The sequence below is a fragment of the Liolophura sinensis genome, chromosome 1 (genome assembly GCF_032854445.1).
Source record: "Liolophura sinensis isolate JHLJ2023 chromosome 1, CUHK_Ljap_v2, whole genome shotgun sequence".
Lineage (NCBI taxonomy): Eukaryota > Metazoa > Mollusca > Polyplacophora > Chitonida > Chitonidae > Liolophura > Liolophura sinensis.
In genome coordinates, this window is record NC_088295.1 from 3,674,000 (window position 1) to 3,792,229 (window position 118,230).

The following is a 118,230-nucleotide window of genomic DNA, read 5'->3' on the forward strand; positions in this document are numbered from 1 at the left end:
TAAGGTATATATGATGGGGACATTCTGTAACGGTAAGGCAAATATGATGGGGACATTCTGTCACGGTAAGACACATATGATGGGGACATTCTGCATCAGTAAGGCATATATGATGGGGACATTCTGTCACGGTAAGAGACATATGATGGGGACATTCTGTCACAGTAATGCACATATGATGGGGACATTCTGTCACGGTAAGACACATATGATGGGGACATTCTGTCCCGGTAAGACACATGTGATAGGGACATTCTGTCACGGTAAGACACATATGATGGGGACATTCTGTCACAGTAAGACACATGTGATCGGGACATTCTGTCACAGTAAGGCACATATGATAGGGACATTCTGTCACGGTAAGACACATATGATGGGGACATTCTGTCACAGTAAGGCACATATCATGGGGACTTCCTGTCATAGTGAGGCACATATCATGGGGACATTCTGCCACAGTAAGGCACACATGATGGGGACATTCTGCCACAGTAAGGCACATATGATGGGGGCATTCTGCATCAGTAAGGCACATATGATGGGGACATTCTGTCACAGTAAGGCACATATAATGGGGACAATCTGCCACAGTAAGGTATATATGATGGGGACACTCTGTAACGGTAAGGCACATGTGATGGAGACATTCTGCCACAGTAAGACACATATCATGGGGACATTCTGCCACAGTAAGGCACATATGATGGGGACATTCTGTCACAGTAAGGCACATATGATGGGGGCATTCTGCATCAGTAAGGCACATATGATGGAGACATTCTGCAACAGTAAGGCACATATGATGGGACATTCTGTCACAGTAAGACACATGTGATGGAGACATTGTGCCACAGTAAGACACATATGATGGGGACATTCTGTCACAGTAAGGCACACATGATGGGGACATTCTGTCACAGTAAGGCACACATGATGGGGACATTCTGTCACAGTAAGGCACACATGATGGGGACATTCTGTCACAGTAAGGCACATGTGATGGAGACATTCTGCCACAGTAAGACACATATCATGGGGACATTCTGCCACAGTAAGGCACATATGATGGGGGCATTCTGTCACAGTAAGGCACATATGATGGGGGCATTCTGCATCAGTAAGGCACATATGATGGAGACATTCTGCAACAGTAAGGTACATATGATGGGACATTCTATCACAGTAAGGCACATGTGATGGAGACATTGTGCCACAGTAAGACACATATGATGGGGACATTCTGTCACAGTAAGGCACACATGATGGGGACATTCTGTCACAGTAAGGCACATGTGATGGAGACATTGTGCCACAGTAAGACACATATGATGGGGACATTCTGTCACAGTAAGGCACATGTGATGGAGGCATTCTGCATCAGTAAGGCACGTTTGATGGGGACATTCTGCCACAGTAAGGCACATATGATGGGGACATTCTGTCACAGTAAGGCACACATGATGGGGACATTCTGCCAAAACAAAGCATATATAATGGGGACATTCTGCATCAGTAAGGCACGTTTGATGGGGACATTCTGCCACAGCAAGGCACATACGTGTATGATGGGGACATTCTGCCACAGCAAGGCACATATGATGGGGACATTCTGCATCAGTAAGGCACATATGATGGGAACATTCTGTCACAGTACGGCACACATGATGGGGACATTCTGCCACAGTAAGGCACACATGATGGGGACATTCTGCCACACTAAGGCACATATGATGGGGACATTCTGTCACAGTACGGCACATATGATGGGGGCATTCTGCATCAGTAAGGCACATATGATGGGGACATTCTGCCACAGCAAGGCACATATGATGGGGACATTCTGCCACTGTAAGGCACATATGATGGGGACATTCTGCAATAGTAAGGCACATACGATGGGGGCATTCTGCAATAGTAAGGCATATATGATGGGGGCATTCTGCATCAGTAAGGCACGTTTGATGGGGACATTCTGCCACAGCAAGGCACATACGTGTATGATGGGGACATTCTGCCACAGTAAGGCACACATGATGGGGACATTCTGCCACACTAAGGCACATATGATGGGGACATTCTGTCACAGTACGGCACATATGATGGGGGCATTCTGCATCAGTAAGGCACATATGATGGGGACATTCTGCCACAGCAAGGCACATATGATGGGGACATTCTGCCACAGTAAGGTATATATGATGGGGACATTCTGCAATAGTAAGGAACATATGATGGGGACATTCTGCAATAGTAAGGCACATATGATGGGGACATTCTGTCACAGTACGGCACATATGATGGGGGCATTCTGCATCAGTAAGGCACATATGATGGGGACATTCTGCCACAGTACGGCACATATGATGGGGACATTCTGCCACAGTAAGGCACATATGATGGGGACATTCTGCCACAGTACGGCACATATGATGGGGGCATTCTGCATCAGTAAGGCACATATGATGGGGACATTCTGCCACAATAAGGCACATATGATGGGGACATTCTGCCACACTAAGGCACATATGATGGGGACATTCTGCCACAGTAAGGCACATATCATGGGGACATTCTGTCACAGTACGGCACATATGATGGGGGCATTCTGCATCAGTAAGGCACATATGATGGGGACATTCTGCCACAGTAAGGCACATATGATGGGGACATTCTGCCACAGTAAGGCACATATGATGGGGACATTCTGCCACAGTAAGGCACATATGATGGGGACATTCTGCCACTGTAAGGCACATATGATGGGGACATTCTGCATCAGTAAGGCACATATGATGGGGGCATTCTGCAATAGTAAGGAACATATTATGGGGACATTTTGCAATAGTAAGGCACATATGATGGGGACATTCTGCCACAATAAGGCACATATGATGGGGACATTCTGCCACAGTAAGACACATGTGATGGGGACATTCTGTCACAGTAAGGCACATATGATGGGGGCATTCTGCATCAGTAAGGCACATATGATGGGGACATTCTGCAATAGTAAGGAACATATGATGGGGACATTTTGCAATAGTAAGGCACATATGATGGGGACATTCTGCCACAATAAGGCACATATCATGGGGACATTCTGCAATAGTAAGGAACATATGATGGGGACATTCTGCCACAGTAAGACACATGTGATGGGGACATGAAGATTTTTCATCATGCATGTTGTAAGGTGCTTAAGATGGGGACATTTTGTTGTAGTAAGGCTTCTGCTTCTAAGATCAGAAATTTTGTGAGATTAACATAAGGACATGTATAAGATGATAAAATTTTGTCAAAGTAAGGCACATTAACAACAGAGGATTCTGCCAAATGGGTGAGTTTAGCTATGTCACAATGACCATTTCAGCTTTCCACCTCCTAATCCATGAATCATTAGTGGGTGGGCTGAAATTCTCCCCCAGGCACAGACTAACACACACACACCCTGGGTCAGGTTGAAATGTCCTCCCCATTCAAGGGCTGTGGGAGAAGCTATGTGTGTGTAGGGGTATCAGTCACCAGCCCAATGCAGTTGGTCACATCCTTAGCCTTTGATAAATTAGCCACACTGAGAACATTTTCAGTATAGTGGGTAGAAAAGTCAAGCTTGTTACAGACACAGGACTCCTGGAGACAACGAAGCCTCTGTTTAGCAGCAGGTCTATAGGATGTGTTGTATGGCGAGCAAATATCCTTGGCAAAATCCTCTATTGTCAGCTGTAGCCATGGCATTTATACTAGAAGAAAACAGTATTTGATCTAAGCTGACTTGTCTCAGCAGGAAACACAAGAGGCGGGGTGAGTGGGGAGGGGCTGTGGGTCGGATTCGGGGTCCGCTACCTAGGAACACCAGCAGAAGGATGATCCCATCACCCTGCCTCAGTCTATCATACGCTCAATCACCTATAAACAAGGTTTTCTATGGCCACAGCGGGTTATCAGGACTTAACAACCATGCCCTATCTACACCAGTGTCTGGCTTATCCAGGTATACCACTGTGCTAAATATGTCATCAGCATTTCAACACCACATCTTTGCTTCTCTATGGAACTGCCATCAGGTGTCAATGATAGCTCCTTGGGAAGAATAGGGAGGTAAATATCTATTACAACTGTGATAGATAATCTCTTGCATTGTGAAATGAGTATCACACACACATACACACCTGCCGCCATGGGTTTTTCAAGTTTTCAAGACATCTTTATTTCTGTACCACATAATGTCATAGCGTCACTCAAACACACTAGACAGATTCAGACTTGTTTATGTTAAAGGAGAAGAAAACTTTTAAAAAATGACACTCTAGGCTGAAAAAAGCATATTTTTTTTTTCTATTTGGTGGTGCCTGCTGCATAATTTTGCGATTTTCCTCGCCATACACATAAAGCCTGAAAACGGCAAAGCTGGCATAAATCACTGAGTCCATCGCATCCTACATCTTTAACATCCTGTAATTTATGCTGGGCGTGTGTTGCCTCTCATCCAATGAAAGTCGTTAAAACTGCCAGGTTGTTCGTGTAAACTCGGAACCTACGCCCAACATTCTGATTTCCCGATCTTCAAGTGAAAACGAACTGTACGAAGAAGAAGAGATCTACTGGAAATGTATGATCTGCACTTAGGTGGTTTCTGACAGCAATTCCCCTCCTAACACAGAAGACTTCGGGACTAGTTCTTAGGCAAAATGGAGTCGCCCACAGTGGATTTTGGCGCTGACTTTATTTATAATTTATCAATTTGAAGTACATTTTAGAATTTTTTTATTGCATGCATCTGTGGGAAATGCATACTTCTTTCAATGGTATTTGTTTGATATTTGCATTTTCTTGTCATTCAACTAACAACTGTCCACCCACAGAATCACTGAGAGCTCACGTTCAGCTGACTGGCCTTTTCAGTTTAGGCCATAAATAGTATTAACATACATGTATAAGTATTGAAAGTGGTGGAGGCTGTTGCCATTTAGCTGATGATCTGCTATACAAGACAATCAATATGTTTACGCAGAGTGATAACAGGACAAGATAACGCCAAAATGAAAGTGTAAAAAGGTGGAGAAATCAAGAAATGAAAATAAATGTACCCTACAGAAACTCAGTCATCACCCACAGGTGCATCACAGAAGAAGTATGAAAAGACGAGCGTGAAGTATGGGACGGGGTTAGCACTGGCAGAGGCCAGAAGGAAGGGAAGCAGTGTAGGTCAGTTAACTATCATAACCCTTATTTACACAGGTGGCACAACAATGGTAGCTGCAGTGTCTGACTTCACGCCTGGAGGTTTATTTCTGACACATGCTCCTCTCGAAGGAATAACTTGTCCTGATAACTTTCTAAACCAAAGGAGTACATTGTATTGCGGTGACAAAATAGACAACATGTGTAGAAACGGGCGCACACCTGCTACTACTGTTGCTGGGTTTTTTCCCATGTTACCTGCGTCAGAGCTAAAAACAGCAAGACAATGTTTCAAAATGCAGTATTTTATATAGGACTCCTGGAGCTCCAGTTTGAAACTATGAGGATGGATAGAATTGCAGATTAGTAGCTTACAATCTCTATACAGGACACAGGAATGAACATGATGCAGCATGCACACACCTGACAAATGCTCTCACAGTAGTTTTTGCATAGCAATAAGTAAGGCCTAGGTTAGTTATTATCTCGTTCATCTCTCATGACCTAACTAGAAAAAAATGCTCTCATTGTAATAATTGTTAATAACTGTTAATAATTATTCGCATACCAAAAACCACGAGTAGATTCAAAGGAAAATGTATTTTAATTACTTTATTTGCTTTTTTTTATTTAATGCCATACTGAAGATTTTTTCACAAATACAGTGGCTGTCGGTTTTATAAATGTGTATTTCAAATGGTCAATTCTGAATTTTATCAACATTTATTAGCATTAGTTCCCCTCAACTTTGAGATGCAAGGGGGTCAAGGGAAATTACTTATTAATTTAATTCAATTAATTTATATTGGCTTAATATAATGCAAACTAACATGAAGATCATGAACAAGGCAAAACAAATCTGATTTCATAGGTTAAAATTAAGGTTGTGGGAAATCTAACAACCTGAAATTGTGATTGTGGCAATTCTAAGTTTCAGAACTGTACAATAATAAGAACTGAATCTGACACAAGCAATACAACATCCACGGACTTAAGACTTTCTTATATTCAGTGATTATCATACAATACAGAAATATGACTGACTTAGCCCTGGTTTAAACTGGAAGCAAGATATTTCCATATAAGCCCGGACATACATGTATACCAATTTGGAATCCCTGTGTAAAACTATTATATCATTTATATCGTGAGAATGTCGCTGAAGCTGGCCAATTTTCAATCCAATGCCATGGAAATCTAAGTTTTTATTAAATCTTTATCTTGAGTGCTGTAAGTGACTTCGTCAAGTGCATATGAAATCATTACCTTGAGTGCTGTGACATCTACAAGTGCACTGCCATATCGTTGAACTATAATGTTACAAACTTACATACCAAAAATGAAATCTTTACCTTGAGTGCTGTGACTTCTACAAGTGCATTACGATATCTTTGAACTATAATGTTACAAACCTACATACCAAAAATGAAATCATTATCTTGAGTGCTGTGACTTCTACAAGTGCATTGCGATATCGTTGAACAATACTGTTACAAACCCACATACCAAAAATGAAATCTTTACCTTGAGTGCTGTGACTTCTACAAGTGCATTGCGATATCGTTGAACAATACTGTTACAAACCTACATACCAAAAATGAAATCTTTACCTTGAGTGCTGTGACATCTACAAGTGCACTGCCATATCGTTGAACTATAATGTTACAAACCTACATACCAAAAATGAAATCTTTACCTTGTGTGCTGTGACTTCTACAAGTGCACTGCCATATCGTAAAACTACACTGTTACAACCTACATACCAAAAATGAAATCTCTACCTTGAGTCCTGTGACTTCTACAAGTGCACTGCCATATCGTTGAACTATAATGTTACAAACCTACATACCAAAAATGAAATCTTTACCTTGAGTGCTGTGACATCTACAAGTGCACTGCCATATCGTTGAACAATACTGTTACAAACCTACATACCAAAAATGAAATCTTTACCTTGAGTGCTGTGACTTCTACAAGTGCACTGCCACATCGTTGAACAATACTGTTACAAACCTACATACCAAAAATGAAATCTTTACCTTGAGTGCTGTGACATCTACAAGTGCACTGCCATATCGTTGAACTATAATGTTACAAACCTACATACCAAAAATGAAATCTTTACCTTGAGTGCTGTGACATCTACAAGTGCACTGCCACATCGTTGAACTATAATGTTACAAACCTACATACCAAAAATGAAATCATTATCTTGAGTGCTGTGACTTCTACAAGTGCACTGCCATATCAGTGAACTATAATGTTACAAACCTACATACCAAAAATGAAATCATTACCTTGAGTGCTGTGACTTCTACAAGTGCACTGCCATATCGTTAAACTACACTGTCACAAACCTACATACCAAAAATGAAATCATTATCTTGAGTGCTGTGACTTCTACAAGTGCACTGCCATATCGTTGAACTATAATGTTACAAACCTATATACCAAAATGAAATCTTTACCTTGAGTGCTGTGACTTCTACAAGTGCACTGCCATATCATTGAACAATACTGTTACAAACCTACATACAAAAAATGAAATCTTTACCTTGAGTGCTGTGACATCTACAAGTGCACTGCCATATCGTTGAACTATAATGTTACAAACCTACATACCAAAAATGAAATCATTTCCTTGAGTGCTGTGACTTCTACAAGTGCACTGCCATATCGTTGAACAATACTGTTACAAACCTACATACCAAAAATGAAATCATTACCTTGAGTGCTGTGACTTCTACAAGTGCACTGCCATATCGTTGAACTATGTTACAAACCTACATGCCAAAAATGAAATCTTTACCTTGAGTGCTGTGACTTCTACAAGTGCACTGCCATATCGTTGAACAATACTGTTACAAACCTACATACCAAAAATGAAATCTTTACCTTGAGTGCTGTGACATCTACAAGTGCACTGCCATATCGTTGAAATATAATGTTACAAACCTACATACCAAAAATGAAATCATTATCTTGAGTGCTGTGACTTCTACAAGTGCACTGCCATATCGTTGAACTATAATGTTACAAACCTACATACCAAAAATGAAATCATTACCTTGAGTGCTGTGACTTCTACAAGTGCACTGCGATATTGTTGAACTATAATGTTACAAACCTACATACCAAAAATGAAATCTTTACCTTGAGTGCTGTGACATCTACAAGTGCACTGCCATATCGTTGAACTATAATGCTACAAACCTACATACCAAAAATGAAATCATTACCTTGAGTGCGAAACTAGAGCAATTATTCTGACTGATACTGTGTTCTACACAATTTTATGGAGGTCCTACATGTAGTTACACTTAACAAACAGCCTTTTCGTTTTAGCTACACCATGCTACGAACCTACATGCTGGGATCATCATCTTTGGCAGTTTATTTTCTACACCTGAGACCAGTTATTTCCAGTAAGTCTTTATTTGACTGCTCCTTATTAAGCATCATGCTCAACAATTATGACAATGGTCAGTTTTAAAGGAAACTAGAATGTCTGGTGTAAACCACCAACACTTGGCACATTGCTGACAAACTTTTTCAAGTGGCACACAGATATGCACACATATTGGTGGAAGAGAAGTGGTCTTCAACAAACGTCAGATGGTGTACACAGCCACATTAGCATCACTGACTGTTTTTTGTCACCAAGGCTCCACAAGCGGTGATAACAAGGGAACCTACATATTCTCAGCCCAAGGGTGCCTTTAAAACTGCACCTAGTGTATCCTAGCAATTTAAGGGCAATCACCTCTAAGCACTAGACAACAGCCCACTCACCAATTCACCCAATGTGAATCAGCCGCCAAAAACTATTAGTTCGAAGCAGTTTGACATATATTAGGATCACATCCTTCAGATGGACAGACAGATATCATGAAGACTTATCCTTTCAGAATAGCATGTCAATGTGATAAAAAGGAGCCATGTCTTACAACCCATTCCCTTAACAAGCTGGTAGGATGGGGTTGAGGGGGGGGGGGGAGGGGGTGCGGGTGAATGCTTACATGTACATCAACATTTGGCTGTGTAGCCAGACCTAAGTTTTTAATGTTATGGCCAACATCAAAACAGATGCCCATATCATATCAATCTCACATTTGAACTGCACGGGTGCCCGAACAGTCAACTTTTCTGTCTCTCCTTTTCTTTCTCACAAAACCTCACCATACTTTGTTACAGCTGACACTAATGTGGCAGGAAAGGTAATCTCATTTGTCAAGAAGAGTTTTGTCCCCTGATCACTGATTTAATGACATTCCTGGCAACAAGCAAGCTATCACACTGCAATATCATGGCAGCTCTATGAAGCTCATGAGATAATCCAGACCAGTCTTAACTCCAGTCTTATTCTAATACAGAACAAAAGAACATTTAGGGGCCCTCGATGCTCAGGAGCCTATTACCAATGTCGGCCGCTGTGTGTTCAAGTCCAATTCATGCTGGTTTCCTCTCTTTGACAGGTCATACATGGGAAGCTTTGTCAGCAACCTGCACATAGTTGTGGGTTTCCCCAGGGCAGAGCCCAATATCCTCCTACTATAATGCTGGATGCTATCTTGTGAATAAAATATTCTTCAGTACAGTGTAAACATTAATTTTCTACATGACAATATGATGTAAAACTTTACGCAACAAGGAAATGTACATGTACCTGTACCAATATTGCACCTATCTGCTTTTGCATGCAGACTATTTACACTTACAGCTGCTGCAGCAGAGCACTTCTGGAAGCTCTCAATTTCTTTTGAACATCTTCCTGCAGCAAAATCCTTTTCCTTCCAGCATGCCATCATAACCGTCATTTCTTGTAGACATTCCACCCCTTCAAGAAAAAAAAAATCATATGATATAGTTCAAAGTGTTTTATGTCATAAAAACAAGTTTTTCTATGCCCTTCCCAGTCATAATACTGCATACTGAAGTTGTGCTAACAGGTTCGACAATGGAAACATATACAATAGTTTCCTAAAGGTTTTTCAATGCTAGAACTCATTTACATTTCAAAAACCATACGCGGCTCACATGACATTTCAAAAATGGCAAGAGCGAGCCACCTAGTACTGTCGAAGTTCTCGCAGTTGATGTGACCACAAGGCAGCGAGCTGATTAGTTTCGTTAGACATTTTCAGGGTCTAGCCAACTGCAACCACCATCTTAATCTGTTTGTCTTGGACACATGATCAATGCGGTCACTAAAAATGCCATTCAAGGTGCATAATCCCTGCACTCTGCAATAAATGTGCCTGCATTTATGCTGTAATAAGACTGTCCTCAAGGTCAGTCTTGTTAAAACAGCATGGTGGAGAATACCCAGAGGTTGCACTAACCTTAGATTTAGCACAATTTTGTTTGGTAAGAACATGCTTCATTTAAAAACCTGTGCAGCGACCTGTCCGGTCAAATATGTACAGGCTGGGAGTACAGCGGGCCTCTATGAGCACTACCAATGACCTCTTTGAGCACTACCAATGGCCTCTTTGAGCACTACCTATGAATCTTCCTCAAGTGGCTTTGAAAATAACTGATCACTGTGCTCGGGATGAATAAACTGACAAACAGGCAAGGAACATGTGGTAAGTTAAAAGCCAGACTTCCATTTTTTTAACTGCAGCACACTCTGACATTGATTTGGAGCCATCTATGGGTGGGAGGCTCTAACTGCTTTGGTACATGGTCAGAAAATTTGATCATTTTTCTGACTGCCATGACATCTGATGGCCATGGACCCTTTTGGCTTGGTGAATCTCAAAACTCAATCATAGAGACCAGATGTGTGTGAACAGAGGTATATGTTTCTTACTGTAAGTCTGATACATTTGGGGTTGTTTGCTCAAAATATGTGTTGCTGTTACTCCACTCTGCAACAGCGTCAGGTACCTGGCATATCTCTTGACTTAAAGCCGAGACAGCCAGAGCTAGATTCGAGCACACGACCAAATTGGTCAAGGGTCTCTTACAGCTGTGGCAGTCACAGCGATCCATATCACTGAACAATAAATGTATTAGGCTAAAGTCATTAGATGGCAGACATAAAACTTAAAACTTGCCTTTATTCCTTTCTTTTTTATTTGAAACTTTGTCAGCCAAAATGGGAGGTAAAAGAACTTTAAACGTCGGTTCAGGCTTGTAATTGGTGAACTTTTTCACTCGGCTGGCCGTGTACACTGGGGTCAGACGAGGCATGCTTTTTAACGCCGTTACAACTTTACAACAACAACGCCCAGAAAGTCGTCAAGATTTCCCTCGGCTTTCGAACCCTTTAGGTTGCTGCTTTCATTTCCCGACAATCACACAACAGCCATAGGACGTCAGTGTGATATTGTGACACACATGGTGCGGTAGAGAATGTGGACTTCGACAATCCACAACTTGATGTGCACAGAATTCCCCGCCGTCGTACGTGCAGACTATAATCCCATTAACTGTTGTCGTCGTATAGTATACCATGCCTCCAGAGTTATCGTTCTTGAAAGATAGGACACACAAGATGTTTGCCAGTGAACATTGACGCAGTATTATAAATACGTTATTTATTTGATTCTCGGTTAACACCATACTCAGTGTGTCACTTTCATACCATGTCGGTCAGTTACCCATTGACGGAAGCGGACCGACCTTTGGCAAGCTACTTACAAACTTTTCCACGTGTGTCATATACAGCCTACACTGCTGATCTTATAGGCCTACATGTGTGTAAGCATAGAAAAGTATTAAGAGATAAATGTGAGGTAACTGTGCATATAGTTACCACGCAACACGGGCCAGTTCATTATTGCGTGTATATAAATAAATGATGCAAGACTATAGCTTAGTTAAATGATTCTCTATTAAATTCTATGTACCACCAGTTACAAAAGGTGTGTTATATATAAGCCTTTCCATACGAGTGTCGTTACCAAAGACATTTCATTTCTTTGGCAGATGAAAGTATGGGAACATATATGAATCACAGGCCGAGCTTATACATGCATATGCCTACATAGCTGCGCTGGAAGCAGCATGCACTATGCTACATAAAATAAACTGCATTCATATATATACGCATCAGAAATATATGTCCCTTATTGTCGGCTTGTCACAGCTTCGCAGTAATGTGCCTCAACACTGGAGTTAGAGGTAGGGGCCTATGTTGTATCCAATCGTTGCTCGCTTCCATCTATAAGGTCGTGACCCATGAGAGACAAAGCAGCCAGCAGAGGGTCACAGTCATAATACTGCATATTCGGATCACTCGGGTAAATACCTGTTATTGTATTGGGATAAATAGTTTGATGAGCTGAACTGGAATTGTTGGAGTAAAACTCGTCAGTTTTTGGTGGATAGGTGCCCACGTCCGTCGTCAAAAGAGCATTGGAAAAAGCGAGCTTTCTTCTCTTTGACAAACTGAATATTTCGTTTTGTGAACTCTCTGTTGTACACCGTAAGGAGTCCCTTCTGTTCGGTGAAATGTCCACGCTGTAAGGAGAACCGCTCGTTCCGTCTTGTAGGCACTCCATGCTGGCTGGTACATGTGCATCCGTCATTCTCTCTGGTAAACTGTTCGCTTTGTCTGGTAAACTGCTCGTTCTGTCTGGTAAACTGCTCTTTCTGGCTGCTAAACAGTCCGCCAGAATGGGTGGGATGCGATCTTCTAATAGCTAATGATAGAAAAAACAAAGAACGATTCGTGATATTTTAATATCAATTAATTAACGGCTCATGCACTGCTGCAAACAATTTCAATACCGATTAAATTAATTAGCAAAACAGGACACATACTGCTAACAGTATAAAAGGTATAGCAATCTGATTAACACATTGATTGAATTTATCAAGATTTGGCGTTGTTGCATAAAAGTACAATCAACAGGAGAAACAAAAAACAAAAACAAAAAAATCCCAGAAACCAGAACATCCAACCAATCCCAATAATCGTTACCTCTACTTCTGTCCAGGAGACCAGACTGGATGGACTGAGGGACGGAGTATCTTCTTGCCCACTCAGACTAGAATCTGACACGCTAGCGGGGCTGTAACAGTCTGAGAGCGTCCCCCCATCAGTCAGTAGTGTGGTAAGGTGCTGTATGTACGAGATAGCGTTCGTCAGAATCTTCATCTTGGACGTCCTAACGTTTCTCCGCGGAATGAACGGAACCCGGTCTTTCAGGGATTCAAATGCCCCATTCAAATCATCAACACGCTTTCTCTCACGCCCGTTTCTCTTCTCGACGAATTCCGCTGATCTCTGAGAATGAGGCACGTGGCGTCGTTTTCTTTTCCGGACCGGTCGTGAGTTGACACAAGACGCAACATTTGCGGACCGACAGTCAGAATCGGATATTACAAACTCTCTCTTCCCGCCAAACTTAAGGTTTAGTTCAGACATTTTCATGTTCTTGTTCTGTAGGCAGATAGTTCGTGATTGTCCATCGTCAATATACCACTGCCCTTTATATATACGGTTAACAGTTCCCTTAACGATGGGAAAAATGACTTTGAAGACAATCGCTTAATACGGTGTGATATGATGGCGGGGTGCTTCCTTCAATTTAAGTCGTCTGACTGGGGTAATAGGGATTAACGCACCTTTGATAGCCGGTAAGGCTATGTACCAGCTCTAATCCTGGAGGCTCGGAGGTTTATCAACGGTGAATTCGACTCACGGATTATGAGTGTGGGAGAATTATCAGACGAATTCGAGTTCTCTGACGCAGGCTGAAGTTTGTATTTTAGTTTTATGTTTCTGTACACAGAGTTTTATACTTACAATTTAATTTAACATAATACCCACATGGTGTCACGCCATGGCTGTTCATTCTGTAAGAGTTACCTAGTCGGGAAGGTATTGTCAAATTAATGAGTTTTGCTCATGTATGTAAAGACATTTTTGAGCGTTATGATAAAATCTCTTGTAAGTCTCTGTGATCAATCCAAGTATCGCGTTGACATGACAAACTGTAAAGTTTACTTTATTTCAACATCTAAATGAGGCACATTGCATTATCCATTTTCCCATAAGCGTTCTTAATTACGACTTGACATACTTCAGAGTCTTGGTGTAATACATTGTCATGCTGAGATATACACGAGCTTTAGTTTGTCTCCAACACCTCCAGTATTGGATCAGTTGCACTCCCATGAAGCCCGCTTGCGGACGACCTTAGTCACACCATTCGTATATTGGATCATTTAGGCCTCTGTGGTGATCGCCTTTGTCGGAGTGAAGGAAGTGGCTATAGGCCTATCACACGTATCAAAATCACAACATCTCATCCTGATCTATTTCTGTTTGCCAACATGGTGAGTCAAGAATTGGGCGCAATCGAGATTAACGGGATTAAAAACTTCTTAATAGATTATAACCGGAGTTGGTGTTCGACAACATTTATAACGAAGGAGTTTTAAGCTCCACTATATTTCATATCTAATTTTTATTTAAAAATGTTATTTGTTATTTGCCTGTTTATTTGTTTGTTTGCCTGTTTGTTTGTTTTTTTATGTCATTCTCACGCTGTCTTTAATGTTTGTCCATAAACATGGCTGTCCACGAGACGTGGTTTATCCCAGTAGTGGATTCTTCCTGTTGCTACATTAAGTCATAACAAACATTATATGGCGAGTTTTGCTCCCACCATAATGCTGGCCGCAGTCGTTTAAGTGATCCTTGAGTACGGCTTAAAACACTAATGGAATAAATAAATCAATCAATCAATCAATCAATCAATCAATCAATCATTTATACTTTGACCTCAATGAAAATGAACACAGTAAATCACCTACGGAAGACAATCATTACGAAAATCACATTGGAATAAAATTGCCGATCGCCAGTCTAGTTATATCACGCAAACTCAGTTTATCTCAACCTTTTATGACAGCAAAGGCCTGTTTCTGTTTCTCATTTTACCATACGTAGCATGAGGAAACACTTTGATGAAACTGTTCGATTCCTGCATTCGAGACCGGTAGATCCAGGATCAATCCTTGATCGAGTCACACCTAAGACTTTAAAAGAAGAAGTTGTAACTTCCTCGCTTGGTGTTTAGCATGAAGGGGATAGTGCAACGACTGGTTGACCCGTATCAGTATAATGGCTCGGGCGGGGCGGCTTACTTGCCTTCGGTAATTCGTCTCAGTGAACAGCACTAGATAAAAGAGGGGTGGAAATCCGTCCTGCAACAAGGAGGCACATTACACGTGCATGCACCCTAATGATTCCTTCGTCGTCATATGACTGAAAAATTGTTGCGTACGACGTTAAACCCCAAGCACTCACTCACTCACTCGATTCCTGCAGAATCGTAATTTCAACTTCATTGTGCTGGGGTTCAAGGAAAGTTGGCTAACAGAATCAAATGAATCCCTGTATGAAATCCCCGGTTATACAATGTTCTCAGAGTCAGGTCAAAATAAGAAAGTAGGAGGTGTTGTCTTGTACGTTAGCAATATCGTTTCGTCGTGTATCTTACAACACGACCTGTGTGACAAAGCTTTGCGCGATGAATATGAATCACTGTTTTTAGAAATTAAATCTCAAGGTGATAGCTACATCGTGGGCATCGTATACAGGCCCCCAGCCCGTAATATAGGGATATTTAACGAGCGTCTTAGTTTAACGGTCAGCAACATTCCGCCTACCACAAAATGTGTTATAATGGGCGATTTTAATATCGATCTTTTTCACACTGATAAACATGTCGCCTCCAAGGAATTCTTGGAAACCATGACATGTAATTATTTTTCCCTCTAATAACTAAACCAACTAGAGTGACAAACAGCTCAGCAACCTTCATCAACAATATTTTCTTAAACTTTCTCGATTCTGACATCACTCCAGGTATCCTCTTGACTGATATCTCTGATCATTTACCTGTGTTCAATACTTTTAAACACCTATTTCTGCAAGACCGCCCTAGAGTTTTACCAACCGACCTAAATCACCTGCTCAGATATGTCAGTTCAAGGAAATGATTAAAAACCTTAACTGGGATGAAGTCATAACTAAAACAACCGTTACCGACGTTCTTGAAATTTTTGTAGAAATGTTTGAAAAAGTTTATGATGAAGTTTTCCCTGAGCGGACTGTCGCCGTTCCCTGTCAAAGAATACGCAAACCATGGATAACGCCATCTCTCCTGACGTCAATTAACGAAAAAAAAACCAAAAACAAAAAAACAAGCTGTACAGCGAGCAACTTAAATTTCCCGCCCCAAATTTACACTCGAAATAAATATAGGAAATACAGAAATAAACTGAATAGTATAATTATATTTTCTCGCAAAACATATTTCGAAAATATTGTACAGTGCAATAATGACATAATGGCCACTTGGAAAGTTTTCAATAAAATACTTGCCAGAAGTAAATCGCACTCGCTCCCAAAAACTTTTCCTATAAATAGTCATGATGTGTCTAACAAAGAAGATATAATCGACAGTTCCAATAATTATTTTTCTGCCATGGCATCTAAACTTGAATCCAAAATACTGCATGCTACTTGTGGCTATTCTCAATACCTTGGTCAGCCAATTTCAAATACGTTCCATTTCTTTCCGGTCTCACAAGCAACCATTTCTCCGACAATTGACTCCTTAAAATCGCCTGCATCTGGAACTGATGGTATCAATATGTCCGATCTCAGACTAGTTTCCGAGTATATTCCTACTCCGTTAGCTCACATCATTAACTTATCTTTCGAAAGTGGTTACGTCCCGTACTCATGAAAGATTGCTAAAATTACACCCATTCATAAGTCAGGAGAACCCAACCTACTCGAAAATTACCGACCCATATCTGTCCTCCCAGCCACAAGTAAAATATTTGAAAAAATTGCAGCAATCAATATCACAAATTATCTCGAAGAAAATAATGTCATATCGCCTAATCAATATGGTTTTCGAGCCCATTATTCCACCGTGCATGCAGCATGTTCTTTACACGATTTTCTTATATCTGCTAGAGAAAAGAACGAAACTAGCCTTGCTACTTTTTTAGACTTAGCATTTGATACCGTGGATCACAAGATACTCCTGACTAAACTTAAACATTACGGCTTTCACAAACCACTCCTATGGCTGTCAAGTTATTTAGCTGGCCGAACTCAGTGTGTCCTATATGAAGCCATAGCTTCCTCTTTTGCCCAAGTTGACTGTGAAGTCCCACAGGGAGCCATCCTATTTCGCCCATCTTATTTCTTTGCTCTATCAACGACATAACTAATGTCATCACTGTACTGACATATGTATTATTCGCCGACGACATCAGTGTGTATCTCATCCAGAAATATAAACGAAGCAGTCACTACCATGTCTGCTGAACTCGAAAAGATTCGTGTCTGGATGACTTCCCACACTGCAGGTTATCGTTAAACATTAACAAAACCAAATGTATGGTCATCGGACCAGTATCCTCTTCTCCTAAGGGTACATTCCTTTCTATGCAAGGGTCAGCTATAGAATATGTTTCCGAATTTAAATGTTTGAGTATAATGTTTAACAGCAAACTTTCCTGGACATCCCGTATCAGTTACATATGCAAAAAAAGTATCTCGCAACACTGGTATAATTAACTATTTAAACACTTTATAAACAAACCAACTCTATTGATGCTTTATAACTCCTTAATCTCCCCTTTTCTGAACTATGTTTGTGTTTTATTGGGTAACACTTATCCCTCTCTTCTCAGACCCTTGAGTCTGTTACAAAAACGCACAATGCTTTCAGTAACCCGATCTAATCGGCTTGAGTACACAGACCCTCTCACCAGATCTCTGAATATTTTACTGGTAAAATTCTCTATCCTTCAGTCTTCTTTATTAATCCCTCATAAATATATATATCACCCCTATAAAATACCCCTGAACTGCCGTTACATGTTTCGAAAACATTCAGATATATACAATTATCCATCCAGAACACAGTCTACTCAGTTTGAAATATCATCCCCCGGGAACGGAACAGGCTACCGATTTCTCCCAAATCTATTGACTCACTTTCTCTGTTTAAGTCCAAAATGCAAGATTACTTGATAAAAAAATTCTGACTTATTTTCAAACATATAAATGTCTCATAGTGATGCACCACATCATATCTTTTGGCATATAACACTGCTTTGTGTTTTTCTTAAATATGTAAAACGATTACTCTGTTATTACTTACTTATAATTCACCTACAACCAGCGCCATCTTACATACTTGTACTTCCTCGGGATAGATCAAGCCTTTTGTGACTTTATATCCGCCATGCTTTATTTTCTGTAAACATGTTTTCCAATTATACTTATGGTGAATAAATACAATACAATACAGAATAGGCTTTTCGACTCTTTGAAAAACAATGGAAATACCACTGAGAGTGAACAATGGGTAAATGCACGATCTATACTTTAATCATTGGTTATTCTGACTTGGTTTATATATCCACATTGGATATATTGTGGGTACTTTGAATTGGCCTTATTGGTTGGGATATATACCTTCTATTAACCTGGAGGATGAATGGAAAGATTTTATGGTAGACGTGCTGTTTAAGGAGTCACACACACGACTGACGAGAGTGCCATGCAAGAACAACGCCACCTCGTCTGGTGCTCGGCAAACATATTATTACACAATGCAAATGTATACAAATATCTAAATGGACAGGCAATATGGAAGTGAGAACTGGCTTTCTCGTAGCACCACAAATAATAGTTCTGGCAGCAGAGAGCTCTCATTCCACTGTTAAATTATTTTACCAGATTGGTTAGTGCAATATTTTCCATCGACTGGAGAAATTCTCACGGAATAAAACAACATGACTGTCGCTTGATCTTTTTTTGACTTGATTTGACTGTCGTCCTACGTTCTCCAACAGCCTGGGGTTTTCCTGATGTGGGCCTATATTAATAAACGACGCTGAAAGAACGTGGCGGTTGTTTGGTTCTGTACTGTCTAATTATACAATTCTTTTTCTGAAAAAAGGTGCATGGTGTAGGAGAAATAAAGCATGATACAACGTGCCCTTCCCAGTTCAGCTCCATATCTAAATTACGAGTTGTGTGACGTATGCCGATCATGGCTAATAACAGTGAACCTGATGAAGGAATCTAACATACTAATCTATTACTCAGAGACGTAGTATAATGCTGCTTATAACATTCGATTTAAACTACATGCAGATAAATAAAATGCCTTATTTATCTCCAATACAGTAGTTTAATCTAGATGTTTAAGTCCGAACAAGAATTAGCTGTGTAGATATACGACTAGGCGCGGGCCTGTGATGGTGGTGAAGCGATGTGGCCTCACAGGTCGGCAGATTAACGGCTTAACGGATTATTACACCTGCGCGTTTAAGTGACCGACGGACAGACCACTTTACATCTGCTTGGTTCTTTGGCCTCTGGGGGCCAGCCTCCCTGTGGTGCCGGTGCTTCGCTGAGCGGATGGGCCCGCGTGTGACTCTCACAAATCGAGACTTGCCTCTTAACCTCTTTCGCTTAATTAAAATTTATTTATTTATTTATATACTAACCTAATGTACTGGATAAAGATACACCAACGCCAGAACACAACTTGATACTGTAAGGTCATACACCTTACAGCAGTCATATAAGCTGCACAGAGTCATATAAGCTGCACAGATTCTTACACTCTAGAGTCAGTAAGTGAAAAGGTAACTTTATTGAACATCTTAGAAATAGAAAACAGTCTTGACGAACCACAATCATCTTCACATTTTATAGCACAATACTGCCACACCAACAAAGGTCATAGATCAGTGCAGCATTACACACTAATGACTCACTACCGCGTCTGAAACCAGCGTGAACGGTTTTACAAATAATTACCGCGCCTGAAACCAATGTGGCCAACTTTATAGACCCATACCGCGTCTCAAACCAGTGTCGCCAACTTTATAAACCAATACCGAAGCTGAAACCAATGCTTCCGACCTAACACATCATTGCCACGTCTGAAACCAGTGTCTCCGACCTAACATATCATTACCGCGCCCGAAACCAATGTCGCCATCTTCATAAACCAATACCGCGTCTGAAATCAATGTTTCCGACCAAACATATCATTGCCGCGTCTCAATCCAGTGTCACCGACCAAACATATCATTGATGCATCTGAAACCAATGTCGCCGACCTAACATATCATTGCCGCGTCTGAAACCAATGTCGCCGACCTCACATATATCATTGCCCTATCGGAAACCAATGCCACCGACCTAACATATCATTGCCGCGTCTGAAACCAATGTCGCCGACCTCACATATATCATTGCCCTATCGGAAACCAATGCCACCGACCAAACATATCATTGCCGCGTCTCAATCCAGTGTCGCCGACCAAACATATCATTGATGCATCTGAAACCAATGTCGCCGACCTAACATATCATTGCCGCGTCTGAAACCAATGTCGCCGACCTCACATATATCATTGCCCTATCGGAAACCAATGCCACCGACCTAACATATCATTGCCGCGTCTGAAACCCTTGTCGCCTACCTAGCATATATCATGGCCGCGTCTGAAACCAATGCCGCCTATCTAACATATCATTGTCGCGGCTGAAACCAATGTCGCCAACATCATATATATCATTACCCTTTCTGAAACCCTTGTCGCCTACCTAACTTATCATTGCCGCGTCTGAAACCAATGTCCCCGATCTAACATATATTATTGCCCTGTCTGAAACCAATGCCGCCGACCTAACATATCATTGTCGCGTCTGAAACCAATGCCGCCAACCTAACATGTCATTGCCGCGTCTGAAACCAGTATCTCCGACGTAACATATCATTGCCGCGCCTGAAACCAAAGCCGATTATTTAACACCCTTACCGAGTCTAAAACTAAGCTAAGTTTACGGACAACCGCAGCATTACAAGGTAATGCTACTCAATAGATCATCGCCGTATCCAAAATTTATGTTCCTTATATTTAAATATCATGTACCAAGAGACAATTATCGAATCAACAATACATCCCTGGGTTAGGCCAGGCATCATTTAACATTAAATCAGCAGCGTACTCAACCGCGACAGTAAAGTTTGCGTGTCATGTATTAAAGAGGTGAAAATGAAACCGAGAGAAACGGCAAGCTAGGCGAATTGTGTATATCTATCACAGTAACGAATATTCATCTCAATTGACTGAATAACTGCGCACAGGTTTACGTGAGTGATTAACGCTTTGATGGCTTACGCTCTCATATCCATACAGACATTTCCTGGCAGCATACATTAATAAAATTCAAATTAAACTGGAAATACGAAAAAACTGAAACCGATGTTGTCCATTGAGGGATCGGTTACGTTATCAGAAGAATACAGTCCGTATTTGACGAGACGCCAATATAGGATCAGAATTATCGATTAACAGAAGTGGTAAATTAATTGTCAGGGCAAATAAACAATGGCTTAAAACAGGGTTAGTCACGCTATTTGTTGCGTAGCTGATCGTAAAGGCTTGATTAAATCCTACGGGTTTTCCTCACACCTCTGCTTTCTCACGCATCAGCGAGTTACCGAGGATATAAATTACCCACACGTACACTACAACACATCTGCATTATGTAAACAATCTATACCTCCCAAGAGTCCCCACGCTGTTGTGTCAGAGGAAAGAAAATTTAATTAGTGACGTGGATAATTTGGCATGCGATTAAATTTTAATTAAACTCTAATCCAGACAGCTCAACCCTTGCCCAAACAGTAGACCAGAAGAGCGATTGCCGCCGTGTCGAGCGGTGGAGACAAGCGATTTTGCTCAGCTGTGGGGCAATGAAGCCCAACCCATTTCTCAAGTTGCTTACAATTTTTGTGGTTTTAAGTGACATTTTTCAAGTGAAAGGTAAGGAATGACACAATTTCAAAGTTTCACTTATTGAAGAAACAGTGTTTTTGGCGCTATATGACAACGGTATCAGTTTGAAAGTGTTTATATTTAACAACCAAAACGGAAGCAGATTTTATTGATTTAAAAGAATAACACTTTTTAAAATGAACTTAACACTTTGTTTTTACGTAAACTAACCAGTGCAGAAAGCTCTGTCAAATACTAAACTCAGTCACAAATCCCATTCCGCGTGACACTAATGTCATCACAAAATGTTTATTTAGTCAAGTATCGATCACAAATTCTGTTTTTACACAGTTTCAATAAAAAAGCTAGGTAAACAGAGAACTTCCGGAAAATTATCAAGCAAATATTGTGGGCGTATTTATTCATCAGTTGCAATCGCGCGACCTTATATGTAGATAACTACGTTTGTTTTCGAGTTTAGAATTTGAAATGAAAGTTATGCTTAGAATATCCACTGTGTTCTCTGTATCATTGGACACTACATGTTGACAGTTCCTGTCTTACACATGACCAGCTTTATTTACTGTTCATATAGTATTTTTTACATATTCATGTGGGAACTTGTGTTCTGTGTTGTTTTGGAAACAGGTTGTACGGTTATGGGCTTAGAACTCCCCTTTTAAATTGTAGGAGAGTGGTATAGGAACACATATCCGCAATCGCATACTGTATGAAAGCTATTGGTATTTACCGAGTGGACTTGTTAGAAAGCCCAAAAACCGAGCAATGTTTGTGACCAGATAATGTATATGGTAGCTTGGGACGTGAATGTACTTATGAGATCTGCCTACCTTTAGTGATTATCTTTAACAAGTATCCTTCCACTCGCGGTATTCCTAGGAGTGTCTAAGAGAGCCAGGGTAGTTGAGACACATGAGCAGTGCGACAGGCAGCAAGATTTTTTTTAAATTATCGGCTTATATTTCTTCTGACAAAGTCAACTTTGCAAGCACTATGAGTCACGGTGCATTTTCTTGCAGATGAAAAGCTCGCTTCTTAACACGTAAGTATAGTTTTGCATGCTCCCCTGGTCCTACAGTGGTGGACCCTGTAGTGTTCGTTCTGATGTTATCCTCAGTAAACAGTTTTACTCGTTCAAACAATCCGAAGTTTGTTGGATTATTCAACTCCCGGATGATATAAAACGACGAAACACTTCTTACTTAAAATTGACAGCCAATCCCGTATTCACACAGGCAAAGTGTTGCAAAAATAAAACATCGTCATATGTTTTTTCGCAGTCAAAGTTTTGTAAAGGTTCAAATGCTAATATAAGGCGGCATGGTGTCAAGTCATAGCTGACACGAGCGACAGGACAGGGAAATATAGGCTGTCAGTACGCCGGCGTTGAAATGTATATGTACATGTATGTATGATGATAACGTCACTGACGTTGACAAGCCACGCGCATGTACATGTATGTATGATGATAACGTCACTGACGTTGACAAGCCACGCGCATGTACAGGTAGGTATGATGATAAAGTCAACGACGTTGACAAGCCACGTGTATGTACAGGTAGGTATGATGATAACGTCAACGACGTTGACAAGCCACGCGCATGTACATGTAGGTATGATGATAACGTCAACGACGTTGACAAGCCACGCGCATGTACATGTAGGTATGGTGATAACGTCACTGACGTTGACAAGCCACGCGCATGTACATGTAGGTATGATGATAACGTCACTGACGTTGACAAGCCACGCGCATGTACAGGTAGGTAAGATGATAACGTCACTGACGTTGACAAGCCACGCGCATGTACATGTAGGTATGATGTTAACGCCACCGACGTCACCATATTATTCACTTGTAGCCATCATAACTGTTTCGTGTCACTTTCGCAGACTTCGCTGCTCACAGTTTGCAGTGTTTCAGACTCAGTGTTTTGTCAGAGGGGATATATGATCTAAGATGGACACATATCAATACGTTTCACGCTATATATGACAACGGTATAAATTTGAAGTGTGTATCTCTATTAAACCACAAAAACAGCAGCAGATTTCATGAATTTAGACGAACAACGCATTTAAAGATGAACTTAACACTTTGTTTTAGCGTAAACTAACCGGTTTAGAAAGCTGTTTCAAATACTATCCTCATTAACAAACTCCATGCCACGTTACACTAACGTGACTCACAAATTGTTTGTTTAGTCAAGCATCAATACATTCTAACATCGTTATCAAGCATGTGGTATGCCTGATAACGATGTTAGAATGTACATCGAAACGTCAGTAAAAATAAATCACAAGTTGTCATTCATAAAGAAACTTTGTGATTCTTATAGAAGATAAAGGACGTGAACCACAAATTGTCGCCTCACCAAAAGAACAAAGTAGCATTGTTCCTGACCACCACTATACTATTCTTATTAGAGAGTTAGTTAGGTTAGCCTTTGATTGGGCATTATTAAATTGGAACTTCACAAGTTTATGTCCATTTATGTCTATCCCAATCGTGTTGTTTCAGTTAAAAGCTGCGAGGTAGACTTTGAGTACATCCACAACGGCTCGGCCACCCGGGCTGAGGTGTGCCCGACAGCCGATGGAGTGGATTTCGGATCCTACAGATTCCAGTGCTTAGGTGATCTCAGCAGTTGTGTAAGCGGAATGACCATTAAGTTTTGGTTCAAGCCCTTTCCTACTCCGTTTGACGGTAATGAAATTCTCCTAATGTCCAATGGCGGCCATCTTGCCTACTCCGAAGGATTTTATGTCAGCCGGAAATGGAATGACCAGTACAGTGTGGGCGTGTGTAAAGCTGACCGCGCATGGAAAGTGGACTTCCGGCTGCTGTCGGAGGCCTGGGTGCACATGATGATTACGTGGGAGGAAGCACAGGGACTGACTGTATACATTGACGGCTTCCTCCAAGGGTCCGATCCCAGTGGTGGAAGCCGGTACTACACCGGGGCCTCTTACGACGTGAACAGCCATTTCGTGCTTGGTGGATGGACACCGGATGTGGATGCAAGCTACGGACTGACGTACGAAATCAACACAGTCACCATCACAAATACAGTACAAACAGAGTCAGATGTGCAAATTGAAATTGGTAAGTAATCGCTTATTATTTAAAGCCAAATAATATCGTAGGAAAGGATATTAAAAAAGTGAAATAATGCCGTAAAAAAGAAATTCTAAATGTGGACGTTTACAACGCCATAAGAAATGTGACTTCAAAATGTTTTATGAGTGTTGACCTAGTTACGTACACTGTACGGAAAAAATCTTACAAATATATAGCGGCATTTATACTGTGAAGGTTGAATACTATACATGTTTTTCGAGTGAGAAGTGGAGATGATAATCCACGAGACGCGAAGGAACTCGTGACGTTTCATCTTTAAATAAAAAATATTACAATAATATAATATTACAATAATATAATTGACGAATCTGTGAAGCATTTTCTTTTATCGTCTGTTTCATTTCAAGGCGAGGATGAGAAGTTGTACATAGGCTGTGAAGAAACAACGGTCATTGATGCGAGCAACAGTGTTACCCTGACTGAAGCCGCAACAGCCGTGAACCAGTGCAGAGTTCACTGTAAAGGGGGTGGCTTCAGTGTTGCCCGTCTTGACACCAGTCTACGGTGTAACTGTTCAGGTGTGTCTGCCAGGGAAACGGTCAATACACTCGTCGAATGTATAAGTCCAGGTCAGTCCAAGTTGTATTACGTCACGCATGTGACCAATGACGTCGACGTGAGTGTTGATGTGTCAGTGACGGGAACGACGGGCAACTCGGACATAAATGTCCTGGAATCTGTGCTCATTACGATAACCACACCGGCACCGGGCAGTGTAGATGACATCAGGGTGGACCTTGGCGACGGAACCATAGTGCAGGGTGTTCGGAGCGAGCTCTCTCATTGGTGGTCCTCAGAAGGTGCGTATGACGTCATTGTCACCGCGGTGTTCGGACAAGTGCAGAAGGTGGTTACGACGACGGTTCAAGTCACGCAGCTAGTTGAAACTGTCCCACCCGAGTTTGTCGCAGTGTTCGCTAGCCACGAAAACGAAACGCAGAAAGTGGCATTTGAAGTGCTGGTAATTGACAAGGAATCCACGAGCTGCCTTGTCAGTATTGGGGAGGGAGATGCCTTTCCACTCAGTTTTACCAAACACATTCAGCTAGAATTGCTAGAGCATACCTATTCCGATACCTACGGGAATTATGACGTAACGATGGATTGTAGCAACATAGCCGGTAGCAGGGAGTTTTCTACCCACGTGACCACCCAGACCTTCCAAATACAGTCAAGTCTTTTCAAACGCGGTGACAATCTGGTCCTTCCGGTCAGAGGAAATGGGGAGTTTTTGAACAGTCTTGTTGTCTCTATTAATAGTCAACCGGCCAGCTTTACCGCTCAGAATAACCAGATTAGCGTCGGACCAGAGAATTTTCCCGATCCCAAAGGTTATCATATAAGTATCTCCACGACCTTGGGTATTCCTCTTGCCATTCTGACCCTCGAGGTTCAGGCAATGTTATCTCAACCATCCATCACTACAGATGAGAAGAATGTATTGCCTGGCACAGTCCAGGACTTTGAGGTCCTTTTGCCGACCGGAGACCACTTTCATGCCTGTGTCAGCTTTGGCCCAAACGGTTTCAATTGTTGGTACTTCCCCAAATTGTCATCTGCCTTCCCTATCCATTTAAGTAGTACATATGCAAATACAGGTGTATACGTCAATACAGTGCAAACAGCAAATGGTGTAAGCTTTGAAATGGACAAAGTAAACTCCATTGTCGACGTGAGAATACAATCAATAAGGGTAAGTGCTAGTTCATCTCTTAACCTTGAAGATGGTATACACATAACTGTTACCTTAAACAAATACAAGGTACCACCAAAGTTTGTTAGATTTGATATTGACTATGGAGATGGGACTACTGAAACTATCGACTATATTAACCCGTATGAAGACAGTTTGGTTTTTAATCATAACCATAAGTACAGCACATGGGGACGCCTACAAAATTACTGTACGAGCTTCAAATGCCCATGGCTACGTATCAAGATACGATAAAGAAAACCATGGTGAATTCATAGCCTATTGTGAACTGTATTCGGACGATGAACGAGTTGCTGTGGGGAGTGACTTCACTGTTAAGTTTGTTGTTAAGAGAGGCACTGGCATCGACTACGTCGTTGATTTGGGAGACGGAACAGTTATAGAGTTCCCAGGAACTGTGTTCATACCGTCTAGCGCAGAAAACAGAACAATTTCCACAAGCTCGGGCAGTGATACGTTAGTTCCTGTTGTACCAGTATCAGAACTTGCTTCAACTGATACTGTGCGGTATCGAACCTCTGACGATAACACCAGGGTGGAGCTGCTAGGCGGAAACGACATCATTGTCCGGCATAGGTACGCCACTAAAGGGTATTACACGGTGAGAGCCAATGCTACAAACGCTTTCAACGGTTTCCAGGCCGTCTTGTGTCCACAGGTTGTTGTAAAACGCCCTTCCTTGGATTCTCCTCCAATATGTCAGCTTCCCGTTGTAAGTTTCCCCAGTATTACGATAAGCCCTATGCCTGTCATGCGATCCAAAGACGTGCTGATAGAGGTAGATCCAGGTTTAGATTGTCAGGTGAACATGTCTGCTACATTCAGCATGAAGGCGTTTAGATTTATCACACAAAGTGGCGTTACTGCACCGAGACAATATGATCGCATTTGCTATCTCCAGGAACCGACCAGCACCCTGGTTATTCCTGGCCTAACACTGCTGTATGGATTGTATAATATGTCCGTCACAGTTGCTCCGGAAGGACTAGATCTGGTATACTCCAGCGCCTCGTTCTTGTTGGAAGTCGTGAGAACCCCTCCTGTCTCCTCTTTGGGTATGCCATCAAAAATAGCCTACATCTCCGGGGATATCGTCTTGGATGTGTCCGGATTCCAAGGACCCCGATATCTCCCCAGAATATAACGTGTACAAGTATTTGAAGTTCAAACTGTTCTGCTGCTTGCTCGACCAACAAGACAACATAAGGAATAAAACTCAGGCAGACTTGGTGAGTGAATCCACGCTTATCAAAGAGGGGAAGATTTATGAAAACAGCTCAAGAAACGAAATAGCCTTATACGACAGCTGTGGCTGCTTCTCAGAGACAATAGATCCCATCTTCGGTCATTCTTCTGTCAGTTTTCCATCCAGTCAGTTCTCACCAAACTCTGTAGAATTTATTTTCAAACTGTTCGTCTGCAAATCCGATGTGTGCTCCAACACTGTCCAGGAGGTATACGTACGATCCAGCAACGACAGCATGGAATACGACAAGTTAGGTGATCTCCTGACCTCTGGGGATACCGATGGCGCTCTGCAGCTCATTGGACTTCTTAGCAGCGACCTCAACAGTCTAAACGTGAGATATTTACCCTTTCTTAATGCTATATTCTATTACTATAGAGAGTTTAAAGTTTACTTAATCAAATAATTCAACCGATTTCACATATTTTTTCTTTAACATTGTTATGTTTGACATTATCCTCTTTTTTTCTAGGGTGAAGTTGATGACAACGAGGCATTGGTGAAAGAAGCCACTGCGGTAAGCAAACATCTCTCAATAGTTTATTTGCGTACAAGTATTAACAAGTTTGGGACAACTGACAACAATCTGTAATATATTCTAACATTATTCTGTTGGAATTTTAATTAGGTTGGCATGGATTCATACACACAAGTGATCTCTTGTCAATTTTTTACCAGGATGAATTAGAGTAAAATAAACGTCTACGTCCACAGTCCTATTATTAATTGAATAACTTCCATAAAGGCTTCTTGCACAAGTTGAGGTAGAAGTTAGATATTTTGGGTGTAAGCCAACATATTGCTAGCGTACCCCGCCAAAAATTGCTGTACAAGATATCAGAAAGGTAGCTGTAACGAGTAAGGAAAGCATTTGATGTGAAATTTAGCGAACAACACACAGACAAACTATGCCCCTCCGTCAATATAAAACAAATATTAACAGAATAATCTTGCCCATATTCTTATGAGATTTTTATAACATTCTAAACAGAAACGAACATTTCTGATCACCGCCTTGTCAACTGTGTCGGCTAACCTGACAAACATTGATCAAGTTGAAAACACTGCCAACGCCTTGGAAAGTGTGACCAGGGCAAGGAGCCAGGTGACGCACAACAGCAGGGTAAGAGATATTTCAGTTTGCAACATCTGAGTCAAAACCTTATCATTCAGTCTAACTATATTTTGATCAACTCCAGACAGTAGGCCTGCAGTCTTCACGATTGCTTTGAAGTCAGAAAAATTAAATGTCTGCTGTTCACATCTTGGTATATATAGATGACACATTTCCAGCACAGATTAAAAGTGAAAGATCTCTGTGGCCTTCGTTTTGGGACTCGGAAGACTTACACGGGTTTAAGATTAAAGGTAACTTACAGATCACAAAATTATATGTTCAATAGAATTATATAGACGCACACATGCTGCTTTTATCTTTTGTTTCATTTGTTCTGGTTTTCGTATGCTCCTAAAATTTGTCTCTACAGTATAAAACACCATTTCCAATGAAATGCTGCCAATCAAAATATCTTAAAGCGGCATAAAATGTCATATAAAACTTTTCAGGTTTTTATTTTAACCAATAAAGATTAGTGAAACTTCATCTTGGCACATTTTCAACATAACGATAATACTGAGAGCCGGTAAATTCGATCTGACGTCACGATTACTCCCGCTTTTTAACGGTTTATGTATTTTCTGTGTTCATTTGAGAGAAGTTTGAATGCAAAACATGGTGGACATTGGTTTGACTTCTCTATTCGTAACGTTTCCTACGGCTGGGTTATATTAGAAAAGGGTTTGTCAGTAGAGTTTTTTTCAGTGATTTTCTTAGAACCGGATTTTTATGTGGATCCGGAGTAAGTTAAATGGGTTTAAAAGGCTATACCTATCTGAATCGTTGTAAAGGATCTCAAAATCATGTCCAGGTACCAAGTTAAATGTTTCACTTGCTCCTTGCAAACACTACGGCACAGCCTTGGCGGCTCAATCTGATTGCAACACGTTGGGTTGGACAAAAATTCTATGGTGGTAACCTCAATTCGCCACTAGCTTTTTTCAATTCAGACATTTTTTACCATTCTGCTTATGATTGGAATATTTTTAACGCGGCCTTGTCCCCCACTTTAGCGAGAGTAGAAGAAATATTCGATATGTTCAAATTAGAGGCATTCCTTTTGATTTTCAGAAATCTGCATCATCAACAATGAATAACGTAGCCAGAGCAGTTGGAGCGTCAGGAAAAAATCAAACTCTAGATAAAGTGTCTACGGTTGGTCAAGGTATAGAGCGTAATATTGTGTGTTCATTGCATCAGTAACTTAGTATTTAATATATACAATTGTATTACGATATCTTTGGATCCATATAGAACATTACTGGGCGATTTCTACAGCCGATAAACCTGTAGATAAGGGGAGTCCTCTGAAAAGATTTAACCCCATGCAGTCACATCAAATGAATCTAAACTTGATTTATTGATTTATTTATTTATTTATTTGATTGGTATTTTACGCTGTACTCAAGAATATTTCACTTATACGACGGCGGCCAGCATTATGGTGGGAGCAAACCGGGCAGAGCCCGGTGGAAACCCACGGACCATCCGCAGGTTGCTGGCAGGACCTTTCCACGTATCTAAACTTGAGAATACCACCAGTAATGTATTAATGTTCCCTGCTTGAAGGTATCCTGGGCTCACTCAGTAACCTTTTGCCGGATCATCAAGACGAGGATAAGTTTTCAGAACTGAAAAGACGACGGCGACGACGACGTAGCCTTGACGATCTGGGCCCGGACGCTACCGAGGAGGAGATCAAATGTGACATCATCCGTGACTTCATCGGTTACGACAACCCCGCGGGCTGTGACAAATCCTACATGGCCCTCCTTGACTACTTTTACCCGGACAATATGGACGCTTTCTTGGAGAGGCAGCCGGAGAATGACCCGGATGACATCCAAGACTTCGTCATTCCAGAACTGAGTGAAAAGAAGTCAGTTGAAGACAAAAAAAAACTAGACGCCGTAAGTCATCATCGATTTGCATGCTAATCTTTTCACGCGTTAAGTAAACCGTAGACATATTCTAGACAAAGCGAACTCGTACACTGTTTGCCCCACACTCCTTACAAGGCATGCACCACTCTCTTCGCTCGATTTACATCACTGCCAGCACTAGACAAGCTTGACTTTTGGGGCCTGAACGACACATTTAAGCTTGTTTACGCTTATCCTTACCACTGGTGTCCTCGCGCAGAACTATATAATCAGCATTCATCAATTAAATGGTTTCAGGTGTTGGTTAGAGTCATACTGTGCATACTTTAGGTAAAGGGAATGCGTGCGTATTGTGTAATTTTTGTTAGAAACAAAGGTCAGTGTTCGGAGACTTCCTTTGTATCCCATTTCTAAGCAACTGAATGTGTCCTTTAAGCATGTCTTTACCTTCTGCTGATTAGTTATTATTCATGCATTGCTGGAAAGATAAGGCCATGAGACTAAGTTTGAGACTAAGTTTGTAATTTACTTCGTTCAGGACCGCGAGGTGGCACATGCGGGAATGGCGGCCGTGGATAACGTGGCGAGCCTGTTCCTGGAGAAAATTGATGAGAACAGCACGGTGAGCCTGTCATCCAGCAAAATATGGGTGAATGTACAGAAAATCAAGGCCAATGGTACAGGTATATATATATCATGACATTGACAAAGAGCATCAGTGGTTTAAAACCTTTAAGGTGTTGACTAACCAACTTTTAATGAAGTTGGAATGTGAATACTTTGAAGAGTGTTAAAACATTAACACTTTACAAAAGTTGTAAGACATTTCTCATAAGCGCCGTCGCTCCTCCTGATGTTTACAGTGTTATATGTAAAACTTCAGTTTTTCAATGAGAAAACCAGCCCAGATATTAGACAAACATATCGATTTTAAGCCACGGCCAATCCAGTGATAGCGAGAGAATTCACGATGGATTCGCCTTATCTTGATATTCCACCATATAGTCCGCAAATGTACCATAAAAAGGGCATTGATTAATGCTTTTCTATAATACAATATATACTTTCAACTTTGAAAACATACAATGTTTTTTCGTAATTTCAGGTAACGACACGATTCAGTCTGGTTCCGGGGCCTATAACATACCGATGTCCGTCCTAGCTACTAATGCTGGCTCAAACGCCTCTGTTGGCACTAAGGTAAAGCATTCCGCTGTTCATGATGTCTGCTGGTGTTGACACAAACGACACTGTCGGCACCACGATCAGACATTCGATCTCCTGTCAGTCCTGCCTACGAATGGAGGCTTAAACGCCTCTGTCGGCACTAAGGTCAAGCGTTCCGATGTCCGTCCTAGATTCGAATGCTGCCTCAAACGCCACAGTCGGCACTAAGGTATATAAAGCAACCTGCTGTCCGTCTGTAAGTAATGCTGGCTATAAAGCCGGTGTCGGCACTAGGATAAAGGATTCCGATGTCCATTCTGGATACGAATGCTGACTCTTTAGGCGCTAAGGTCAGGCATTCCGCGGCCTTCCTGGCTACTAATGCTGGGTCAAACTGGCTCAACTTCGGTTCATGACGATGTATAAATGTAGCATTTGCTTCATGGTACTTTCCCAGGATCTGGATACTGCCTGGAGACCTATCTTACACAGTGAGCCAGTATGGGTCGGAGTAAGAAGCAGTAAATCACAGCACATACCCATAATTGTATACTTGTTTGTGTCGCTGTGAGTTCAAGTCCAGTACATGGGCAGGGCTTCCAGCAACCTGGGGATGGTCATGGGTTTCCCCCAGGCTCTGCCCGGCTTCCTCCCACCGCCGTCACATAAGTGAAATATTTTTGACTACGGCGTGAAACACCAATCAAATAAATAAATAAATACTTGCTTGTATTTGCAGATTGTGAACAGCGCTGTGAACCAGTTTACCTTCGGCAAGGGCGCTGGTGACATCACGGGCGGCGTGACGTCATTGACCTTGACAGATGAGACGGGCATGGACTTGGTGGTACGGGATACAGACGAGCCGTTCGAAATTTGGCTTCCAGGTAACAGTCTACTTAATACTCTTACTTTCCAGGACAGCTAGTTAAATACTTGCCTACACTGTAACAGCTTACTGAACACAAGTATTGCTCAAACATTCTAATTAAATTCTTATCTTACAAATATTGCTCACAGTGCCAGGGTTACGGTACTTTGGTATCTTATTATAATGGTTTAATATATACACTGAACTTCGAATAACATATTCGGGTACATGTAAGTACGAAATGAGTTCCGAAGGACGTCAATTCGTATGGTGAATGGAAATTAGAAAGAAATACATTTTAAGGTTAAAACTTGTTGATATTTTCCAGCGGATCCGAACTCGGTGGCCCAGCTGTCGTACCACACAATCACGCTCAGTCAGGAGGACTCAGACATTAATTATCATGCCGTGACTCTCCCGGCCAATCATACGTCACTGCACGTGGAGCTTAGAATCACAGACCCATTCGACCAGTATGACGTCTTCATCTCGTACATGGACTTCCCTAACGAAACACACCATGACTATTCTGATGTCATCCCGCGTGATGCTGTCAGCGTCATTTCCGGCCTGGTCAAACCTTGCCAAGATGAGGATCTCCTCCTTCATACAATTTATCCTCCGAGACACGTGACTAGATTAAATGGAACCTATCGTGTTGGCATTAGGCTGAAAGGTAGGCAACATGAGTCTATCAAATTCATAGAGAAAAATCTGTGTTACTTCTGCCAAAGGAAATAATGTTTTGCCAGTGTTTGTTTCTTTCCTTTCCCCGGGTTCTGCCCAATTTCCTACCACCTTAATGTTGGCCACCGTCGTGTTAGTGAAATATTCTTTACGGCGTGAAACATCAATCAAATAAATAAATAAATATTTGTCTGTCTGCGTGTCAATAAGTTACGGGAAAAGTTAGTTATTACAGAAACCGGATGAGGACATCTCACCCCGCAAATCGCGCTCGAATGGGTACAGTTTTCTTGCCGCGGGCTGCGACATGGGGGGACGAGGACTGTATCGCTCGCGTGCGATTTGCTCCGTTCTCGTACGCGAACGGTAACACCCTCGTTCCCTCGCGGCCCGCGGGCCGAGGACGGTAACATTCGCGCGCAATTGGCACCGTCCTCGTGCCGCGGGCCACCACCCGGCCAGATCTAGATTGGGGTGAAACTTTGTGCACAGATAGACCTTGGGCTGAGGTCATCACACTTGGGATGAGATCGAACGGGCATCTGCACCCAGATATTCACTAAATCCTTCTTTACTGCTGAAGAATTGACATAAATGCAGAGTGATGTCCCTTTGTCTACACTGATGGCGGGTGCTGGCCACAGACCCCCATTAGTTTTCCATAAGCGACGATGTTAACGTTCAGCGCTGTAACTCAGTCCCAAACATTCCGTGGCCAATAAGCTTTGGTGCATACCTGGCCCAGCCTGTAAGAAAGAAGCCATAAAAATCTTGATATAGGTTGACCGTCAAAATCCGGACCTTTCTATGCCGGCAGCTGAGAGGGTTGCCTAGCAACGCCAAGGGGACGTCACTCGCAGCCTCATCACCACCTGTCTCCTTGTGTCCTCTCGCCCAGAATTTCAAACTTTCATCAAGGACTTTACACCCTAAAATACACAGAATTACATCAGTCCCTACCGAAAAACGGAAGTTGCAATGGAGGTCTGTGTCCTGCTTGTGCATTTTACTGGTACGGGTGTTTGCTGTCTCGGAGCGCAATCTACATGGTCTGTTTCTTAGCTGTTTAACGTCATTCTCACGGATAATTCACTTATATTTATCTGCAATCATTTTTATAGATGGAGAAAACCGAAAGTACATGCCTCGAGTAACGGACATCCTTTGTTAAGTAAACTTAACAAATTTTCCTTAACAATGGACGCACAGACCATTTGTTAACGTTTCCGGAACTTAAACTATTAGCGGTTAAGATAGCAAATCATGCCATGAAGACAATGTTTTATTATACAGAGGCGAAGATTGAGGTGGGCACAGGTGAGACGAATCGTACTTATGGACTCCGTATATTCGTCAGCGGCTGTAGATTTTGGAATGAGAGCACAGAGGCGTGGGAAACCACTGGTTGTGAGGCAAGTAGTCTTACTATCGGAGGAGTAAAGGTGTTTGCAGTAAATAAGTTATGCTATTAGACAGCGCTATACTTTTGCATGTGACCAGTTTTAATTGCATTTACGATTTTGTTCTCTGTGAATAAATGCTAATAAGTGTTTCGGGGTTGGAACTTTCTATTACGCATGTTGGCTTTTCCCCGGGTTGGCGAGATAAACACGGATTTGGCGTGAAGGTTCTATAGAGATCAAACTATATGTATCTGATGCAGCCGTAATGAACAGTACATGTACTTTGCTCACCCAAATAACTTATTTGTCGGCTGTAGCTATATGTTTTCTCCTTGTATACTGTTTCTGTAGGTTGGTCAATGTACCAATTACAACGCAACCCAATGCTTGTGTAACCATCTGACGTCTTTTGGTGGAAACTTTGTCGTGCCTCCGAACACCATCGACTTCAACACTGTGTGGAGTAAATTCGCCAATCTTCACGAAAACGCGGCAGTGTTCGCCACAGTGATTAGTATCCTCATCCTCTACATCCTCCTGCTGATCTGGGCACGTTACATGGACAAGAAGGATGTCCAAAAGGTAACCAGACGAGCCATACACTTTTGTTGTCCTTTAGTAAGGTACCGCTATCGATTTAGAGAAATATGTAATGATAACGTATGTCTTTTAAAGGAGAAGAAAACTTAAATATCAAACAAATACCATTGAAAGGAGTATGCATTTTCTCGCAGGTGCATGCCATAAAAAAATTCTAATATGTACCTCAAGTTGATAAAGCATAAATAGTCAGCGCCAAAATCAGCTGTGGGTGACTCCATTTTGACTAAGACCTAGTCCTGAAGGCTTCTGTGTTAGGAGGAGATCTGCCGTCGGAAACCGCCGAAGTGCAGTTCGTACATTTCTTCTCTTCTTCCCAGAAGGTAGCGAACAGTACAGTTCGTTTTCCGCTTGACGATCGGGAAACCGGAATGTTGGATGTAGGTTCCGAGTTTACATGAACAAGCCGTCAGTTTTAGGCAACACACCCCTAGCATAAATTACAGGGTGTTAAAGATCGATGCTATGGACTCAGCGATTTATGCCAGCTTTGCCGTTTTCAGGCTTTAAGTGTATGGCGAGGAAAAATGGCAAAATTATGCAGCAGGCACCACCGGATAGCAAAAATGTGCTCTTTTCAGTCTATAGTGTCATAATTTTAAGATTTCTTCTCCTTTAATACAAACGGTACGGAATTAAATTGCTTTAGGTATGATACCATGAAATAATATGTGCGATTTTATAGGTCTATATACATATGGAGTTTTTTTAATGAAGAAACCTTACAAACTGGGTTGTGTTCGTCATCCCGAAAAGTCAGTGGTAAAACCCATTGTGGTACTAACCTTTCTTTGTGTGCCAGTGGGGGGCTATTCCCCTGGAGGACAACCTTCCCAGTGACACCTACCACTATCAGCTATCCGTATGCACGGGCATGAAGAAGGGGTCGGGGACGGATTCGCGGGTCAGCTTCATCCTCTCAGGGGACGACAATGACACCGGGGTCAGGTGTCTCTTTGACGGGAAGAGAAAGGTAACACTAGATGTAGATTACACCTCAAATAAAGTGTTATTCGCTAAGCTGGCCCGAAGAAGCCATGCAGTATCTGTGTACATGTCACCTTGCCCACACTGTAGCGTCACGGTTCACGCAAGATCAACGATGACGTAATTTCCGAAATAAATCCGACCGTTGACGGAACATATGCATAATATAGAGGGGTAATTAACAAGTATAAAAAATACTTCCAAATGAAATTTTTTAACAAAAATTCCGGGGCATAATTTTCTTCATTTGGCATAAAGACATAGTCTTTGTTTTAGAGTTCCTTTTCATGTATCCTTTAAAGTGATGTTCACTATGGTTAAACGATATCTGAAGGTAGTTTGTGAATTGCTTCCCCCAACAATGTCTATATAATAGTTGTTTAGAAACGGTTTCATGCAGATTAAAAGCCTTTTGTTTTGATCAGAGTAGAATTTACGCCTACTTTTAGCAAATCGAGAACACTAGAGTACACCACTCAAGGATAATTTAAGAAAGAAGCGAGTTTGTCAAGTAAAGTTTGTTATCTTGATACAGTCTAGTATGATGTGACGTCGCCCTTGATCGTCACGTGTAGTGACCACAGTGAAACACGTGTTGTGTGATGGCAGTTTGTTGGTTTTGTTCAAGCATCTTGGAAGGGGCACAATACTGAACTACGTACTGAGCGTGGAGTCGGGTCTAGGGCCGCTTACCTTCCTCCGTATCTGGCATGACAACTCCGGCAAAGGCAAGCAGAAAAGTTGGTACCTGAACCAACTGGAGGTGATCGATTTACAGACGGGAGAGAGGTATTTGTTCCTGTCATATGACAAATAGCGGATAGATGATCGATGTACTGGGAGAATTAAAATCAGTCATTGGTGAATAAGTCATTGATGTAGGCCTATCCATGAAGTATTCCTGAAATTTCTTTCACTGATATCCCCTGTTGTCCGTGAACAAGTCCTTCGAAACCCTTTTGCTCAAGTCGCCGCTATTTCCACTAATAGCATGTCTTTATATATCTGACCCTACCATTAATGTTTACGTATAGAATAGCATGTCTTTATGTATCTGAACGGACCTCCCATTAATGTTTACGTATAGGACTTGCAAGCTCAAATTCCTTGACAAAGAAACACCCAAAGAATTCAGATAAGTACTCAGACGGTACGAATGAACTGCGTTACAAGGGGCGCTTTTTTGAACCGTTTCTTGTTCGTGTTTAGGTTCTTCTTCCTATGTGACCGTTGGCTTGCTGTGGAAGAGGATGACGGCCAGGTAGAGAGGATCTTGCCCGTGGCCGGCATTAACGATCTGGTCGCATTCAAACACCTTTTCTCCTCTAACGTGCGTAAAAAGTTGTCTAACGAGCACCTTTGGTTCTCCGTCTTCTCCCGTCCCACGCGGAGTAAATTCACACGCTGTCAGAGGATATCCTGTTGCCTCTCCCTGCTCTTCCTGACGATGATCACTAACGCCATGTGGTTCAAGACAGAGGAGACAGCCGGCCCGGTCACAGCGCTGAAGATCGGCCCCTTCTCCTTCACCCTTCATCAGGTGTTCATCAGCTTCGCCTCCACCATGATTGTATTTCCGGTCAGCTTTCTCCTCATTACGATATTCCGAAAATCCAGGTCCAAGAAGAACACGGTAGTGCAGAAGAACCAGAGAACCTCCAAGAAATCACAGAAGTACCGCTGGAAAACTGTAAACAGTCCGCCAAACACATGGGGCGATGTGGAGAAGTCAAAAAAGGACAAGTTTAAAGAGAGCATGCGCAATATTATCAGTTTCCACAACCGTAGGTACGAGACAGAGGAAGTCGCTGCTGCCATAGAAGAAGAAGAGATGAAAAAGACCGGGCGCAAGAAGAAAAAGAAGCCCTTCACCTTACCCCACTGGTGCATTTTCATCGCATGGTTCTGTAAGTTAACTTTTATTTGTTGTATCAGCATAGACGCTACTTGCTGCTTGGAAATGTTCGTGTTGATCAGATGTATTGGACTGAATTCGTACCTTTGATCTATAGACAGGCCTGTGGGAGAAGATCTTGTCTACTATAGTTGTCATCGTGTTGAATTAGATCGCGACGTTGGTCATTTAAGAGTTGCAATCAAATGTCATCGTGTTCAATTAGATCGACACGTTGGGCATAAGAAGATTTGCAATCAAATGTCGTGTTGAATAAGATCGGCACGTTGGGCATATAAGAGTTGCAATCAAATGTCATCGTGTTGAATTAGATCGACACGTTGGGCATAAGAAGATTTGCAATCAAATGCCATCGTGTTGAATTAGATCGACACGTTGGGCATATAAGAGTTGCAATCAAATGTCATCGTGTTGAATTAGGTCGACACGTTGGGCATAAGAAGATTTGCAATCAAATGCCATCGTGTTGAATTAGATCGCCACGTTTGGCATATAAAGAGTTGCTATCAAAGCGCAACTACATGGGATACATTTTTTGATTATCGAAAACTTAAGCCTACTAGCAAGGTACGAGATTTGAATACTGATTTCATTCATTCGTCTAGAATAGTTCTTGCGTGGTTTGTGTTATACGTCGTTTAGGGAACTGGCCTCGAGATTGTTAAACCTTAACGCCCATATTGGTTGACGGTTGGAGTATGAATGTCTTTTTCGACACATAGATTCTATATTGTTTTATCTACTTATAGTGGTGTTTCTGAGCGTGACCACCTCAGCCTTCTTCACTATTCTGTACAGCATGGAATGGGGTGCAGACAAAGCCAATGACTGGCTCGTCACTTTCGTAATGTCGTTCTTCCAGTCTGTGGTCGTCGTCCAGCCCGTTAAGGTAAGGAAGCTGTCAATATATAAAGTAAGAATAAATCTCAGTTATCGAACTAGAGGAATACCTAACAACGGGATAATCCATGGAACAAGTGTTCGAAATCGCGAGTGTGAAATGGTCTTATGTTTTGTGTCAATAATTTGCCATTACACTTTTGAATATCAGGTGTTTCTCATGGTGGCGTTTGTTGCCTGTATTCTGAAAAAGCCGGAAATCAACGAGGAAGAAGGTCTAGAGGATGAAATCAACCCAGCACATGACGAGGAGGTGCTGGCAAAGACACCGGAGAACATCACAGGTAATTTGCTCATTCCCACCATCCATACACATAATGCTGGCAAGGAATTTATAGTGCCACAGGTAATATGGTCCTTCACACCTTTCATACACATGGTGCTGGCTAATACACTGGGGAGCATCACAGGTAATATGGTCGACACCCATACTGCAGGACAGGAGATCAGAGAATGCCACAGGTAAAATGGTCGTTTACCTTTTTGTTCGCACCTGGCTACCCCCTTCCCTTGGCGACGCCCCATTTTCATTCACATACTCCAATTGAATACTGCTAGAGGACTAGGGAGGTCACAAGGGAGAGTCGGTCACTAGGGTGGGCGGTATTATGTGATGGCGACCGTCTGTCCGTTTGTCCCGTCCGCCAGTCAGTCAGTAGCATAATGTCCGTGTGCAGATTTAATTTTTGAAAAATTCATAGATACGGGTGTGAAGATGTGTTCATTTTCGCGTAATGTCACCTACATGTACTGTACAAACAAAGTATGACTTCAACTCTACTTGCTTTGTATATGCTGTTTTAATATTTGGTTGGTTCTCATATGTGTGGTTACCATGCCAACCTGATATAAAAAGGTATAACTGTGTTCGGGCTATAGCTATATCTATTGATTATGGAGTTTATTTTTTTTGTGACTGTATGACGCTACTCACATTTGTTCACTTCCGTGGATTGTAGATTTCTTTATATCCGCTGTATGAATAGGTATGACTTCCTGTCTGGACTAAAACTGCAATTGTTTTGTATATATATGCATGGATTGACCCAATATTGATTTTTGGTGGATTAAGCAGGTCACGACGGGTCATGTCACAGATTTGTTCATTTCCGCAGTTCCGACGCTAACAAGAGGGCCACCCCCGCACTTCCGGCACCTCACAGTAGGAGCAGAACTATAGTTCACAAGCATGTACAGTTGAAGAACAATTCATTCCAAACTCATCGTTTTCCGTATTGTTTTAAGTTTACCATTTAATACATGATTTTCCCCACCAAATACGATGAAGCATGTTCCTCGTGGTTGTGAGTTCATTAACATTCTGCTGTTATTGTTCTATACGTTTCACCTCAACTCAACACGTATGTCTACTCTCGGCGCCTTGGCAGCAATAAGCGGTCAGTGGAACTCGTACGGTCGTCTTTGAAGTTGCTTTACCTGAAGTTCTTTGTAGTTGTCTTGCCTTCTGCAAATATGGCATTCACATTGAGTCTATGACTGATATGTGTACAAAGCTCATCAGTACCTGGTTTTCTGTTCTTCGCCGACCAGCAATCATGCTTCAGAGGAAAATGGCGGCGCAGGAACTTCAGCCACCGGACTTCCAAGCCCTGGAGGCGGCACGAGAACTGAGATTGAAGGAGATGAAGATGGAGGTAATCATCAAAGAGATCATCATCTACGCCTTCTTCGTGCTCGTCCTCTTCTTCATCTCGTACCAGACCCGTGACAGCCAGTCCTACATGTACGCCTCACATCTGCAGAACACCTTCCTCACCTCCAGCAATGGCATGGCCTTTGACAAGGTACCTGTTCTCTTCTGGTATTTCCAATGTGTTTGTGGCGTTATGTAAGGTTTACCTGGAAACCGTCTGAATCTAAAACACTGAATCTGACAAACCTGCAAACTTTGTCAATTGACTTGTAAGCATATTTGTTATACTCTTAATCTCAGAAAGAACTAAGCCGGTATAGATGTTGACTAAAGTCGTCATCATATCACTGTTCAGTCGTGGTATCAGCCGATCTCCTACGAAGTGATGGGACAGTGGAACGAAGCGAAGACGGTACGAAATAATGACATGAATGAATGCTTGGAGTCTGTCGTCGTACTTAACAATTATGCGGTCATATGACGACGAGGAGACATAAGGTGTGTGTACATATACTGTGTCTTCTTGTGGCAGAGCGAGTCCATGCCTTCAAAATGCTGCCACCACTGAAGTATCATGCCGAGACACAAGACATAAAACATCACATTATATTGACACCGGACAACCCAGTCCTGCTTCCTTGCTCTAAACCCTCAGTGCTGAGCGCCAACAAGCACAGGTGTATTGCAGATCAGTTGTTATTTCAGAATTGAAATATCAAGTGTACGTACCTTACATCCACGAGTCTTACAGATACAACGATTCATTTAATATTGGAATACCAAGTGTTGGAAAAGATGGCATAATTGACAATAAAAGATTTCAAGTGTACTTTATATAGCCCTACACCTGTAATTCAATATTGACGTATCAAGGGGTCATTATATAATTCAGCACTGACGTATCAATTGTACGCTATATAGGCCTACGCGTAGCTGTTATCCAGCACTGACGTATCAGTTGTAAGGTATATAGGCCTGCACGTAGCTGTTATTCAGCACTACGTATCGAGTGCACGTTATATATGCCTGTACGTAGCTGTTATTCAGCCCTGATGTATCAATTGTACGCTATATAGGCCTGCACGTAGCTGTTATTTAGCACTGACGTATCAAAGTGTACGCGATATAGGCCTGTAGGTAGCTGTTATTCAGCACTGACGTATCGACTGTACGCTATACAGACATATACGTCGCTGTTATTTAGCACTGACGTATCAACTGTACACTATATATGCCTGCGCGTAGCTGTTATTCAGCACTGACTTATCAATTGTACGCTATATAGGCCTGCACGTAACTGTTATTCAGCACTGACGTATCAATTGTACGCTATATAGGCCTGAACATAGCTGTTATTCAGCACTGACGTATCAATTGTACGTTATATAGGCCTGCACATAGCTGTTATTCAGCACTGGCGTATCAAATGTACGCTATATATGCGTGCACGTGGCTGTTATTCCGCACTGGCGTATCAATGGTACGCTATATAAGCCTGCACGTATCTGCTATTTAGCACTGACGTATCAAAGTGTACGCTATATAGGCCTGTACGTAGGTGTTGTTCAGCACTGACGTATTTATTGTACGCTATATAGGCCTGCACTTGGCTGTTATTCAGCACTGATGTATCAATTGTACGTTCTAAAGGCCTACACGTAGCTGTTATTCAGCACTGCGGTATCAATTGTAGGCTGTATAGGCCTGTACCTAGCTGTTATTCAGCACTGCGGTATCAATTGTACGCTATATAGGCCTGCACGTAGCTGTTATTTAGCACTGACGTATCAAAGTGTACGCGATATAGGCCTGTAGGTAGCTGTTATTCAGCACTGACGTATCGACTGTACGCTATACAGACATATACGTCGCTGTTATTTAGCACTGACGTATCAATTGTACGCTATATAGGCCTGTACGTAGCTGTTATTCAGCACTGCGGTATCAATTGTACGCTATATAGGCCTGCAGGTAGCTGTTATTCAACAATGACGTATCAAAAGTACGCTATAAAGGCCTACACGTAGCTGTTATTCAGCACTGCGGTATCAATTGTAGGCTGTATAGGCCTGTAGGTAGCTATTATTAAGCACTGACGTATAAATTGTACGCTATATATGCCTGTGTACGTTATATAGGTAGCTGTTATTCAACAATGACGTATCAATTGTAAGCTATATAGGCCTGCACATAGCTGTTATTTAGCACTGGCGTATCAAAGTGTACGCTATATATGCCTGCACGTGGCTGTTATTTAGCACTGACGTATGAGTTGTACGCTACATAGGCCTGCATATAGCTGTTATTCAACACGGACGTATCAATAGGCCTGCGCGTAGCTGTTATTCAGCATTGACGTATCAATTTTACGCTATATAGGTCTGTACGTAGTTGTTATTCAGCACTGCGGTATCAATTGTACGCTATATAGGCCTGCACGTAGCTGTTGTTCAGCATTGATGTTAATGTCAATTGTACGCTATATAGGACTACACAGAGCTGCTATTCAGCAATGAGGTATCAAGTGTACGTTATATAGGTCTACATCTGCAATTCAGCATTGACATATTAAGCGTGAGTTATCTAGGCCTACACCCTACACCTGTAATTTAGCATTGACATATTAAGTGTAGGTAATGTAGGTCTACACCTGTATTTTGGCATTGACGTATCAAGTCTTCGATATATACATTTGTGTTACAGATTTCCACACCGGCAGAATATTGGGTGTGGGTGGAGACAGTTATGCTGCCCCAGCTGTACGCCCAGGAATGGCTGAACGGGACTACGCTCAAATGGTGGGACAAGCGCTGTATCAGCGATCTGGAATCCCGCAGAGTGGGTATTGGTAGGCTGCGTCAACTGCGCATCAAGAACGGTAAGATATAACATGCCCTGCGAAATTGGAATCAGCGCACATTATATCCCGAAAGCCCTGTTTTGAGCCTTACCTCGCAGTGATTAGTTTAATGTGTCAAACTGCCAAGTCTTAACTAATCTTTATTATGATTCTCTACGTGTTTAGGAGTGTATGTATACGAACAGCCGTAAAACGACAATAAGGAATAAGGCTCGTTCATAAAGAATGTAATGAAAAAGCCTAACCTGGTAATGACCCAGGAGCCTCTCACCAATCCGGTCGCTGTGAGTTCAAGTCCAGCTCATGCTGGCTTCCTCTCCGGCTGTACGTGGGAAGGTCTTGCAGCAACCAGCGGATGGTCGTGGGTTTCCATCGGGCTCTGCCCAGTTTCCACCCACCATAATGCTGGCCGCCGTCGTATAAGTGACATATTCTTTCATACGGCGTAAAACAACAATCAAATAAATAAATAAATAAATAATCTTACTGATTCTTATTGAGGGGAAATCGGGAAGAGCCCCGGGGAAACCCACGGCCATCCGCATGATGCTGGAAGACCGTCCCACGTACGAATTTATTAAAGAAATCAACGATGCGCTTTTCTTAACACTTAAAATCATGCTGACAGCCTGTTTCATCAATTAACCGCTGTATGTAGGCCTGTACCCAGTCAATAAAACGTGAGCTAATCAGTAATCCAACCGTTTTCAGATTCATGTGACGTAGCACAGGCCATGGGCCCTCTGTTCAGTCAATGCCGTAGTGGCTACGACTGGACTGGAGACGACACAAAGACGTATCTTCCCAGGTGGCAGAAAATTCCGGAAGACAACGATACAGAAGTTAGGAGTACCATGAAGAAAACGCCATGGGATTACCAAAACTCCTTTGAGCTGAAGAACGCGCCGTACTATGGAACCATAGCGGCCTACAAAGGCGGTGGCTACGTGGCAAACTTCGCCAGAACGAAGTCACGGACGGTGGACACGATACAAGAGCTGAAGACGGAGTCCTGGCTCGATGTTGGGAGCAGGGCAGTCTTTCTAGAGTTCACCCTCTACAACCCTAACGTTAACCTCTTCTCCTCCGTCATCATGTTGACAGAGTTCATGGAGACAGGTAGTGCCAGCAAGAAAATAGAGATCAAGGTACCGCTATACTTTATTTTCATCCACTGACATTTTGTATGACGCCTGTTGTTCTGAAAACTGCAAAACCTGACCTCAGTTTTAAGTATATATATAGATGTATATTTAGGTTTTAACGTCGCACAAAATTTTCAGTCATATGACGACCTTGAGTCACGAGATATGTGTGTAACATGTAGGTGGTGTCTTCTTGTGGCAGGGCCTGTCCATAGCGCCAAAGCGATGACGCCACCTAAGTATCATGCCGAAGAGACCAGACATTATACCCCCACCCAGTCACATTATACTGACACAGGGCCAACCAGCCGTTTTTTCGTGTGCCAAGCGAGGGTGTAACAAGTTTTAAAGTCTTTGGTATGAGCCGATCCGGGTTTGATACCGGATTTCCCGACTTCGCGGCGGATGCTCGAAGCATTGGGCCACCAAAGCGGTCAAGTTTCAAGTAACCAGAAATGTACCTTTCTATTTTGGAACTGACCATGTTCTTTTATTTTCAAAGGTATTTCGGTTGTTTAATTATGTTGGGGCTTTTGGAACTGTCGTCCTACTGTTCGAGGTTATCTACGCCTGCTTCACGCTCTACTTCCTAATCCACGCCGTGAAGAAGCTAAAGAAGGAGAAGCTGAAGTACTTCAAATGTTTCTGGAACAAGCTGGAGTTTGTCCTGTTGGCTTTCAGTGTGGCCTGCATTGTGATGTATGCCTTCAAACACGTCCTAACTTCCCTGGCTATAGATGAACTCCACGAGGCGGGCTCAAGTGAGACATATCTTCATACTCATCAAAATATCACTATTGTTCTATGGCATATCTAATACTTGTAGCTTCGGTTAGTTAGTTACATGTTCAATGCATTGATTTTAAAGTTTCACAAGTGAGAAAATGTTTTTGACAATTTTGTTAGTACTTGAGGAGAATTCTTTGACGACCAGCCTCGCTGTTGTAAACTGGCAAAGATTCACTGCCACAAGGGTAACATTCCTAGAGGCTTCAACAATATCGCCTTAAATTGTGGTTTCTCTCAACTGTTCAATTTGTTAAACTAAAATACTTTTGTTTTTCAGATGACTTTGTGAATTTCCAGTCGCTGGCATTGTACGACGAGTTGTTCGGCTACATGGTAGGCTGCGTCGTATTTGTGGCCACAGTGCAGTTCCTCAAGATGCTTCAGTTCAACCGGCGGATGAACATGCTGGGGGACACCATCCGGATTGCCACCAAGGATCTGAAGAATTTCAGCGTCATGTTCTTGATCTACTTCTTGGCCTTCTGTCAGTTGGCTTACCTCCTGTTTGGCAGTACCATGGCTACCTACGACAACTTTGTCACATCAGTCGAATCCATGTTTGCTTTCTGTCTCGGCTCTTTTGATTTCGAGGCTATGCAAGCCTCTCAAAGAATTTTGGGTCCCATTTTCTTCTTTGTCTTTGTTGGCATCGTTTACATCGGCCTGATGAGTATATTCGTGACCATCATATACGATTCGTTCGCCAGCGTCAAAGCGGACGTCACTCTGCAGACCAACGAGCATGAAATTGTGGACTTCATGTGGAAACGTCTGAAGGGTCTGATAAAGGGATAGCCCCAACCATCTGTTCACTGTGATGACGATTGTACATGAGACGTGCGATGACATGATGACACTACGCATCAAGTCTGTAGGGCTGATGACATGATGACACTATCCATCAAGTCTGCAGGGCTGATGACATGATGACACTATGCATCAAGTCTGCACGGCTGATGACATGATGACACTATGCATCAAGTCTGCACGGCTGAGGACAGATTTGAGTCACCATGATGGACTCGTGCTGACAGAAGGACGCCAAGCATAGTCTCACCATATAATCCAGCTACTACCATATTGTGTCTTATCTATAAATACTGTCTAACAACTCACATATTTGTTTCGACAGCAGTTATGTATGGCGAGTTGAACGTGGCTCTTGGTCTTTGTTGAAGTCAAATGGAGCCAATAACGTCAACAGCATGTGGACAAGACCTGGCAAATTGAAGTCAGATGAAGCCATACGTAGGCTCACGTAATATCTAGCTCCAAGTTATCTTTACAGCATGTACATAAGGATCACAGTTTTGGTTCGAAATTTAGTCACATTCGCACATTGAGAACAAACTAGAAGGGCAGTTTCCAGTTCAAATGCCCGATTATATATTGTTAAATAATGAGACATTTCTGATATTTAAGTTATATTCATGACCTTTGACATCACATCTGATTCTCCTAGTGTGCGAGGGAACTACAGACAATAGTTGAAATGAGTTACAAGAAATATGGTACTTCGTCCATGTATAACTGTAAAATTATAACCCTATACATACCAATATATGGTGTGAACAATAGACAACACAGCGTAGGGTCGGGTTACATTACGTGGGAAATGCTCAACACTGGCTTAACACAGGCTATCGCATCTTTAAATTCCAAATCAAAATTTGTTTGAACAAAAAAGTGATAAACTGAAACAGGTTACACTATCTTAATCGCTAGCTTCACTTAGTGATAGTTACATACTATGACACGAATAACACGGTGCACTATACAAGACGCGCTATCCATATGTGATGGTAACATGTCACCATGTATCACAAAGTATAGGCTGTCGACGTACAAAGGTAAATGATATACAAACCATAACTAATTGTAAATTAGCCAAAGGCTGTCGAACCAAACGGAATGTTGTTGGCCTCTAATATGAAGAGCATCATCGATAAATGATCTTGTAACGGTTAACAGTTCGACATTTATATACATGTATTATATAGGTTTAATTCCTACACAGAAGTGACTTTTGTTAATTGTTAGCGGTGGGTACACCTACCACACTGCGACTGTTTCTGGGTACGAAAACTCACTCTGGTTGAATAAATCAAGCACTATTGCATGCCCCAGATTTGACTCCTGTCTGTTAATCTACTACACTCAAAATGACTTCTTCTCCAAAGTCTTAACATAAGTTTCTACCTTCTCCCTCAAAAGTACCTCACAAGTACCTATGTGATCATGCCATTTGACCTCACTTTCAGTGCTTTTATTTTGTTACATCAAAAAGTGTTCACTGTCTCTCTTTGTATCAATCAGTTTTAATTTCGTACTTTCTTGGTTCTTTGGTGGCACTTGTTGTTTTCAGAATTGGCCTTGCGATTATTGACCTGGAACGTCTATTTTGGTTGAGACTGGTCAACGAATACCTGTTTTGAAGCCTACGTACATTACGATGATGACTGATGTCAACACTTACATATTGATAGGATCCGAAAACACTGGATACGATGCCCCATTCAGTCACAATACACTGAACACCGGGAGGATGCAGTAGCAATGGAAGTTTAGTAGATAAAGACGTTTGTCTTTCAGTCGGTATGCCCCACTCAGTCACAATACACTGAACACCTGGAGAATGCAGTAGCAATGGAAGTTCAGTAGATAAAGACATTTGTCTTTCAGCCGGTATGCCCAATTCAGTCACAATACACTGAACACCGGGAGGATGCAGTAGCAATGGAAGTTTAGTAGATAAAGACGTTTGTCTTTCAGTCGGTATGCCCCACTCAGTCACAATACACTGAACACCGGAAGGATGCAGTAGCAATGGAAGTTTAGTAGATAAAGACGTTTGTCTTTCAGTCGGTATGCCCCACTTAGTCACAATACACTGAACACCGGGAGGGTGCAGTAGCAATGGAAGTTTAGTAGATAAAGACGTTTGTCTTTCAGTCGGTAGGACTCACGAGCCGCGGGTTCATGGCCGACTGGTGAATTGGTAGATTCCCCTGCTTTCACGGTTGTGAGCCACTGGTGGTAAGAGACGCTCGAAAGGCCGTTTGCGCAGGTCTAACTTTTGCTAAAGAATATGACGAATGAGAATGCGCCGTAAATGTTTTTCTGCGACATATGGGCAAGTTCGTCAGTAACTTGCCTAAGGTTTACGTCGCGGAGTCTACAGTTTCCTCCATTTATAAGCAAGACAGACAAGGTACAAGCAAAAAATTCCTGACTATGGCTTTAAACAAATAATACGTAAATAAATGCAGTAATATTCGACATTGTAAGCTCATTCTGGAACTGGTTTGACCAAGACTACGGGACAAAATATGCACTCCAATTGCACTGTAGTTTTTGCGTGAAAAACGGGGTCGAAACAGCCGTGGGGTGAGAGTTTATATGGCCCGATATCACACCGCATGTAGGTTAAAATTTTAAATTAAATTCGAATTTATTTACGTTACTAGCGTTGAATTTTTAATTAAATGAAATAGGTCAATTTTATTAATGTATGGAGGAGATAAATGGAGCACTGGAGTAATGCATCGCCCTATACGCCGGAAACCTGACAAATCTTGTCCATGTGACCGGGAGATTATCAGCACTGAATTAGACCTGAATTCAACCATGATTTTTTCTGCCCAATAGCAATCAAGACAGTGAATGACGAATGCTATCGAATGAATGAATGAATGATTGGGGTTTAATGTCATACTTCAGGGGCGTAGCGTGGATCTTCATTAGGGGGGTGCGGATTTTACAAGAGCGGAACTACTATCACAGTCTTTTAGGCTAGGGTCCAGGGGCCGCCTAGGCCCCGGAAGCTCCGGGATATTAGATTGCCGGAGAGAGAATCTGAGTGATTTCGAAGTGTTTCGAACGCAGATTTGGCCAATGTGTACACATTCATTTTCACATTAAAAAAAAACAACAAACAAAAACAACTCAAGTTCAGCTTAGGTGGGGTTGAAAACAGGCTGTCCCTGAATATATAGTATTTACTGTCATGGGTTCCGGAGTTACAAACAGGACAAGTAAAACTGCGGCATCTGTCTTGTCCACCAGACGGAAATGGTTACTGCTACCTGCGCGGTACGATTCAAGAGTGAGTGAGTGGGTGCTTGGGGTTTAAAGTCGTACTCAACAATTTTTCAGTCATATGACGACGAAGGAATCCTTTATGCTGAACGCCAAGCGAGGAGGTTACAACTTCCTCTTTTAAGGTCCTAGGTGTGACTCGACCCAGGAATGATCCTGGATCTACCACTCCCGAAGAGCGATTCAGGAGAGGTAATTGTGTAAAACACGCCGTCTTCCACCGGGAACAATATGGAATGGTTCACATAACAGGTCTAAATAGGTCTATATAGTATTTAGTAAATTGATACGAAACTGAAATATTGGTCTATATAGGCTACAGCACATATTTGTGGATTGAATGTTAATATTAATATTAAATATACTAATATTAAAATATGAAATATTTTTTTTCGTCGACTTGAGCAAAACATTTTTTCATCGCGTTACATTATAATGACACCGAGCCAACCAGTCCTGTTTCCTCGCTCTAACCTCTCAGTGCTGAACGCCAAGCGAGCAAAGTACCATTTTTAAAGTTTTGATCCAGGTTTGATTCCAGGTCTCCCGACTTCGAGGCAGACACTCGCTAACCATTACGCCACTGCAGTGGTCAAACGCTATGGAAGATTGGTAGTGAACATATTACTGCTAAAGAATAAAGAACAATGGGTAGATTTGACAATTTGATGCTTCATAACATTTTTCAGCGAACAATGTCAAAACTGTTTGAATCGAGCTCTCGGTGTTTCGGCTGTGGTTTACTCCGGTTTCCTCCACCCAAAAACCAGACATGTTCATGAAAAGAATTCTTGAGCACTACGCTGAGCTACACAAATGACTCAGTTCCAGTACATGGACACCAGAAAAGACACCGCATCCAGACACAGTATACTTACACCACATAGGACATCCAACCAGTTCCAGTTCACTGAAACCTGAGTGGACACCCCACCCAGACACAGCATATGGAAACCACAGAAGACACTTCATCCAGACACAGTATATTGACACCACATAGGACATCCAACCAGTTCCAGTTCACTGAAACCTGAGTGAACACCCCACCCAGACACAGCATATGGAAACCATAGAAGACACTCCATCCAGAAACAGTATATTGACACCACATAGGACATCCAACCAGTTCCAGTTCACTGAAACCTGAGTGGACACCCCACCCAGACACAGCATATGGAAACCACAGAAGACACTCCATCCAGACACAGTATACTTACACCACATAGGACATCCAACCAGTTCCAGTTCACTGAAACCTGAGTGGACACCCCACCCAGACACAGCATATGGAAACCACAGAAGACACTCCATCCAGACACAGTATACTTACACCACATAGGACATCCAACCAGTTCCAGTTCACTGAAACCTGAGTGGACACCCCACCCAGACACAGCATATGGAAACCACAGAAGACACTTCATCCAGACACAGTATATTGACACCACATAGGACATCCAACCAGTTCCAGTTCACTGAAACCTGAGTGAACACCCCACCCAGACACAGCATATGGAAACCATAGAAGACACTCCATCCAGACACAGTATATTGACACCACATAGGACATCCAACCAGTTCCAGTTCACTGAAACCTGAGTGAACACCCCACCCAGACACAGCATATGGAAACCATAGAAGACACTCCATCCAGACACAGTATATTGACACCACATAGGACATCCAACCAGTTCCAGTTCACTGAAACCTGAGTGGACACCCCACCCAGACACAGCACATGGAAACCACAGAAGACACTCCATCCAGACACAGTATACTTACACCACATAGGACATCCAACCAGTTCCAGTTCACTGAAACCTGAGTGGACACCCCACCCAGACACAGCATATGGAAACCACAGAAGACACTCCATCCAGACACAGTATACTTACACCACATAGGACATCCAACCAGTTCCAGTTCACTGAAACCTGAGTGAACACCCCACCCAGACACAGCATATGGAAACCACAGAAGACACTCCATCCAGACACAGTATATTGACACCAAACACTCCATCCAGAAACAGTAGGCCTATACAGACACCAGACAGGAAACTCAGCCCAGACACAACGTTCTGACCACCAGATATAACACTCCGTCCAGACATGACAGTAGACACCCCACCCAGTCAGAGTTCACAGACACCAGACATGATATCCCACCCAGTTGCAGAAAACTGACTACTCCTTGCATTTCTCTTCAAATGTTTAGGATGAAGCAAAGGCAAAAATAATATTTCTCAAATGTTTGGTATGACAAGGTATCACTATGGTTTGTCTGTCATTCTGGTTAGACTGCTATAGCGGTTTTAGAAAATACTTCAATTATTACTGAAATCATTCACAAATAGGTCAATGAAGTATCGCATCTTATTACCACGAAATAAGAAATATTCACTGAGTTCCGCCGAAAAAGCACAATGGAAGGGAGACAACTTTTATTGTGCGCCAGTTCTGATAGCACCTCTTGCACCACAGCAGGTAAACGTGTGGTGATAGTGACTCACAATACAGGCTTCATTATATTTAATTTCAGACCTAACCCTGATCCTATTACCTGACCTATGATATCATCGCCTTAGACATTTCCTGAGAAAATCAAGTCTGTTCCTACGAACCTAGACGTTATTGTACTTCAGTCTGATGCTAGTTTCTGCACATTTTGCAGCTGGGCCTTGAGCTCATCCATTCGAAATCCAATGGTTTTCAGGACATTTTGTTTTTGATCATCTGTCACATTCGCTAACAGTGTCTTATAGTCCTCCAGGGTTTGACCAACAGCTTCCTGGGCCTCCTTCATGTCTTCCACAAAATATACTGTACCATGAGACGTTCTCTGTGAATTAGAAAGATCAACAGCTGTATTAATTTGGAAAATTGATGACAAACATTTATAGTCTATTTAGTACAGTGAAATTACTGTAAATGTACGTATGACATACATTTATGGTCTAAACAGTACGGCGAAATTTACTATAAATGTACTTATGACATTTATGGTGATCAAATTTGAATTTTAAAAAAATCCTGCTTTTATTTTTCTGAAATGCTGTTTGCAGAAATATGGTACAACTGTTAATCATTCCCCAAATAATGTACACATAAACACAAACAAGTTCTGTGTCCAGTAGGTCAAAAAAGCCCTGTACTTATATGTTTTCAAAGTACTCTATTGCCAAGGGTTTAAAAATTGATAATGCTTATTTTTTTTAGGATACTGGTAATAGAAATAGTGAAATATGGCCATTCTTTTGATTTAATTCCAACATCTCTTATCTTTCACGGCACTTAAAAACGAAAACCACATTTAAATTCTAAATACCCTTTTACCTCAAATTCCACCACCCTTTAACTTGACGTGAACTAAGGCAGCCATGTTTTTATTAGTTCCCACTCCTTCGGGAGAGGATTACACACACCTCTGCTAAATGTTTCTGGCTTCCTTTTGTCTATAACATGCACATGACTGCTTGTGCAGACCCTACACTCTCAGTCCCAGGGCTGCATTATTGTGGATCTTATACACTGGTACATGTTTACCAAAACAACAGACTTGATTTAATTTAAAATACAAAACAACATCTTAAAATAAAAAGTGCCCCACATATTTCTGACATCTTTTATATTCTTAAACCTACTAGTACATGAAAGTCAAAGCTTTCAAAACTGCTGAAACTTTTGAAAATTTGAAATTTCAGTGATCAGATCAGCAAAAATCTAAAATGAACACAGGTATTAAAAATCTTTGGAGCTATTTTATATAACACTTTGATTGGTAAGGGTTGGGGGCTGCTGGTTTAACTATGGATATTGGACTAAAATTTTGAAAGAATTCTTTAAAGTCTGCAGTCCTTTGTCTTTTCTACGCATATCAATCAGGTTAATACTTTGTTGAAGTATACAAAACAAACTGCGGAAACTGAGCTTCCAGTATCCTTAAATGCCACTGAAGTCCTCAGACATGTACACGTCTAACCTTGTCCCAAAAATGTATATACTGGTATATAAACTATGGTGAAATTACCGCATCGTCCAGCAATTCTCGAGCTTTCCGCCATGTTTTCCGTGATTTCCTCAATGGGCTTTTCGTAAATCCTTGTCCGACAGTGCTGACTGAGATGACAGACCACGTGAAGTTACAAGTGCTGCTCCAAACAGTCTACAAAACACTTTCACTTTTCTTTCTGCTACTCCGGTGTAATGAAGTTCTATGGAGTTGAGCGAGCTTTTAGGTTTTTCCTGTTTGAAAAATGGTAGCAAAACAACGCTGGTAACTTTCTCTTTTGGTAGTATCGTAAGCTTACATTCCATACAAAAGTGTATTTCACACATGGCCGCTGGAAAAAGCCAAGTACTGTCCTTCTGCTCAGCTCCCACAAGTTAGCTGACATGCTGAATGGCCGCAGGGTCACAGCTGTGCGCAAACAAGTCGCCGCTGGTACGGTTATGCTGCCGATAACTGCCTTGGAAAGTCACAGTTAAAATCCTAACTTAACTTTAAGTTCCCGATTTATGCCAGATAATGAAACAAAACGTGAAGACGGAACAATGATCACAAGGATTGTTTGTAGCGCAGCACATTTTGCATCACTGGTCCTCCAGCTAGCTGTACGAATAGATCAAAATTCCAACAAAACAAAGTATAGCCCAAACACTTGTCATATCAACAATTGCCGTTACCGGTACAGTATCGGTACGTATTGCATGTGGTTTTTAAGAGAAACTTTTCGTTTTCTCATTACAAACGAAACTGTAAGTTTATGCTAGTCATCATTTAAATTTTTATTACATGGGCTGTGCTAAATATGATCAACGGGAGACGCCAAATGATTCTAGTGTGGTTTGATAACTCAACCACACCAGAGTCTGACCTCCTCCAGTAAACATAGCCTGACGAGTGCTTTTTTCACCACAGCTGAAACACCGGAAAATGTCTTTGCGCATGCGCGACACAAAGGAAGACCATCTTAAATGACCCGTATGTTGCATTCGAAACTGGCAACCCATGCGAAAGTCAAGATATAGGTAATGTCACGTTTTCCATCATTTTGGCAGTTAATTGGTTTGTTTTTGTTGGCATTACGATGTTGGAGTATTGTACTAACAAGACAGACTAGTTTGGGATGAATCCGAAACGTAGAAGGCGGACGGATATGTCTGGCGCGACGAGCACTGTTTACATGCCATGTGTTTCACTATCGCTGGCGAGCATGGCGTGTCGCTTGTCTACAACCGAATCTCATATTTTTTTTAGATGTGAATAGACCGTTTAGGTGGTAGTCTGGTAAACCTACATTACCTTCACAATGAGCAAAGTGAACAACACCTGAGGATGTCTAGTATCCACCTTTGATTATCCGAATTTTCAGTGAGACGAGCCATTATATTTTTCTGTCAGACTCTTGAGACAAGAATTTCAACATTAATCATTATCTTTTACATTCGCAAACATGTATCGGCTGATTTTAGTGAGGTTTGTTCAACAAAATTGGGTATCATAGGTCAAACAAAAACAGTCAAAATTGCGACACCTGTAGTGACTATTAATTCCTAACAACTTCATCAAGTCAAAACGTTTCTCAGGTATGCGTCTCAGTATGCGTTGTCCATGTAAAAATTCTTGTAAGCCAACAGAGGAGGGTTAGACGACTGATCCCGTCGACCATGTGAAAGTTTCACACACAGATAAGTGAACATGTATACGTCAGTGTCCACTTCTTTGGCTAGAAGAACATCCTCTGACTCTAGTTTGAAACTTCAAACATAGTGTAGTCATTTACGTGATAAATCAAATTATTTGATCATGGGATGTTACAAAGTTTTCTGGTTCGTGTAAAATGAGCTATCTAAAAACCATAACCTAAGTTAGACTAGTCCTGGACGACTGTTCCCGTCGTATGTTTACAGTCTGGTGTTCTGGGGGCCCAAACCATTAGCTGGGAAGGCTAGTGGTCAAGCGTTTTCCAGAACTTTACCAAATATCCTACAGGGGTGAACGGGAGCAAGCAATGTCTGTGCCAGTGCCAGTGCAAGCATAAAAATGTGAATATAATCATCCAGGGCTAAGCTAGACAAACCAGCACACAACAAAAACTGAAACAGACTTGACTCAAAAATATTGTAGAGTAACATATAAACAGTCCTAGACACATATACTGGACTGTGGTAAAGAAAAGATAACAACATGTAGCGCACATCAAAGCACTCAGCAGCATCTTCTGAATAACACTAAACTGTGTGTAACCAGCCATGTGGTATTGTTTTTTTTTTTTAAGGTCTGTTGAATTTCCAGAATTTTACATCATACGATGTAACTTGTCATTTTCACCTGTATAATGATTTCGTTTTCTCCCTGTCTTTTTGCAGTGATGCTCTGTTCACGTAATCGATGCTATGCCTGCTAGTTCCTCCGAGAGCCTCGTCCACATAGAGGAGAAGCCTCAGAGCTTCCTTTGCTGATGGTTCCGATCTTGACCAGCAGGTGGCAGCCTCTTCCAAACAGATTCTCCTTCACAAGATCGAGTTCAAACCAGCCCAAAAGCCTTACTCTTTACAGTGGACAACCTCAAGTCCAAATACATTCATCTGAACCCAGGGCCATTCCATCAGTAGTAACTCCACAAGTAATGCTTCCAAAACTGGTCAAGGTGAGCCATCTTTTAGTAGGGGTCCACTCAGGTAGTCGTGCAGGACACCTATGATTTTCGTTCGGATTATTAGGTGGCCCTGCACTCTGTGCTAGGACACTGTTAAATTTGTTCGGATTTTTATTATTTTTATTCCGTTTTATTGACAACTTTTTGAAAGCTTTGAGGGCTGTAAAAAGAAGAGTTTTTTTTGGATCTGGATGAAATTTGGGGATTTTAGGAACAAGGTTACGAGGCAAATTTTGGGCTGTTTTTAGTTAACTTTGGTCATGTGACATGGTGGCCATCTTGGATTTTGATCAAAACCTTTAAAAATCTTTTTCTCAAGAACCGCTGAATGGATCCTTTTGAAATTGGATATTCTTGTAGAGTGATCACAGGTAGAAAAATTCAGAAAAAATCTTAGACATGCATTGAAAACTTTGGAAGCTCGCCATTAGCGGAACTTACAACATCATAAAAAGTGTCTAAGTTTGATAATGTTTTCATCCATTCTGGTGTACTTTTTCCCTATCTTTGTGACTTTTGAGATAATGTCAAAAACTGTTTTCAGTCACATAATTTCATGGCCTGTAACTTGAGAACTGTGAAAGCTACAAATCTGAGACTTACCCAAATTGTAGCCCAAGACATGTTGTTTCTGGTGCAGACCAACAGATTCGAGCTACGATCTATAGTTTTCTCACTAGAAATATTTAAATGACACCACCCTACTTAGAAATAGAAATGTAAGCCTGTGCATTGAACATAGACTATGGTAGTAGCTGTGTATTACTATACATGTACTGCAGGTAACCTGCCCCATAGGTCCATAGGACCACCTATCACTCAAGCCGAGAAATGAACAACTCTCCCCCCTGCTATCAACAGACAATTTTCAATGTTTCCACGTAAAGCCAGTCCTGTTTGCAATGCATCATGGGTAATTCTCAACAATCCCAGTGGCATTCCCCCATATTCCTGTGCTATCAGTCCAAAGCCATGGGGGAAATATACAAAAAATGTCAGTCCACACATGTACCTCGAGTCATGATGAACCCAAAATATGTTACTCATAATATGACCAAATTCAACCGTAAAAGTATTAGCATCTGTTGCTAAACAGATGTTTTACGAAGCCTAATTTTTCCATTCATCGCAAATCAGTTCAGTGCATTACTTTCATAGTGTTTTCATTATGTGATTTGACATTCAGTTTGGGCCTTGGTGCTTGGTCGTCGGTATTGTTGTAAGGAACATAACATATTTTTTTACCCAGTTTTGTGACCTCACTACATCCAAGACCATTTCACCGATTGACTTCATATTTTGCAGAAAAATTCAGCTATACCTGAAGTTATTTGCTAGCTATTTTAATTTTGTTTTTTTTTTTTTTCATGTCGTGTGGTTTGGCAGCCATTTTGGATGTTATAAGAATTGGTTTAAACATCTTCTTCTCAAGAACCAAAGAACGAATGTTCTGAAATTTTATATGTAGGTAGACCATTGGTAGCTACAATAAGTTGACCTTCAGTAAAAACTGGGGGAGCTTGCCATTGGTCAAAGTTGTGATGTCACAACTAGTTTTGAAAGTTAAATTTTTTTTATGTATTCTGGTGTATTTCAGACTGCTGAATTACAAATCTGCTTTTTTGTATACCTTTTTTGGTAACTTTTTGGGATATAGTCAGAAAACTTCTGACTATAGCTATTGTAACAATTTAGCTTCATAATTTCAGTGACCTGTAGCCCAAGACATGCTCTTTCGATAACGTGCCAACAGATTTGTGCTACGATCAGTAGTTTTCGCGCTAGAAGCATTTAAATGACAACACATGTTTTTTAGAAATAGATGTTAATCATATTGCTTTAACATAGTGTTAGATGGCAACTTGACCAGGTTTAGGGTATTACACTTTATGCTTTCTGCTGCACTGTCCATGATTTCCCAAAATGATTGTGCGTTTACATAACTATGTTGTCTTCTATTTAATGGCGTAGAACAAATGACGTGAAAGCTAACCAAATCTGCTTTACAGCTGTAGTTTGTTTTCTGTTTTTGTTTTTCCTTAATCTGGCAGCTCAGCCGGGTTCTCACTTCTTATGTCACGACAAACTGAGAGCTATCGGCTGAGCATGGATCCGTCTGCTGGATCTAGTGATAAATTAATCATCCATTAATCAGGGATCAACTATATTATCAAATAGTTGTCATTATTTCTGTACTGCATTCTTTGAACTGTGTAGAATATAACATAAATCTTTCCATAATTCAACCCAGTTGTTCTAGACCAGCACATCGCAGTTTTGACACTACCAGTAGTGTCATTTTGTCAGGTAAGGCTGTACCCCTAATTCCTCAACCTTTTCGCATATGAAATAGCAACCTACATTCATAATTTGATTTTGGATACAAAACTGCATTGGTTGGATTGGCCAATTTCAGGCTTCACCAAAAGGGTAATATTATCAGTCTTCACAGATTATGCCTCAAGAATATGCTTGCAAACATATGAAAAGGTTGAAGAATTGCAGTAGTGATATTTGATTGGTCAAAAATTTTCCAGCTATTTCCTCAAAACGACCGCCAACGGTGAGATGTTGGGCACGGTAGGTATCAGACATATCAGACATGTAGGGTATTTTCTCAACTGTCTTTTGAGGTAAAAGGTTGTGCAAAATCGGGGATTAGGCTGATGTGACAGCCACTTAGGCCTGTTGGCTCAGCCTATCCAATCATGGTGACCCCTTAAGGATCTATGTTTTAATAGGACAGGTTGTCGCAGAAGACAAGAGCCTCACCCCCAACCCCACTGACCTGACCAATAAAAAGTTGTTAGGTATTTTAACAAGTGTATTTAAGGGTGACTTCAACCATAAACGTGACTGCCATCTAATCTCTAGAGAAATATTCTTAAATGTGTTGTAAAACAACTGTCAGATTATATTAAGTACTATGACCTATGACCTGATTTAAATTTAATCACTTTCCTGCGCCCTGCCGATTTCCTCTCTCCATAATGCTGGCTACTGTCACATAAGTGAAATATTCTTGAGTGCAGCACAAAACACCAATCAAATAAATAAATAAATCAGTCACTTTAACCTCTGTCACTGATAAGAGATTTGAATTAGTAAATTCTTAAACATGAATTAGATGAATGAATAAATATAGATACTTCCTTTTCAAACAGAGAAAACAATGAATGGAGGTAAGGATGGGGAGGATGGGCTGCCGTCACCGAAAGTGGTGCTTTACCCGGAGGAGAAAGTCCGCTTGGATTGGAGGAAAATCCAGCGAGTTGGCTGTGGACTGCACAACATGGGCAATACCTGCTTCCTCAACTCCACTCTGCAGTGTCCTTACTTACACAGCCCCTCTGGTCAACTTCTGTCTATCAGAAGAACACTCCGCACAGTGTGAGTTTACAGTCTGTTCAGCACTAATTGCAAATCATTCACCCAGGTTCAGGTTATCCTGAAAAACATGTTCATCGGGAATAAGCTGACTAACTAAAAAAAGGTCCCCACTCTTTGATGGAATTTTGTTTGTTTTTAAGTTTCTCTCATTAATTTTTTTTTAAGGTCCTAACCAACCTGACCTATTTGTTGTAAAAGGTTGGGTTACTACCTCCAAGAAAGAAGGTTTTCAAGGATGACCTGACGTGATGTTCACCGTGTTGATTACAATCACCTTACTCTTGTCTCATGACATTTGTTCCTTCAGGTAAACAGCAGGGCTTCTGTATGATGTGCGAGCTACAGAGGCATATACGGCGTTGTTATGACAACAACGGTCATGCATCAAACCACAGGCCATTCTACAGAAGCTGAAAAGTGGAGTGTTTTGCTGGCATGTTTAATGAGTTGAAATCCTTCTAACTGTGGACATGCATGAATTCTGTCCAAATGAGACATGCAGCTTAACTTTTTAACAAAAAGGTGAATGAATACTGTATATGCTAGAGGTATTTGCGTAGTGCTGGTATTAATTTTCACTTCGAAACCATACTGGATGATCAGTTTTTAATAAACGGGTATGCAGTGTTAAAGTAAATGTTTAAGCGTGGTATCTGAAGAAACACATCATGTATTGAGCTGAGGTTTTGTATACGTGAGTGTAGTAATGTGAGGGTGTCTGGAGATGCACAACATGCATTGAGCTGAGGTTCTGTATACATAAGAGTGTAGTAATGTGAGGGTGTCTGAAGATGCGCATCATGCATTGAGCTGAGGTTTTGTATACATGTGAGTGTAGTAATGCAAGGGTGTCTGGAGATGCACAACATGCATTGAGCTGAGGTTTTGTATACATAAGAGTGTAGTAATGTGAGGGTGTCTGAAGATGCGCAACATGCATTGAGCTGAGGTTTTGTATACATGTGAGTGTAATAATGTGAGGGTGTCTGAAGATGCACAGCATGCATTGAGCTGAGATTTTGTATACATGTGAGTGTAGTAATGCGAGGGTGTCTGAAGATGCGCAACATGCATTGAGCTGAGGTTTTGTATACATGTGAGTGTAGTAATGCATGGGTGTCTGAAGATGCACAGCATGCATTGAGCTGAGTTTTGTATACATGTGAGTGTAGTAATGCGAGGGTGTCTGAAGATGCGCAACATGCATTGAGCTGAGGTTTTGTATACATGTGAGTGTAGGTAATTGCATGGGTGTCTGAAGATGCATAGCATTCATTGAGCTGAGGTTTTGTATACGTAAGAGTGCGATCATATGAGGGGTGTCTGAAGATGCACAGCATGCATTGAGCTGAGGTTTTGTGTACAAAAGAGTGTAGTAATGTGAGGGTGTCTGAAGATGCACAGCATGCATTGAACTGAGATTTTGTAGACATGTGAGTGTAGTAATGCCGAGGGTGTGTTACATCATTGATGCACTGTGCATATTAACATAAATTACAAAATTCATGACCTTAGGACTTGATGTATTGAGCTGAAGTTTTGCATTCATGTGTCTCCTACAGACAAGCTCTTTGGTAGTCTTGCCACCGAATCTAAGTTCTTATTCACTGTTATATATAAGTCTTCGGCCTATGTGAAAACATTGGGATGACATAATTTGTGGTAATTACCATTTTATTGTATGCTGGCTGCCATTTGAAATTTGCAGGCTCTAAAAGATGGTTGTTATTGGAAGGTGTTTGAAATTCGTCTGGTTCTGCCTTCCTTCATGGGATGCAGCACCGGGAATACTCCAGTGAATTGACCATTACATGTTGTTATGGCAACACAAAGGTGCCATACAAATGGGTCATTATATTCGCTTGTATGCCTGTGTGGATGACCATGAATACAAAACCTTTGTATTATCTGACTTTCTGATGGACTGTAATGCTCTCTCACCAGTGATAGCCAAGCACATGCATTGGGGAAGGCAAGAGGACGCCCATGAGTTCCTGCGCTATGTCGTGACGGTTACAGAAAGCCTGCCTCAATGGTTACTCAAAGTAAGATTCCACTTTATGCAAGTCATTAGCATGTACATATACATCCACGGGTGATGAACTCGACCAGCTCTAGAAATCAATTATTACTGTACACTGCGGTCAAATGTTTAAATAAGCTTTAAAAGAAGACATGCGATGAACGTTTGAACTGTTACACTTTGAACTTCCTTGTGACTTGAGATTAAATAATAAACACCTTTAAATTTTCAGATTAGATAAATTCAGCAAGGAGACAACTGTTGTCAATCAGATATTTGGCGGATTTCTTCGTAGTCAAGGTAAGTTGTGCAGTACTTATCTTTTAGTCTTCAAATCGAAAATAATATGAAGAGGTAAAACAAATTCTAAAGTAGAGATCTTGATGTGTTAGATTCTGGTTTGTAATGGAGTGAAGTCGTACAAGTGTATATGGGCATAACATAAAGACCAGCCTTCTCCTTATGTGTGCATGTTATGGTACAGTTATTCTTCACCCTTTGTGCCTGTTTACAAGGTGTTTATTCGAGCACATTCTCAAGTCATTGTTCTGTTTTTGTACAAAATTATACTTTTTGTGAAGCCCGGACACTGGCAAATCCAACCAATGTAGTTTTATCTCCAAAATCAAATTAAATATGTACATAAATTGCCCTGAAACTGAAAGATAAATGGTTTAAACAATGTTCTGGTTTGACTTTTTGTAGTGCAGTGTTTGAAGTGTAAGGAGAGGTCTAACACATACGACCCAGTGCTGGACATAAGCCTGGACATAAAGGTAATCATTAGGCCCATAAAGGTAATCACTAGGTTGGGTTTTAGGTTGGAGAGAGGTGGTGTGTAAAGCTGAGCCCTCATAATATAGTTTTCTATCTAGTTTGAGATGTATGATCCAAGTGAAAACAGTTTTCTATTTAGTTTGAGATCTAACGACCTGTATGATCCAAGTAAAAACAGTTTTCTATTTAGTTTGAGATATAATAACGTGTATGATCCAAGTGAAAACAGTTTTCTATTTAGTTTGAGATAAAATGACATGTATGATCCAAGTGAAAACAGTTTTCTATTTAGTTTGAGATCTAACGACCTGTATGATCCAAGTAAAAACAGTTTTCTATTTAGTTTGAGATATAATGACGTGTATGACCCAAGTAAAAACAGTTTTCTATTTAGTTTGAGATCTAATGACGTGTATGATCCAAGTAAAAACAGTTTTCTATTTAGTTTGAGATCTAATGACGTGTATGATCCAAGTAAAAACAGTTTTCTATTTAGTTTGAGATCTAACGACCTGTATGATCCAAGTAAAAACAGTTTTCTATTTAGTTTTGGATCTAGTGACCTGTATGACCCAAGTGAAAACAGTTTTCTATTTAGTTTTGGATCTAGTGACCTGTATGACCCAAGTGAAAACAGTTTTCTATTTAGTTTGGGATCTAGTGACCTGTAGGATGCAAGTGAAAACAGTTTTCTATTTAGTTTGAGATCTAGTGACGTGTATGATCCAAGTAAAAAAAGTTTTCTATTTAGTTTGAGATCTAATAACCTGTTCCCAGCATTATGGTTACTTTTGTCCTCTCCAAACAGTTGCTGTGCATTCGAGATCACACGCCTTTCTACGTGACCCTACGGTACTGAGACTAGGCTCATGTATAGATGGACGCCATCAGCACAGTGATTGCGCCCAAAATTTGGGGATAATTTTCGATAGAGGACTATAAGATATATAATAAGTATTTTCAGATTCCTCGATTCAAATCTGTATCAGTGGTATGAAATCAAGCAACTACCTGCATCTGAATTAATCAAAAATATCCAAAATAAAAATGGACTATTTAATCCTGCCTTGGGACATCCAGTGTGGAAAACACAGTGAAGAACTCCCGATGACTGTTATGACTTGTTGTATCCGCTGTGAATTCTGCTATGCAAAATAAAGTGGAAAGTGTGTAAACGTATTTAAATTGGCGTGGTTCAGCTTGAGCACGGACAGAGATGATAATACCAACGAAGCCTGTGAATGGCGCACTGTTCAACAGTTCGGTATGTTCGCCATCGCGTGCAGTTGTTTACATAAGGCGAAAGTAGTCATCTCAGATCAGGTGACGTAATGCACGAGCCTGGCTTTCCACGTCGCTGTTGTAAAACATGTGGCGCCAAAGTCTATTAGAGATGTAATCTCAGCGCAGGCAGTAGGTACATCTATGTTTTAGAATGATTGCTATAGTTTAACTTGTATAAGGGACATAAGTCTTTCACCCTTGAAGTCTGCCTTTGCTCAATAATGCCGGCTGATTTTATAGCAAAACACGGTAAAATCATTCCTGAAAAACTAAAAACACATATACTGTCAGTACTCTGCTCTTCAAACTGGAACAGTCAACCTTCCCCAAAGTAATATTTCACATGCCTGTCCTGTCTGATGAAAAGCTTCTCTCCTTACTCAATAATCAGCACGTAAACAACAGCCTGGATGAGTGCTACAAAAAATGAAACGACGATAATGCTGAGGGTGTAGTACTTGTGGATGGCCTGGTACTTGATGTGGTAATCTTTGTTTACAGAATGTGCAGTCTGTCGAGCGAGCGTTTGAAAAGTTTGTACAGCCTGAGACTCTGGACAGTGAGAATGCTTACATGTGCCCGAGGTAAACGGGTTTGTTCATAATGTTGTCAGCTTCTCATTCATGTAGAACTCATATTCATGGATTAAATTAGAAAAGCAATTGTCCTGATGGATAATGTCCAGATATTCACTTATTCTAAAGAAACTTTTCTTCTGTTCTAATGTTTCTGTCTTCAATTAATATGTGGAGGCCATACAGGTGAGTGAAAAAGTCTCAAACTAGATATTTTTTCTTTTTTTTGTATGAGAACAGGTGCAAACAAAAAGTGACTGCCCAGAAAAGATTAACCGTACACAAGGCCCCAAATGTGCTAACACTACAGCTGAAGAGGTAAAGTGATTTGTCATTGTGTTGGACATTGGGATAACCTTTTATATATGTGTACAGCAAACTCATAATCAGTGGGCATATGTATCATGAAGGGAAGTAACTGATGAAATAGAAGTCCTATGTAGCTGGTGATGCAAGGGTAAATAATGGAAATGCCGTGGGCGTTGTTGGGTTCATTAAAGTGGTTGTACAGTGTATGTTGTTTTCTTTACCATAAGTGTTGCGTGGTTATAACCTTTTGTTCCTGGGGAGTGTTAACTGTGTACTGTAGTTTGGGGCGGTGATTAACATTTCTTATGTCTCTTGGTTTTATATGGGGTCTTTATGTATAGAAGCATTGTTTAACATTTCTTATGTCTCCTTGGTTTTATATGGGTCTTAATGATTAGAAGCATTGTTTAACATTTCTTATGTCTCTTGGTTTTATATGGGGTCTTAATGATTAGAAGCATTGTTTAACATTTCTTATGTCTCTTGGTTTTATATGAGGTCTTAATGTATAGAAGCATTGTTTAACATTTCTTATGTCTCTTACATTTCAGATTTGATATTAACCGAATGTTTGGAAAAATCAGTCGAAATATCCAGTTTCACGACAAGTTGAATCTTCGACCTTATATGAGTGTTCGCCAAGTGAGTGTGGCATGCATGTCAATGTGCAAGGATTTTATGACTCACCTATTCATTGTTTTAATAGTAAATAGTAGATGTCATCACGGGGCTGAGGTGGTTAGCACGCCTGCGGTTGCTGTGAGTTCAAGTCCAGCGGATGGTCATGGTTCCCCCCACCCCCACCCCCCTCGGGCCACTGTCCAGTTTCCCTTAACCACAGTGCTGGCTACTGTCGTATAAGTGAAATATTCTTGGGTAAGCCGTAATGTCATGACAGATATATTTCTTTATGTTCAGCAGTCCCGTGCTACAATGTATTGTATAAACTTTACTAAGTGTTACAAGAGAAAGCCTCTCGGGATATTTTTGGAAGCGAAGAATTTCTTCTACAGGTGAGAAATTTGGATAAGAATTTTTGAGTTCAAGTATAATGGCCCTAATTTCAGTTGTCTTTTCCTCGTTATGTGACCAGGGTGATCCTGTGATGTACCAGTTGTATGCAGTACTGGTACACAGTGGTAGTGCCTGCACCATGGGCCATTATTACTGTTATGTCAAGTCTCCGCGCAGATTTGGTACTGCATGAATGATGCCATGGTAAGTCTGCAACTACTTGGGTCATATAGATGACTTGTTGACAGTTAGAAATAAAATTCTGCTTTCAAGAACCAAAAATGTGTAGCAACTGTTGTGATCCTATAATGCTAACGGTATGTAAACTTGGTGCTTTTAATTGTGATTAGATTGTGATGCTACAACTGTGTGCAGGTCTAGAACATGCATTATGCAGTGTATATGGCGCTGAGGTTCAATCCCAGCTTTGGACACAGAATTTGCAAATTACCTGCCTTGGTTATTTTAAAAGGTCCATTATTCTTATATAACGCTTTTGGCATTCTAACTTGCGTTAAAGACCACTTGTCTTCCACCACTATGGTGTGCACGTGGGAAAGTACATCAATGACTTGCCAAAGGCCAGTGTTTTTTCAATGATACAGTGGAACAAAGAACATGCAGTATAAGTTATTGATCTACATCTGCTTCTGTGTTCAGGACATAGGTGTTTTCTGTATAGGACAGAGGTGTTTTCTGTTTAGGACAGAGGTGTTTTTGTATAAGGACAGAGGGGTTTTCTGTTCAGGACAGAGGTGTTTTCTGTGTTGTGGCGATACAGTTGTATAACACCGGTCTGGTACATTCACTTAGAGTACCTGTCCGTAATCTGTATTCCAGGTGCAGCAAGTGAATGCCAGCCGAGTGTTTAATGCAGAAGCCTACCTCCTGTTTTACATAAAGATGAAGGGTCAAAGCCATACTACGCCATCCAAACTGAAGGTGGGCACTTGTTCTGTTTTATGTGAAGGTTTATCTTTTCACTCTGATCTAATTCAGTGAATTTGTTGGTGATCAATTTTCTGAGTGAGTGTGTATGTATGTATGTGTCAGATTTGATCGCTACGACTTTGGTATCTGCTAAGTTTTGGACCACCACATGGTTTGCTAAGTGTACAGCTAATGTATCCACTTAAATGAGGCGTTATTAAGTGTAGAATTGTGGTATAGGCACTTATTATGCATGACTGAGTGAAGAAGTGCATAAGGTCAGTGTGAGGGACATGATTAGATGATTGAAGTACATGTAAATGCTGCATAAGCTGTTACAACTAGACCCCTAAAGTGATGGTGGATGTTTCACTTGCAGACCCCTGTTATTGGACCCCAGCCCCAGAAACATCAGCACCTCTCTCACCATCACTTCTCTGTGAATGGTAAACAGGGTGAGTACATGTACTTACTCATCTAGCTCTTCAACTTAGTCACTAGACGTTATTAAGCAATAAGAGAAGCTTTCTTCTTGTCTCCTCTAGGCACGATGCCTGGATTAGTACTGCAGAAGAAAGTCATATTGTATTAACACTAAGTGAAACGTCTGAAATGCTGAGCTGAATATATAAGATACTTAAAGCTTGAAATAAAATCCTATATCATGAAGAGGAAAAGTGAATTCTTATCTTTATACAACAGGAAACATGCTTAGATTGTTCTATTGTTCAGTTTCACATCTGATTTGTCATAAATGTGCCTGTATAAATGACTGTCAGTGTCTTGTGAAACCATCTTTCTAGAAGCCACAGGCCCTGTTTATTGAGCTTGCAGATTTGGTTTTATCTAATGCTGGCAATTCTGAAGCCATTGTATGGGCAGGTTTGTTGTTGTTGAGATGCTTGGTTTCACTCCTCTGCACCAGGCCTCTTTTGTGTAAGACCAGGTCAATTCAAGTGTATGCATCTTTTGAATACAGTATGTAACATTTTTAAAATTTTTTTTTTTTCTAGCTTCAGGTAAAGATATAGGTACTCCAGTTCAGCGCAAAGATTCCTCCAAACTGGTGCTACCTGTGATAGGAAATGAGGATAGCAAGAAAAAGTCCCTGATTAACCCTACAGCTATTCCACCGCCAGAAAAACGCAGCAAGGTCTCCTTTGGAATAAGACCAACAGCCTATGGCAAAGAAGCCTCTGGCGGTGCAGCAGATGCTGACAATAATTCCAAGCCAAGGATTGTTATGCAAATTAAACATGGGAAGGTGACGACGTTTGAAACCTCCCCAAATGGAAAGGCTAAGATCATGGAAAGTGATACCAAAGGAAAATCCAATCGGCTGGTGCCATACGGAGAAGATTCGGATTCTGAGGGGGATGGTTCTGCTCCCAAGGGCAATGGCCATGTGGTCAGTTGTAACAGAAAACCTGCGAATAGTTCCAAAGATCATAGCACTAAAGACAATTCCCACAGTCATGGGGTGGGCAAGTCAGACAGCATTACAAACAGTTCTGTGATATTCGACATGAAACTTAACACCACTACATCCGTACCTGGCAATGCCCACCTGCTGGACACCACTAGGGACAAGTTTCCAGGGACTCAGCAGAAGAAAGGCTCTGATTCTGGTCAAGTGGACGGCAGTAGTTCCTCATCGGGCAACATTCCTCTGTCCAAGGCAAAAGACAGCCAGCTGAAACTGTCACCTGTGAAGGGTAACCACGCCCATCACAGCCCATCTAAGCACTCTGAGATGGCTGGCCTGACATGTGTGACTAGCCCGCCTGTACAGAAGATCAATTCCACGACCCCTTGGCAGGTACAGTATCAGGATGCCGTCGCCAGCCCGTCTCTGGGGTCTACATCTAGTTCAGGGAGTGCCAACTCTACAACAGAGTGGCATGTCAAGGACCAGATCAGCTCAAAGTCAGGGAAGTCGGAGAGGCAGTGTCCAGGCTGGCGGGTGACGCCTGGCAAAGAGACCAAGGCCATTAACTCTGTGCAAGATGGCCGGACAGGTGTAACGCCTGCCTCTGGGGAGGTATTCAGGTCCCAGATGTACAAGTCAGCCACATCAAAGCAGCAGACGGAAAGTCACACAGGGTTGTCCACTAGCAGTAGCAGCAGTTTAAGTGAGGGCAGTGCCCCTGCTGATGTTAGTCAAATGTCTGACTCAGGGGGCCAGCAGTCTGAACAGGGTGGGGAGTCGAGTCATGGCCTGGTCAAACACACGCTCCACAGGCATGCCCCATCCCCTGCCAACTCAAGCTTTGTGGATGTCTCTGACAAACAGTGCCTGCTTAATGGGTTCCTCAGCTCTGACGAGGACAAGGCAACTAGAAAGAAACACAAGAAAGAGAAGAAACAGAAAAAGCAGCGACATGCCACACATGACTACCACAAACTGAGTGACAGCTCTGATAGTCACGAACATAAAAACAGGAAGAAGAAGAAGAAGAAAAAGCGAAAGCATCGTCATGACAAAGAGAGAGGGCACATTGAAAGTCTGACCTCTAGGAGCAAGAAGAAGTCTGATGGCAAGCATGGGAGTGATCATGAAGAGAGTCCTGAGTATGAGTGGGTGGAGAAAACAGCAGTGACACCTGTGGTGGAGGGCTGCTCCCAAGGACAGGATAAGGGCCACATGATGAACTCCAAGTCAGGTGAGTTGTCACGGTGGACAGGTGTACCTAGGTGTATACGGTAACGGTCACACTTTGCAGATGCAGGTGGAACGTGCACAAAGGTACCATATTGTGCCCTTTGTGTATGTAGCTCTCAAGGCTAACCCCATTCCGCCTGTTTAGTCATGAAAACAGTCAGTCAACAGGTAAAACACATGTAAGGGTTTGCTTTAAGATTGGGTGACAAAACAGCAGTTTGTCTCCTTGCTGGTAAATTCATCATTATTATGTGTAGTACTTTTGATTGTAGCTCCTGCTCAGCATTGGGCTGAAGGAGTGCGTGACAGTTACAAAAGCAACGGCCATGGTCATTTGTCCGACCAGAAGAGGCCAAAGCCTTTGTGGGATGGGGCCAAATCCTCCAATGTGGTTGATCAGCTGGAAAAACTCTCCTCTAGCAGGGGATATGGAGCCGCAGGTAAATGTTTATCATTGCCTCTTCTCACCTTGTCATTGCTTCTCTCCATGTCTGCGCATGTGCTTTCTGACCTTGTCATCGCTTCCAGCCTTGTCATTGCCTATCTCTTTTTCATTGCTTTCTCCATGTCGTTGCTTCTCTCCTGTGTCATTGCTTCTCGTCTGAGTCGTTGCTTCTCCCCTGGGTTGTTGCTTCTCCCCATTGTTCTTGCTTCTCCCCTGTGTCCTTGCTTCACCCCTGTGTCCTTGCTTCTCCCCTGTGTCCTTGCTTCTCCCCTGGGTCATTGCTTCTCCCTGTGTCAGTCCTTCTCTTCTTTTTCTTTCCTTCTCTTCTTTGTCATTACCTCAGTCACAGCGACCAAAGTCAAAACTGAAAACTCAATATAATATGCAGTTTATTGACACAGATTTCAAATTTTGATACATGTGTCTTAATTTTGCCTTGGGGGCTCCATGGCTCAATTGGTTAGAGCTAGTGCTGTTTAATGACCCAGGAGCTTCTCACCAATGCGGTAGGTGTGAGTTTGAGTCGAGCTCATGCTGGCTTCCTTTGCGGCCATATGTGGGAAGAAAAAAACAATGACATAAATAAGTAAATATCTTTGCTCCTATAGTCTAAAAATAAGTGCTCAAATCACATCGTCTTTCCACCAAGTTTCTTTTGTGGACACCCCTTGTTCGTCTGAAAAACAGGATTCTGTTCACAGAAAAGAGAATGCGAGTTCACTATGCAAAAAGCGTGTTCTCCTTGTTGCCATTGTTCAGGACTTTAGAAACATTGCATTGATGTTCTGTAGCATGGTTGACTATTGGCATTTATAGAGTGCCCGTGTGAGAACAAGACTATCAGCATGACGTATATTTAAGTGTAACATACATGTATACACTGTATTCATGTCAAGTTTGTCACAGCAATAAAAAAGAAACCTTCAGATGGTCATGGGTTTTCCCCTCGAGCACTGCCTAGATTCTTCCCACCATGACATCGTATAAGGGAAACACTTTTCAGTACATCGTAAATAAAAACGCCAATAAAAACATGTTTGATCATTGATATTTTTATTGCTGGTCTTTCTCATTAGCAGATTAACTTCATAAGCTGAAAAGCATCTGCATGTTTTGATATATTTATTCCTTGCTGATTTGCTTTGTAAACAAATGGTGTATGTTCCAGTGTGTTCTTGGGAGGGAGAGAGGAGCCATGTGGACCAGGCTTTGGACAAGGAGAGGGAGGAGAGTCGCAAACGTCACTGGTCAGAGGAGTACGACGAGGATTTGGACGCTGGCAAGGTAAAGGCAAAGGAGAGAAAGGTTTTGGCAAGGCAATCATTAGGGAGGGATAGTGGCAAGGCAATATTTTGGGGGAATTGTGGTGGCAAGCCAGTCATTGGGGGAGTTGTGGTGGCAAGCCAGTCATTGGGGGAGTTGTGGTGGCAAGCCAGTCATTGGGGAGACGTGGTGCCAAGACAATCATTAGGAAGGGATGGTAGCAAGGCAATCATTACAGAGGGATGATGGCAAGACATTCATTAGCATGGGATGGTGACAAGGCATTCATTGGTGACGTGGTATAATGTAGCAAGGTGAATGAAAGAGAGGAGATGTAAGCAGGATGAACGTTTGATGAGATGTAAGCAGGATGAACGTTTGAGGAAATTCTTTGTAATTTTTCCATTTGCAGACGAAGAAAGTCAAAAAGCACCAGTCTGACTATGTTGTCATGGGTTACGGGGCTAATCCATTCCAGAAACGTCAAGATGAAGTTAACAAGGACAAGGGGCTGGTAAGTCCAGAAGCAGATAATTTATCTTACGCAAATGTCTATTTGCAGAATCTAGGTCTTAACGGTAATCAAATACATGTGCACTTTATTCATTCTTTTTGAATTTCAGAAATTTTAAATAATCTCCTGAATCTGCTTTGCTTTTCAAGTTATTAAAATATAAAATGTTTCTGTGTTGAATTGGAGATTTACTCTCATAGGCTTGACAAACTTGTAGTGTACCTTTGACCAGTAAAAAACCATTCAACATGGATGTCCATTGTGATCTACCGGCCACGGTAGCACGGTTGGTAGAGCGTCCTCTTCGGGAACAGTAGGGTCAATCCTGGGTCGGGTCACACCTATGACTTTAAAAGAGGTAGTTGCAGCTTCCTCGCTTGGCGTTCAGCATTAAGAGGATGGTGCACCAACTGGTTGACCCGTATCAGTACAATGGCTTGGGCAGTAAGTAAGTCGTCTCGGTGAAACAGCACTAGATAAAAGAGCGGTGGAAATCTGTCCTGCGACAAGGAGGTACATTACAATTACATGCACCCTAAGGACTTCATCATCATATGACTGAATCATTGTTAAGTACATTAAACCCCAAGCACTCACATGCCATTTATAAAGTTATACCTGGATTGTGGTTGGCTTTAAACACTCTTATCAAACATTGCAAAATGTTTACATCCTAATTTTGTGTACACTTAACTTTCCTGTCCTTTACAGTGGAAGAAGAACAATCACGGACATGAAGGCAGTTGGGGGTCACATCACGGGGCCCAGGGGTCACACAGCTGGCATCGTGGGGGGTCCAGTGGAAGCTTTCCTGTCCCCTCTTCCACATCCAATCATCATCATCATGAACATAGCGATCACTATTACCACAGTCATCACCACCACCACCATCATCACAGTGGAGGCATGAAGCACCACCACCACTAAGGCTGGGTATCTGAGGTGCTCCTCTGCTGGATGATGAGTGGAGCAGGGACAGTCAGTGGCTGTACAGCTGTGTCAAACAAGAAGCACCACCACCACTAAGGCTGGGTATCTGAGGTACTCCTCTGCTGGGTGATGAGGGAAGCAGGGACAGTCAGTGGCTGTACAGCTGTGTCAGACAGGAAGCACCCCCACCTCCAGGGCTGGGTATCTGAGGTGCTCCTCTGCTGGGGGACGAGTGAAACAGGGACAATCATTGGCTGTACAGCTGTGTAAGACAGGAAGCACCCCCACTTCCATGACTGGGTATCTGAGGTGCTCCTCTGCTGGGGGACGAGTGAAGCAGGGACAGTCATTGGCTGTACAGCTGTGTCAGACAGGAAGCACCCCCACCTCCATGACTGGGTATCTGAGGTGCTCCTCTGCTGGATGATGAGTGGAGCAGGGACAGTCAGTGGCTGTACAGCTGTGTCAAACAAGAAGCACCCCCACCGCCAGGGCTGGGTATCTGAGGTGCTCCTCTGCTGGGGGACAAGTGAAGCAGGGAGAGTCAGTGGCTGTACAGCTGTGTCAGACAGGAAGCACCCCCACTTCCATGACTGGGTATCTGAGGTGCTCCTCTGCTGGGGGACGAGTGAAGCAGGGACAATCAGTGGCTGTACAGCTGCGTCAGACGGGAAGCACCCCCACCTCCATGGCTGGGTATCTGAGGTGCTCCTCTGCTGGGGGACGAGTGACGCAGGGACAATCATTGGCTGTACAGCTGTGTTAAACATGAAGCACCACCACCACTAAGGCTGGGTATCTGAGGTGCTCCTCTGCTGGGCGATGAGGGAAGCAGGGACCGTGGCTGTACAGCTGTGTCAGACAGGAAGCACCCCCACCTCCATGGCTGGGTATCTGAGGTGCTTCTCTGCTGGGGGACGAGTGAAGCAGGGACAGTCAGTGGCTGTACAGCTGTGTCAGACAGGAAGCACCACCACCCCTAAGGCTGGGTATCTGAGGTGCTCCTCTGCTGGGGGACGAGTGAAGCAGGGACAGTCAGTGGCTGTACAGCTGTGCAAGACAGGAAGCACTCCCACCTCCATGGCTGGGTATCTGAGGTGCTCCTCTGCTGGGTGATGAGGAAAGCAGGGACAGCCATTGACTATATAGTTGTGTAAGACAGAAAGCACCCCCACCTCCAGGGCTGGGTGTTTGAGGTGCCCCTCTGCTGGGTGATGAGGGAAACAGGGACAGTTAGTACCTGTCTCAGACAGGAAGAACCCTCACCTCCATGGCTGGGTATCTGAGGTGCTCCTCTGCTGGGGGACGAGTGAAGCAGGGAGAGTCATTGGCTGTACAGCTGTGTAAGACAGGAAGTACCCCCACCACCAGGGCTGGCTAATGAGGGAAGCAGGGACAGTCAGTGGCTGTAGAGCTGTGTCAGACATGAAGCGCCACCAGGGCTGAGAATCTGAGGTGCTCCTGTGCTGGGTGATGAGGGAAGCAGAAATAATCATTGACTGTACAGCTGTGTCAGACAGGAAGCACCCCCGCCTCCATGGCTGGGTATCTGAGGTGCTCCTCTGCTGGATGATGAGGGAAACAGGGACAGTCATTGGCTCTACAGCTGTGTCAAACATGAAGCACCTCCATGGCTTGGTATCTGAGGTGCTCCTCTGCTGGATGATGAGGGAAACAGGGACAGTCATTTACTGTACAGCTGTGTCAAACAGGAAGCGCCCCCATCTCCAGGGCTGGGTATCCGAGGTGCTCCTCTGCAGGTTGATGAGGGACTCAGTGACAGTCAGTGGCTATACAGCTGTGTCAGACATGAAACACCACCAGGTCTGAGTATCCGAGGTGCTTCTCTGCTGGGTGATGAGGGAAACAGGGACAGTCATTGGCTGTACAGCTGTGTCAAACATGAAGCACCACCAGGGCTGAGTATCTGAGGTGCTTCTCTGCTGGGTGATGAGGGTCTCAGACATTATCAAGGCTATATGGAGTATCTTTCAGTACTAGTGTTAGGGATTGCAGCCAAAAGAGCCATGTGGCTAAGAATTTGATTTATTTCAAAGCTCGTGCATGTTTTATGAAGTGAGCTTGCGGAAAGATCATCACGGCTTTCCAGACAATGTTGAGGTAATTAAAGATGCTATCAGTGTTCCTGACAAAAGCTCAGTGCTATTTCTTTACATCCTGTCCAGTTTTCTGCCTGTGAGCCCCTTCTTTTAAACAAGTGCAGGGTGTGTTATCCCCAGGCACCCCTGGATACTAAAGATTAAGGTGAAACTGACAGAACTTGAAGACTTAATGCTGTTGATGTGACCCTCAGCCACATGTTATTCATTCGTACAAGAAGTCCATTTTTACGCATATGCACAGTTTCTGGCCAGTTCGCTTGTTGCATCATATCAGCCCTACATAGTAACTACGTACTGTAGCGTTCTGGGTATTTATCTTGTTACAGTGTTTGGTGGATGTGTGGATGGTGGATGTGTGGATGACGTGACTTTGCCGATGTATGTGTTCGCTAATGTTCTGTTGACATAACTCCCTTCATTACTCCTGTGAACAATTCTGAGCTGTATTAGTATAATGTTTCTTCTCCTGGCATGTTTGTACAGATCTAACATTTGGAATGGTGCAAAGCTCTGTTGTAACAGTTAGAGGCTAGTTCACCTATAGATATATATATATATACCTGTATATATAAATATATATTTTGTATAAATGATGTTTCTTGGAGAAAAAGAAATGATAATTTCCCAATATTTGGGTAGTTGTTGTTCATGATATACTTTGTTGTCAGTACAGTTTTTATTCATTTTAAGGTACAAGATTATAGAGGTCTGGACTGCCTTTACGTGTACATTACTATATCGTGTGTTAGATTGGGGACAGTTCAGGCTTAAGGTCCAGGGTGAGATAGGGGTAAACAGATGTCTGACCGTTGCAACGATCTTCTTTTAGGAATTTGAGTTAAAATTCTGATTATTGACCAGTATTATTAGGTTCTTTGTCTATATTTGTACGCCGAGGCCTTTAGTCTGCTGTGGCTAGATTAGACAATAATGTTTCCGACAGAATGCAATGGATTTGTGTATTGTATTTTCGCTATTCATAATTGATCTCCAGTGTAACTGCCAGAACTAACCCAACATGCTGTTCGATCCTCACTTATAGCGGGAAGTGAGGTAGGGTGGGTGTGGGAGAGGGAGCAACTGTTATTTGGTGAAGTGGTGCGGTATCCTTCCCTTTTGCGGTGGAAGGTAGGTTGGCCAATCCAGTTGTGCTGTCCGATCAGCTCTCGTCTTATGGTTAGCGTTATGCCTCTGTGTTATTGCCATACAACATACAATTTCTAAGGTCTTTGAGTGTGATGTGAAATTCGTCAGACTGGCGCATGCTTTTATACTATTTATGGAATGAACGCTGTTTAAGACATGCAACCCATGTCTCTTCTGCCGAAAAATAATGTCCGTAACAGAGTGACCTCCCTTGGCCCGAATGCGCTTGACGAGAAGGTTGCAGGAAGTGTTACTTCATCTTAAAGATTATTCTTTCTAACTTTGTAAATTATCGGTTTTCTGTAAGCTGAGGAAACATCTGTTGTCATTTCCGGCTTTGTGCCCTAGCTGGGGAACCTTCCCCGACACTTTAGAACAGCAAGTAAGCATTTTTTTCTGTCTGGTTTTCGAGTTATTTGCGTTCCGTCTGTTCGGTATGGTACCCATATTGCGTGCGCTAGCTCATCATGTGATTTACTTACTCCGTTGTGGTGAAAACAGAAGTGATTGAACAGTATGAATTTCTATTTGCTTTGAAAACAATTATTTATGAAAAAGGTTATCTGAATATTGCGTATCATTATTACTGCTATATAAATAAATTGGAAGTCAGTTAACGTGTGGTTTGGTGTTGTGCAACAGCGTACCGATCTTTTCATTATGTACGTCGATGAAGATAAATAGAATCATTTTTTGATTGAACTGTCTAGAAATTGTGCGGTGAAGACTTGTCTGACGGAAGGTGAGGTGTTGTTTATATCCTTCCTCTCGGGTCATATGTGGGAAGGTCTCCAAGCAACGTGCGGATTGTCGTGGATTTCCCCCGTGCCCTGTCGGGTTTCCTCCTACCATGATATTTGTCCCGGTCGTTTAAGTGAAATATTCTTGTATATTACCTAAAACAACAATAAAATAAATATATTCGTTGGGCCACCTGCTCTTCAACAGTGTGCTCACCGGTTGGATCCATTCTTCCGTGTCTCGGCTGCATCGTTGAGTCAGCATGGTTGTCAGGCACATACAGAACATCGTGACTGGTTTCGTCCACCTTGAATCCATCCCCCACTGACTCGGCTGGGGTGTTGGGACGAAAGGTTTGTCGGGCACGTACAGAACTATCATGACTTGCCGTGTTCACTTGAATCCATTTTCCCCTGATTCCGACCGGCCCCAATAGCACAGTTGGTAGCTCTTTCGCTTCGGGAGCGGTAGATCCAGGGCCAATCCTGGGTCGAGTCACACCTAAGACCTTAAAAGAGGAAGTTGTAACTTCCTCGCTTGGCGTTCAGCATGAAGGGGATAGTGCAACAACTGGTTGATCCGTATCAGTATAATGGCTCGGGCAGTGCACCTTACTTGCCTACGGTAAGGCGTCTCCGTGAAGCAGCACTAGATAAAAGAGCGGTGAAAACCCCTGCAACAAGGAGGCACATTACATACACCCTTCAGACACCTGACAATCCTCCTGACTAAACCAACCAGGTGCCTGACAATCCTTCTGACTAAATAGAAGGGTACCTGAAAAACCTGACTAAATCAGTCGGGCACCCGACAAACCCCCTGACTAAGTCGGTCCGGTGCTGCTACCTCATTAGTCTCAGGCCAACTATTTTCCACAAAAAGCCTGTCGTGCTGACTGCCATGGTCTATCTGGCGTGATTTAAAATAAATACATAACGCCAAAATCATCAAAGCCTTCAGTTCGCCGAATTGCTTGAATTTCGGTTTGGAATATATTTATTTATTTGACTTGTGTATTACGCCGTACTCAAGAATATTTCACTTATACGACGGCCGCCAGCATTATGCTGGGCGGAAACCGGGCAGGGCCCGGGGGATACCCACGACCATCCGTAGACTGCTGGCAGATCTCGCTTATAACCGGAGAGGAAGCCAGCATGAGCTGGACTTGAACTCACAGCAATCGCATTGGTGAGAGGCTCTTCGGTCATTACGCTGCGCTAGCGCGCTAATGGACTGAGCCTCGGAGGCCCCCGATTGGAATATACCCACAGTACATAGGTATTCCCATGGGTACATATTGTGCCCCTCATTTGGATGACCTGTACTTGTTCTTGTGTGAATACGGCTATATGCAGAAATTAATTGAATGATCTTCAAAAAGATCTTATTCATTAAACGGTATATTGATGATCGGCCAACTTGAAACAATCCATATATGCCAAAGGCTGTGAAAGATATCTACGGGAAACTACAAACTCTCCAAATGAAATGAATCTTCACACATACGGCTGACATCTGATATCTGTCTCAGATCATCTTTTCACACATACTATTGACTCCTGATATCAGGCTCAGATCATCTCTTCACACATACGGTTGACTCCTGATATCTGGCTCAGGTGATCCCTTCATACATACGATTGACTCCTGATATCGGGCTCAGATCATCTCGTCACACATACGGTTGACTCCTGATATCTGGTTCAGGTCATCCCTTCATACATACGATTGACTCCTGATATCGGGCTCAGATCATCTCGTCACACATACGATTGCCTCCTGATATCGGGCTCAGATCATCTCTTCACACAAACGATTGACTCCTGCTATCTGACTCAGATCATCTCTTCACACATACGGTTGACTCCTGATATCTGGCTCAGGTCTTCCCTTCATACATACGATTGACTGCTGATATCGGGCTCAGATCATCTCTTCACACATACGATTGCCTCCTGATATCTGGCTCAGGTCATCCCTTCATACATATGATTGACTCTTGATATCGGGCTCAGATCATCTCTTCACACATACGATTGGCTCCTGATATCTGGCTCAGATCATCCCTTCACACATACAATTGACTCCTGCTATCTGACTCAGGTCATCCCTTCATACATATGATTGCCTCCTGATATCTGGCTCAGATCATCCCCTCACACAAACGATTGACTCCAGATATCTGGCTTAGATCATCTCTTCACAAACACACGATTCACTGCTGATATCTGGCCCAGATCATCTCTTTAAACATACTATTGAGTGCTGATATCGTCCTCAGATCATCTCTTCACACATATACAACTGATTGCTGATATCTGCCTCAGATCATCCCTTCACTCTTACGATTGACTGCTGATATCTGGCTTAGGTCATACCTTCACACATATACGATTGACTACTGATATCTGCCTCAGATCATTCCTTCACACACATGACTGACAGTTGATATCTGGCTGCACTTGAAACATACGTTTGCCACTAATATCTGGCTTAGATTAGCACTTGACACATACATTTAACTACCGATGTCTTGCTCAGATCAGCACTTGAAACATACGTTTGCCACTGATATCTTGCTCAGATCAGCACTTGACACATACATCTGACTGCTGATATCTGGCTCAGATCAGCACTTGACACGTACATTTGACTACTGATATCTGGCTCAGATCAGCACTTGACACATACATTTGACTACTGATATCTGGCTCAGATAAGTACTTGACACATACGTTTGATTACTGATATCTGGCCAAGATCAGCACTTGACACATACATTTGATTACTGATATCTGGCTCAGATCAGCACTTGACAAATAGATTTGACTACTGATATCTTGCTCAGATCAGCACTTGACACATACGTTTGCCACTGATATCTTGCTCAGATCAGCACTTGACACATACATCTGACTGCTGATATCTGGCTCAGATCAGCGCTTAACACACACATTTGACTACTGATATCTTGCTCAGATCAGCACTTGACACATACATTTAATTACTGATATCTGGCTCAGATAAGTACTTGACACCTACGTTTGACTACTGATATCTGGCTAAGATCAGCACTTGACACATACATTTGATTACTGATATTTTGCTCAGATCAGCACTTGACAGATACATCCGACTGCTGATATCTGGCTCAGATCAGCGCTTAACACACACATTTGACTATCGCTATTTGTCTGAAGTCATCCCTTCACACATACGTTTGACTATCGACATCAACTGGATGTCATACATTGACATGTATTCATTCTCTGCTTTGTTGAAATGTCTTACTGAAATAAGAGGAATAAGACAGTCATAAAAACCTAACAGTTTTTACCGCCATACTTTTTACACCTATACGATTGCGGGCAATTTTGTTGGTGACGAAAACAGTAGCGCATATTGTGAACTGCTCGCCTTTTGTAAGTTACAGACGACCTTTCCAGCTTATGACGTGCAGATATGCACACCGTCCTGGTATATGGCGAGTGGTCTTCAACTGGTGGTAGATTGCGAAAACGGCCAGGAAAGCTTCGTCGATCATTTATGATAACCAAGGCCCCAGGATCAGCGAGAGAGGGGAATCCGTATTGTCTGACCCAGTCTCAGCCCACATAATTGATTTTTGAGTATTGATTCGGAAAGTTGGTCGGCAGCCAAGTCGCTCTTGTCGTCCCTTCGTCAAGCAGTTTTAAAGGCGTTGTCAGTTCGGATACCTTGTTTTATGTATTGGATAGAGAAACATTTAACTCGGGGAAAAAATATTACAGCGCGGCAATCAATTTGTATTCAATGTTTTTAAGTTAAAACATAATTTCCTTGGGAGTAAGTCGATCCTCCTCGGACGGTAAACTATGGACTGGACCCACAAACTGTGCCTCATGCTGACGTCTTGTACTAGTCTCCGGTCCTAAGAAAATAGGTAATCATGTCCCAGGCAAACCCCATGCGAAAGCCTGCAAGAGATACTCATTTACATCCTCTTCAATCATCATGAAGTCATCAGAATGACGGTGCTTGAGATAAAGATATTGGTGATTTTCGCTGTATGCTGGCAGGCAGGTAAGGCCGATGTAGATACCCTAGTTGATAACTTCAAAGTCTGCATTCTGCATATAACAATTATTTTTGCATCACTATGCCTTGAAACCCAAGCAATAAATGAAACTGGTTTAACTTCCTAAAACAGAACTGTGATTTATGGTCTTAAATCATGATAATACGAAATAAGAGCTCTTTATATCAGAAGTATTTGTTATGCTATTTCACCCTCACCAAGACCCATCCGAAATATATCAACACAACAACGTAAGGAATTTTAATTGAAGCATTTTACTGTAATTGATTGTATTTCAATCACTACAACATTTGTATTTGATGATCGGGAGGATTAGTGACCGAGCGGTTGAGACGCTTTGACCATTAACTTAGTAATTGATGATTGGGAGTGACCGATGGCTTGAGACGCTTTGACCATTAACTTAGCAATTGATGATTGGGAGTGACCGAGAGCTTGAGACGCTTTGACCATTAACTTAGTGATTGGAGACTGAGAGGGTTAATCATCGAGGCGTTGAGACGCTTTCACCATTATAAAACTTAGTATTTGATGACTGGGAGGGTTAATGGTCGAGAGGTTGAGACACTTTGATCACCAACTTAGTATTTGATGATAGGGAGGGATAGTGAACGAGGGCCTGGGGGCAGTTTGAGACATTTTGATCATTAACTAAGTATTTCATGATCGGGAGTTTTAAGATGGAGGAGTTGAGACGCGTTGACCATTGGATTGGTATTTGATCATTAAGAGGGTTAATGACCGAAGAATAGAGACACCTTGATCATTATCTAAGTATTTGGTGACTGGGAGGGTTAATCATGGACGCGTTGAGACGCTTTGACCATTGACTTGATATTTGATGATTGATAGACTAATTGACCTAAGTCTTGAGACGCTTTGACGATTGGTTTAGTTTTGAAGATTGGGAGGTTTAATAACCGAAAGGTTGAGAAGCTTTGAAAATTTAACTTAATATTTGATGATTTAGAGATAGAGAAGCTTTGACCATTATCTTAGAAATTGATGATTGAGAGCTTAAATGGCCGAAGGGTTGAGACGCCTTGACCATTAACTTAGCATTTGATGACTGGGAGGGTTAGTGACCGAGAAGTAGAGACGCCTTGACCATTAACTTAGTATTTGATGATTGGGAGGTTTAATGACCATTAAGTTAGTATTTGATGACTGGGAGTTTTAGTGACCGAGGAGTAGAGACACCTTGACCATTAACTTAGTATTTGATGATTGGGAGGTTTAATGACCATTAATTTAGTATTTGACGATTGAAAGAATTAACCGCCAGGACACAGGAGGTGTGCGTTCTCCCGTTAAAGCTGTTCTGTGAGCCTGAACAAGCGCTTGACAACACTCGTACAGCCGATGCTGTATTCTAACCTTCGTTAAAAACTACTGAAAACACTCGTACAGCCGATGCTGCAGTCTATCCTTCGTTGTAGGCTACTGACAACACTCGTACAGCCGATGCTGCATTCTAATCATCGTTGTAGGCTACTGACAACACTCGTACAGCCGATGCTGCATTCTAATCATCGTTGAAGACCACTGACAACACTCGTACAGCCGATGCTGCAATCTAACCGTCGTTAAAAACTACTGAAAACACTCGTACAGCCGATGCTGCATTCTAATCTTCGTTGAAGACCACTGACAACACTTGTACAGCCGATGCTGCATTCTAATCTTCGTTGAAGACCACTGACAACACTCGTACAGCCGATGCTGCAATCTAACCGTTGTTAAAAACTACTGAAAACACTCGTACAGCCGATGCTGCGGTCTAACCTTCGTTGAAGGCCACTTGTTTTCCACAAATGTTGTGTGCATATCGGTGGTTTACTCCGTACACTTCGGTTTCCGACCATAAAACTGAGCGCAACAACTGAGAGTTCAGAATGGCTATAAAGCACAATCACATTTATAAATGGTTGACAATTTCATATGAACCAGTCGTTGTAGATCTCTGTTTTTGTTTTTTCCAACAGGTAATGCGGTTGTGTTAACGATCGATCCGGCTAAAACCGTAATGAAGCAGGGGGATGTGACCTTCTTAAGCATAAGTGTCGATCCCGTAGAAGATGTTGTGTGTATCTTGAATTTCGGAGATAATGATTGTGCGTTAGTATTAGATGCAAACAGTATCAATGTTAAGGTATCTGAAACAAAATACGCAGTGGCCGAGGAACACACTTACACGGGAGTCGGAGTCTACACGTGTGTCTTAGTCTGCCACGGGGTGGGGTCGTCGGCATACGAACAACTAACAATCAGAGTTCCCCAGCCTCTGACAGGTCTGCAGCTTATCCCCGAACATCGGGACAAGGTCGTGACGCTCACAGCTTTCAACGACCAGATTCTGGGGAGCGTTAACTTCACATTTGAATCGGGAACAAGTTTGTACGGGCAGTGGATGACAGATGAGGGTAAGGAAGGGGCTGTGGAGATTGATGAGGAGGGTGAAGCTGGGTTTGTGTCCTTCACCCCAGGGGATTTCATCTCGTATGGAAAGCATGTGATCAACATTACTCTACATAACGTGTACAACAATTCGAACCTTTACTATTCAGATGTACAGTACGACTATAGCAAGTCACTGGAATCGACTGTCCTGTACGAAGCGCTAATCACGGACGTGCGCATTGAGGCTCCCCCCCAGGTTTTGGTGGGTTCAGCGGTGACGATGGTGGCCAAAATCCGCTCTGGAAGCAATGTCAACATAACCTGGACCTGTAACAGTAGTCTCCCCTGTTGGGATGTGTCCACCGGGCAAACACATGAGCACATCTTTACATTCCCCGGTCACTATACGATCGGTCTGCTTGTGCAAAATGCACTTGGGAACGTCACAAAATACCACTCACTGGACGTTCGAGGCTCAATTGACGGGTTCTCAGTGTCCTGGCGGAGAAGCTCCATATACCTGCATAAGCCTGACAAAGACTTGTCACTTATCGGCGATTTGTTCGTACAAATCAAAGACGAATTTTCATCAGTGATCCTTCCACAAACAAAAGTTCAGTTAAAGAGTAGAGAAGTCATAATATTTGAAAATGTTCCACCCCATATTAACAGGTTACAAGTGAGAGTGTTTTCAAATTTTTCCTTTGAACTGCTAGAGGTTGAGAGAAATATCACCGGCACTAAATCGGTCGCCCCATTTTCTGTGCACTCAAAGCCGATGATTACATTACCCGATGGCGAAGCTTCTTTCATCGTTCAAAGTGAACAGCCATCTTCTAACGTAAGTGATACATTGTGCACAATTGACTTTAAAGACTCAAGCCCAACAATTGAGCTTTCCTATCAGGAGATGGTAGCATCTGACGTGAAACATACGTTTACGAAGGGTGGATTTTTCAATGTAACATTTGAATGTGAAAATGAAGTTAAGTTTTGGATTACTGAAGTCAAACCGTTTACTGCATCAGACTTCAAGTTCTCGTATTCTAATATATTGCCATGGAATTCCACGGAAGAAAACAGCAAGCTGATAATCCACATCCTCCTGGAAGGATTTTCCAAGGCGCCACCTGGCGTCAGCATGGTTTGGAATTTCGGCGACAGTTTAAGTGTTGACATATTAACACTGCAATCATGGTCAGTCACTCACACATTTTTAACTCGAGGCTTTTACAACATGTCCGTCGAGGTTATAGTTGATGGTGCAGACAACTTCACTACCGTTTTACCCATACGTATTGGACTCTTGGACTTCACAGCGTTTCCAAAAGCTGGTTTTTCAAATCATGACACAATAGTATTCAATATTTCCGGTGCCCATGGAAGTTTGGTTATGTATGAGGTTGATTTTGGTGATGGCATAAAGGAGTTCTTCAATAAAACAAATGTTGACAGAAGTAAAGTGGCATCCATTTCCAAAACATACCGTGTAAAGGGCTCATTTCGACCTCATGTGCATGTTTGGAGTCAGTTGTTTGAAGAGGACATCTTTCTCCCGTTTAAGTTAATTATTTTCAGCCCGATTGTCAATCTGTCCCTTTTCATCGAAGCAAAGGTTAATTATCCCCCGGGAGAAGCAAAGGTAACATTTTCCCTTAACGAAGAAATCCATTTAGGTAAACATACATGGATGTGGTGTTCTGTTGATTTTGATGATGGAAGTTCATTAGAAAGGTTTGCTTTTGAGCCCCGATTAGAGAAACCTTTTGAATATGCTCACACATTCTCAGCTGTCGGGAAAATGCGCGTGCATGCAAACTGCTCCTTCGACAACAAGACTATCATTTTCGCGCAAAATCAAACAAATGTTGTAAGCAACTGTTATGGATCTTCAAATCCGTTTTCAAACTTAAACAAGGCGATAAAATCTGCAGTCAGCGAAAGAGTTACGATTGCCGCCAGGCCGGATATTCTCTGTATGAATATCACCCCCGAATTCACATGGAGAGTAGAACGCAAAGGCGCACAAGTGAGTATCATACAGCCGAACAGCTCTTTGTTGGTCTTAAATCCAAGGTCCATGGCACCAGGCACATATCGGATCGTCTTCTACACAAATTTTGTGGAGATCCCTACCATCTTTATTTCTGACAGTGTCATTGTTGTGTACGAACAAACACCACTTCACGCCAGTATTAAAGGCGGCAATTACAAAACCATCGGTCTCACTCAACCTGTTACTTTGGACGCGTTGACGCACTCGTATGATCCTGATGTGGAGCCCTACAAATGTCCCAACCTGAAGTTTTCCTGGGTTTGTTCTACATATGGCTCCAGCAGGGAAGCCTATGAGTCGCTGCATGAAGCAGCGGGTCATCCCAGCCTGTGTATGGGCACAGACTCGATGTCAGGTGGCCTTTTGGTCCTGGTCGCCAACTGTCTCCAGGTGAACAAGTGGCACAAGTTCCAGGTGACGGTCAGCAAAGACAACAGAACAGCCACCAACTATCAGATTATTCATGTCCTTGGAAATCCTTTGCAAGTAGATTTACGGTAAGTTTCTCTAAGCGTGATGGTGTGCACGTAACTATTATTACAAGTCCAATGTTGTGGATAACTGATGTCATTGGAAAACCTATCCAGGTAAATGTACGACAAATTTCTCTTAGTAAAGTTGTGCGCAGGAAACCTCGTTCTCTTTCCTCAGTGCTCTGAATAATGACATGTGAATCGTTAAATATGTTAATAATTTGAAATAAAGCCATTAAGTCGCCACGGCGTTGGGTAATATTGTGCAATAATAAAATGATAAATTGAATGCAATGTAGTTATAACTTTCACGTAGTATGTGGACAGTCACAGGCTGAGAAATAATTTGGTGTTTTGTTGCAGGAAAATACATTTTAAAATATACCTATGACCTATATGTATTCGATAAAATTACAAGAATAGTATTCACAAAAGCTTCTCACACATGTGTAGGTAGGTGTGAATATCACCATGTAATGTAACTGAAATAGACAGATGTCTGGGGTTTTGGGCGTTTACATTCATTTCACTGTCATTGTCTTCTCGAAACAAACTTGACCGCTTTGGTGGCCTAATAGTTAGAGCTTTGGCCTCGAAGTCAGGAGGCCCGAGATCAAACCCGGGACGGGCCATACCAAAGACTTTAAAAATGGTACTTGTTGTTGCCTCGTGTGGCGCTCAGCACTGGGAGGTTAGAGCAAGGACTAGTTGGCCCGGTGTGGGTATAATGTGACTGGGTGAGATGTCATGCCTCATGCCTTTGGCATGATACTTCGGTGACGGCAGCACTTTGGCGGCATGGACTCTGCCACAAGAAGGCACACCTAATGACGCCTCTTCGTCATAGAAGTGAAAAATTATTAAGTACGACGTTAAACCCCAAGTAAGTACGACTTTAAACCCCAAGTAAGGACGTTAAACCTCAGGCATTCGTTCATTCATTCGAAACAATCTTTACGGCAGTGTTATGACATATTTCTTTGACCAGATGTAAAGTGAATTGCTTGGACAAAGTGGATGCGGAGTTTTCTCTCAGCTTGTACACGGAATGTCTGGACTGCCGCCGAGCGGAGAAGGAGGGTGCTGTGTATGGCTGGAGTCTTTACTCGAGTGATTACGGGGATACTTCCCGACAAACTCAGGTCTCCTTGGAGGGTATTACCAGCACAGGTGATCATAACACTGTACACATCCACACAACTCCATGGCTTATTAAGTCAATGTATCCCAAATTCACCCTGTAAGTCATCATCCATACTATGTGTGTATACAAGAAATACTAACCGGGCTTTCAGAAGTGGCTGTGTTATGTGCAGATCTTATTCGTCCCCTCCACCACATTACACTGAATTCTAAGCATAGCTCTCCATCCGTAACCCTTCCTTCTTCATAGCTGCCCCAGCAGTTTTCTCTACTGCTCTTCTTATTGCAGTTTTATGTCATCGTACATTCAGAGTTCCTAAGGAATATGTAATATAATTAAAGGCGTACAGCACAGAGAGTAAGATCAGAGCAGCGACGACAATGTGTGATGGCTGGCAAATGGTCACACGTAACCGGTGACATACGGCCTCCTGTCAATTTACCTCAATCAGGGCTTTATTCTAACTGTTCATGTTAATGCATAAATAGTAGCAGTTTACACGCCCTCTACCACCATGGCTTAAACAGAGTTAGGTAAAATGCGGTTTATTAGACGTCACTGATTTAGAATTACTCAAAATGCCCTGTTGTCATCGCATTTAACATACAATCGCATGAAAACAATGCAATGTGTCCTTCGAAGAAGAGGACCATTTCCAAGTTTGCACACTTTTGACTTCGTGGATAGTTTCCAGACCATGGCTTATTTCAACATGAGTACATTTTTATATGTATACATCATTCGAGATCACGCGCCTTTTTACATGATCCTATGGTACAGAGACAAGGCTCGTGTATAGATGAGCGCCATCAGCGCAGTGATTCCCCCCCCACCCCCAACCCCAAAATTGGAGATAATTGTTGATAGAGGGGTATCAGATATATGATAAGTATTTTCAGATTCCTTGAGTCTAAATCTGTTCCACCGGTACAAAAATCAAGCAACTATCGCGTATGCCAAGGCAAGCGATTTCTTTTCTGTAGAGTTAAAGGCAAAGCAAATCACCGCTCTTCGTACGGCATATAAGCAACAAGATGTCATTGCAGTCTAATCAACTGGATATGGTGAAAGTATTGTATATCCGCTTATGTCTTGGGTCATCCGGCGTCGCGAACACAATGAAGAACCCACGATAACTATTGTTGAATCCCCTGTGAATTCTATTGTGCAAAATCAAGTGGAAAGTGTGTAAATATATTTAAACTGCCGTGGTTCAGCTTGAGCACTGACGGAGATGATAATGATACCCACGAGGCCTGTAAATAGCGCACTGCTCCACTGTTCGGTACGTTCGTCATGACATGCTGTTGTTCACAGGAGAAAGTAGTCATCTCAGATCAAGTAACATAATGCACGAGCCTGACTTTCCACGTCGCTGTTGTAAAAAGTATGGCGCCCAAGTATATTAGAGATGTAATACCAACGGAGGCAGTAGGTACATCTGTATTTTAGAATGATGTAAACATATGTAATAAACAAAAAAGGCAAGGGAGCAAACTCGTGGTAGATTCACAGCAATCACAGTTCACCTCAGCTAAACTGAACAACGTCTAAATGAAGCCAGATGTACTATTCTGACTAAAAAGGTGTATCTTCTTTTTTAGACATACATGTAATTAGATCGGGTTGTTAGCGGTGATCGACGTGATCCACGCCAAATGCTGTATGAGAGATCATAGTAAGAGTTCTACTTTTGCTTGATTAGGTTCAAACATATCAGCTTTGTCCATCCGATCTAACAGCCTGATCCCTGGGAAGTATTACAGCTTGGAGGTGAAGATTCGAGACATTGCGAACAGATCCACACAGGCCCTTGGATACAACTTCATGGTCAACTTCCCGCCGTATAATGGAACCTGTAGCCTCGTCCCCACAGAAGGTAGGCCAGGGACATTTGGCACAAGTTGGGCGAGTACATGTGAACTTAACAGATACGTTGTGTATTTTATGAATTACGTTAGTGTTATTCCTTAAATTTCATGGGGGTTACCTGAAATGACATGGAGGCTACATGAAATGACATAGGAGCAACCTGAAATGGTATGGGGGTTACCTGAAATGACATGGAGTTTACCTGAAATGGCATGGGGTTTATGTGAAATGACATGGAGTTCCATGAAATGACGTGGGAGTTACCTGAAATGACATGGGGTTTACCTGAAACGACATGGAGTTACATGAAATGACATGGGGGTTACCTGAAATGACATGGGGTTTACCTGAAATGACATGTGGGTTACCTGATATGACATGTAGGTTATCTGAAATGACGTGGGGGTTACCTGAAATGACATGGGGGTTACATGAAATGACGTGGGGGTTACCTGAAATAACATGGGGTTTACCTGAAATGACAGTGGGTTACCTGAACTGACGTGGGGGTTTCCTGACGTGACATGGGGGTTACCTGAAATGACATGGGGTTTACCTGAAATGATATGGGGTTTACCTGAAATGACATGGGGATTACCTGAAATGACAGGGGGGCTACCTGAACTGACGTGGGGGTTACCTGAAATGACATGGGGTTTAACTGAAATGACATGGGGTTTACCTGAAATGACATGAGGTTTACCTGAAATGACATGGGGGCTACCTGAAATGACATGGGGGCTACCTGAAATGGCATGGGGGTCACCTGGAATGCACTGATGAGTTTTCATCAAATGTCCACTGAATCCGGCATAAATGATTTCTGAAGACTAGTCAGATTGCTTATTTGGTTACTGTGAGATGTTGATTGAAGTATATCTCTGTGTAAATATTGTCTTGTTAAGACACTTTATATGAGATTGCTATGATACAATTTTTGGCGAAAATGTTTTCAAAGCATTTTATTCTATGATCCGTATTTCATCCGAAAGTTGACACAGTTAGGTCACCCAAAACACTTTCAAAGTTTAGTACAGCGGTGTTTCTTTCTTTCAGGTGTGGCTGTGTTGGACAAATTCCAGGTGGCTTGTAACGGCTGGGTAGATGAAGGGTACAATCTAAAACGGTCAGAACAAGATGACGGAGATTTTCTCACCTACCAGTTCATCCTGATCGCCCGGAATAAATCCAGCATCCTCTTCTCTGGCGGTAAGACCCAAGACACGGAATACTCGCAGCTGAACATCTCCCCCAAAAGTATATAAATGAATAAGGAAATATTCATTTAATGCCTTTTACATTAAAAAAATATTATTTTCATGTTGTAAATGCTTTATGTTAAATTCCTTGTTGGTGGACTTTTTTCTATGTGAGCGTAAAATGTAGGAAAGATTTGTTTGCTTTGGAATTACGATTCCCCTTTGTACGAAAAGGGGAAATATTCACGAATTTCAGCGTTATCAGGTGATTTTATATTTAAATACAAAGGCGCATGTTTTGAAAGTAAAACAGGAAATGGTGCCATGTGCAAAATGATGATGGTATTGTTTCAGTTTCTGTATTGCTTGAAACTTTGTACCCAAAAGAGATGCTATTCCGTTATTTTCAGGAAGCCCCAAGACCTCTTGGCAGGAGCTGAACCCAGGTGACAAAGACGAGGACTACAGAGTCATTGTCATGGCGCGGATATTTGACAGACACAAAGGGGTGGCGGAAGTGAATTTGACGGGACGGGCACGTACTATACATATACTGATCACGTCGTGACTCAAGGCTTTAGGACCCATAAGGCCTATATTGTGGTCTCCGCTTCACAATTTAATGTTTTGTCTTTCAGCAGTGGTCTCTTAGTTACTAGCCTTGTACCTTCGGTTAGAAAGGTTTTGTTAGATACCAACTTAGTACCTCCAAGTAAATCGTGTCCTGTTGGTTACCGGCTTGGTACCTACAGCGAATAGAGTTCTGTTAATCACCAGTTTGGTATGTCCAGATAATAGTGTTGTGTTGTTTACCGGCTGGGTACGTCCAGTTATGGTAGTATTATAGTGATATACCAAGTAAATAGTGTTCTGTTGGTTACCAGATTAGTACCTCTAGTAAATGGTGTTCTGTTGGTTACCAGATCAGTAGCTCCAGTAAATTATGTTCTGTTTGTTACGAGTTAAGAGGGTTGTTTTTGGTAACCGATATTTTTTTCTTTCTATTTTGAATCAGAAGAATCTTTCGTACCATATTATGCATGTACATGGACACACTGTTTGATTAATGATGTGCATGTAAACGTTAGTTTGGTTTTAGAATGACTTCTGTTGCAATCAACAAAGACTTTAATTGTCTAATTGTCAGTATTTATCAGCGATCGTATATACATGATCTGAGCGTAAGCGTTTGTTTGTTTATGAAATGTTTACTGCATCATAATTGTGGTTCCTGTGGAGCTGTTTGAGGCTACCTGAACATGTCTTTATATGCCCGTCTCTAGGTTATCCCGCCGATCCTGGACAGCCACACTCCAGTCAAACAAGAAGAACTTGACGTTACCCTGGAATTATTTCAAGAGAAGTTGTCCCGGTCCGCCGTAGGCAGAGACGTTCATCAAGTGTTTCGGACCACAGAGGCTGCGTCTTCTACTTTAAACAGTTTGGTATGGTGATCATTATTCATATCCAGAATTTCTTTTCGGCGATAACTGACAACAAACGTTTTACATACATTTTAGTTAAGATCCTCTGTCTGTCTTTACTTCAGTTATACAGCATCAATGTCCTTTATCGTAATATTCCGTAATATTAAAATATTCCAACCTGATAAAAGGTATAAAATAATAGAAGCCATGAACTATTACTTAGACCTTGCCAGAACCCAGCAGTCTTCTGGATACAGCCGACTTATGGCTACAAGGGAAACCAGAAAGTGTGAACAAAAGCGCATCTCCTTCCTGGGCTAAACTTTGGGAAGCTATGGAAAACCTAGAGGAAAACAGCGAACGGAAGAGAGTGGCAAAGGTTAGCCTTTTTGGTAAAAAAAAAATTGACAATTCCTTTTACCACAAAAAGAGCCGCGTAATGGATGACAACATTTAAGCTTTGTCTCAGAAAATATATTTTTCAGCTGTTTAAATCAATAAACTATATTCTGTTTATTTTGACAAGTATTAACTTAGTTAATAGTTAACTTAACTCAGTTAAGTATTAGATATTAGTTCCTTGGAAGGACTGTTCTACTATACATTTGGTTTCCGAGAACATATGCTGTGTACTCAGGCAACCGGTGGATACGCTCAGCAGCTTGCCTCTCTTGTGAACACCACAAAACCCTCCTCGCTCGTCTCTGTGCATATGGCGTCTACATCGGTGGCAAGCGTGGTGAACCCAAGCAACATCGACTACCAAGGCCTGGTAGGTTTACATAAATACATATATGATAATAATTACAGATTCTACATTTTGATAAAAAAACAACTTCAAAGGTAAACTATCACGCACCACAGTGCGTTTTGATATCATTTTGTAAATTTGCTTATATCGTAAATTTTTATATGTACATGTCACTGAAGACGAAGTTTCATGAATTCCAACACACAGTGAGAACAGTATTTTCAAACTGATCAGACACGATCCTTTATGCCAGCTATGACTGACTTCCCGGACCAACAAATTATGTTCCACAAGAGACGTTGAGCTTTATGCGCGATTCGCAACATTATATGCCACAACAATCCCAAAGTACAGATGAAACAAGCCTTTGTTCTGTGTTTGATTGACAGGAGGCTGCTGTTGAGACGATGGGCGTGGTCAGAGAATCCCTGTCGTCTGTTGTTGAGACGGAAAAGAGTGACGTTCAAGTGGGGGAGGCATTAAGTAGTAAGACCACTTTTTTAATAAAAATCACGGTCCTTATAATTATGACGCTCCTTGTGGTGAACTTAGACACTTTCCGCGGTTGAAATTCTGTCTCATCTTACAACGTCACCACATTTGCATGGTAATAGGCCTATAGCTATTGAAACCGATTCCTTACAGGTTTGTTCGATTCTGTTGGAAACACAATATCGGCCATGGTACAAGAATACCCTCAGCGAGAAAGTCAAGAGAACCCTCAGGAGACTAGGCGAGTGATAAAACGCCAAAAATCGTTCATGAATGAAGAGGACAACGCCGCAGCAGTACAAGCGCTGGAGATGGCTGACCTACACGACGACGAAAGAGTGTTCATTATCACCAGAAGACAACTGATGCAAGATTACAAGTTTGAAAAACAAAGCCAACTGGTACACTTGTCATATGCTAAGTTTGCTGAACATAACGTTACACTGGAGTATTAAAGAAACCAGATATACAGCTAACATATGAAATGATTTCACAGTTGTACATGTTATAACCATAAACAAACACAAAGGCTCGACGGTAAATCCATAAGGTACGAACATTGTCCCGTTGACTTTTAGCTATTTACGAAAACTCAGACGTCATTAACTTTCGCTCAGTTTGATACGAGTTTCAAACTTAAACAGCAAGTTGGCACTCTCAATTCCACTAAACTTTTAGTACCGGTAGGTTGTGTTTTGAAATGAAAGGCTTCCTGCAAGAAAAACAGTTTAGGCCACTTGTGTTTTTAGGTTAAAAAGAAATTACCGTCCGTACTCCAAACGATTGACAAAGCTTTAGATGTGGCTTCTACGTTCATGGTGGAAGGCCAAGAGCCCGCCGTTTTTCAAACTTCGCAACTATCTGGGAGAGTCCACCGGAACCTGGTATCGAGATTGGTGAAGGAGGAACATCAGATGGGAGGCGTCAAGCTTCAGATGTCTCTCCGCAGTGATAGCCTGGTCGATACGACTCAAGAGCTCACTCTGAAGGTTAGATAAATTGTAAGCTGCTACAGTACATTCCTTAAATTTTATGGATGATATCCGAAAAGATTGTATTAGCAGCCACACGACTTTGATATGTCAGGCAAATTTATAAGTATATGGGGCATACTTCAATTAATTCGTGTTATCTTGACGCAATTCTCTTTCAGGCAACTGCACACGAGATAAATCCATTCCTGTACGACAGAGGTGGTTTGGGTAGCCAGATTTCATCACATGCGGTCCGCCTGCAGCTGTCCATAGATGACCCGGCGGTGGGTACTGATACTGTCAACCTTACTTCCTCCATGAGCTTTACATTTGACGTCCCTAACCCCACCCCAGTATCCACATCGACAGTCATCCCCAAGTACATTGCTCTGGACCGGGACAAGATGCTGTATCACAGAACGGAACTGAAATCTGTGGACGATAACATCGTTATTTATATCAAACCAACAGTCGGAGACATACGTTACGAGGTGTACTTCCGGTCTGGCGAGTTTCCCACAGCCTCCAGCTTTGATTTCCGGACGTCCATTGACTTTAAAAATGACGCCAGTGTGAAACTGAAGTCTGTGACGTGTCCAGCGGGTGTGCTACCCTCAAATGGAACCATTTATGTCGCCCTGAAACCACTAATTCTCAGTAAGTTTTCAAAACACACTCCCCAGTGTGTCAATTTAACCTGAAGACATTTTTTAATTTTGGAATTAATTTTACGATGTGAGCTGTAAATACACGGCTATTTTAACTGACAGCGTATGCTGTATAAGAGGAACAAATCGTTTATTAAAGTTTCTGAGTGGCCTGTCCAATAATTTTAAACCAACAATTAATTTCGGAAAGACGATTTTTGAGAAAACATTTCACCCTGCATTTGACGCTCTCCTTATTATGCATGTTTATTTCCAGAACGTGAGGAGAGCCGCTTGGCGCATGCGCCCGTTTCCGCTAAGGCGATGTCTCTCGTGGCAGGTAAAAGTGACAACTATACTATCCATTCTCCATATGACCTGGGTGTCACAACAGTCGGCTGTCGGACTTGGGATGATATCCTAGACCTATGGAATCCAGATATATGCGTTGTAAGTTCTACCCTCTTGATCATAAATACATACTACGTGCTTGTATCCGGCTGTGTTACTGTTGTGTCATGCTGTCTTATTCCAGTTTTTCTTATGACGAGGTCCTCATCTAAAAGCTCAGCATATTTGGCTGTCTGATGTTCAACTGTCCAAGCTTCAGTCTGCACAACTTTTATTCCCCAGATGGTAGATACGTCGAGTGAGCTGGAGACTCGATGCAAATGCGAACAGTCCAGTTTTGCGTCGTTCACTGTTGGCACAACGTTTTACGTACCTGCTAATACGATCGACTTCTCTACAGTGTTCACAAAGATCGACCTGGTGAACAATTCCGGGGTTCTGGCTGTTGTTATCTCTCTCATTGTCCTCTATGTCATGCTGTCCGTGTGGGCGAAGCGGAAGGACAGACGCGACAGTTTGAAGGTATAAGTTTGCTCTGTGTATAGATACAGAACTAATATGATTTTAGCAAACAGAATGCCTCTTATCAACTCACCATTTTGTGGTCAGACGTTAGTGGTTCATGGATATATACTGTGCTGTGTCGTGAACAAATTTCAACAGAGCTATAAGTCTCTTTTGCTCTCTATTTTGTTCTCTACAATTGCTCACTTTTCTCTATCGGCACAGAAGCTGTATTGACATCAAAATAATAATCCAGGCAGTCACATCTGGGATGTTACTGACATGTAATAACAATATTATCTCATTATCCAGTGGGGAGTAACTTATCTCGAAGACAATATGCCACTGGACAAGTACCTCTACATGGTAACGGTGTACACGGGCATGAGACTACGTGCCGGCACGGATTCCAGAGTAGGCCTTGTCATTGCCGGGGATGCTGGCGACACCGGCATCAGGGCGCTTTCTGATGGCGTCAGAAAAGTAAGAATGGCCAATATACAGATGAATCTGTGATCATAAATGATTATCAGATCTCTAACAGATTCAGTAGTGATTTTTTTCGGAATTCACATTGCACGTGTATGAATAAACTTCAATATGGACAATGAAAGATTCCTCTCCTTCAGGGTTTCGACCGACAAAGTATAACTCACCTCTTAATGGCAGTACCTGGTTGCCTAGGAGATCTGCAGTACGTTCGGATATGGCATGACAACTCCGGCAGAGGTTCCAGGGCTTCATGGTTTGTTCATAAGGTTGTCGTGGAAGATATTCAACAAGAACAAAAGTAAGCCAGCAGAATTATTATGCGTATGGTTGAAATAAAATTCTACACATCTTAAAGCAAACTGCTCCGACATGATTCAAACTACAAAATGGGTATTTTTCCATATTGACATAGCCATTAAGAATATTATTCTTAGTCATAGCGCATTTATTGTTCGTTTTAACATTTTGTTTTAAACTTTGTCAAGGTTTGTCTTTCACTGCGGACAATGGCTTGCAGTAGACGAGGGTGACGGGGAAATAGAAAGAGTGCTACCAGTTTCGGGTCACAAGAGCAACGCTTTCAGCAAAGTATTTTACAACAATGCGAGGAAAAATGTATCTGAAAACCATATTTGGTTTTCTGTCTTTCTACGACCCCAAAGGAGTTTCTTCACCCGATTTCAACGCCTATCAACGTGTTTCTGCTTTTTGTTCCTAACCATGATCAGCAACGCTTTATTTTTTCATTCTGAAGAAAACATCGTCCGTCCAACTGCGATTAACATCGGGTTTCTTCGGTTCTCATTGCACCAGCTTTACGTGTCAGTAATCGGAACTCTCATCGTCACTCCTGTAAGCATTGTTATCGCCTGGCTCTTCACGAAATCCAAACCCAGTAGGAGCATGCTAGAGCCTTGGGCGAATGTGGAGAGCTCCTGTAGTCCTACGTGCTATACCTCAAGTGTGGCGGAAGACCAAATAAAACTAACCGACGCTTTTGTGGCAAAAGGATTCTACAATGCCAAATCCTTAACGCTACCTCACTGTTGTGTGTACATAGCTTGGGTAGTGGTCATCCTAGGCATAGGAACCTCGGCCTTCTTTCTCTTTCTGTTCAGTCAACAATGGGGCAAGGCAAAATCGGAGGAATGGCTAACGTCTTTTATTTTGTCATTCTTTGAATCTCTTCTGGTCGTTGATCCAATAAAGGTAAATTGTTTCTTTCACCTGCTTTTGAGTTTTTCGAATGTAACACCCGACCGTTAATCTCAAGGTACACTTGAGTACCTTAATAATAATGTTTTGTATAATTTTATATTTATTAGTTTTGAAATTTTCATTTTCTTCTTTTAAATTTTGGATCGTTAAATAGCCTTACTCTACTCACCCATACCTCTCTCTGGTTTTGGAGCAGGTAATAATCATTGCCCTACTTATGGCTCTGTTCGTTCGCAAACAAGATGATAGTGCCACCGATGGACTTAGCAAAGAAATTAAACTGACTTCCTGCAACGATAAAGACGATCCAAGCGCAGGTATATTTAAGTACCTTTTTTGTCACATGTTCATTGGTTTCAGTTTGATGTTCAGTTTCCAGTATGACTTATCCTTGCAAGGCAAATAATCTCTACGTGTCCGCTACTGTTCTTCTTGATTTATTCTTTTTCCCTATACGTCGTCCTTTGAATAACTTTTGATAAGACATCTGTTTTGTTTTTTATTTCTTCTGTTTTGAAGAAGTCGTGGAGCGGCACGGTCAGCCACCGTTAACAGCTGAGAAGCTTGGCGTGGTTAGGGTAAAGGCGAAAAAGGAGGCTAAGGCGTTCGATGTGGTGAAGGAGATTTTTCTCTACCTCATCTTCCTCCTGGTCATTTACACAATAGGTTACACCAACAGAGACCCGCGCAGTTATAACGCACGGGAAAATATTTACAACATGATGATTTACAAGCAGAAGGATAGACGACCTGGGCTTGTTAACGTAAGTACAAATAACAACAACGGAATGAATCGAGAGGTGTTCAGAGGCGACTCTATCTTGTCCCTCTCACTCAGCTGGCATTCACCGTGTTGAGTCTGTTACAGTTTCTGCTTTCCCGTTTCCCCTTCTGTACACGGGTCATCCAGCCTCTAAATTTGATCAAAGAGTCTTGTCTTTCAACGCTGTGTATAGATTAAATTTGATGGTTTTGCGTTGAATTAATGGTGATGTGTTAGGTTGTGAGATGGCAATGAACCTTATATGGCAATATTTTAGCCATACTACACATATCTTGGCTACTAACCATGTCGTGGCTGCTAACCATATCGTGGCTACTAACCATGTCATGGCGTGGCTACTAACCATGTCGTGGCATGGCTATTCACCATATCGTGGCTACTAACCATATTGTGGCGCGGCTACTAACCATGTCGTGGCTAATAACCATATGGTCGCGTGGCTACTAACCATGTCGTGGCGTGGCTACTAACCATAATGTGGCGTGGCTACTAATCATATCGTGACCACTAATCATGTCGTGGGGTGGCTACTAACCATATCGTGACTACTAACCATATTGTGGCGTGGCTACTAACCACATCGTAGCTACTAACCATGTCGTGGCTGCTAACCATATCGTAGCTGCTAACCATGTCGTGGCGTGGCTACTAACCATATCGTGGGATGGCTATTAACCATATCGTGGCTACTAACCATATCGTGGCATGGCTATTAACCATATCGTGGCTACTAACCATATTGTGGCGTGGCTACTAACCATATCGTGACCACTAATCATGTCGTGGCGTGGCTGCTAACCATATCGTGGCTACTAACCATATAGTGGCGTGGCTACTAACCACATCGTAGCTACTAACCATGTCGAGGCTACTAACCATATCGTGGCCACTAACCACATCGTGGCTGATAACAACATTGTGGCTACTAACCATATTGTGACGTGACTACTAACCACATCGTAGCTACTAACCATGTCGTGGCTACTAACCATGTCGTAGCTACTAACCGTATAGTGGCTAATAAGAGTAGGAAACTAGTCACATCTCTCACGGGTGTGGGTGGGGTGGTGTTGCGGGGAAGCCAACATTTACTGCGGCTCGATGAAAGTGTCTATAGACCTGCTTTAAAATGTGCCAAACCACATGGTATTTAAGCTGGTGTGACAAGTTTTGACGTGTTTATCAGGTGATTACCACTGGAGACGTAATCAGGTGGTTAAACGTGACAGCTCTACCCGCCCTGTTCCACGAGCAATATTACAACGGCACACGACGATCCTGGAGAGACCGCTACTACATGAAGGACTTGCAGAATTTCCGAGTTGGTCCGCCTAGACTCAGACAAGTCCGCGGGAAACAGTGTATGTATAATGTTGTGTTCACTAAGCTAGCGACCATAGGTTGATCAAGAAACGGGTGCTCAGCGGAGTGAAGCTGAAAACTATCGGTCAGTAAGGTTAAACCTTCTGCTCGGTTGTGTCTAGTTGTCCTAAATTCTATAATGCCACTGATGGCCTGTAGCACTGAGTATAACATGCCGTGTGTGTTTTCTGGTTACAGTGTCGGAGTGCCTGATGACTAAGATGCCACTGATCGCCTGTAACACTGAGAACAACATGCCGTGTGTGTTTTCTGGTTACAGTGTCGGAGTGCCTGATGACTAAGATGCCACTGATCGCCTGTAACACTGAGAATAACATGCCGTGTGTGTTTTCTGGTTACAGTGTCGGAGTGCCTGATGACTAAGATGCCACTGATGGCCTGTAACACTGAGTATAACATGCCGTGTGTGTGTTTTCTGGTTACAGTGTCGGAGTGGCTGATGACTAAGATGCCAGTGATCGCCTGTAACACTGAGAATAACATGCCGTGTGTGTTTTCTGGTTACAGTATCGGAGTGCCTGATGACTTAGATGCCAGTGATCGCCTGTAACACTGAGTATAACATGTCGTGTGTGTTTTCTGGTTACAGTGTCAGAGTGCCTGATGACTAAGATGCCAGTGATCGCCTGTAACACTGAGTATAACATACCGTGTGTGTTTTCTGGTTACAATGTCGGAGTGCTTGATGACTAAGATGCCACTGATCGCCTGTAGCACTGAGTATAACATGCCGTGTGTGTTTTCTGGTTATAGTGTCGGAGTGCCTGATGACTAAGATGCCACTGATCGCCTGTAGCACTGAGTATAACATGCCGTGTGTGTTTTCTGGTTACAGTGTCGGAGTGCCTGATGACTAAGATGCCACTGATGGCCTGTAACACTGAGTATAACATGCCGTATGTGTTTTCTGGTTACAGTGTCGGAGTGGCTGATGACTAAGATGCCACTGATGGCCTGTAGCACTGAGTATAACATGCCGTATGTGTTTTCTGGTTACAGTGTCGGAATGCCTGATGACTAAGATGCCACTCATTGCCTGTAACGCTGAGTATAATATGTATAATGGTGAGTCCAGAGAGTTTTGTGTCGGCTGGAAAGATCCTCCCTGTCCCGATGACGAGAAAATCCGAAAGTTTACCTCCAACGCCTGGCGTTTTACTCCTGCCTCTGACATCTGGGGAGTGCCGATGTTTGGACGGTACAACTCCTATGTCGGTGGTGGTTACATAGCACGACTGGATGTCAACTGGGACGTTTCCCTAACCATGCTGAACGAGCTGTACTCGGAGTTATGGATTGACCGTCAAACACGTGCACTGGCTTTAGAGTTTACCATCTATAACGCCAACGCCAACATGTTTACCTATGTGAGCCTCTTGGTGGAATTTCCAGAGACTGGGGGGACCATGAGGCAATCCTTTGTACAACCGTTCCGTATTTATCAACATGTCGGTGCCCTCGGCTCATATATTCTCCTCAACGAATGTATGTTTTTGGTGTTTCTTGCTATAGCCATTATTCACTTTGGCCTTAAACTGCGAAAACATGGTTTTGTGTACCTGAACGAACGTTGGCATATTCTGGATCTCCTCTGCATTGTGGCGTCTATCGTTGGCGTTGCCATGTACTGCGTGCGTGACGTCATGGCGAACTTCAGCCTTGATCGTCTCCACGATGACCCCCGACAATTTGTAAATTTCCAGCATATTACTATTTGGGATGAAGTGATGGTAGACATCACTGGCCTGGTGTCATCCATTGTCACAGTGAGGACTTTAAAGATCCTTGGTTACAGTCGCAGAGTCAGTGCTATCACTCGAATCCTCACAAACGCAGGCAGTGAACTGTTTTTCTTCAGTATCATATTTTTTATCGTATTTTTAGCGTTCGTCCTTCTCGGGTACATGTTGTTTGGCACAGAGCTGGAAGCCTACCATACCTTTTTCATGACGTGCTCCACATTGATGACGAGCATGATCGGGAAAACTCCTTTTGACGAGATGAGAAGAACCGAGCCTCTTCTGGCACAAGCCTACTTTGCTCTCTTCGTCTTCTTTGTCGTGTTGGTGCTCCTGACCATGTTCCTAGCCATTCTAAATGACAGTATAGCTGTTGTGAGAGCAGCAGACAAGGTGGTCTCTTCCCAGCAGGAAATGCTGATACTTTTACTGCTAAAGCTTAAGGAATCACTGAGCCTGTTTTTCCCGTCATTGTTGCGGAAAGACAAATATTCAACAGGTGATGATTTATGTTACTTAATTTACCTGATAGTGCGAATCACTCAGAGCCAACAATGGTTTTAGCCTCCGTGGTTGTGGTGGTTAGCGTGCCAGCGTGGCGCCACTCACCAATCCGGTGGCTGTGAGTTGAAGTCCAGCTAATGCTGGTTTCCTCTCCGATGGTACGTGGGAAGATCTGACAGCAACCTGCGTGCGGTCGTGGGCATCCCCCAGGCTCTGCTTGGATTTCTCTCACCATAATGCAGGCCGCCGTCGCATAAGTTAAATATTCTTGGGTACAGCGTAAAACACCAATCAAATAAATAAATAAATAAAGATAATGGTATACATAAGTAGACAAAAACAATGGAAGAACACTCCCTGCACCTGAACTTGCGAAGTTTCGTAATCCTGGGCCCAGAAACTTCCTGCAATGATCTGTCCACATTCTGCATTGCTCTGTAACGATCTTATCCACCTTCAGCAATAATCTGTCATGCTCTTATCCAAGTTCAGTTATGACCTATCACGTTGTTATTCATATTCAGCAATGGTATGTCACGTTCTTATCGACCTTCAGCAATAACCTGTCAAGTTCTTATCCACATTCCGCTATGACCTGTCACGTTCTTATCCACCTTCAGCAATGGTATGTCACGTTCTTATCCACCTTCAGCAATAATGTGTCAAGTTCTTATCCACATTCCGCTATGACCTATCACGTTATTATTCATATTCAGCAATGGTATGTCACGTTCTTATCGACCTTCAGCAATAATCTGTCAAGTTCTTATCCACATTCCGCTATGACCTATCACGTTATTATTCATATTCAGCAATGGTATGTCACGTTCTTATCCACCTTCAACAATAATCTGTCAATTTCTTATCCACATTCCGCTATGACCTATCACGTTATTATTCATATTCAGCAATGGTATGTCACGTTCTTATCTACCTTCAGCAATAATGTGTCAAGTTCTTATCCACATTCCGCTATGACCTATCACGTTATTATTCATATTCAGCAATGGTATGTCACGTTCTTATCCACCTTCAGCAATAATGTGTCAAGTTCTTATCCACATTCCGCTATGACCTATCACGTTATTATTCATATTCAGCAATGGTATGTCACGTTCTTATCCACCTTCAACAATAATCTGTCAAGTTCTTATCCACATTCCGCTATGACCTATCACGTTATTATTCATATTCAGCAATGGTATGTCACGTTCTTATCCACCTTCAGCAATAATGTGTCAATTTCTTATCCACATTCCGCTATGACCTATCACGTTATTATTCATATTCAGCAATGGTATGTCACGTTCTTATCCACCTTCAGCAATAATGTGTCAAGTTCTTATCCACATTCCGCTATGACCTATCACGTTATTATTCATATTCAGCAATGGTATGTCACGTTCTTATCCACCTTCAGCAATAATGTGTCAATTTCTTATCCACATTCCGCTATGACCTATCACGTTATTATTCATATTCAGCAATGGTATGTCACGTTCTTATCTACCTTCAGCAATAATGTGTCAAGTTCTTATCCACATTCCGCTATGACCTGTCACGTTATTATTCATATTCAGCAATGGTATGTCACGTTCTTATCCACCTTCAGCAATAATCTGTCAATTTCTTATCCACATTCCGCTATGACCTATCACGTTATTATTCATATTCAGCAATGGTATGTCTCGTTCTTATCTACCTTCAGCAATAATGTGTCAAGTTCTTATCCACATTCCGCTATGACCTATCACGTTATTATTCATATTCAGCAATGGTATGTCACGTTCTTATCCACCTTCAGCAATAATGTGTCAATTTCTTATCCACATTCCGCTATGACCTATCACGTTATTATTCATATTCAGCAATGGTATGTCTCGTTCTTATCTACCTTCAGCAATAATGTGTCAAGTTCTTATCCACATTCCGCTATGACCTATCACGTTATTATTCATATTCAGCAATGGTATGTCACGTTCTTATCCACCTTCAGCAATAATGTGTCAATTTCTTATCCACATTCCGCTATGACCTATCACGTTATTATTCATATTCAGCAATGGTATGTCACGTTCTTATCCACCTTCAACAATAATCTGTCAAGTTCTTATCCACATTCCGCTATGACCTATCACGTTATTATTCATATTCAGCAATGGTATGTCACGTTCTTATCCACCTTCAGCAATAATGTGTCAAGTTCTTATCCACATTCCGCTATGACCTATCACGTTATTATTCATATTCAGCAATGGTATGTCACGTTCTTATCCACCTTCAACAATAATCTGTCAAGTTCTTATCCACATTCCGCTATGACCTATCACGTTATTATTCATATTCAGCAATGGTATGTCACGTTCTTATCCACCTTCAGCAATAATGTGTCAAGTTCTTATCCACATTCCGCTATGACCTATCACGTTATTATTCATATTCAGCAATGGTATGTCACGTTCTTATCCACCTTCAGCAATAATGTGTCAATTTCTTATCCACATTCCGCTATGACCTATCACGTTATTATTCATATTCAGCAATGGTATGTCACGTTCTTATCCACCTTCAACAATAATCTGTCAAGTTCTTATCCACATTCCGCTATGACCTATCACGTTATTATTCATATTCAGCAATGGTATGTCACGTTCTTATCCACCTTCAGCAATAATGTGTCAAGTTCTTATCCACATTCCGCTATGACCTATCACGTTATTATTCATATTCAGCAATGGTATGTCACGTTCTTATCCACCTTCAACAATAATCTGTCAAGTTCTTATCCACATTCCGCTATGACCTATCACGTTATTATTCATATTCAGCAATGGTATGTCACGTTCTTATCCACCTTCAGCAATAATGTGTCAAGTTCTTATCCACATTCCGCTATGACCTATCACGTTATTATTCATATTCAGCAATGGTATGTCACGTTCTTATCCACCTTCAGCAATAAATCTGTCAATTTCTTATCCACATTCCGCTATGACCTGTCACGTTATTATCCACATTCAGCAATGGTATGTCACGTTCTTATAAACCTTCAGCACTAATGATCACGTTCTTATCCACATTCCGCTATGACCTGTCACGTTCTTGTCCACATTCAGCAATGATATGTCACGTTCTTATAAACCTTCAGCACTAATGATCACGTTCTTATCCACATTCAGCAATGACCTATCGCGTTCTTATCCACATTCAGCAGTGACCTATCACGTTTTTATCCACATTCAGCAGTGACTTATCACAATTTTATCCACATTCAGGAATGATCTGTCAAGTTCTTATCCACATTCACTTGTGATCTTATCCTCGCACTTTTCTGCATGACAACAAAGCTTACAAAAATATAACAGTTTTTAAATACAGTATACAGTGTGGTTTCCACAGATTGTATTACCGCCTAGCACATACTTATCAATGATGAAAAATTTACACAGTTTCATTAACTGCTAGACAGTTGAAATGAAAGCAGTTCTTTGGTATTACGTTACCGGTTAGACTGGGGCAGGTAGTAATAAAATTTCTTCATTTAAGCCATCTTCAAGTTCGTAGTCTAGAGAACGGATAAATCCCATCTGGATGGTGTATTACAGTCAATTCGTCTGTGTTCATATTATCATATGGTATAATACGCCCACATGAACATCTTGAAACGTTTGTCTTCCTTGGGAATAAGGTTATATGTAAGCCTACAGTTCCCTGGGGCCTCCGTGGTTCAGTTGGTTAGCGCGCTAACACAGCGTAATGACCTAGGAGTCTCTCACCAATGCGATCGCTTTGAGTTCAAGTCCAGCTCATATTGGCTTCCCCTCCTGCCGTAAGTGGGAAGGTCTGCCACCAACCTGCGGATGGTCGTGGGTTTCCCCCGGGCAGTGCCCGGTTTTCTCCCACCATAATGCTGGTCGCCGTCGTATGGGTGAAATATTCTTGAGCACGGCGTAAAACACCAATCAAATAAATAAATAAATAATAACCTACAGTTCCCTCTTGTCATCTATCTCACATTAATGTTAAAGGCGAAATGCTCATTTTAAATAATGGTTCCAACTGATATGGTTTGTAATATAGATCTTGTTTTCTGTTGCAATCAACAAGAAAATGCAACTGGGAGTGGGTCCGAAGGTGAAAAGAGTCATATAACTAACAAGGTATGTTTTGAGCAAGTCCTTGAACCACTGAAATACTTCGGTGTACAGGGATATCGTGAACTTTTTTTGATATTATAAAAAGAATTGTTTAGAAGAGAAGACAATAAATAATATAACCTGAGTCATTTCAAAAGGTGGATGTAACAGACCTGAGTCATTCCAATAGAGGGATGTAACAGACTTGCGTTATTCCAATAGATGGATGTAACAGACTTGCGTTATTCCAATAGATGAATGTAACAGGCCTGAGTCATTTCAATAGGTGGATGTAACAGATCTGAGTCATTCCAATAGAGGGATGTAACAGACCTGCGTTATTCCAATAGAGTCTTTTCAAAAGGTGGATGTAACAGACCTGAGTCAGACCTGCTTAATTCCAATAGAGAGATGAAACAGACCTGAGTCATTTCAAAAGGTGGATGTGACAGACCTGAGTTATTCCAATAGATGGATGTAAGAGAGCTGAGTTATTCCAGTAGATGGATGTAACAGACCTGAGATATTCCAATAGAGGGATGTAACAGACCTGAGACATTCCAATAGAGGGATGTAACATACCTGAGTCATTCCAATAGAGGGATGTAACAGACTTGCGTTATTCCAATAGATGAATGTAACAGACCTGAGTCATTTCAAAAGGTGGATGTAACAGATCTGAGTTATTCCAGTAGATGGATGTAACAGACCTGAGATATTCCAATAGAGGGATGTAACAGACCTGAGACATTCCAATAGAGGGATGTAACAGACCTGAGACATTCCAATAGATGGATGTAACAGACCTAAGCGGACACAGCCATTTTCTTCTAATGTGCTGGGTATCTCAACTAATGAATTCTTTATCTGGAATACTTACTAGACCATGGGATGCGCCTTGTACCCCCTCCCCCCCCCCCCCCCCACCAGAAAAATGACATCGTGTCACTCGTATCTCACTCTCACCTGTGATTAACCAGGCACACCAGGGTCCGGGTTACGTAAGTCAAAACAGCTGTGTTTTCGGATTTTGAAGTCAACACGTGACTGATTGATCCAAACTGATAACATATCTTAATTTTCTGTGATTTTACCGATATGAACATGGTCAGGATTGTTATATACATGTATATGTTTTTTTCTTTATTTTCTTCATCTGCTAAAAAAATTTAATAGTACACACAGTGAACATATTTTTACACTTGCAGATAACAAACGAGGTTGGCTTGGACACGTCCAAGTGGAATATCCAATGAGCAGACGCGGCACCGATAGGCAAACACGTTCAACAGAGAGGCCGCTCAACCGCAGACGGCTTCAGAAAGCCCACTCCTAACTCAGGGATACGATTAAGTAAACACGTACCTAGACCTATATAGACTGTTGTGATAGACGGCTAATTCGATTCTAAACCAGATACCTCAATCACACTGTTATTGTTTTCTGATGTAATAAAGGAGACGTGTTAGTAACGGTTTTATACCAGTGTCAGATGCGTCTACATACTCATAAGTGTTAGCAAATGTTTTAAATCAGCATCAAATATGTCTACATACCCACAAGTATTAATAACCGGTTTTTATCAGCATCAGATGTGTTTATAAACTAACAGATGTGAATTACCGTTTTATATCAACATCAGATGTGTTTATAAACTAACAGATGTGAATTACTGTTTTATATCAGCATCAGATGTGTTTATAAACTAACAGATGTGAATTACTGTTTTATATCAGCATCAGATGTGTTTATAAACTAACAGATGTGAATTACTGTTTTATATCAGCATCAGATGTGTTTATAAACTAACAGATGTGAATTACTGTTTTATATCAGCATCAGATGTGTTTATAAACTAACAGATGTGAATTACTGTTTTATATCAGCATCAGATGTGTTTATAAACTAACAGATGTGAATTACTGTTTTATATCAGCATCAGATGTGTTTATAAACTAGCAGATGTGAATTACTGTTTTATATCAGCGCCAATATGCCTGAATACACAAAGATGTCAGTAACCGTTTCATATTAGCATCAGAAAGCCTACATACTCGCATGTTCCCAGTCTCAGGAAAACAAAGGATAAAATCTATTTTTTCCGTCCACAAACAAATGTTACTAAGTCTGCATGTGTTTAGGTCTGCACATTTAGGTATTCACTAAGTCTGCATGTGTTTAGGTCTGCACATTTAAATATGCACCAAGTCTTCATGTGTTTAGGTCTGCACATTTAGTTATGCACTAAGTCTTCATGTGTTTCGGTCTGCACATTTAGGTATGCACTAAGTCTTCATGTGTTTAGGTCTGCACATTTAGGTATGCACTAAGTCTTCATGTGTTTAGGTCTGCACATTTAGGTATGCACTAAGTCTTCATGTGTTTAGGTCTGCACATGTAGGTATGCACTAAGTCTTCATGTGCTTAGGCATATACATTCAACATAAGTGACACATAATTATGACAATGGTAATCGTCGTTGATTCTAATTTTTTACAATTTAAATATTATTTAAATAATATTGTTTTTTTTGTGTATGTCTTCAAGTTGGAATTTTTTTGTCTTTATGCATTTAAGCACAATTTATGGTCTTGGATGAGAGCATTATATAATAAAGATAGCGTCATGCAAGACAGCTGAACAGTCTAACATAGTTTGGTGTCTGTCTTTTGTCTGCATGTGAATAGATATTTTATTTATACAGATATTTTGTCTTTTGTCTACAATGTGACTAAATTTTATAGTGGTTTAACTCCGTAATTTGGTACTATTTAAACATGAACAGTTAGAATAAAACCCTCCCTGGGGTAAATTGACAAGAAGCCGGATTTCTCCGGTCACGTGCAACCATTAGTCAACTATCACACTATCGTCGCTCCTCACTTTCCACTCTCTACGTTGTAAGAATGTGAGACTCATATTCATCTTACATTTCACTTGTCTGACAGATCATGGATATATCCCAGTTATGCCATGTGACTGGCTTGTGACTTCTGTATAGAAAGAGTAACTGTTGTGGTAACTAGTTTATGCATATTGTAGGGTTTAGTTATGACAGACAAGTCATAATGATATCCCCTGTAAAAAAAAATGCAATACTTGAATTTTTACAGCAGAACCAACTGAAATGGACCATGTTGTCGTTGTTAGCGGTATATAATACTGGTAAGGCTAGTATGAGAGAATGAGCTTAATGCGGGTTTGCAGACATAGCCGCAAAATCTTATGAGACGTGTTTTACGCTCTGATGTAGGTATGTAGACATAGTTGCAAACCTTATCAGACTGATGTTTTATTCTCTGATGAAGAACATTTCACTTATGCGAAGATGATCAAATTTACAATCCGGAAGGAAACCACAAAAAAACAACCTGAGAGCCGATGGGATGACTTGGATTACAAGCTCCACTGTCCTTAATACACTGGACAGCAAGTACTTTACACCTGAAAGAAACCTACTAGAGACCACAAAAAACCGCCACAGATCACTCTGGACGACTTGGGCTACAAGGGCTACTGTCGTAAATACACCAGACAGCAAGTAGTTTGCACCTGAAGGTTATCAGAGACCACAGAAAACAGCCACAGAACCAATTGGACTGTAAGGGTGAATGTCGTAAATTCACCACACAGCAAGTACACCAAACAGCAAGTTTGCAAAACTTCGGTTAAGTTTGGAGATCTGTAATAAACTAAAATAGGACATGCTTTCTTCAAAATTCGTCGACACCAATGCGGTCGCTGTGAGTTCAAGACCAGCTCATGCTGGCTTCCTCTCCGGGCGTACGTGGGAAGGTCTGTCAGCAACCTGTGGATGGTCGTGGGTTTCCCCCGGGCTCTGTCCGTTTTCCACCCACCATAATGCTTGCCGCCGTCGTATTAGTGAAATATTCTTGAGTACGGCGTAAAACACCAATCAAATAAATAAATAAATAAAATTCGTCGAAAACTGTTACAACAGGAGGACGTTCGCAAAAATGATTACTTTATAAAAGTCTACAGAGTAAACCCAGAGCAGCGATGGCTGTGTGATAGTTGATATATGGTCTCACCTAACTGGTGAAATTCGGTCACAATTCACCGCACTTATGGTTATGTTGCAGTTGTTAATGCTCTAACATCAGCATCTAACACGTCCTTGGCACCATGGGTTAAGCAGAATTAGGTAAAAGTGCAGTGATGTTAATTTCTAGTCTTGTAGTTCTAAAATGTTGTGTTGTCATCACATTGAAGTTAACCGTCATATGAAACAGTGGAAAGGAATCAGGCTTTGGCGGTGCATAGTCTACCAACAGAATCGTCGTAAAATCAGAGTAGCCAAAATATTGTGATAGTTGGCAAACGGTCTCGCGTTCCCCCTGAAATCCACAGGCCTGCTATTCCACCTTGAAAATAGTTTTTTTTCAAGTTCCGTTTTATGTTAAGAACATACCATTTACGCAGAACATTTACGCAGATAGTCTTCCGTGACTTTCATTTCAATCATATTTTATTTTAGACTTTTCCTGTAACAATGACGTTTGTGAGGTACTGAAGTCAACCATCCTGGACAGTTTTTTATGTCGGTATACGATTTGTAACAAATGCAGCCGAAATGTAAACAACATTCATAGCACTTTTTTAATACAAATCGTTAATTCTGACATAGGTAGTTCAACTATGGCAAGATCAACTTTTAGAGGACTTTGTAATTATTGTAGCATTTGGAGTGTTTAATTGTAGTATTTGTTGTGTTCCATTGTAGCGTTTGGAGAGTTTTGATGCATCGTTTGGCATGAAGCATTTTGTGTGTTTCGTTGACGTATTTGTGACGTTCTGTTGAAGGATTTCGGATGTTTTGGGATTCCCATTGTAGCAGTTTGGGTGGCCTGTTATGTCATTTTGGGTGGTCTGCTGTGGCGTTTTGGGTGGTCTTTTGTGAATTTGATGTGAGTTCTGGGTTGTCATTTGAAGCATTTTGATTTAAAATGTAGGATGTTCCATTGCAGCATGTAGGCTGTTCTTTTGTAGCATGGGGATTTTCGATCTTCCGGTGTAGCATAAGAGGTGTTTTGCTGTAGCATTTGGTGTGTTCCATTGTTGCGCTTGGGGTGTTCTGTTGTAGCAGTTGGTGAGATCCTATGTTCCGTTGTGTCATTTAAGGTGCTTTGTTGTAACATTTGGATTGTTCTGTTGTAACCTGTGGGTTGTTTCATTCCAGGATTGTGTCACATTTTTCAGTTTTAAAATTTGGGGAGTTGTATCATGTGGGGTGTTCCGTTGTTCTGTTGTATCATGCAAGGGTGCTCTGTTGTATCAGGAGTTGGTTAACGCGCTAGCGTAGGGTAATGACCCAGGAGCCTCTCACTAATGCGGTTGCTGTGAGTTCAAGCTCATACTGGTTTTCTCTCCGACCGTACGTGGGAAGGTCTGTCAGCAACTAGTGGATGGCGTGGGTTTTCCCAGGGGACCATAATGCTGGCCGCCGTCGTATAAGTAAAATATTCCTGAGTACGACGTAAAACACCAATCAAGTAAATATATAAATAAATCTGTTGTATCATGTGGGGGTGTTCCGTTGTATCATATAGGGGTGTTCCGTTGTATCATGTGGAGGTGTTCTGTTGTATCATATGGAGGTTTTCTATTGTATCATATGGGAATGTTCCGTTGTATCATATAGGGGTGTTTTGTTGTATCATGTGGGAATGTTCTGTTTTATCACGAGGGGGTGGTCTGTTTAATCATTTGGGAATATTCTGTGTCATGTAGGGTGTTCTATCATTTGGAGGTGTTCTGTTTTATCATATGGGAATGTTCTGTTGTATCATGTGGAATCTTCTGTTGTATTATGTGGGAATATTCTGTTGTATCATGTGGGGTGTTCTGTTGTATCATGTGGGAATGTTCTGTTGTATCATGTGGGGTGTTCCGTTGTATCATATGGGAATGTTCTGTTGCATCATGGGGAATGTTCTGTTGTATCATGTGGGATGTTCGGTTGTATCATGTGAGGGTGCTCGGTTGTATCCTATGGAAATGTTCCGTTGTATCATGTGAGGTTTTCCGTTGTATCGTAGGGTGCTAGGTTGTAGCACTTGGGGTGTTTTGTTGTAATACTTGGCGGGTTCTGTTGTTCCGTTTCGCCAGAGGGTGTTCTATTGTATCATTTGGGGTGGTTTGTTGAATTATTTTGTGGGTTCCGTCGTAACATTTGTGATTTTTTTGTTATAGTGATTATGGTGTTCAAGTGAAGCATCTTAATGATAAGGTGATTCATTAGCTGCCTTTAAGAACCGGATTTAGGTCAATGACAACCGTTCTCTCAAAACGCACCATAGGATAGTGAAAATATTTTCAGAAGCCGAGAGGAACATTATTAATATAGTAGTAAAAAGTTCAAAGCTCGCCTTTGTTGAACGAGTTTGTTGAAAAGAAAGATTTAGGCGAGTATTTGGCACAAACGTCAAACTGAATTTCAGATAATGGGAAAATGAGCAGAGTGTAATTTGGCTAGAAATTCTTTACACTAAGACTTTTTATTTTTAATGCTTCTCCTCGAACAACAAAGGTTGTAAAATTTTTACTTGGAAAGTTGCCATCCAGAGTCTATGAAATGTTACTAATTAACAATAAATGAGTTCAGAACGGCATCGACATGACAATTGTATTCTCTTTCTGTATTAACTATTAACGGAGGTTGTTTGTGTTTAATTGGAACGTTTCCAACTTAATCACTTAATGATGTTATTGTTTTGTATTTTGTCCACGACAAACGGGGGTTGTCTGATTCAAACGGTGCCAAGACTTCAGGGCGTGATTAATAATACAAAGCCAGAAATACATATCACCCACCATGTTAGCCATTAAAAAGCGATTAAATATCACTCAACAAAGAAAACATGACATTCAGGAAATCGTTGCTTTATCAGAGTCCTGTTTAACAAAGGGAAAACAATGAGGATTTCAAGCAATCAGTCACATATGTTAGCCCACTTTATTTGAAAGCTGTTCATATTTGACGAAGTCGTAAAGGTCCATGACTGACATGTTTCATGGATTTTTTGGAGGGGAAGGGAGATAATTGGAAACAATTCTTGTGGCACACAAAACATCCATTGCTGCTTTCACAGACTGAAGTTCCATCTAGGAACCTGCTACACAAGGATGGTTAAAGTATCAAGTGCTGGAAATATATAACACGCTCTCTAGATGAACCCATGAGTCTAACTGGGATCAATACCACGTTTTCATTATCATAATATATGAATATACTAGATAACGCGCAAGCGCATTGACAGTACAAGACAAATGAAGTCATGTGACCTTTTCCCACCAGGCGTACAAGGGGTCCCCCAAAGTTGCGAACAACCAGCGGGTTAGCTTTACAGCATGCAAGGAGAGGAGACGCTATGGTTTAAAATTATTATAAATGGATCGGAAAAATCATTCGAACCAAAGGGAATATTTTCCCACTCCGTCACGTTTGAGATTTGAATCCCTAAAACTGCTGAACACATAAAGATCAGGTTAAAACAGGAACCATGGTTGCAGCGACACTCTCTACACTGACTATAGCTGTTCTCCTGTTTGTCAGGTATCAAGGTAAGTGTACTGTAACACCCACAACGGGATTTGAACACGCTACCCTGCGTACTGGGTTATTCAATGGCCATAATTATCGATCGATCAAAAGCATCAATCAGCAGGTACGACGATCAACGTGTAGATTTATTTATTTATTTGATTGGTGTTTTACGCCGTACTCAAGAATATGTCATTTATACGACGGCAGCCAGCATTATGGTGGGTGGAAACCGGGCACAGCCCGGGGGAAACCCACGACCATCCGCAGGTTGCTGCCAGACCTTCCCACTTATGGCCGGAGGGGAAGCCATTATGAGCTGGACTTGGATTCACAGCGACCGCATTGGTGAGAGGCTCCTGGGTCATTACGCCGCGCTAGCGCGCTAACGGACTGAGCAACGTGTAGAATGACGTGGTAAAAAGCACTAGTAAACTTAATTTAGACACTTTGAACATGAATTGTTTTAAAATTACTTGATTTTTATGGTCAAAAAGTTTAGAATTTAAACTTATTTATTTATTTGATTGGCGTTTTACGTCGTACTCAAGAATATTTCACTTATAGAACGGCGCCTAGATTCATGGTGGAAGAGAGCAGGGTAGAGTACGGGGAAAATTCACGAGCATCCGCAGGTTGCTGCCAGATCTTGCCATATATAAACATATATAAACATATGTAATGGTTGATAATTATTTGGTTTAATATCGGGGATAAGACAAAACTTAGTGGGACATGGCAGATTACGTGTGATCAGGTACAAGATGGCCTGCGTATGTGAATTACAGAGAATATATACATGTATATATGGCCAGTGCATGTGATTTATAGAGTATGCCCTGTAGATGTGATTTATAGAGTACATATATATGGCCTGTAGATGTGATTTATAGAGTACATATATATGGACTGTAATGACTTATAGAGTACATATATGGCCTGTGGGTGTGACTTATAAAGTACATATATATGGCCTCTGTATGTGACTTATATGTGATGATTTGATTTATTTGATCCATCTTTATCGTCTTTCAGTTGAAGAGATCAATTTTGTCATATTATGAATGATTATATGGTTTAACCGACCCTCAACAATATTTGACATTGGCCAGGCAAACATACACAACCCTTGCGTTGTAATTTTTGTAATGTTTATTGCTATTAAAAATGCATATGCAACGCTCTTTGTAATATTTTTATTATGAAAACAAATTCAGAAGTATATGTATTAGACATCCTCAGTGAGTTTAAGCTTTCGATCTGCGGTTGGTTTTAACTTAAAGCCAAAATAATCCCTTTTTTACACTATTAAGATATTTGCCTCCTGGATGATCAGTGCCCTCTATCATTCCAATCTTACCCCCTCTGGATGATCAGTGCCCTCTGTTATTCAAATCTTATGCCTCCTGGATGATCAGTGTTTCTATCATTCAAATCTTATCTTCTCTGGATGATCAGTGCCCCCTATCATTCAAATCTTATAACCCCTGGATAATCAGTGCCCTCTATCATTCAAATCTTATGCCCCTTGGATGATCAGTGCCCTCTATCATTCAAATCTTATCCCCCTGGATGATCAGTGCCCTCTATCATTCAAATCTTATGCCTCCTGGATGATCAGTGCCCTCTATCATTCAAATCTTATCCCCCCTCTGGGTGATCAGTGCCCTCTATCATTCAAATCTTATCCCCCTGGATGGTCAGTGCCCTCTATCATTCAAATCTTACCCCTTCTGGATGATCAGTGTCCTCTATCATTCATCTTCGCGTAGCCTTGCGACCTTAATCAAAGCAGTGACATATTTCTGATCAAGACCAATATCAAGGTTGATACAAAAAACCATTTTTATAGTGTCACTATAACAAAAGCTTTTAAAATGTGTATATCACGTGATATTCATTTTGTCCAAAATGAGACCTCTTAAACAGTAAACAGTTTCCCGTAGATATGAGATTTACTGGGTCAGCTTCATCAGACTACATTCTATTCATGACAAATGTCTTGAAATTTCATTCACGTGACATTTGATCAAAAAGTTCGATCTGTAACCAACTTTTACCATGTTTAATCAATTTCTACCACGTTTCCATTTTTTGCGCATCTGATCCGTTTCTAGCTGTTTTAACAATCAGTTGTGAGGTTCAGGAGATAATGTTTAACCCTTTTCATGGCAAGTGGCATATGTATGCCTTACATGCGTCATACTTAGCAATTTTTCACTCATATGGGTCATTGAGTGTGTGTACATATTAAATGGTGGCAAGAGTAAGTTGAAAGCTTGGAAGCGTGAAAAAATTTCCAACGTGTCAAATGTTGTCTCAAACCCAAATAGCTAGGACCCCGAAACATTTGACAAGCTGTACGTTTACCACATTGGGAAGAGAACAAATAGCTGTGAATGCTTCCAATGAAGTGAAACCCATTGTTTGCGACTGTCTGTACACACTAAGATATAACTTTATTAGTGCTAAGAAACTTAGAACGGCCATTTAATTATTTTCCAGAAATTGTTTTTCAGATATTGTTTTTCAGATATTGTTTTTCGGATACTGCATCACGTTATTTTCAGGTTTAATCAACTGTTTGACGGTGAATTTAGAAGCCAATCCTGCTTTTACCATAGCCCACTTGGAAAACGATTTGAGTGTCATTGTGGACCCGAAGGAAAGCACCCTGTGTGTTATGTACACGGGTGATGGGAACTGCTCTTATATCCTGACGCCGATCGACTTTCAGGTACAAATGTCCTCCACGCGATTTGGCGGCTCTGTTGGGTATGGCTTCTCCAAAAAAGGTGTTTACAACAGCACTGTCGTTTGTGAGAACAGTGGTGAGGTAGTAAGAGCATGGGATATTATACAAGTCATTGATGAAATAAACGGGCTTCAGCTGATCCCGGTTCACGAAGTTCCCATATTTGTCGAAGTTCACCAACGGAAATTCCCAGATATCTTTATAAATTTCACGTTCACTTTAGGAGAGAGGATTTCTGGTTCATACGAGGTGGACACAGCTCCTATGAACTCAAGTAAATTCATTATTGATGAGGAGGCTAAAACTGGCTATTTACAACTTATTCCCGATGGCGTCAATGATTTCAAGTTTCATTCAGTATCTATGTCTTTTATGAATGGTGCGAGCTGGGGAGATCTGAGTGCAAATTTTTCTTATGAGCAGGCAATAGAAGAACTGACCTTAGACATCAACTCTACCGAGGTGCTGATAAACAGTACGATGGTCATTACAGCTTCATCAGTATGGGGTACGCGTGTAAGCTATCACTGGACCGTTAACGGCTTACGTGCAGGCTCAGGTAATAAACTCACTCGTACGTTTACCACATTGGGAAGAGAACAAATAGCTGTGAATGCTTCCAATGAAGTGGGGTTTGCGGTGTCCACTAAAGCACTTCAGGTGGTGAATCCTGTGCTTGGCTTTCAGGCGTCTTTCCTTCCAGGAAGTATGGTGGATATCGTACTGCAGGCGCCCCCTGGCGAGTACTTCCCCATGGGCAGTTTGGGGGTTGAGCTGTCCTCTGAATACGCCAGTCAGCCAGTCATTAACTTAACAGCCGAGCCTCTTCTTAACGTCACACTCACAAGCCGTTTGTCAGGCCCTGGCGATATTGTGCGGCTTCGTCTTTTTTCTGAAGTGTCAGAACAGATTTTATCGATCAAAAAACCGTCTGGGTTGAAATTTATAGGATTGTCTCTCTCTACTAATCCTGTGGAAGAGGGCGTAGAATTCCAAACTGTGCTACAACATAGTGCAGGCTTGAATTTCAGCTACGTGATCGAATTTGGTGATGGAAAATCCGTGTCGGAATGGACATCTTCATCGAGCACGGGCGACGTTATCGTAACACATAAGTACACATGGCCCGGGGAATACCAACTACAGCTAAACATGAGCAAAGACAACGACCAAGAATTCCGTGAAAAAGCTGTTTGTGTGAAATCTAAAATTCCAGACTTTGTCTTTTCATCCGAGAAAAACCTCCCATTATCGAAAGCATTGGCTACTTTCTCAGTACTTTCGTTTGTATCAGAGCAGCCCCTTACAAAGATTTCCTGTTCGTTAGACTACGGCGATGGAGCAGAAGTTGACAACTTTACTTGGGCGGATGTCACGTCTGGAAATGTCCAGCATCGTTATAACCAATCAGGAAGTTTCCAAATTACGATTGTATGTTCAAATGGTGTGAACAAAAAGATAAAATTCTGGACTTTGGAAGTGTTCAGCTTTTCCTATGAGGATTTTGTGATATCTTACGATACGCCTGCTGCCATGAACTCCTCATCAAATCCAGTGAAGGTCACATTTACTGTTCAGCTCTTCAATCAGGAGCTGCCCCCTACAGGTGTGACGTTTACGTGGGACTTTGGAGATCAAACACCTGCAGAAATAGATTCACTCACTTCCTGGATAAAGACTCACAATTACACATCAAGGGGAGTCTTCATCATCAGCGTTAACATTAGCCTTGCAGATGGCAGTTGGGGAATTCGGCATCTTCCGATAAAAATTGGCATTGTGACAGTCAGCACAACGCGTTCTTTAGGAGTGGTGGGCAGAGACGAGTTCACGGTACAAGTGTCCGCAGACGTGAATGGAGACACCAACTATCGTGTGGACTTTGGCAATGGTCAAGTCAGTCATGAGTTTGTTAGATTTGTTTCTTCTGCTGCTTACGTGTACACAGCCACTACGATATATCATTCTCAAGGCTCTTTCTTCCCTGAAGTAATGGTCTGGAATGTCAACTTCACAGAGCACCATGTATTGACCGCTGGTTTCACCGCTGAATTGGCCTTGGAAGATCTGGTCATGAGCATGGAGCCTTCCAGTATAGAACAGTCGTCCTCAAGTACACTTATTATAAATCTGAGTCACGACAAGGAACGGCCATCTAACGTGTCGTGCACTGTAAACTTTGGAGACGACAGTGAACTGGTTGTGTTTCAACCAGATCTGGTGCAGCGGTTTAGACTAAGCCATGTATTTGAGACATTAGGACGACTTGCTGTCGATGTAAACTGTGCCAATGCGGTATCTAATCAAACAGAAACTC

General features: G+C 41.8%; 3 protein-coding genes across 4 annotated transcripts in view; 2 read left to right on the plus strand and 1 right to left on the minus strand.

Moving 5' to 3' along the window:
- LOC135461745 (small ribosomal subunit protein mS37-like) overlaps nt 1-11,629 on the minus strand; it is a 14,071-nt gene extending 2,442 nt beyond the window's left edge. For both annotated transcript variants that reach the window (XM_064738968.1, XM_064738969.1), the window contains exons 1-2: nt 11,247-11,629; nt 9,903-10,021 (exon numbers count right to left, since the gene is read on the minus strand). In XM_064738968.1, the coding sequence (XP_064595038.1) occupies nt 9,903-10,021; nt 11,247-11,382 (255 nt within the window). In that variant the 5' untranslated portion in view covers nt 11,383-11,629. The remainder of the gene's footprint in view (nt 1-9,902; nt 10,022-11,246) is intronic.
- Nucleotides 11,630-24,262: 12,633 nt separating this feature from the next.
- On the plus strand, nt 24,263-51,216 carry LOC135461783 (polycystin-1-like protein 2). Its single transcript, XM_064739013.1, has 24 exons — nt 24,263-24,272; nt 24,524-25,108; nt 25,492-26,676; nt 27,116-27,913; nt 27,996-28,438; nt 28,577-28,621; nt 29,096-29,227; nt 30,293-30,386; nt 30,791-30,970; nt 32,210-32,304; nt 33,011-33,158; nt 33,471-33,818; nt 35,123-35,241; nt 35,584-35,814; nt 36,635-36,805; nt 37,448-37,608; nt 38,029-38,726; nt 39,484-39,623; nt 39,786-39,918; nt 41,186-41,439; nt 43,992-44,166; nt 44,860-45,296; nt 45,796-46,054; nt 46,360-51,216. The coding sequence occupies exons 1-24, from the start codon at nt 24,263-24,265 to the stop codon at nt 46,875-46,877; spliced, it is 7,359 nt and encodes a 2,452-aa protein (XP_064595083.1). The 3' UTR covers nt 46,878-51,216.
- A 5,362-nt stretch (nt 51,217-56,578) lies between these two features.
- On the plus strand, nt 56,579-73,033 carry LOC135481924 (ubiquitin carboxyl-terminal hydrolase 36-like). Its single transcript, XM_064761703.1, is given in 22 exon segments — nt 56,579-56,620; nt 56,622-56,847; nt 60,006-60,172; nt 60,174-60,231; nt 60,539-60,610; nt 60,613-60,648; nt 62,176-62,239; nt 62,241-62,276; nt 62,487-62,554; nt 62,960-63,030; nt 64,817-64,899; nt 65,131-65,208; nt 65,751-65,841; nt 66,293-66,377; nt 66,380-66,417; nt 67,054-67,155; nt 67,523-67,598; nt 68,157-69,806; nt 70,078-70,245; nt 71,419-71,534; nt 71,926-72,027; nt 72,739-73,033. Coding segments are annotated over 22 exon segments (3,645 nt in total). The 3' UTR covers nt 72,955-73,033.
- The last annotated feature ends 45,197 nt before the right edge of the window (nt 73,034-118,230 follow it).

Excerpts from the sequence above, each read along its gene's own strand:
- LOC135461783 (XM_064739013.1), top strand. Across the intron at positions 33,819-35,122 it reads TGTTGGCATTAGGCTGAAAG|AGGCGAAGATTGAGGTGGGC; the intron begins GTAGGCAACATG and ends TTTATTATACAG. Across the intron at positions 35,815-36,634 it reads ACAAGAAGGATGTCCAAAAG|TGGGGGGCTATTCCCCTGGA; the intron begins GTAACCAGACGA and ends TTTGTGTGCCAG.